The sequence below is a fragment of the Leuresthes tenuis genome, unplaced genomic scaffold (genome assembly GCF_036924035.1).
Source record: "Leuresthes tenuis unplaced genomic scaffold, fLeuTen1.0.hap1 SCAF_22, whole genome shotgun sequence".
Taxonomy (NCBI): domain Eukaryota; kingdom Metazoa; phylum Chordata; class Actinopteri; order Atheriniformes; family Atherinopsidae; genus Leuresthes; species Leuresthes tenuis.
In genome coordinates, this window is record NW_027325376.1 from 16,856,517 (window position 1) to 16,970,526 (window position 114,010).

Consider the following 114,010-nt stretch of genomic DNA (forward strand, 5'->3'; position numbering starts at 1 on the left):
AGTTCAACATAAAATTAGCATAAATTGGTGGGGGGAAATAATTCACAAAACAATAAAAAGTGACTTTAATCGGGTCATATTGAACTCAGCTGAACTGGTACAGATTGTTGCATTTGAATAGTGGGAAAAGTTGATGTTTTAAAGGTTCTTATACATGATAATACTGAATGTTATTTTTTTCTTCCAATTTTCCTCATTGTGGCAACTTTTGAGAAAAAAAAAGGAAAAATTGATTGTTAGACATGTTAATTATGTACACAACTAAATAGGTTTTTCATCTTTTTTCCCCTGATGCAGATTAGCGGCCCAACTAATCTCTTTAAGAAGACAAACTCTTGGATAACTTAATTCATTATAGGGACATTTGTTGTATATAGCCCCAGAGGACAACACTATAGGTTAGTTGGATGTAGAACTGGAAAGTTATCTCCTCAAAAAAAGAGAAGAAACAGCACAGCCTGTAACAATATTATCCAGTAGCAATCCATAATAAAGCACTTGATGCTATGATAACTCCTGTCAGGAGAGCAACCGAAAGCAACAATAACGGTGAGTATCTCAAGTGGTTCCACATATTTGACACTGCCCCCATGTGGCCTGGGGGAGGTTACATTCATCACCAAGTCTATTTGAAACAAAATGGACAGAAAAACCGCAAAAGCGAAGAAACACATTTGTCACAATGTTATCTAAAATCATTGTTCATTAATAGAAATGTACAAACAGACAGTGATACTTTGAATGTTGCGGCCTAAAGGAATTGTGGGACAAAAATACTGAGAGAATTTTACCAGTTTATTCATGACTGCCACTCAGGGGGTTCTTGCACTAAAATGGTTCCAGTGCTGGTTCAGAGTCAGAGCCTTGCCTCATTTAGAACAAGTTCTGCTTCAACCACCAAAGCCATGGCTCCGGCTCCGGCCCAGAACAAAAAAACAAACCAGTTCTTAGCTAGAACCAACTTAAAAGTGGTTCTGAACCAGCACTGGAACCAGTTTGGGTAAAATGGTGTATTAGGCACTTCTACTCTACTCTAACCCATGGTGCTAATGAGCAAACTTGTGTCATCTTTGTGCCAGTTTTCAATTTATCTCATAATTAGGAATTTCTTTGTGGTGGGTTTGTCCATTTGTGGTCATATTGTGTCTCTTAAGTTATGTTTCTAATAGTCATTTGGCTGTTTATTCATTTTTGCATCCCTGTCTAGTCTAGTAAAAATTCTGAGTTTTCCTTTCTGATAGCTGAGGTTGGTAAAAGAGGAAAAAAACTCAGTCAGCGAGCTGGCATTGTAACAGTGATAATGCTAATATTATAATCTTTGGTTGCTTCAGTTTAGGTTTTGGCTCTGAATTCTGCTTCGCCAGTGCAACTCATTTGGTAAATTAAGTGAAGGGTGTTTTGTTTTTTTGTTCTTTTACATATTGATTTTCTCAAAAGTTGGTCTGATGATCATCATCATATTAAATTCCAAATTCTCCTGAATCAGCAAAGAGTCAAACCTATTGTCACGTGAAGTTTTCAGCCTACACCCACATTCTGGTTCTGATTTCTGCTTGCATGAGTGCTTGCTGACTTTATGCAGTATGTCTTGTTGTTTAATACATGTAAGTATTTAAAATATTTACCATAGGTGTCAGTTTTCAGTGCATTGTGTATTAACCACAAATATTTTTTCTGTTTATCCCTCAGAAATGTCTGTAAGTCCCTTCAGATGTATGCTACAGTACAGTGGTGTTTTATCTAAACACATTATCAAACAAAACTTAATAAAATAAGAATTATAAATAAATGCTTAAATCTCACTTGTTCTTCAAAGATACGAGGGTCTGAAAGTTAGACCTTTTGACTGGTGAAAGGGTCTAACTTTCAGACACCCACCCCACCTCCACTACTTAGAAATATTGATGTCTAATGATTTATTTTTTTTCTTATCTTGCAACTATGGCCACTGCATTCATATTCAGCCAAAAAACAGCCAACCTTTCAGGCAAAAACAGCCAAATTCTAGAAGCTCTGTTGTTTTGGTTTGTCTTCCGGCGCTTAATCTCTCTTTTCTCAGACAGGGGGAGGTTGGCCTTTCCTTTCCATCCAGTTGGGGAATGCTAATGGAAACGGGGCAGAGCCAAGACAATTAGCACACAGCACAAGCAGACAAGTGCAAACAGCCTTAAAACACACCATGCTCCAGTGATTAACAGGAAACACACACTGAAAAACCTACACAATGAGACAGTTGTTTGGTGTAGCTTTTGTTTTGCAGACCTGCAGCGCCATCCAAGTAAGCTAAATTAATGGAGATAGAATGACAGACAAAAGGAGGTGGAGGAGTTTACCGACGCCAAGTCAGACTGAGGCGCTCTAACAGCCAACTGCAGCGAAAATAGGATTACAAGAAATGATTATATTTCTCAGTCACCAGGATGATACAGAAATATCCATTAAAAGTTCCACAAGGAGTCTGGACTCTTATCAACAAATCTTAGGTTTCCCCCCACATGATGCTTTGCCGGGGCTTTGATGCACACTCCCTTTACACCCATTCAGTGTCTGTTTTGCTATGGGTCTTTCTGCCTTCAGTATGTAAAGAACTTTAGGTAAAGGTTAAGGTGCCTGGTCCAGCCATTTCAGAACATTTTTGTAGAATTAGCTTTTGCAACACAACTTTGAGCCGTATTTTCTGTATCTTTCCCATCTGTGCTATGAAGCACTGTCCAACTGATTTAGCTGCATCTGAAAAAATCTGACCACGAAGTAACAAAGTATAGCTTCCTACACTTCAGAATTCATCAGTCAGTTCAACAGGCAGCCGTGCACTGCCTCCACATGTTTGACAGATGTTGTGTTTTTCTTGACCTGGTCCTTTTCTTTTTTCACCCTGGTTTAGGTTCATCTTCAACTCTCCAAAAGATTGCTAGAATTCTTTATTTACTTTATTTCCAGCTGAATCTAATCTTTAATATTATATGAAACCTTAAATGCATTGAAATTACATTTTTGTGCAGATCACATATCATTCACAAAAAAAAAAAAAAACTTCATGTCATGCCAAACTGAGGAGAAAATCTATGAAATAATAAAGACCAAACAGAGACTTCCAGCCAGAGACAACCATGGCTGAATGTAGATTATGAGACACAATGTTGAAATCATAGTCCCCACTGGGACAAAAACAGATGCATTGCTGCAAAAGTCTGATGATTAATGTAAGTCCAAGAGACCCTGTAAAATTAAGCAGGATCAGTGACTTAGTGTAATAACATTAGTATCAACCCTGGGTTTTCAGTGTCACATAGCTGGCTCACCTTCTTACTGCCGTGTTTTACCATGGCAACTTGTGCTGGAAGGCTAATGTGCACAGTTGCAATTTAGGTTTTGAGACAATATCAATACATGTTAATAAACCACCTCCATACAAATCAATTCCGTGTGAAGATGAGAAAATTCTGCATGGACAGTAAGTCTCTTCTTTCTCCCATCCCTCAGTGTGTCTAAACTGTTTGGCTTTCCCTGAGAAGCATCTTTATTAGAGATTTCTTCGTAAAAGGACATTTAAAATAGAGTCTGATGATGCTAAAGCTTGTTACTGTTTATGTAAAGAGATTTTAAGCTAACATTTTTTGTTTGTAACGGAGAAGGAAGTGACTGATAAGTGTAGTTAGTGGTTAGTTTGTTATGAGAGGAGGTATTCTCGGTACAAGAGTTTTCAAGAGCTTCTTAATGGTGCAGAGGGGCGCCCCTGCTCTGGTATCACTTAGCAGGTCGTTCCACCAATGGAATGAGAATAGTCTAGAGGGCTGCGTTTGTAGGGGTTGCCGCGCCAGACGATGTTCCTTGGAGGAACGAAGAGGGCGAGGGGTAACATGGGTCCATATAAGAGTGTTGAGGAAGGTGGGAGCAAACCCAGAAATCACTTTGTAGGGCTAGCATTAGGGATTTGAATTTGATGCAAGCAGTTACAGGTATACAGTGTAGCTAAATGACCAGAGGGGTGACGTGCTCTTTTTGGGAGATCAAAAACCAGACACTTTCTGGACCATCTGTAGCAGTTTTATCACACAAACAAATTAGGAGGGCTGTTTTAGAGATTGAGTTGGAGGTGATGCTCTCTTAGCCATGCAGATATGTCAGCAAGACAGTCAGAGATTCGCACCAAGACCGTGGAGTCGCCCAGTGGAAATGACAGATAGAGTTGGGTATCATCTATGAGGTGGTGTTCATGGCAAAGCGAAGAGGTCTTGGGGGACCCCTGTGTTAAGATGTCGATGTTTGTCCTGACCAGAACACTTTGAATGATCGCTCAGTGAGCTGGGATTCAAACCAAAAGACTGTTTTGCCTGTGATGCCCGTGTTCAAGAGTATAGATAAAAAGTTGACTATGTCAAATGCTGCTGATGGGTCAAGGAAGATGAGCACAGAGGATTGACCTGCAGCTCTGGCTTCTTTTAAGGCTTATGTCACAAAACAACAGAGCTGTTTTAGTGGAGTGACTACTTTTAAAAGCGGACTGGTATGGATCAAAGAGGTCATTCCGTGAGAGGAATTCTGTTTCTTCTTTGCAGACCGCCCTTTCGTCTTAGAGAGGACGAGAGAAGCGAGACCGGATGATAGTTTTTCACGTGAATGGGTGCAAGAGAAGGTTTGTAGCAGGGGTGTTACTCATGTCTGTTTGAAGGCTGTAGAAAATATTCCTGAGGCCAGTTAGGCATTAAAGGTCAGAGCCGTGGCTCGGAGGAGGTTCACTGGACCTAAAGCAATCTAGAGCGCATGTAGTAGGTTGGCTACATGTTAGGAGTTTGTAGGAGTGAAATGATGAGGTAGGACATCTGCATTTGGAGGTCGTTGCACCCTTAACCGGGGAGGATAGAGCACAGGGTAGTTCAATAAAGTTGGGGTACACCAAGAGGGACATGTCAGACTACTACATGTTGGAGGTTCGATAAGACCCTTGACCAGAGGAGACAGGTGATGCCCAAGCGGTTCGATGAACTGACTGCTCTACTTGCTAAAGTCTTACTATAATAGTTCTACAGGGCTATGATCTCACATTTTTTGTGAACATCATAACTTTTCTTAAAGGTTTGTAAGGGCAGGGTGAAGTGGGGATTTATTAAGCTGCTCCCTGCAATCTTGTTAACGAGGCCGCTCCATCCGTCACATTGGATCATAAATTTGTCATGAATTAACAGGCAAACAGAACACACCAAGACATAAGCCTGCTTATCATCGAAAAATGTACACTAGCATCACTGTTCATGCTAAAGAGCTAATGTAATAGTTTTGTTGAAATCCCTTCAAGTAAAGCTGAAGGTCTAAAATTCTTGGACTTGGCTGTAGCTCCCCATCCCTGATCAAGCAAAGAGCTTCTTCCATTTTAACTTTCCCTGCATTAAATCTAACTGCACATATTCTTTAGCTGATTGCAGATAATTCTGCTTGATGGCAGCAGCTGAAATGCAGTTAAAGCCTAATTGAGCAGCTCAATCACAATGAGCTTGCAGCCAGAATCCCTCTAAATGTGACTGTAATTGGCAGAACTTGACCATTTTAACATTTATAACAAGCTCCCATGGCTCCTTACATATGAAGAGCAGCTTTAGATCCAACTAATCAATCACAAGAGAGAAAGAGCAAGGCATTCATTGAGCAGGCAAACTGAGAAAGGGATTGCTCGAGTGAAATACAAAAAATAATGGAATCATCTGAAGATATGGACCTTTTGGTCCTTTGATCAACCTGCTCTGAAAAAACCTAACTTAAAAAAAAATGGATAACAACAAATTTAGAGAATCACATCAAAAACAAATTGTTCTTGTTGCTTCAGTTCATTCAGAAGAGAGTCAATGCTGCCTGCCCAGTTTTTTCTGATTGTATACTGCTGACAGAGTAAAACCCATTTCCCAGCCCTATGCTGATCAATAGCTCATATGCAGTTTGGCAGCGCTGCTTCAGATGCTTATCTGCCCGGGGGAATGGGCACTATCTGCACCAGCACACTTTAATCAGGCTGAGTTATTGGGATCCGTGGCACAGAGTGAACTGCAGGAATGAATGCACCCTCAGATACACGCACATGCGCGCGCACACAACGTGGCCAATAAATCACATTAATTGATCAAATGAAAAACAGAGAAAGAAATGGGCTCAGAAGTCTCTGGAACTGATGCAGCAGTGGAGCATCTGTGTTTGTGTCAAATGATAGCGACCAAAATTAACTGGCTGGAGTCCATCATGATCCATGTGCGTTTGATGTGCAACGTGACCCGGGCTGAACCAAAGATTAGACAAGGTGGCTGTTGACCAGATGGTTGTTGGTGTGATCAAAGTCTGTGGAGACAAATCAACCATGCTTTCTCCATTACTGCCATCAAAGAGTCTTTCAACAATATCGCTCAGATAAATATAAGAATATCCAGATATCTACAAACTTGATGGAAAATCAAGACAAGGCCGTTTTAATGTTTTGAATTTCAATTTTGCTCTCAATAGCCTGCATTTCCAGAGAAGTTACACCTTTGAAAACAAAATGATTTAACTCCTGAATTTAAGACAAAGAAGGGCAGGTTTCTTTGATTCAAGATTTTGCATTTGGAGGCAGATTTGTCCATTTGACCCACAGAAATTCTAACAGATGGCAATGATAAGAAACCTCTGAGGTGTCCAGTACAAAAATTTAACCTTTCATTTAAAAGAAAATACGAGCGAGAGCCTGCATATTCAACATTTAGTCACTTCTGAATATGAGATTGATAATACAAGATGACTTCAGGAAGGACTGAGCGCAAAAGGGAATTAATCATTTTGTCTTGCAACAGTATGGGTTCTCAGTATGCATAAGCAGAGTAGTTATATATACACACACACATACCCAGACAGTGATTTATTTCTAACGTAAGAGATGAAGTGGCTCAATTCAATTTTATGTCAAAAACCAAATAAGTCACTTGAAGAAACACTTGTGATTATCTAAAACCAGAGTTTTCATTGCAAAGAATGAATAAGTTTCCTTCCCCAAAGCAGCAGGCAGCTCCTGCAGGAAAGTATTCGCTAACGAAAACATTCTAACAAATCAGGCCAAATGGGGAACCACTGACCTCTTGTGGCGAAGTTGCACAATTGCAGTCTGCACACATTTGAAAGAAGCTGAGCTTCACATGCCGTTCACCAGAATAAACATGCATTTCAAATGAGGACTGAAATCAAGAGCCCATTTTATCAAACATTAAAAAAACATTTCTTTATTTTAAGAGTACGCATGACAGCCATTTAAAAGCAGCACAGCTTCATCTGCTCATCTTTTATACAAATAATTACTTAGTGATATAAACATGATAAACTCTGTACAACTTATGAAAATACACACACACATAGCCGCTAACTTTAACATTGTTTGAAAACTTATAAAACGTGTGGACGACTGTATAATTCACCAGTAAAAGTAACCAACTTCTCTTTAAAACACTTTCAGTTCTGTACTACACACACAGAGAGGGGGCTTACAGGTTACTCATGAATTAAGATTTTTTTTTTTTTTTAAAAAGAAAATGCCAAAGTTTACACAAATGCCATACTAAAATAAGTCATTAACGTGTTAATAACAAATGCCCACATTAAAGAACTCTTTTTGAACTGGGATTAAGTTTTTATTTCCAATATTTCATGGAAGACAGACTCAACTACACATAAATAATAAAACATATTTACAAGTGAATTATGTACACTGTGTCAGAGGGAAGTTTTCACCCTACTTTTGTCTTTACTGAGAGGCTAAAGCTTTCTCTAAGATGTCCATGTCAACCAGCGGCAGAGACGCCACTTCAAAAAACACCCTGAAAAACATGGAAGAATGTATTAACATCCAACAGCTCACAGTTAAAAAAATAAAAAATGACATGTTGTGGATTTAATCTGCAGACTTCAAAACAGGCTTTTACACAGGACTCACTTATGAGCGTATTTGTTCCTGATGGCTCTCAGTTTTTCGTCGGCAGGCGCTAAAAGCATCAGATAGAGCCGTCTGACCACGGGCGCCAAGTCCGACGTCTGATAACCAGAGTGGAAGTGCAGGATGGGGGACTGCAGGAGAGAAACCAGATGGGCATTTGTTGCTCACACACAGACACAGACTTTCAGTTTAACTAATAGAACTTATGGTTCACAAGACAGAGCTGTAGCCTGGACTCAAGATTAGGGCTGCAGTGATACACTAATCTCACGATACGATACGATACTCAGCCAACGATTCCATTTTACACGATTCAAATTCTATATGATTTATATGATTTTATATGATTTTTATGATTCTATATGACACATCATTTTCTGAAAGATTTTAAAGGGACAGTGTGATTTGACATGAGTCGTCACCGATTGGACTGGTGGTCGGTCCTTTGAACCGGAAGGACAACACCGCCAGACAAACAGAAACAAACAAACATGTCACATCGTTTTGCATTATGTTAATGTTCTGTGTTTTCACTAATTGTAAGGTTTGACTTTTCAATAAAGTTTGCTAAAAAAAAAAAATTTAATTTAAAATAATGAATAAATAAATACAAACAAAATTCCGTGTGAAACAAAATATGGATATTTATTGTGGTATTGATAAAATCGCTCAGCCCAACTCAAGATTCAGTTCAAACAGTTAAGATCTGGGTATGGTCACAGTCCACATCAGTTTAAACGGCCCCCTTAAACGGTGGAGAAAAGAAGAGGCCTTCTCAAGTGGAGCAAATTAACATTAACTTTTCTGCCACAAACACAGAAGGGATGGGGGAGGTTTCTTCATGTAGAGCCCAAAATTCAACCAATTCTGTGTAGACCACCAAAGCACCAACCAGAACAAAGAGCTGAGTGGAGAAATTAGACTTAAGTTCCAAAACATTTAGACATTTTTTCCCCTCCTAAATGTCACATTTTCCTAACAGGTTGTCTCTAAAAGTGTGCTGGCGCTTCCCGAAGCATCCACCAGCTTTACCTCTGGACAAGTGGCAGCGAAACGACCCCACAGAGGAGAAACTTTTCTATACTTCCTACTGCTGTTAGAAACATAAGCTCCATCTTCCGATCATGTACCCACCCATCCTCCCAGGTCTTTGGTGATCAGCGCCATCAGCAGGCAGGCCGAGGCCAGCAGTGAGCCTCGCTCCGACATCAGGTCCACCTCCATGAGACTCATCTCGCAGAAGTAGCGAGCCAGAGTCAGCGTGTCCATGCTGGCACTCGCACACTGCAGAGAGGGGAGGGAGCAAACACTTTGGTGAGAAACGGCAGAGCTGAAGAGCCCCCATGATGGCCCTGCAGCTGGCAACAAGGTGCAATGTTTGTTCACACACACCTTGGCATAGCGTCTGAGAAACCGGTATGGGATGGGGATGTTGATGTCAAACGACAGCGTCTGCAGGATGCTGGCCTCCATGGAGATGAGCTCCTCCCTTTTGTATGCATCGTCGCAAATGTAAAGGAAGTCGTCGACACAAGGCGGGCTGCGCTCCTGCAAACAAACAAGCAAGCAAATGTTAGAGGATGAGTAAGTGTTTGGATGAAAGCGGAGTCGGCTCCTCTGTGAGATTCTCATCCTCATCCTAAATCCTCAGCTTTTTTCATCAAGTGCTACAAAATTAAACCCCGACAAAACCGAAAAAATGTGAGCTCTGAAGGTGGTGCGTCCTCACCTCAAACTTGGAGGCTATGAGCATGGTGGTGGAGCCGACGAGCTGCAGCATCTCCTTGTGGACGGGGGTTTTGGACAGGTAGTGGTCTGTCATCTTAACAGCCAGGTAGAGGGTCTCGTGGTACAGCTCGAAGTTTTCCTACACAAACACGCATCACATGGGGGCCCGTTCAGCCTCAGATAAGGAAAAAAAGACCACCGAAATGCTATGAAAGATCAGCTCCCACCAGCGGAACTCACCTGCACTTCAACCAGCCAGTCCACTAGGATCGCCCTCATCTCTGGGTTTAGACTCGGCTGCTTGGGCATGTAGTTACAGAGGACAAACTTCTCCTGCAGACAACCAATCAGAGCAAAGATGAAAATACAGATGACCTTTACATTTGCTGCAAGTCTGTGAAGTGGCCTTTTTAGAAGCAATAAAGGGTAAAAAGCTATTTGAAGTCCTCAAAACAAAATAAAAGGAGGTTCAGCATCATGAAAAAAACACCTCAGTGTGGCTCACCTCTCTCTGCTTGAGATAGTCAAAGATGTCCTTCGCATACTCTGGACACATGTAAGTGTCCTCGGAGTTCTCAGAGTCGATGTCGAACTCTTTTGGGATCTACATGGATGGAGGAAACAGAAATTAGACTTACGTTCTGAAACATTTACGCCGCCCTCCCTTTTCTTTTAAATGTCACATTTTCCTTACAGGTCGTCTCTGAAGGTGTGCCGGCACTTCCCGGGCAGCAGGGGGCGAAGCATCTACCAGCTTTTCCACTGGAGCCACGACATCCCTCTGCGGCTCTTCCTCCTTCTCCTCCGTATCAGTCGTCTCCTTCTCAGCCGTCGTTCCCTCAGAGCTCACCGACGATGACCTGCAGGGGGCGAGAGGCTGAGAATTAAAGCCACCTGCCACCAGCTGGAGAGCCACAACACAAGGAAATCAAATCTGAGAATGTTACAAATGATTCACTTTTCCAGGTTGACTTGATTCTTTGCCGGCACAGAGTTTGTGGAGTTTGTTTTCTTTGCTGCCTTCTTCCCGGCCTCCTTCTTCCTCCCAGGGAGGCTGATCTGAACCTTATGAGCCTGGGAACGTAGGTGGGATAAAGATTTTAAAATAACAGAGTGTGTCTGAAATGATACAGTCATTTCTAAATTCCTCTCTTGACCACCCAAGGGTCAAAATGGGCTCCGTTACATCAGAGAGATGCACGTTTTGAAAAAAAATTCAATCAAAATCAAGCTGGTGAAGATGTTTGAAACTGAAAAGGTCTCAGGCACCAGTCTGATGAAGGAGATTCTGCAACCAGCTTTAAATAATGAACACATTAGAGTCCAAGTAATTCATTCAGAAATTTACAAGGAAACAACACATTTCACACGTGCTGCTTAAAACACTTTTAAAGACTGACTGGGAAGTGGAGTGGGACTGTTAGACAAATGGGTCTTAAAATCAAAGTTCAAAGATGCAGTGGAGTTTAAGTTAAGAAGGAATCTAAAGTCTGAGGAATGCTAATTCAAGAACATCTTAAATGCTGTTGGAAAAAAAAAAAGTAGCTTAAAACACGTTAAAATGCTGGGGAATAAATGGTGTTTTCGGACTGCACTTTTTCCATTGATATTCTCCTCAGGATTTTATGGGCAAGTCCATAAATCACAAAAGTCCATGATACAGACGCACTGTGCTCTGGAATGTTATAAGCAGACATGCTACGATACATTAGCCTCAGACTACCACAGCAGTGGACTGGGGAAAAGAAATTGCTCAGGAACTTAGTCCTGGTCAGCTTACTGACTGGGGAGGAGTGCTGTGTGCCATGTTGCTATGATATACGACTGAGGACCATAACAAGAGTACGACAATGTCTGTAAATATCCAAATGTTAGCATTTAGGAAGATTAGAGGCCTTTAAAAGGTTACACCTATTTAGTCTTTAAAGTACTGCTCAGGGCCATACTTTACTATTAAACAAAGTAGGCATACATGTTGGGGGGCAAGCAAAGAACAGCTGGAACTCAGACAGATGTTACACAAGGATGAGTTTTAGGCCCATCTTTTTCTAAGCTAATTAAACTAATGTCTGTGCAACTGTTAGCCATGCTACCTCTGTGGATATCACTAAAATGCAAACAAGCCAAATTAGCCCTTCCCTAACCAACGATGTCACAACACTGGTGCTCTACATCGACTGCCATTTCACTTTGACTGGTACCCTCTTTCCTTCCATCTGTCTCACCCTTCATGCCACGGCCAACTTGCACTGAAGTTGTGACAGGTCTTAATGAGCATTTACCGAGTTACGCATCACGGAGTAGTTTTGCAAAGAGCCAGCAACACACCGTGGTGGTTTCAGAGCTTCACACCCACTCAGAGAAACACAGTTTCAGAGGTAACCGCGGTGGGTGGAGGACTCTGGATTTCTGTTTTTGTTTTGTTTGCAGAGCCACAATGATGGAAAGCCGAGGGCCACCGCCAACATCTGCCCCCTTTTTTCACCTGGTACCTTTACAAACTTTTACCAAAGACATGAAATAATTGAACCACACATCAATAGTTTCAGTGGAACCATTTACACAGCTGCAGCCCATTAGGCACAACTATTCATTCTGCCTCAGTTTCCTGTGGTGCAACTTCAGTACTCCTGCAGCCTCTCAGCTGCCATTTATCAACAGTGACACTGGCTTAGAGGACAGAACCTCTTTAAACATTTAAACATTTAATTTTGTAGTGGACACTGAAGCATTACAAATACAGCATGAACGGAGGCCAAATGAAGAGTCAGAAACAAGTGTCAATTTATGGGTACAACATTTCAGGTTTTACATTTTCAGATGCTGTAACAGTATCATCTTGATCAAAATCAAGGATATTTCACTGAGGTATTAAACACACACTATGATATGGTGCTGCATCTCTGAAGCATGTTTAGACCAGCAGCTTTCACACAGTCTGAAATCACTGCACAGACTGTGTCTGTTGGTCGTCTGAAAGGTGAGGTTTGTCAGATTGAACTGCAGTTACAAAAATCAGGATTTTATTAGAGCAGAGCTCGCCTGGAAATGCCCTATCCAACCACAAGTTGACACATTTTCTTAATGTGTCAACTTCCCAGAGGAATTAGGCAATAAAGTATATGCAGAGTGAGACAGTGGCTGCAAAAATCTCATCTCCAGCTCCAAATTCAGACAGCTAGAACCTGCAGAATCCAGCTCACCCTCCCAAACTGCATCCTACAATTAAGCACTTACATTGGTGATGTCGATAAAAGCGGTCCTCTTCTTTGGCGCTCCATGGGGAGGGGAGGACGACCTCTTCACCTGTAGGCCTTCCTCCTAAAACACACACACAAACACCAAAAACAAAATGCACACGTATTTAATTAAAAAAAAAAAAAACATGCGCTCATATTGTGCATGCCGCGGATAGAAGAAAAGATGTACTGCGTCGGTGCAAAATAACATGCAGTTGAACCTTTATGAGGAACGACCGGCTGCTGCACTGTGTTTGGTGACCAGTTACATGCTGGGATTTAACCGGCCTACACAATAATTTGAAAAACTCGTCACCTCGCTCCTTTTTACCTGGTTTTCAGTCCCTGCTGCATTCAGCTTGGCTCGCCTGCTCCCAGCGGCGGCTGTGGATTTCTTTCCCCTCGTTAAAGGCATGCCTGGCTTCTTCACGTAAACAACTCTCGTAGCGCCGTGGTCTATAACACACACGAAAAAAAAAAATGCCGCGCTGCTTTTAGAAACTAAGTTGAGCGGCTCAACGTGCAATAGTTTGTGCAAATTAATGAAAAAGGACAATGCAGTACGCACAGTTTAACGTTGCTCGGGTGGGGTTAACTTACGTGAACGGGATCTGTGATCGAAATGTAACTGTCATGCTAATGTTTTGTTTTACCTGACTGTGTATTCCCTTCTTGCGTAATCCAGTTTATGTTTCAAAAAGGTTTTTTTTTTTAAAAGGCGCCTGTATCGGTAATAAAAATCCCAAAGTGGCTAAGTTGTTTCGTAGAGGAGAGCGCAAACAAAAGTCTTTCAGCTGAGAATCTAAATCTCCAGCGTCTCATTCCTATTGGCTGGAATTTGAGCCGGAGCGACCAATCAAAAAGTCGCTAAGGATGCAGTTTGTGAGGGAGTGTTGGTTTCATATAACGGCTCCGTCCGGTAAGCCAACGTGAGAAATAATGACACATTAAGCAGAGGCTGTCTAAACAATTAATCACATTTTAGAAACATTGCATTTATAAATGTAGTACTTTATGTAAACGCCAGTAGAACCCATGCCAAAGATGACTTAATTTAAAAACATATCTCCACCCATCTCATAATATTGATTTCCAATAACATCCAACTAACCATGAAAGGGAGGGAGCATTTCAGATTTCAAACCTCCTGGCAACCAATAGAAATTTAGGCACTGACTGAGGCACGTTTTGATGTTTTCTCCAAGAGCAATGCAGCCAAGCCTGCTTGTTATGAGCTACGTTATGGGGAAAATGAACACTTGTATCCATCTGTCAACATAAACACGATCTGTTAAATGCATGGATACTTGCATACTGCAAATATGTATAGAACTGACCACAGCAGGTTATATTTCTTTAGGAGCGAATCATTTTTGATATGATCATTATTTCAGTACACAGGTCGTGTGGAATATTACTAAGAATTAGCTTTTTTTTAAGGAGATTTTGTTATTACAGGAGAATAGTAGCTGATGTTTGAATTGGCACACAATTTTTGTTCCTCTTAGCTTGAATTGGACACCCTAACAAGGTACACAATAAATACGTCCTGGATGCTCATATTTAATCATCACTGGTTTAGGGTTAAGCACTTTTGCATTAGTGTGGGAAAAAAACAATTGGGTTAGTCTGAGCTAAACCAGACTCTGTACAAAATTATTTTGATTATAAAAATATGAAAATGAAATGGAAAAAACACTTAATCTATTTAGAGAATTTATTTATTATCATATTGTTGGAGGATTGTTTCATGAATTTCACTTTCATTTTAAATAAAACAATCACCAGTTTTCACTCTGTATTGTTTTGACTGCTGGCAGGAAGAACCTCCTGCACCTCTCTGTGTTGCAGTCACTGAAGAAGCCTTCCACTGATCGCACTCCGTTGTTTAAATACAGTGTTAACATCGAGGTTGGGCAGTGTTGTTCTTTGTGTTCTTTAACTTGTGCAGCCCTACCTTTTACAATCAGATCCACAGGCTCTAGAGCAGTCCCCAGCACAGAGCCAGTCCTCTTTATCAGTTTGTTCAGCTTCTTTGAGTCTCTGGCTCTGATGCTGCTGCCCCAACAGATGGCATCAATGAAGATTATACTCTTCACCACAAATTTATAGAAAATATGCAACATCTTGGTGCAAACACTGACGGACCATTTCCTTAAGAAGTACAGTGTTGTATGTCCTTTATTGACAGCCTTGGTGTTGCATTTCTGGTCCAGTCTGCTGTCCAGGTATCTGTATTCCTCAACCACCTCAATCTCTTCTCATAGGATGGAGACAGTGTGTGGCCTTTTCCTGGTCCTCCAATAATCTCTGGTTTTGTTTGTGTTCAAGATTGCACAATTGATTCCCACACAATTCCCACAACAATTGCTGAGTCATCAGAGTATTTCTGGAGATGACAGCACTCTCAGTTGTACTGAAAGTCTGGGGTGTACAGAGTGAAGAGATATGATGAGAGTATAGGCCCCTGTGGTGCTGCTGGCCACCTTCTTAACCCACACAACCCTTCAGCCTCACAAACGGGGGTCTGTTCTACAGTAGTCAATAAGTCAAGTAGTTGTGAAAACATCCACTTTCATTTTCTGCAGCCTCTTACATAACATTACAGGCTGAATTCTGTTGAAAGCGTTGTAAAACTCAAAGAACATAATCCTCACCATGCTGCGTGCTCTTGTCCAGATGAGAGTGGGGTCACTGAAGCAGGTAAATTATGACATCTGCAACACCAAACCCAGACAGCAGTCTCTCCAGAATTTCCATGATATGGAATTTTAAGTCAACTGGTCTGTAGTCATTGAGGGCAGATGCATGAGATTTTCAAGGTACAGGAACAGGACAGAATTGTCTTCCACAACACTTGAACTTTCACCTGACAGGCTTGAGGGGGCAGCACAGGAGGTCTCATTGTGTCCTATTGTGAAGGAGATGTTGGTGAGGCTGTGTTAAGATATATGATTCAGATGCATGAGGACATTATGGAGGTGTGACAGGGAGGATGTGGGTATAGGTAGGGTTTAAGGTCTGTGCTGGCAGGGGGCAGCTATGCATTAAGCATTTGTTATGCAGTTGGGTTTCAAATCACTCCTATTTGTACTTGCAGAACTAGACTATAAGGGGCCTAAGTACAATGCACATGCTCATAAGATCCAGCATCTTTTTGTAAAGAGTAAGTGTATCTTAATTCATTTGAATTCCTCTTAAAGCTGCTCCTTTTCACAACTTTATTCACTTATTTATCACTTTCTTTGTCAGACAACTAATTGCCTCAGAAATTTTTACTAAAAACAGTCCATCTGGACTATGTGTCAACACATGGTCACTTACAGCATTTCCAGACTGTTGCTCTGCTTTTATAAAATCCTGACTTTGTAACTTGAATGGCAAAAATCACCATTCAAGCGAATGAAAGACTATGGCTACGCAGTGAAGTCCGCTGTACCTACATGTACAATGTTCTCCTACAGAAAAAGTTAGAAGTGGCTCAATGTCTTGGGCTCTCAGTTTGAAGAGTCAGGTAGGATTCCTGACAAAGACACAAAGTTGCCCAGAAGAGGGTCAACAGGAAGGTGCATTTTTACCATCTTAAAATTTCTCAAACTTAAAGCCAAGCAAATGTCTGATGGACTGTGTTGCAACATGGACATACTTTGATAGAGAAGGTCGAAAGCAAGCAAACAAGTCAGACCCAACTCCAAACGGACTGATCTGCAGCAGAATACATTGAGCATGGAGCATCATGGACTTCCTTCAATTGAGAAAACATAAACAAAATAAATGTCATGTAGTAGTTGCATAGTGTAAAAATCCTTGACATGGAGTCCACTCAAGCCACTGTGAAAATATCTGAGGTTTGAGCTGTTTGACCCGTTGAAAATGGGCTCTACTGATGGCTCTCTTCTGAGCAGCTGTTAGCTTAGCTCGCCCGATCAGGAATCTTTGAGTACTTTAACTGTAGTCTACTGCTGGTAAGATAGTGACCGTGATAGTGCATAATCCTACTTTAACTCAATAAAGTAGAATGAAACAGAAAAAAACTAAATGTCCCCACTATATAGGAAATTATGGGGAAAGCAGTCAAATCAGTCAATGCTACATTTCAACAATATGTTCCTTGTGTCAGGCAGCTTATGCATGTATTTATGAAATTCCATTAGGCAATCACACAACACTGAAATGACTCTTAAAATCTATTAAAATGATCACGTTGAGCAATAAGCTCACTGATACAAAGATAGTTATTTCCTGAACTGGAGGGGAAAGAGCACAGCAGGCCTACTGGGGCTCACAACATGGAGTTACTGCAGCAACAGTTTGGATAATAAACAGTCGTAAAATTCTTGATGACGTTCATGCACCCAGAGGGCAGGATTTAGGATGGACAGTGGGGGATGCTGGCAGCTAAAGTTCACCCATTGCCAGGAGCTTGGGATCTAATTCTTGTCTTAGTCACAGGAACTGAGGCCATAAAGTGTTTCAGTCTTATTGAGAGAATGAGGAAATATTAGCTTAATTCAATCTAATTCTCCTTCAACCTGGGGAACAGAGTCTTTATGTAATTTCTGGGTTAACCTTCCAAATGCATAATTTCCTCTGTAGGCACAGCATTATGAGCAAACATTCCATGGTTTTTGTTTCATCCCAGACAAAAACATTTGCCCCCTCATTCAATGTATTTCAACAGGATATTCCAAAGCACCTTTGAGGCCGGCAGTTCACGCAGTGCAGTCTGGCATCTCATGAAGACTACCGAGAGATATCATCTCACATCAATCCTTTTTCTTCCCTCCCAAGGGTGGCTCATTCGGGCCAAAAAGCTTTCACTTGAAAGAAGCTTCTTCCAGATTCTTTGTGTCTCCATCAGAGCTGCTCGGAATAGTTTAATCATTTTTCAGATTGGTTGAAGCTGCTAAGAAATCCAAATGGGTGGGGTTTGGATGCTACACCCGGGGTCAATGAGGTAATATTTCACGGCGAGTTACCCAAAACCAATCAGATTGCACGACTGCCAGAATAGCCAGTTTTGGAATGTACAAATTGAGGATCTAAATCTCCCAGCAGATTTTTCTCTATCATGCTTCTTTTTTTTCTCTTCACTACAGCCTGAAGGGAACCATTGTGCTGTTTACTCACCTACAGTTACTGGATATAAGACTTTCTGTTACTTGTGACCTTTAGAAATTGCTGACCAGTAATGAATAATTCCATTACCTATGTATGGAAATATTCAGGTAATTTCTCGTGCAGAAATCCTAATGTTTATGTCACTCAAACTTCTCAAATGTGACAATTTGCTCCTCGATCTCTGAGGTATTCCTCCACCAGTCCAGAGGGAACATTTATCAGGTTCTCTGACTGTCAGTAAACTTTGTGGAGAGTTTGGAGCATTGTCACAAGAAGAACATTCAAAATTCTGGTGCAGATTTAGATCATTTTATCCAAAACTGCCAGCTAAGCCTTTGACTTTGGTGGAGTAGTCTCTGAGTGATATATTCTTTTTTTTTCTTTAAACACAGAGATGGTTTATTTTACAAAAAGACACACAGAAAATACACTGGTTTTATCACACTCTCAATGTTCTTCCTTGTATTCAGTGAGTCACACCTTTTTGTCTGTTTTGCATATAAAGGCTCTACAAAGTTACAAATCCCAAAGTCCTCACCAGAGGGCGAGAGTTGTTGTTGCAGCTAGCTAAAAGCCTTGTTTGTTCTCTTGGCTCTTCTTCCTTTTCCAGATTACATCACCACAAAACACATTTGCTTAAATTTGATTAGAAGCTAGTTTGGCCTGTCTTTCCAGAATTCGTTCTGCTCTAATGAATTCCTGTTTTTAGAACCACAGTGTCATCTGACAAAATCATTGTTCAGGTAACTGTAAGGGTGACATATAATGGAAAAATATTTTCTGATCTTAGGAGCATATATTCGGTTGTCTGAAGCTGACAGCAAGTGGTAAAACTCTCCAAAACACAACCATGGCATTTTTTTTTTTTAGTTCCCCTTTGTTTGAAAGTTCCTCATCAAGGGAGCCAATCCGATTTTCATTTCAAAAGTACATCACTCGTTAAGTCCTCCTCTGCTAAGCCTCAACCTCTGAGCCCTGCCCACTCGCATCCAACCTGCTAGACCGGTGACGCCAGCTCCTCGAGGAAATGTTCTGTTGTTAGCTGTACCGAGGAGCATGCATCTCACAGCTACTCTCACATAAGGCAAATGTAAGTATCTGAGAAATCATTCTCCTAGGTTAATTTATTTATTGTTCAGTAGTAGCTAACACTAAAGTCTTAAGTAACAAATATGATGTACATCAACTTCTAAGAATTTTTTGCTACTTACTTTGTTACTTTTTGAAAGATTAACATTATCATTACCATTCATGATTAAACTCAATGTATCGCTCTTGGTGTGTTAACTTTACCTTGTCAGCATGTTTCTGAAATAGATGTAGCACTTGCTAAGACTCCACCCTGAAAACAGACAGAGAGCTCAGAGACAAGTTGCACTTAAACCAAAAGGTATTCAATTTGGTTTTAAAGTAAACTTTATTTCTATTTTTCATAAAAGCATATACAACAAGAATCTTTGATTATCCAACCATGATCTATATTCAAGTTCCACTGACATACAATCCCCCCACTAAATCAGCCATTTCACCGGATGAGAGTCTAATATCTTCTGAAACCTATGATGTATAATCTCCAAAAAATAGTTCATATAAATTGAAGAGAAGGCTCAATTGACCACAGCGGTCTGTCTATAATATTGTGTCTCAACTACTCTCCCCTTACTCTCTCACTACTCTCCCATTGCCATGGAGATTTAAAACACAGCAGAGAGACAGTCAGCAAAAAAACAATAAAATAAAAATCCAGTGAACAGCGACATCGACTCTTGACATTAGAGTGTCCAGATACATCAACTGTATGTCAACTGTACAGACGCGTGTGTGCCGTGGGTGCAGCAGCTGTCATATCACTCACACACTAGCTGAAGGTAGTGGGAGTATCTGTTCTGAGTTTAGGGGGATCGCCAACCAGAGCTGTAGTGGGTGTGTATGTGAGTGAATGAGTGAGACTGCTGTCTACTGAACAGAGACTCGCAGAAAGTAGGATCTAAAGTGCCCGTGTTTCGGCTACAAAAAACCCGCTGGGCAACAACTTATCTTGCTGCTGGGCAGCAACTTAACTCTTTGCAATTGAATAGCTAGCGCTATCTCCTAGTGCCCTAGCTTATCATGCCACGCATCATTACAAGACTTTTCTGCAAACTTAAACGTAAGAAGAGGCATTGATCAAATCGTCTTGTGGTCAACTTCCGTTTAATATCTGATAGATTATGTCAAGGTCCTAAAAGGAAGCATTACCTGGTCATTAGTGTTACCACACACTGCTGTATTTGTGTGGTTCTAACAGCTGCACCGCAGGTTATCAGCTCTGCCTCTAGGAACAATGTTAAGGGCTAAATTTTTTATTTATAAAACAGGAGGTGTCCACCCACCAATCAGAGACAAGAGATGCATGCAAGGAGGTTGTGCTTGATTTTACTGGCCCATTTGAGCAAGTTACCATTTTCCCCATCTCAAAACAAAACAGGTTTGCGAAAAAAGATTATATAGGATGGGCTAAGGCAAGTTTTGGATGGGCTTGAGCCCGCTCAAAAAAGTGCTAGCCTCGCCACTGCACTGACTTTTGTTATGCTTACTCTTGGGCCTGAAACTACCTTGGTACCTTGGGTTTCCAGACCTGCACTATATTTTGCTTTACAAGCACTTGACATTTTTGTGGGCTTTTGATGGCGTCTTTGTGGCCTTTTCAGTGTAGAATAAATTGCACTGGAGGACACACTAAGACTTGCCTTGTGAATGTTCTATCCCAGTACTGTGGGGGCAGCCAAAGAGCAAAATTTGGTCAAATTCTCTAGTGTCACTAGAGTCAGTCAAGAAAATACCTACATATTATAATAATACACATATAATTATCTCCCACAGGGATAATTGGAAGCAGTAGAGTGTATCGAACATCCTTTGGTCTGTAACTCAATGTATGTATACTGGGATAAGGACAGTGGTTCAGTTCAGGACAAGTCGAACTCTGACTACAACTTGAATCAACTGTGCATGCGATCATGCTGAGTGCCTATACTTATTTTAGTCAAAATCTATGGAAGTAAACTTGCCTAACTCATCTCTACCACTCAGTTAAGGTATGTAATACTAAATGTCTTTAGATGTTATGCTGTTATTTTTTTCAAATTTTGATGCTTTTACCAGAAAATGACATCTTAGATTCAAAAAAGTATTCTTGTTGATTCTTATTATTATTGCCCCAACGAAATGAAAAAATGCAAAGCAACACTGCTTTTTTTCTTCTTCTCAGTGATGACATTAAAGGGTTAAGTAACATAAAGGATGTGAGTATTTCCTGCACTGGAGATCATCGTTGCGCTGGTGCTTTGCACTAAACTACAAGTGATATAATTTGATGGTGCTCTGCATTTCTAAGGCTGCTTTATTTAACCACATAAAGAAAGGGAAATTATCAAACTTGCAGAGTAATTTTGAATAAGCCTGTCATTTCCTCATTTTGTCAGTGACGTAGATGTCTACTAGAAGTCCCCTCCACAACACACACACAAACACACACAAACATTTAGATACAGGAAGTGAGTACTACTAGTGAATGTGAACTTGTATGTTGAATCTTTTCCATGTTCTTCATCTGCACTGAAGAAACTACAGCCCCAACTGTCACCCTGGTAAGTAGGTCTACATGTGGACAGTTTAGGCCACACTATGTTACCTTGCTTTCATATTTTGTGGTGCCTTTATCTGTTGATTTTGATCACATCCAGTTGGACCTCTTGATTCCATCTGTGTCTCGCCAGCTACCGTTATAAATAACGGTGCCTTTTGATCTGTTTTGAGCTCGTAAATCTTGCACCTCAGATCTATTTGCCTCTTTACGGCCAAGAGAGTTTTATATATTTTTTTATCTGAGCTCTCTTTGTAAACCTATCAACTCTTTATTTTTGTTGAGCGAACAAAAGTTTTATTTTTCCTCAGAACCCTTACTAAAAAAGGAACTTATATCTTTTGGACCTCGTCCCATTACATCGGCCACTGGAAATGGGAGAAATAAAACCACAATAAAAGGTCAAGTTAAACATTTGTGTGTTAAGCAAACATTTGCAAAAACACTTAGAAGAAAGACACAACAAGTTTGCAATCTTTGTGGGGGTTTTGGAAGATGTGTTGGTGGGACCAAATTAGCAACAGCCTTCCGAATCAGAGCACTGTGTTAGGGGGTCGTGTTACGTGGTGGGGAACCATCCTCAGCTCACTCAACGCTCCTCTGACGGTTGCATGTCCAAGTTATACTACCAAGAGAAAACATTCTTTGTCTTAACTGTAATTTGTTCCACATCTGTGCTTCATTCTTTATCTTGTCCTCTCTTGGCTCCGTCCATTTTAAGCACAGACTATGAGATCAACTGAATAAGTAAGAGGCTATTAGTGCGATGCACTACTTAAATGTATGAAACATAGACATACACGGTGAAAGTAAAACCTGTATTGATGCTCAAACTGTCATCCAGTTTGGTTTCATGACGATAGGAAGGGAAGTTGTGTTTAGGGTCGATAATAATAGTATATGGAGTAAGCTGCTTCCCATTTATAAAGCTCGTTCATCCAATTAGTATCCACCGTTGATGTAATAGAATTAGACTTTAATAAAAGGCTTTTATTCAAATTCCCTGCGAGATTCAGAAACTGCAGTTGGACGGTAGCTGCTGTAGATGAAGAAAGATAAGGAGGCTGTTATCTCTTCTAAGTTCAGTTTCCTATTACTGTGTCAAAGTCCATCTAATCATGTCTGACATGTTTCTCAGTCAGAAAATGTCCAATTGTTTAACCTTGCAAATGGCAAGGAATTAAAAGGATGTGCAGCTTCCTTCCCAAAATTGAATGAAAAAAGACAGAATCCAATGTTTTGCTGATTGTCTAAATTCATTATTTGATTGAAAACAATACAAAAACAACATGTCAAATGCAGAAAATGACCAATTTCATGCCAGTAACATGTTTCAGGAATGTTTGGACAGGGCCACATATGCTGCTTCACACCCTCCTTTAACAACACTGAAGCATGTGGAAGCTAAGGAGAATAATTGCAGATTTTACAGCAACTTTAGCTAATTAACGATGAACGGCCTTTGTGGTATTTTTGGTCTCATGGTGCATCGAATGTTTTCAGTAGGTGGCAGTTTTGGACAGCAAATATTCCAGTTAAGCTACTGGATTCTTTATGGCAAATTATGCTTATAACGATTGTTTAGTTCTTCTGGTAATGCGATGTTAAATAACCAGTAACTATAAACTAAACTTTCTATATTTTTGCCTAATTTGGTACTCTGGTACCTACTCAGGTGCTTCGGTTTTATGCATGAAACACTTAACAGTTGAATCTGTGACTTGCAGAAAATCGTTGATTCACTGCAGTTTCAAGCACAAAAAATACTCGACTGAAGTTTCAGCTGCTTGTTTTACCGATGGCATGTGCTGCAGCATTTAAAAAACACAACATGGGCATGTTGAAAATGTTAACAGCTAGATTTTTTCCTGAAGCCACCTTTGGAGTATTGAACACTTTTCCCCTGCAGAGTTTCACAGAATAGGGAACCTCTTCCCATCTTTCAAAACAGTCTCACAGTACTTTGTGAAACTGTTACAAAATTCTAGCTATTGATCAATGTTCTAGCAAACACCCTAAATCAAATGGTTAGGTTTAGGCATAAAATTGTTGAGGGTATTCAAAACCTTGGCCTTCCTTAAAATGTTTTGAGATGTAACACATGTTGGAAATCCCTGATTTCTGCCTTACTGGGTGACATGTCCTCCAAAGGATGAACACTTTTGTTCAGTCACCTTCCAAGTGTCACTGTCCAGCTCCACCCTCTTAATATGGTCACTCCTGGCACTACAAATACCAAAATTGCACCTGAGGCTTCAAAATGGAAGTTCACAAATCTATGGTTGAGATCATAGCAACTCAATCCATTATTTATTTTCAGTCAGTATTAGCGAGACAAAGATCTATTGCTTGTGTGAGCGAACCTCTCTAAAGTTAGCCAATTTCTGTCATGTCATACATTATGTTTATGTGTAGTGTTAGGGCCTTGTGTGGATATCCTTATTTCATCAAAGCACAAAGTAATTTATACATTTTGCAGAGGACGTTCATCATTTTGTGAAACATGCTTTTTTTTCCCCTTGTGCACCACAAGTTAGATGAGAAAATCAATACCTCATGTTTGTACAGCCGACAAATAGATTCTCAAGAATGGTTCAGACAGCACGGTCTGTAATCACTGGCCTTCAAAGCAATGAAACCTGTATGAGTTTCCATGCATTTAATTTTAATGACTGAGGCTCAGTGTTCCAGAGAATGTGAGAAACAGCACTTCTGTTGGTACTCATTTGTATTCATTAAGTCAAAGTGCTGATAAACTCTGTTAATATACACTTTGACACACAAAAAAGGGCCTATAAAGTATCACCTGAAAGAGCAGAAAAATGAATCACCCCACTCATATTACTTATGTAGCTTTCCAGCATTTTTCTTTGTACTGAAATGTATCTGGATTTCGATGCAAAAAAACACTTCATGTAACATGAGCTTTGCTCCGTTTCTGTTTTGCCAGCTCGACATGAAGATGTTTGAATACAATTCTATTTGCAAAAGCAGATGTTGAAGCTTAGATAACTGACAGGTTGCTGCAGATGAAGCCAGCGAGGCTGTTTGGGCTGAGCTTATACTGCTCTTGACTTCCTGCATGTCACATCCTGACTGTCTGAGAGCTCATATAGTGACAGGCTGCGGTTGAGGCCTTAATCTTACTGTTAATCTCAGGCTACAGGGGGGAAGTTTGTGATGTTTCTGTCCCTCTTATTCTCTGTTCCATTTTTGCAAGAGTCCTGAGTATACACTCTCTTTTTTAAAGCATTCTTTCAATTTGTAGCTTATCAGTTTCTGCCATAATGTGAAACAGGCATGGAATTTGAGAATATTTATAGAACAGAGACAGGGAAAATGCTGTACCATTTAAGGGAAATATTTATATCCTGCCTGGCTTTAGCAGATCTTGTTGGCAAGGAGTATTCTAATAAAATGCAAAAGTGAACTAATTATCTGAGCTAGGCAGTTGTCCAATCCATTTGGGCAATTTTCTATGCTTTCTTTTGCCATATCCTTGTAGTAATAGAAATGCAGCAGGAAAAATATTTTTCCTTTAACTTGGATTATTGCTTTTTATCCTCACAGGATCCAATGCAGGCTGTAAATTCAGATTCAAGGGTACCAGAGCCCGTTACTGGCGAGGGAAGCCTTGTACTCTCAGAGGCTCTTGAGGAGTTTGCTCAAAATATGGCTGAGAACATAATTCAGTCATTTCAAAGCAAACTGGACAAGATGGACCCTGAGGTGCCCAGGTCTAATCAAGACCAGGAGATGTTAGCTGAGGAGTTAGCATCAGCAGTAATAGAGACTGCACTGAGGGAAGTGAGTTTGGCTCACATTTGTGGTTCAGAGAGCTCAACTTTAAAGACTTATCACAAAAAGGCAGAAAAACTGTCCTTTGTGGATACATCTGGAGAAGAAGAAGAGGAAGAAGACTTGTTGGATGCAGACATGGATCCAGTTCAGAGAATCCAGACTCCCAGAGATGTTCAGCCCTACCATCCACCTCTATCTCAGTCAGGCCTTCCCATTGCTGGATCCCTCGACTACCCTGACGCCCCTCCAACTACTCCTCTGATCCCTGAACTAGAAAGGAGCAGAAGCAGCTTCACCCGTAAACTGAAGGGGGGGTTGGCAAAGGTTTTCCTGCCCTCCCCTCCACCGCCAACGCCGAAAGACAAAGAAGAAAACTCAGACGGGCCCATGACTGACCCTCAGATGGAACTCATGGAGCATCTGATGCATTCGCTTACCACAAATGATTTGGCAAGAGACGGTTCTCCGCATGGAACCACTATGGAGGCTTTTGCAGAGGCTCTGTCAGGTGAAATCATGGACTGGGTCCTGAGTGTCAGAAACAGAGATCAGATAACAGACGAAAGCAGTATTCATCGACTGGCACATCAACTTGCTGAAACCATCATCACCTCCTCCCTTGATAAAGCTAAAATGCTTGACTAACATTTTAATTTGGAATCATATGTGCTTATAATCTTCAGGTCTTTTCATATCTTCTGTATAAACTTAAATCTAAATAAACCTCAGTAAAGCTAGTAAACCCAGATGAAGAGATGACTGGTGGAATTTTAGAAATTACTTGACGTCTGATCCATTTAGGAAAATAAGATGTGGTGCTTTTTTTTGTGTGACATGTGTGTCTTGAACAGTTTTAAACTAGATGATAAATTCCATTTGCCATACTGAAACCATTCAAATAATGGTTGCCAATGGAGATTCCTGCACTTGGTTTGCTGTTATACTGAGGTCAAACATCAGTAAAGGTATATGTCCTTTAGATGGCAGCACAGGAGAAATATTCCTGTTGTTTGGAGCATGAGGCCAACAAGGATTTTTTTTCATTTTCAATTTTAAAAACACATGTTTTAGAATTATTAGCATCGATACCATGTGAGCTTTATTTGCCATTTGTATATAAAAATATTTGTTTCTTCTTTTCTTTGTGTCATGTTTGCTTCACTAATGGCTTGAGATGAATATAATACCCTAAAGGCTTACTAAATCCATTAGCTGGATCCAACTGAAACAAAGGATGAAACTGCACCGTAGTTACTTTGTAAATGATTATGTATCACAGCACACAAATTTAATTAGAATCAAGCTATACTTTTGGGAAGTTCCTTGGTTGCCATCTTTGTAATTAGCCCCTAAATCTTTATAAATACAGCATGGTTCGTTCATCCCCTTGACCAAGTCGAATATTGGTATGTTGGATGAACTTGTGATCTGGCTCAAAGGAAAGTCATTTAAATACTCACTTCAGATCTGGAGGGAGAGGGAGCCACAAGTCTGAACCAAGCATGATCCTGTAAATAATAACTAATAACTACACAAAGAATGCCAAACTCACTAAAAGGAAAATCTTTGCTGAGGCCTTAAAAAGCCATTTTGAATAGAGTTTTCTTGTTTTCCTGTGACATCACTTTGTTAAGAGGGCCTGTTCAAGTATGCACACGTCTTAAGATTGGCTTTCAAGACACAGACTTTTGTTCTCTCTGTTATGCTTGCAATTGTGTTTGAGCACACAAAAATACATACAGATGTGCTAATAATACAAAACACTTTTTCTCTCCAATACAGAAGGATTGAGTGGGAGACAAAACAAAGTGTGTGTGTTTAAACAGGCGTATAGACCACAGACAGCTTAACATGGGTGGAATAAAAGCAAATTAACCAGGAGTTTAAACACAAACTGATAACATATACAGTATAATGGCTGCATGGCATTTAGAAATAGAATTTGCATTTAACATGAATTTTTAATCCCACCTGTGACTCAGAACGTCAGAAGTCAGCCCACCAACTTTAACTCAAAGAAATGTATACAAATTTTTAAGAAAGTCAATACAAAACAAGACACAAATATTAATTCTAATCATCTCTTTTGAAATAAACAAGAATGACCTCCTGAACCAGTTCTTATTGCGACACAGCTGAAGAAGCATCTGACTGAAGACTCGCCACTGTTTAATCACTATATTGTGCAAAGAGTGCACAGAGTTGTACATTCTCTTTGGCAGTTTGTGCAATAGACTTTCTGCAATCAGCTTCTGGGACTCCAGAGCAGCCTCCAGCACAGAGCAAGCCCTCTTTTTCAATTTGTTTAAGTCACCGGTTCCGATGCTGCCACCCTGATAGAAGACTGTAAAGCAGATTGCACTCCTTATCACAGACTGATATGCAACATCTTGCAAGATGTTTCCTCAAGAAATAGAGTCTGCTCCGTTCCTTCTTGTAAACAGCCTTGGTATTGCATTTCAACTCCAGTAAGTTATTAAATATATATTGCCATGACATTTTACAACAACATTTACTGTCCTGAGACAATAAACACTACTAAAGCTGCTGATCTCTATCTCATTCTCTGGCACCATGTCTGGCATTGAGATATTAGTCTCATCAACTGTTGGGGTTGCTATAAACTTTGGGATCCGTCTTAGTAGTGGCATATTACAATGATATATGATACCAATGGATAACATCCAAAAATCAAAGACCTTTTGGATGCCTCATCATTGCATCGCAATTTCTAATAAGCCTGTTAGGCTAAGTTAATTGGACCACTCTTGTTGTCCCGGTGCACATGCACAGGATTGGAATTGGGTTATTGACTCGATTGTAGGTTCAATGCCATGACAGTGCAGACATTCAAGACATTTCGCCAGTTCTAACGTTCTCTCTGAGAGATCTTCATACAAGTAAGTATGACTGAATCAACCACACAGACTTGTATTTCAGTTATGTCACTGGTTATTTTGTCAGAGAATGCTACGCTTTTGAAATCAGGATTTTATTAGAGCAGAGCAACACTCTGGAAATGCTTTAAGTGACCATGAGTTGACACAAAGTCCTAATAGGCTGATTTTCAATCCCAATTTCTCAAACTTTTAACCATAGTACAAAAGAAAAAGACAGTTGCGATAATGACATCAGTGTCACGCTTGCGCTGAGCAGTTTTTACAAAAAGATGACACAGCATTTTTGGAGCATCTTGTGCAGTGATTTGACTCCAAATTGCATTTTCTGGGTGTGTCAGTCTGGCTTTGACAAGCACAACTGTCGTTGAACTGACATGTTTGCATGAAATTTAAAAGTCTGGTTCTGGTAGAATGAACACTACAATCTTTTTTTTTTTTTCTTGTGTTGTCTTGTAAACGCATTTATTGACTAATTGACCAGAACGTTTTGAGTGGTGAGGACAAGTTCAACTTTCTTGCTTATATTGGCACTCCCACTGCTCTGTAAACACAGTCCCATTGACAGAAATAATAAGGCCATGTTTTTTTCACACAGGCCTAAAGTCGGTATCAGTGTGGATTATGATGATGAATGTGAAAAACAAACCTGTTTAGCACCAACATGTTAACATGCCAATGTTAGCTTTAGTGACTCAAAGTGCTTACAGCTTTACAGACCAAGTAAAGGCGAGGTGCAAAGTGTTTTTGTCTACTTTGTGCTTTCCACTACAGATTGTTTGCCCACAATCAAAATCTGGATTAGCTGCATGCAGCACAACTGAAATGTACAGACAAAATGCAGAACATCCCAGGCTTTGTAGAGGTCAGTTAATTGGTCAGGTTGTTTTCATTTGTTTTCTGACTTGCAATTTTCAATTTTTGCCTCTTATTCCGTGCAAGTTTTGTTTCCATTTAGCATCTATGAAGATGCATTCTGTTACATTCAAGTGCAAATTAGCTTAAAACACCACCGACTGACAACATTACCCAGCCAAGTTTATTTAGTCTAACACTATTAACAGAAACAAGTCTTATTAATTTTCTTCGGACATTCACTATTATTGATAAAAATATCCAATTGATTGAGGATTCTCTGACTGAGTCAGACCACAATTCAACCAGTTACATGCTGCCATTCCGACATCTCGCCATTCCGACATGGGTCTCCAATTGTCGGAATGGCGACACTTATTTTTTTATCAAACGTCCCGTCATTCCGACACTTTTTTCCTCCTATGGTCGGAATGGCGGTATGTTTTTTTTTGCCATTCCGACAGTTCCTTTTAATAGCCTATTTTTTACCCAAAACATTTTGCACTAATGATAAATACGCCCTAAAGTTTGGCGCACAAACTCTGCACATACAGAGGCCACAGCCCCGCAAACAAACTTTAATAATCTATTATCAAAATCCCCTGAAATTTCAAATATAAAAATACAGATATTAATGTAACTCTGGCGAGACTGAAACTGATTAAGCAGAAATACAGTGTCAGTGAGCTGTCACAGCAGCCAGCTGGAGCCGAGCTCTCCACAGAGCCCATGCGTCTTTTTCACGCTGTCATCATATGCAAAAGTAATAATTGCTGTTACAGATATCACGGCTACTGCACAGGAGACAGTTGCGAGCACTCTGCCTTGCCTTGCCAATAGGAGAGGAGAGAAATTACAGCATAGAATGTATAAAACACAACAAAATGCAGTAAAAACGTTTATTCATGTTATTCACGTGATTTATTGCGCAAGGCTTTATACAGCCTGTTGATATCTTAAGGACCTAACTGGTCACACCTGGGAGTAGATGTCATGTAGAGATTGTTTTTACATGGCATTACAGCTGAACATATAGCTTCCATCCACAAAACAACGTGGGAGAGCCCGAAGACGCACATAGGCATGCGTAAAACCGATTTTGACCACTTCATGCTGTTTATTTGCTTTCTTTTAGTTAGCTTTCGTTTCTTTTGGATTCTTGTGCGTGTTATGGAGCCGTTTCGGTCCATATTTGCAAGCCTTTTTTTCTTGGATTAAATTTTCGGAAGTTGAAACAAGTGGCATTGGAGTGTGTGATTGAAAACCACCGCGGTCTGCTTCTCCTCCTCCAGTTGCTGAGACTTTGTTTTTAATAACTGTAAACTGTAAAAATATCTGTAAACATGTGTTAAACATATAAATTGCATGAACAGAAAGAAGGGACTCACCTGTTGAGTAACGCACATTTCCTTATACGGAAAGCCTTGTCAGAATGGTGGGACATTTGAATGTCGGAATAGCGGGATGTCGGAATAGTGGGATGTTGGAATAGCGGGATGTCAGAATGCCGGGATTTCGGAATGGGGGTTGCCACCCAATTCAACCCATCCTTTCTCAGAAAGACCAAGCCTTTGGTGGATGCTCCTTTTATACCCAATCTTGACACCCTCACCTGTCACCAGAAATCTGGTGATTGTTGAATCTTCCGCAGTGGTGTTATTTCAGTAAACATGTGGAATGTTTCTGTTTTTCTTTGACCCCCCCTCCCAGCCTTTTTGTTTTAGTTTGTTTTTGTATGTGTGAGTGTGCATGTGTGCACATATGTTGCTATCCCAAGTCACTGACAATCGTTTTATTTGGACTTGTGTCTGTTAAAGGTTCAAATTAATTAACAAATTTCAGATTTATGTTTTTAATGAATTTCTGAGAACATTCATGGAATTGGGTTTCTACATGTCCAACCAAATTCAAATTTGGCTCTTTTCTCTCCTCCATACACCTGGCAAAACAATGCAGGATCTCAGATAGTTGGTTTCAGACAGTTACAGGAATGAATAGTCACAAGAACCCCTTCATCTGACAGTGGATAGGTGTAGTGGAGGAGGTTTCTATCCAAAAAGCCCTTTTGGTGGAATACAATTGCAACCTTTTACTTAGATTGAAATTTGAAATGATTGATTTGTAGGTTTTTATTATTTATTTTACCTTTATAATTGTAATGTAATTTTCACTCAAAACTTCTTTTTGACAATAGTTGGTGGAGAAATTGGAGTTAAATGTTGCAAAGCTCAGTTGTTCATTTGAGCCACGCAAGCACGCAAACAGAGCACAGTATATACATAGACTTGGCTTCAGAATGTGATAGTCCCAAAGCTCTGATACATAATACGTCATGGAATGCTTATTTCGAACTTTTAGCTCCCATTGCTGATCACTGTTGTGTATTCTTACCACGAGACGCTGACTGACAGACATAGTGAGAATCTTACACACTTACACAACTTACACATGCACATTGATAAGCTGCAGGGTCGGGCGGACAGCTGTGGTGTCAGAGGAGCACACATCTGGAGAAGTGCTTGTGTTGTCAGGGGGTTGGCTGCCAGTAAGTGAGTGGAACTGAGAGAAGTGACGGAAAAAAGAATCATGATTACACACAGAGGATGAATAGTTGGATGGCTACATACTACAGTGGGAGGTAAATGACAGAAATACTAAATCTTGTGAAGGGCAAACCCACCTGGAAGGAACCATGGAGCACATCTAGAATAACACCAAGTATCACCATGAGAAGTATTATTCAAGGATTTGAAACTCATTTCTATTTTGTTGAATGAGAGTCAACAGGTTGAAGTAGAGCATATGTTTCTAAACTTTAAAACAATTCAGCTCAAGCAACTCAACAGAAAAGAGTGTAACTTTGACATAAACATTACAGGTAAAGTATAAAGATGTTTTTTCTTTGGATACTTGCGGACAGCAAAATGTACTGGAAACACAACATTCACACGTTTTAGCTGTCACAAAAAAATTTAACACATGGAAACTATAGCATTCATTTGACAGCCTGGTCTTTGAGGGAAAGTGTACATGGAAACTCAGACACCAGCAATCTTCTCCAACAATGTCTTGGTATTCTGGAAACCCAAGAGAGACAGACTGTATATGAAAACATTTGTCTTCGTGGAAATAGATAAAGATTATGGGATTTTATCATAACAGCCAACATGATTGTGTACGTGAAGTGTATCAAAGTATTATAACGTGCCAACTGGTCAGCTAGAACAAGTAGATATCTTACTTGAGAAGACTTTGAGTCTCTTGATGTTTTCCTCAACTTAACCACGTAGATTGTATTGCCTAAACCTCACAGAGAAATGTAATAAAAGGAAAAAGGAAGTAATAAAAGGAAGATACTAAAAACTAAAAACTAAAGCATCTTACAAACATGGTATCAAGCTTCTGGCAACAGTAACTTGTCAGTATCTTGTCCCTTTTCTGAAGATTCTCTGTTTTTATATAAATGGACATGTTTGGAGAGGATGTGGAGGTTGTTTCCTTTTAACTATACGAGTCCAAACCCATGTCATGGTGGAATGATAGCTTTGGTGAGACGGTCAGCATTGAACACCCAAACCACGATCCTTTCTGAAACCAAGCAATTTTGGTTTTGTTTGCACGGCAGATGGAATTTAAGTGACAACACTATGCAATTTGTTGGTCTTCTTAGCAAGACAACTTGTAATGAATTAGCATAACATGGATAAAATTGTAATGAACTTAACTGAAGTGACCTATGATGAATTGGACTCAGTTTGATAATAACTAGGTTCCAATCAACTGAATTTTACTGTGTAATTGGACTGTGTTTAGTTTCTCTTTAAAGTGCCTTGAAGCGTCATATGAATAAGCTGAACTGAATTGGTGGCCAAACCAAACCAGGCAATGACTGAAAAGCACAATAATAAACCATGAAAAAAACTGAATAATAAGATATCTGTGTCTAAAAAAAAAAACTATTCCACACATGATTCCAAACCCAAAGTCTTTACTGCTCCATGACCACCTCATCAATTCTGTTTGACGGCCTTTAAACCATCTCAACTAAAAAAGGGGGATTTGTGTGTCAACCACCTCAAAGCTACAAGTTTGCTTTCTGTTGGTTTTGCTTCCGTGATGCCAGAATACAATGTTGACAGATGATATGCCACAATACTTGTGCTCTGCCAAGTAATTTTAGATACTAAAATCACCCCCCCCCCACAAAAATCCCCTTTTTGACGATGACTTTTTACTACAAAGTTTTCTTGCTATAAAGACACACCTTAATGGGAAAATATTTACTTTCCCAATATTCCATCAAAGGATTCAAATTTTTCTTACATGAAAGAAGTTTTGGCAGTTTACTTTATTTCCTCACTTCTGATGGCACTGACATTTTTCACCAACCTCCTACTCGATCTAGTTTGACTAAATCTTAATATGGTGCCAGGATCATGTGGACTGTGAATGTGGGACTCCTTTTTTGAGTGGAGAAACAAGCCTCTCAACCAGCCTCCTTGGGTGAAAACATTGGACGTAACTCGTACCATTCTTTCCAGTTTTTTTTTTTGTTCAGGATAAAACTGGTCGACAGATAAAAAAATTTAATTTAAACTTGCTCACATGGTACAATCTGATCTCACAGATGTGTCTGCAACCACAAGACAGCTACTGTCTTAACTATTCCAGAACTGTTTAAGGCACTAGGGACTTTCATTTAATCCAAAAATAACTTAAGATAAAGAATCCTTCTGAATCTGAAGTGCGCCATTGCAAGAAAAGAATTTTGGATGTACCCACATGATAAAATAACCTGGGAAATAGAAAACAAAAATCTGGATATATCATCAAACCTGGTGTTATATCCATCTTTATTCAATGTATGTGTAGAAGGCTAGAAGAGCAGTATCACAAACCCACTGAGTGCAACAATCAGTCCATTTTATGAGTGTATCATTGGCTACTGTCTCCAAGTTAGTAAATCAGGGTGCAGCAGGATCAGCACACCCACAGAGAGGAGAATGCAGGCTCAATCTTAAGAGTGTTTAAACTATGAGCCACATGAGATTCTGTTTTATTTTCCTACATTGGTCAGTCATATTAACAACTACAAATGTTGTTTTGTTTTGAAGAAGAAAAAAAACCAACAACTTAGCCCTAGAGAAGAAACTTAGAATGGGTCCGTTAGCAGGATATTTAAAGCGCATTCATATTCAGAGTTAGTGCAGTTGTATGGCACTATCTGCTCTGTGCTGCAGTCCCTGAACGTGTCACGTTAGTGAAGAAAATAGAGAAGAAATTTGCTGTCTAACATGTGATGTGGTCACCAAAACTGGGTTTCCCTAAACTTTCTTTGCCTACACCTAATCAAATATATTTGGTGCGTAAACCTAAAAGAGGTTGAAGTTGCAAAGCAGAATACATTAACTGAACAATAGCTTTGTGTATTGAATAGTTTTGCTGGGGTTTGACCTCTACAAATTCAAACTTAACCAAGGTTATCACAGGCACTTGAATGTAGCCTTTATAACTATTTTTTTGCAAGTCATCCAATAGCTATCAACAAAATACTTTATCAAAAATATCAACTTCATACACTCAGTGAAGTCAGAGGGTATCATGAAAGACAATCTACTTCACAGGCTGGGGATCGCCCCGTCTGCTCATCTATCCCATAGTCATTTGAATAATGAACTAACAAACCAAATAAATGAATACTAGTATTCAATGTAATTTAGATGTTTTTTTTCTTTGTGTCTATAAGGACAAAATCATGTTCGGCAGTTCCAACAACAGAAACTGGTCTTCTGTGTCATATCGTGTCACAAATTTCATCCAAATGTTTAAGGTTCAAAGTACCTTCAAAATATCTTCAGAATAAGGTTAAATGCTGTTATATTAACCTACAATGTCACCTTTTCAAAGACCAATTATTCATAATCATCTATGTTTTAAAAATCTGAGCAGTTTCTATTACTTTAAACTTATAGGTCAAGCCTGGCTCCAAGCCGCTCTTTGTGTCATGCTTACAGTTTCGCCACTAATCATCCATAAATTCGGGGTAACCTTTTTCAGCTGTGTAACTTTATACTATTGGAATCCCAACTACACCGCAGGCTTTGCTTGAAATTTAGAAGATATATTTTAGACAGAGAATCAAAAACCCACAGGACTTCTCATCTGGCTCTGGCATTGTTTTGGAAGGTGTTCCTGGTCGATGCTGTACGTGGATAACTTCTCTCTGGCAGGACACTTGTTCTGGCAGCATTCAACTTGAAAAATACTTAAAGTGATTGAACAATAATCTGAAAAAAAAACAAAAGCACAATCGTTTACCGAGTCGTTTATCATTTACAGCATGTCAGCAACACTATCACCAAAAATGGATCATTTGATTTTCGCATGTCACAGTAGAATATTTGTACATGGAAAAAGGGATTTCAGTGCAGGTGTTACACGCTGGCTTCTTGTGAAGTATGTTGGCCATCTGGCTGTTTGCAGCACTGAAATACAATCCGGCCAAAGACTAGCCTCACAGTGGTGGCAGAACAGGCTCTCAAACAGTTACATTAAAAACCATATCAAAGTCATCATAATGAAAAATATGTGACCTCTCTTTTAGAATTTCAGTGATTTGGGATTAATTATCTGTGCTGTGATATTTCCTTCTGTCCCTCTTGGCCACCGAGATTTGCACTGAGAGTGCGGTTATGTCAAATAGGTCCCAGTAGGAATGCATTGCTTTCACATCTGTTTGCAAATCATTCTCCATTTCTCTGGATCACGCCCACAAAAGCTTTCACAAAGCAAAAAAAGCTTTCAAGTTTTGTTGGACTGTTGGCTTTTAAGTACAGCAAAGGTCTCAGACAGTGATGCTGATGTGTTTCACACAAAAAAGTGCCATCTACTCCTCAACAGAGCAAAAAGGACAGAGAACAGTGGATAACTTGTAATCAGGATAATCAGGTAATCAGATGTCCTGTTGTTAAAACAGACAAAGGGGACATTAAAGACAAAGAAATAACTTACAATAGAAGACATTTAAAAGAATGCTCTGTATTATGTTTATTGAACAAAGGGTGGAGGCTTTGGTTGACATGCAAGTTTCCTCTTTTTAGCTGCGCATGCCAATGAAATCAAGAGTTGCGCTCGTTACTGGGTGACATCATAAATCTCCAGTGACCCAAGTGCTGCTCTGTTATGCTTTTGTAAGCTTAAGCTCAAATATTTCATTGTGGCGGAGGTAAACTGGAAGGTGTTGGGTAAATGTTTGCTCTCAAACATTGTAAAGCCTTATAACTGACCAAAGACATACACACAAACACGGGTTACAGCTCAGAGAACACAGAGATTCAAAGAGAGAACGGAGAAATAAAGTTAAGAATTTCTTTTCCACCAACAACACATCATCGAGTGGTTGGTGCATCAAAATGTATTTCAAGTTTGGTATAAAATGGCAGAAAATGGATTTTAAAAAACAACAATTGTCCAAAAGATGAAGACATTGTATTTTCTGTTATTGGAGACAGAGCTTTTGGCTCTTTTTTTTGGTTTTGTTGTCATACAATGAAGGTAACTTTTACAATAAGTTTAGGGTTATGTGAAATTTTGAGTAGCTACAAGAGAACAGATGAAGTGCAGATGATTTTAGTTCTCCATAAGTCAGTAAGTAGCTTAACTTTCAGTGAGACTCATGAAGAAGTATGAGAAAATGAAGATTGATTAAAGATAATCATAAACTAATCATTAATTTATGGTTCACTACGGAAAACAATTAATCATGTTGCTGATTCCGTCCGCAGTTATCTCTTACTTAAATAACCATCAACAAATAATTCTGTTTACATAATCTGCATACTGATTAACTAATGGTTAAGTAGCAGTTTGTTACTCCTTTATCATTTGTTTAATGCTAACCAGGCTACTCAAATTTGTGGGTCTCTAATTGCAGCCATTTTACCAGGAAATTAAGTTTCCCTTTTGAGAGCCTAAATAAGTACAAGATTTATGTTGTGTATTTGCTAACTGATGCCAAGAGTGTCTACAAGGCTTATGTATTCATTTTTTAAAATGTTTTTTACTTTCTGGGCCCACGCATCAACACAATTTGCGGTCAAGTGCAAAAGTCTTCCAACAAACGGGTGCTAATTTGGGGGAATGTGAGGCAGCAGGTAGATCTAACATATGCACTCTCAGCTCACATAGCAGTATTGGATTCATCTTCATTTAAAGGCATATTCTTTTTTTAAAGTTTACTAATATGTACAGCATGTGTTGTAAAATCCTTTTGGAGATGGGGAGGGTGAACAAGCTAGCTAAGCTAAGCTAACTGCTCCTCAGACCGCGCCACCAAAAGATCAAAGTCGATGGTTTATGTGGATTATTTTGTGGAGTTTTACACCGTGTCACATTTGCATCAGACTTAGTCACTACACTTCCCTAACCGAAGAATAAATGTTATCCAGATGTTCCATGAATGTTCCACGTGTCTATGTTCTTCTGTTGAGAAAATGCAGTGATGATAAACAACCATCTGATGCAAATATAGCACAGTGGGAAACTGCACAGTGCAACTTTTGTTCGACCTACCATAACACATTTTTTTTCATATTTGAGTTGTTTTAGATGGTGAAAATTTGCTGAACCGTTAGCTTAGTTCTGCCATTAGAATTTCTCCCTGGCTCTCTAAACTGAGAGCTCTCTGACTGCTGTCTGCTGAAGGTAAGACACTGACTCCTCATGTGTACTTAAACCAACCCTAGTTAAATAAGTCCAGTTAATCCATTTACTTCTTTTGTTTGTTTCACAAACACACCGAAGTCAAATGGATATAAAATATCTGATAAAGGTTAAGAAAATCATTTCACTGGGCTGCACATTGTATGAGTTGCCCAAAGTTGCTCTTTTGAACGAATATTTATCGTTTAAAGATGATTATCTATCAATCAAACTGATCATTCTTTATCTAAGATGAGTTTCTGTTACTCATCTCAGATAGAGTTTAGGGTTAGAAAAAAGAAAAGAGCGCCCTCTGTCAGGTAAGTCTAGAGCTGAGTCAAGCACCTATACTGCTCTGAAAAAACCACGGACCAGACGCACGTACAAAGAAAAGAAGCACATCATGATACAGCTGGTCAAGAAAAGAAAAAGAAAACGATTCAAGTTTAACCGAGAAAGTAGAATTGAAAAGTGTTTGTGGTGCAGAAACGGTTTGGACTGAGCCATGTTACAGAAAAACAACCATATTCCCCACAAATCTAATTTCTTTCACTTAAATAACCAATACATGAGAATGAAATACAATAGGATTTAAGTGTGAATATTCCGACTTCTCGTGGTGAAGCTGGTGAGCTCTAAAATAAAGCATTGCCCCTCGAACTTTCTGACTGGAAATTGTGGGAGCAGCGCTCCAAGTCCAATGATAGCATTTAGTAACTATCTCTTTTTCAGAGATTCCATGTTGTTTATGTGCTCTGGCAGTGTGTGGCATAAGTGTTCCGTGCCTTGTGAGCAACGTTGAAACAAAAAGCGAAGTGTGTGGTGTGCGCGCGCGCGTATGTGTGAGGGCGCATTCCTCCGCAGCTCCAGGGTGATGAAGAGGTTAAGCCTGCCCCTCTCTGCTGCGCTCCCTAGGTTTCCAGCCCACCAGTCCAGCTGCCTCCTCCAATCCCGCTTCATACAGCAGCTGAGCAGACATGGACACAGCCGAACTTTAACTCTCAGCTCTCGCTCCTCTCCTCCTCCCCTCGCCTCTCCCGCTGAGCTCCGAATGTGAACGCTTCTCCTCTGGCCGGCGGACGCATGGAAATCTAATTTCACTCCAATTTACGCTTAGTCGGTGAAGTCTGTGGGGGCTGTTGTTGTTTTGCGCGTTTCCCTTGGTTTTATGCTCTACTCATGCGTCGGGAATGCCATGGCCACTCCGAGCGCACAGCAGCAGCAGCAGCAGCACCAGGATTATTTCAGATCGGTGAGCAGCGAGTCCACCACCTACATGATGGTTCCGACCGGCGGTCCGAGCGGGACGGGGCGCAAAGACAAACCGTCCAAGATGTGGTTGGCTATGGTGGTGATTGTGGTGGTGGTGTTGCAGATTGCCTCCACCACTGGGCTCTTTGTCTACCTGAACATGTCCATATCACAGGTAAGAGCTGCTTTCCTGTTGCGTTTACAGTAGAGTTTGTATATTAAACCGTTTTTTTTTATTTTATTGTTGGACTTCTGTCGCCCAGAGAGAGAGAAAGCCAAACGGAAAATTCTTGAAAAAAGTCCCAGCGTGCGTTAAATGTCACACATAGACTGATATTGTTGCTACGCCAGAGAAACTCTCTGAAATTGTGTTAAATATGAGGGTTTTTTCTGCGTTGAGCAATACAAAAAATATAAAACTAAATTGAACCACAGAAATGTTTAAGTGTATTTGCTGGCTATGTGGCGCACTTTGTAAGAAACTGCGTAAAAGTTTATTTCTGGGTGTAATTCATAACTGGAAGGAGATTGGGTGAAGTTGGTCTCGCTGTTTGACTTGTCAGGCGCTTGTAAAACACCTTTGCCTGACTGGTCTTGTTTTTTTTTTAAAAAACGTGGAGTGGTTGGGGGTATCAACCACGGAAGGAAGACGACGCTGCTTGTCACTCTGTCTGCCAGCGTGCGTCCAACAAAATGAGTTTAACTGCGTGTATGGAGAAACATATTGGATCCATTTGGGCAAGGGGAGGCTGCAGCGCAGATCTGCTTTTAAGTAGGTTACAGATGTTATGTGCAGAGGTGAAATATGCAGGTCAGTAATTGAGGTGGGCCAGCCCCCTGGGATTTGATTTATACCATTTTTATCTTCTGAAATAATAATGTATTGGCAATATATCTGCAGTATGTCTATATCGCTGTAACTCTCAAATAAAAAAATATGGTGTCCACAGTAGACGGAAGGACGACTTTCTCTGTTTTGCTCTTGGGTAGCGATATTTTCATGTTAGGTTTGATTGCTTGCACTAAAAACTTAGAGGCTTTGCCTCTGTCAATGCTAGAGTCACAGATAGTGAAAACATACATGTTTATGTGTCCTGTTTTAGGGTCAGATGTGCTACTTACAAACATGCAATTTAGTGAATCCCTGCAGGGAAAGACAAACTCTTCACTTTTTAAGCTCCCATCTGGGCTGTGACTGCACAGAGGCAGAAAACATGAGAGATAAGCTACCAGTTAGAGTTTGACAGAGGTTCACAATTAAATACAGTCATGGAAAGAAAAAGAAAGTACACCCACCTTCAGTTCTAAGGTTTTACTTATCAAGAAAATATAGAATATCAACTGGTCCTCACCAGGTCTTAGAAGGAGATAAAAACAAAGAGATAAGCAACAACAAGTGACATAATGAAGTGTGTCTTCATTTTATGAACAAAAGCTGAGCAAAAATGCAGATGCAGACTAGACAAATCTAAGTACACCCCATGAATCAATAGCTTTAAGAAACATCTTTAGCAGCAATAACTTGAAGTAATAATGTAGTGTATGATATGATAGGTATGGTAGCGATAGCACACCCTTTTCTCCAGTGTTTCTTAAGAAATACTCTTTCGCATTTCAGTCAGAACCAGTTCCAGCCAAGCTTTAACTGTCAGACAGATGGCGTCAAACTAGGCTCCAGAATATTTAGGTAAACAGAGGAGTTCATGGTGGATTCGGCTGCACAACAAGCCCAAATCATCAGCCCTCCTCCACCGTGCTTGACAGTTGGTATGAGGTGTTTGTGCTGATGCGCTGTGTTTGCAGCAAGAGGTGCTGCATGGTTTCTGATCCTCTTTAACGGTAGGTCTATATAAATCAACAAGGATAAAAGGACTAAAGCACATTCCTGACTATGCATGAATTCCAGCAAGAGGCCCGTTTATAATGCAACTCCACTTTGTGCATCTCTTCAAGAAAAAAACGGCTGTCAAAGAGAAAAATGATCTCATCCCTGAAGTTTTCTACAGATTATCAGGAGGGGCTGTGTGCGAGATTGCAAATATACACATCAGACACACTGGATGTCTGTGCACAAAGTCTAAAGACGTGAGTGAGCGCACATGTTGATGCTTTTTGCTGCTGTGTGCTCTTTTTACTGTTAATTTGTATGTTGTTTTGGTTGCTACTGGAGATGCTTCCAATTACACGTGGGACTGGTCAGTGCAAGAATTACCCATTAATACTGTCAAGTCCGCCATCCTCAACAGGCTGTAAGCAAAACGGTATAATTTCTGCATCTGACTTAACATAATGTCTCCAGACCTAGCTCAGGCATCGCTACGGAGTATTTCTTGCCTTGAGAACAAGTCTCATGCACACAACCTCCATCTGTCTACAAAAGCCTTGTGTCACCCCTTATAAAACAAGAAATATGTGCAGCGATTTCTTCAGATCTGCAAACATAAATGGGAATGAGGTATAAAAGGCCAAAGCAGTTTGTTTAAATTCTAATAAGCTTAAAAATCAGTATTTGGTATGAGCATATTTGTTCTTCAACACAGCCTGAACCCTCTTTCTTGTCATTTCTTTAAGTAGTCTCCAGGAATAGTTCTCCAGGCTTCTTGAAGGACATTCCAAAGCTCTTCTTTGGATGTTGGCTGCCTTTTGTTCCATTTTCTGCCAAGATGATCCCACACTGCTTTAATAATGTTGAGGTCCGGGCTCTGGGGAGGATTCATCCCTCCATAAGACCTGTTGCCACTGATTTTCAGTCCACTTCTTGTGCCATTTGGCATAGCTCAGCCTTTTCTCCCTGCTTCCCTTCCTTAAGAATGGCTTCTTGACAGCCACCCTTCCATGGAGACCATTTCTTAAGAGGCTACTTTGTGTCTTTTCTTTTTTTCTATTCACATTTTCAACCAAAGACTCAATCTTTTTTATGGTAATAAGAGAAAAAGACACTCTGCCTATGTCTACTTCCAGTTAACATAGTATGAAAATCCCACAGCAGGGTATTTAACTGTTGAAATAACTTACTTAGATGAGACGAGTCTTAAATTACATTCGTGCTGAGATGACAAGTGATTGTGTAAGCGTGTCACTGAAAAAAAAGGTTAACTAATGACTTGATTTAAATCTCCATGTCTGAGGTAGCAGGAATTTGCTAAGGAGCAGTTTAGAGACATACTGGACTAAGACTTGATGAAAAATATGGTTATATATATATATATATGTGTGTGTGTGTTTGTGTAGGGGAGGGGGGGAATCCCCATGTTCTCATGTGAAGGCTGGCTATTTTTAATCTGGAAACAGGCCCTTCTTTTGCTTGCGGTGCAGCAACACACCATGCCAGCCTGGTTAAGACAAAAGATATTTGGAACAATCAACATTGCACAGAGAGGAATTCTCTGGTTCTCTCGTGTGGCCTCAGAGCCGCCGTGTTCAAATAAAAGCAAACTGTGGCGAGTAAACACAGTGTGTGCCCTCTGTAGCTGGATGAAGCTCATCATGCAAACCAACTCTTTCCTCTTAACATGAACACTGGGGTTTTAGTTGCATCTACAGCTATTTCACAGAAAAGCCACATCCCGGTTTATTCTCTTCTTTTTTTTTAGCTCAAAAGCACTAGAATGAGGTGGGAGATGGACAGTGACACCATGCAGCCGTTCTGACAATAAACAAGGAAGTTGGAGTGAGCTTTTTTTTGGTCACTTTTCCCCCCTCCGACATTTTAAATCTTAAATCTGAATTAGCCAAGGAATCCCACATACTACATCATCGGGTCCAGAAAATAAGCGTTTGTGATGTCACACACGTGGTCATTCGTGGTCTGTGTGAACCTCATCAAAAGTGTAAATTACAATCAGAAATCATGAAGCATTTCCTGTAATTTGAAGGGATTCAGGGCCTTGGTTTTTGTGTCAAATAAATTATTTTTCCTCTCTTAAAGCTCCTCTGAGGGAATGAAATATATTGAAATGAAATATATTAATATTGTACTGTGTGTTTATAGTTCACAGGTTATTGAAGGTACACTAGGGATTTGAATCGTTAGTCACAGTTGTGTGAGATCATACCAAATCATATCCAAAAGTAGCGGCTATATATCAGCCGCTGAAACCTTTTATTTATGGGTTTCCCCCACAATGTTTAAGGGTTACATATGTCCTTGGTGATTCTGTAGGTCGCTGGCAAACAGGGACGCAATAAAAAATGTCGTGATGGAAATGTTTATGTAAAATGTTTATGTTCGGCTGTGTCCATGTCTGCTCAGCTGCTGTGTGTTCAACACTTTGGAAATGTTGCCACATATTTCACTTTAATTTGAATAGATATAGATTTTAGAGAGTTTTTCAAAACAGCTGCACTCACACGAAATTTTCACACTTTCACTCGATACCTATGATGAACCGTCAAAAGTAAAGGAAAATATAGAAGAAAAGCAAACTGTACGTGATGCCTTTTTTTTTTTTAAAGTGTTGTAAAGCAGTTAGACTCTTTAATTGCAATAAATCACGTGATTCCGTGTGTTTAATCGCTACAAATCGCAAATTGATCAATTATGTATTGCAATTATTTATCGATATCAGTTCATCTTCTGCTCGACCATTCAGAAGAACACGTTTTTCAGAGATTATACTGTAATTTGTGGTGGTAAACCTGCCTGAGCCGTCTCTACTGCTCAATATAAGAATGTTGTGCAACAAGACAGCACATGCTGTAGCTCAGGAAGAGCAGTTGGCTGATAATCGGTAGTTCGATCCCTGGGGAACTACTACTCAAAAACGTTGATTTGTCTTAATATTTGCTTAAAGAAGCATTTTTCCAATTGTCTTTTTCTAAGTTAATAGCGTGACACTGGGGTTAATGAGTTGGGAGCCCTGTAAGGAATTTTGTTGTTGCTGAGAAATGTGTCCAGACTGAGGTGGCTGAATTACTCATGATCAGCTGTTCACTGTCCACATGAGCCCAGCTTTCAGTAAAACTTCTTGAAAGGTTGATGCAAAGTTATAGCTTGTAATATTTTCAGCTGGAAGCACTTTGGAGAGCTCATATTACATTACATTACATGTTGACGTATGTTACAGTCGTCAGCTCGACTTTTTTCTTTTTTAATTAAAAAAAAAAAGGAAAAATTAAGCAGGGCCGCAAACTGAATTAGGAGAAGTGGCATCTCTTACTGTTTATGATTATGAGGTAGTGGATGAATAACTAATCACAGAGGGAAGAGAATGAAACTTCATGAGCCAGGTCTCAGTTCCAGTGTCAGTGAATTGCTTCTTGAGGCTGCAGTGAGACTTGATTAATGCCCGTATTTAATGACTTCCTGGATCTATGACCTTGTAGATTTGTAGTTGGTGTTTACTGTTCTACCAGCAAACAAGAACATATGTTCAGAAACACAGATCTGCTCTGTTCTGAGTTTGCAGACATAGGTTGGGGGTGTATTTATGTAGAGTTGCGTGTGTGACCGACAGCAGTTGTTTTTTTTATACAGTTTGTGTTTATTAGTTTTTAAGTTAAGGCTTTTATGGGTAATCGTGTGTGTGTGTGTGTGTGATTGGCATTCCATTCCTTCCACATCACTGGTTCACTTTGTTATTGTTTGGGTTCACTGATAGACTCTGAGTCACCCTTACATGCAACAATACACAGTTTGTGTGCACGTGGGAGTATGTATGTGCGTGTGTGGTCTGATTAACACTGTTTTCACTTAATGTGGATGTGCGTGTGGTCTGTTTAACCCATAAGACCCGCAAATTTGTCATTTCTCCCTGTGTTTGCATGAGAGAGGTGTGCGTTTGTGTATAGATCCTATCAGGATTTTGTCTTTGTTATGAGCAGCTGAATTCCAAACATTAGAAGATCATGAAAATATCAAAATATTTCTGGCCTACAGTAGCTTAGGGTTCAGGTTTAGAATTACATCAGGTTTGTGGGAGGGATTAGGTGTCAGCGCTGAGGCTCAACAGTTTAAGTGTTGCAAGAGCTCGAACTAGAGCAGGAAATCTGATGTGATAGCAGTTCACCTTCCAGCAGCCGTGTCAAACGCTTCAGGCTCTTCAATTAACAAGACTGCAGCCATGATTCCACAGCTTTGTTCAGTTTCTCACCTGAACAATGGTGCTTTTAAAAGCAATAAATGCAGTTTTGCCTTTTCTGTTCACATCGCACTTCCTAATCGAGACAAAAATCGCTTAGTTTCCCTGTTATCATTAACGAAGTAACTGGAATTTCCATTTTCTTTCTCTTCTAGGCAGCGTCAGTTGAAGAAAAAAGAAAAAGAGTAACAGACATTCAGTAAAACTGTCGAGGATTAAACCAGGAATGTTGTCTGGCGTTAGCTTTAGAATTGACGTCTTCTGTAGGAGTGGCAGAGACGTGAACGGGAATCGTTTTGTTCTGAGCTCGTTTGATTGGAAAAGATAACCGATAGAAATTATTTGCATCTAGGTTTCACTTCACACACAAAGCCAGAGCAGCTTGCCAGCTTGTGACGCAACCCGCGTAGAACAGAACACGAGAGGGTGCGTGAACACATACGTTCTCTGCTGTATTTGTTTTATTGGTGAAAGCAACGATAAAATTACCATCAAAGAAAACAGTGGCTGGCCTAACAAGAATACCCAAGTGTGTGTGAGAGTGATATATGTGATGTGTTTTTTTGTCAGTGTGTGCGCAAGAGGGTGTGTGTTTGCGTGGGAGGAATAGGCGTTTCTCAACATGTACAAACACACACACTCGCATACACAAATTAGCGAACAATTTGGAGTAAAATCAAATCTGTCGCTGCAAATACTCACTACTAGATTTAGTTCAAAGGCAGTTATAACTAACCCGCAGCCTATAGCAGACTCGACTGCCAAAATACACAGTTCCCCCTCTCGCTCTGTGTCTTTTCACCTCCCGCCCCCCTGTAGTCTCTGTGTGTTATGCTTGAGGGTCCACATCGCAGAATCGAGTTACAGTCAGTTTTAAGGGTGGGACGAATTTTTCAGGAGTGACACAATCCGTTATTGTCTTTTTACGAGGCAAGAGTTTAGAAGCTGAGAAGCTTGCATCGATTTAAAAACTCAAAAAGAAAAACAGAATGACGCAAGATGCTTAAATGTGCGATTATTGGCTGAATTTTGGCCAATTTTGCCTAATTTCCTAGCGACTTGACTTAAAAAGACAAGACCAAAATGATGTCAGTTAAAGGACAAAAACAGTTCAGGTCTTTCTCAACCTGAAAAAAAACGTGTGTGTGGGGGGGTGGTAGGTTTACTTTAACACGACATTCTTTTGATACAAGTCACTTTAACACCGAAAAAAGAAGCTTTCCATGAAGGATACAGCACCGTGACCTTTTTTACCAGTGCAGTGATTGCTAGCTTAAGTACATGAGGTTTGTGCATGAGAAACAGTGTGGTGTCCACGGACGTGCACGGACGTGCACGGACCTGCAGGCACGCTCACTGTTTTCATGGCCAGGTCATTTGGATGAGGATGAAAAGGAATGCAGGGATCAGAAGAAAAAGAGAGGAGAGGGAGGTAAGAAGAGAAACGGGATCTGAGAGTTGAAAGAGACAGTTGTGACAGAGGAGGAAGAAGGCTGGATTTGAATGCTTAAAAAGTTTAAACCCACTGCGCTATGGCATACACACAGAAGGATAAGGAGACCCACATGTTTAATAACAGTTTTCAGTTTGAAAAGCTAGCACGTACTTCAGGATTAGCGTAACTTTTATGCAATCTAGAGTATTTTCGCGCCTATTGTTTCTTCGGGTCTTCATTTTTTAAATGAATTAATAGTTTAATCAGATACAGATTGCATTTTACAGTTACATTTGAATTATTTTTCTTTTTGAACAAAGCTTCATGTGTACTGCTCAGACATTGACAAAGTCTAAATTTTGATGAAAATTCTGAGTCACAACAAAGTCTAAAGATACCTTTGGAAAAAGCCATATTATAGTCCTTTAAAAGTTTAGGGTCCTGGGTTCACTAATCCAGGACAGATATGACAGTTTCATACAGAACAATTAGGTTGCCAGCTTGTTTGTGCAAGGTGTAGTCGCACCTTGTTCAGATCAGTTCTGCAGATGATCTGCAGACTTGGTCCATTGTTCTCGCAGGCTGTCATTGGGCATGCTCTATTCTTATTCACCCTGCAAACACCAACCATAGCTGTAGTCTGATTTTGATATGGAAATCTCCATTTGACTCTCTGAGGGATCTGCAGTAAATCCTTAGTCAAACCGATTGCAATGGGAGAATCGCCTCATCGAGCGGCTGTATTGCACATTTTCTCCCACTTTAGTGGCCAAAGTATTGTTGTAATTACACTTCTCATGTACACTTTTTTATTCGACCGAAAGCAGACCAACAGTCATACTATAACAAAACATAACTCAGGAATCAGATTATTTTTCTTTTTCTTAACATCCCCACGAGCAATTTCAAATGTTTCAGTATTAGATTTTACGCCAGGAATGTCTTTCATGTTCATCATTATAGTTAATTTATGTATCTAATGGTCTTTGAGTCCACAATACAATGTGTCTGTTATCATCATCTTTAAAAAGCTGTTTCCTTTCTGTCCATGATGACGCAAAAAAAACGCACAAATAAACCGTTAAATGCTTTTTTTCACAGCTCATAAGCCCCCCCCCCGATAGCCGGCTTTTTCTCACCGCGACCGCCCGTGAATTTAAAAGCCTCTGGAGAGCAGAAATTTAAAGCGAGGACAACAGAGGAAATAAAAGCAGTAAATTTGGTGTGTTTTTATCAAACATGTAACATTTCCTCACCCAAAAAAGTCCCATAAATCGTGGAAGAGTGGAGCAGCGATGAAGGAAGGAGCAAAGCATGAAACGATGGAGTGAGTACAACAGCAACAGAGCAGGAGATGAGTGAGCTGCTATGCATTATATCCTGAGTACCGATGTACACACACACACACACACACGTGAGAGACCTTGGTTTAACAGCTTGACAAAACAGGATATTTGTGTTCTCACGTCGGAATGCTCATTAGGATGTAGCCACAGCTGTGTGTGTGTGTTTCAGCAGCTGGAACTGTGTGTTATCACTTTGTTTGCTCAGTCAACATCACTATAAAGTGCTGATAAATGCACTTCATAACATCTTAAGAAGCTCAGGCTCCTAACAGACGTACTCTACATCTTTTTATTCACCTGGCTGCAGCGCGATGGCTTCAGTGTCTTCCAGCAGGTTGTAACCAGAATGTGGGTTGACTTTAAGGATTAATCGACCGCTTCTCATCACTGTTGAATGACATCAACACACAATAGGCACCGAAATGAAATGATATGAAAGCATCATGTATTTTGTGCTTAAATCACGATGGCAGCACATTAAGCACGTTGTTTTGGGGGGTTTTTTTCTATGAAGAAAACTGAACATGATTAATGTTCTGTGACAAAAAGATCAAACACATGTTCAGCAGGACTGCATTAGCATAACACCATCATATGGAGTCAGGAATCCTTTAAAGCCGCAGAAGGAAAATATGTCAGATGGAAGCATGAGGGAATTTCTTGGGGAAAAACTGTTTATCCGGTTGCGCTGAAGGATGTGGTGTATAACCCTGGATTTTCTCCAGCGTTAAATTGATAACCTTGAATAAACAGTTTGATTGTTTTGTTTCAACAGAACAGCCGATCGGTTCAGATTTAAACGTTTTATGGCCGCGGCTTTGGTCTATAGACGTGCCAACGTTGATGTTGTATCTGAACATAGATGTTGTCACTTTATCTGATTTTCTTTCTTTTCTTTTGTGCATCTCATATATGCAACAGTCAAAAACTGATGTAAGCTTGTGTATTAGACAGAAAGAAAGGGAACTAAGGGAGTTTGTACTTTTACTCTTGTAGGTAAATAGAGGTGTTTGTGCATAAATGTGTTTGCTACCTGAATAACCAGTGTATGACTGGATGGAATGTCTTTAACTAGTTTAACGTGATTTTAAATTGAGGATGGTCAGCCTTCTGTGTCCTGGCACAAAGAGGAGGTCTTGTAAGTGTCAGACCATGCGTGTATCCTCTATTATTTTTCTACCTCGCATACTTGTTCTAATTCAGATGTCAGCATTTTGACTCTCAGTAATGAGAATTGCCTCCTGTCAGATCTCGTTTCTGTACCAATTAAACAACCAATGAATTCTTCTCCACCTTCCTCTTATCTCTCCCAAATCTTTTTTTAACCTACTCATGTTTAATGTCCACAATAGCTGCTTCCTTAAACCTTAATGTTGGCCGACCCTTTGTCTTTTTCTCATGGCTTATTGAACGTGAGGAACCGCAAACCTATTATCAAAGGATTTGGACTTTTAGAAAAAGAAAAAAAAATCATGATCTTGATGTTCCACTTCCTCAGGAACTCAAAGCTGAAGCTAATTTTTTTGGCCCCTTTCCTCGCAACTTTGTAAGGTTCTTGGACGTGAAAGAATATAAGTCATCAATGAATCAATGAATCAACCTCTGAGTAAACATTTGGCTTTGTTCGCGGATGCTGAATGGAAAACTATAACAAAAGCTCTGGGAAAAAAAACGCCGTCAGTCAAAGCTTCCCTTCAGGCCTCCACTTTTGAGTAATGCCATTTTTTGTTAGATATTTTCTCTGCTAAATGTTGGAAGTGTGCGAGGCACACAGAGAAAATATATTGGCTCAAACGCGAGATTACAGCATCACAGCACTGACGTGCTGGCTCTCGAGTAAATTGGACTTTAAACTTCACTCGTCGCAGGGTGCATAAGGTTAAGAAGGGGAGAAGTGGAGAATAGAGTAATTAAAACGTCATTAACCTCTTTCTCTTGTTTACATGATTAATGATTGCAATCCAGTCTGAATTTCAGGCCAATTTGACTTTATTTTGCAGAGCTAAATCAAACCTCTTAATCCTTTCCAGACTTTCCAAAGGGAGAATATAAACACACTGTACTCGTTTGAAGAAAGAGACAGAAGTCCAATTTCCAGAAATCGATACATGGATTGTTGGCCTCTTGTAAAAGAGATAGAAATCTTGCATCAATATTATGAAAAACATACTTCCAATCGTGGTTTTGGTTTAAAAAATATTATGAAAAGAGGGTACAGCCAAGGTACTTCTAGACTTTTAACATTTTAACAAAAGGTAAAGGTTTACTTTAAACAGGATAGAAATGAACTCGGAAATTTCTTTAATGAAATCCTGAAACAGAAGTGTGTTTTATGACACCAAATCTTTGGAAAGAGAATTCTTGGCCAAGAAACCGGACCCCACGTTACCCCTGATGCATGAAATGTGAAAATGCTACATGTGTGCGAGTGTGTGTGTATGTGTGTGTGAATAAGTAGCTTTAGCTCGTATTTCAAAGCCCTGTGAGCAGTGTGAGCGGTCCACACCGGCAGAAAAGTGTCCATTTCGTGTCTCAAAATGGGGAAATTTTTCTTGAGCATGTTGTTGAGGTGGAACTTGTCAATGTAACAACATGGGAAAACTATTTTATAAAAGCTTTATCACATGTTGCGGTCCATATAAAATGTTATTTTTTCGATTCAAGCAATGATATGACCACAAAGCCTTCGTATTGGCAAAAAAAGCTTTTCAATTGGCTGAAAAATATGAAAATCTGAAAGATAGCCTTTAAGAGTTGGCAAATGGGCATGTTGGGCAGCTCCAGCAGCATTCAGCACCTCACATGAAACGTTTGAGATGTCCCAAAACGTTGCACAAGTGCATGGTTGCATGGCGAAATTACAGCACATCTACAAAAACAGCTGTGGAAAAGGCTTTCAGTGGTGTCACACGGGTGTGGCCTTGTATTGTATTTCATGCAATAAATCTGTTTTACTAAATCAATCTGGAATGATCCAAGTCACGACTGTAACCAGCAACACATTTGGAGATTTTTTTTTTTTTAATTCCTGGGAGAGTGTTTGGAAGACATCCTCTTCATAATTTCCTGTCATCCAGAAACGTTATATCAAACAGCACACATGCTCAAGCCAGTCCTTTATTTACGGGGTGTTATGTGTTGTTTTGATTCACCTTATTGAAAGCAAACACCAGTCAAGTTCTGTCTGATTTATTCTATCTGCAAACCGCTGTCACAGCTTTGAAGCTTGTTTCTTTTTTAAGTAAGCCGAGCCTTTAATGTGGTCCCATTTAGGGATTTGCACCCTCATGATCAATCATAGGGGCAATGACAGCTCATGATAACCTTTGGCCTTGCAAGTCAGCTAATAAAGCAGACACGTTCACTTAAGCCATTGGCTCTAAGAGAGACTTTCACTTGTGAGATGAAGGCACCGTTGAAATAAAGGAGTCAGAATAAATTCTCAAAGCCAGTTTGACAATGAAAACCAGAAAGATGAAGAAGTAAGAAAAGCTCGCATCATTGTGCTGTAAACCTCTAGTCACGAGTAAAAGATGTCATAAAAGAAAAGGAAGAGAAACCACAGGGAAAATGCGTGCGAGATCAAACTTTAAGTGGATGAAATGGCTGTGGACAGAAAACGTGTCATTTTAAGAGAGTATGACTGAACGTGTAAAATGGAAGACTGATGTGTTTTTATTAATTTTTTTATTAGGTTATTAGGTCAAAACTTCACATGTAAGAGCACTTTAGTCACACTTTGTCAAAAATATTCAAGAAAAGAGAATACATGTCAACTGATTACAGTGTAAGAGTATAACATCTTTCAGAATTACAGCGGCAACAACAACACTGGATGCAAAAAAAGAACTAAACTAACACCAACTCACAAACCACTTATAAAGATTTCAGAAAACAATGCTATAAATCAGAAAATGCAGCATTTTACAGAATAGAACAACTAAGCCAAAAATAGAGAACATGATAATGGGATGACGTCATCGCTGCCACAGCTCCAGCACAGCTCATAAGCCCCCCCGATAGCTGGCAATAACAACACAGCAGCTATGAGCTAACAGAGCAATAGTACGCATTCATTCATTCATTTGTCTTAAAGTATTGGTGAAATAAAGACAGATAATGCCTTATTTAGAGGCTGCGTCGTCTAAGCCCCGTTCTCTCCATTATATGGATCTTGAGGAAGCGCTTTGAGTGGTCAGTTAGACTAGAAAAGCGCTAGAAAAGCGCTATACAAGTACAAGTCCATTTACCATTTACCATTTAAATATCTTCCGAAGGACGCCGACTTTCACCAAACTGTTCTCGGTGAGTAGATAAAAGTATTTCATGCCAGAAATAAAGTCTAGGTTTAAAAATACCGGAGTTCCCCTTTAAGGAGTAGCTAAATATCTCAAAAGTCATTCTAACCTTTGTCTTAAAAATAACTTGAACGGCTGAAACGCTCAAGTTTCCTTTCTTGCTCCCTTCTTTTTTCCATTCTTATGGGAAAGTCTGGACCCCACCAGAGAAAACACATCAGCTACAATTTGTGTCATTATAAAAACACAACCACAAGGCCCCTCCTGAGTCATAATTGCTCACCACCTTCACACAAAAGCACATTTACATAACAATCTTGCCCACCCATGCTGGACTTGCCCACCCATGGACATCTGAAGGACCCCACGGTGCACACGCTGGCTCTCTTTGTGTCATTTTGATCAAACTCACCATGTATTCTTTAGTCATCATCTTCTCTTTATTGGCCCTAATGTTTTATCATCCGGTTGTGTGCCATAAAGAAGAAAGGTTACATATTTTTTTTTTGTTGGATGAACTGTAAACCAGTTTATCCAATCAGAGCTAAAGCTAAATAATCAAAGGCTACTTAAATACACACCTGGAAAAGAAATGATCTCCAGCCATTTCCTTGCCTGAGATTGGATGACACATTAAAACCATTACGCTCATTTTCAATTGCAGGTTGGTCTAATTTGGGGGTATTGTAGAGGTCCAAATGTCTATGCTCATTATGTCAATGAGAAGGTGCCAAATGGAAAAATACAGACTTCTGAAGTTGCTTTATAGAGCACATCCATGCAACCTCTGTGATGTTTGGTTCCATGATCAAGAAAGAAAAAAAGGTTTATAGAATGTGGAAACATCATGTTAACCCTTCTAATATACTTACAGATGTTTGTTTTTTAATATATATATACTATATATATATGTGTATATATATATTTGTGTGTATATATATACAATATATAATTTATTGTTATATTGTAGTATTATATTATTATAATAACCTGGAACAGTTTAGATAAGTAGAAGTCAAATCATTCTGTCTCCTACAGAATAACAGTCATCTTGCAGCAGTACAAACAGTCGTGTGGGTGTTAAAACCACCATCCACAGAACTTTGACATTTTGACATTCAATATTTTTATAAGGTCTTGCTTGCATGCAGCGAGGAAGCTAAATCGTATGCTGGTTGGGTAGAACCTGATGCCCCGTATGCATGAATTCTTTGGAAAACCTTTTGGAAAACACCTTCCGATGTGAAGATTTTTACTGACTCCAACTGTAACGTTTCTATGCGGACGGAAAAATCGGGGTTTTCATATTTCACCGTTAGATTGTGTGCCATCAGAAAAAGTGCAGAATTCACCTTTGTTTACTTGGTAACGAGAGATCGGCAGCAAAATGATGCCTGTGCTTACCTTGCTAACTGCACTATTTTAACACTTATTCTCTGACTTTAAAGAGATACAGATGTGTCAGAATGCGCTACTGCTACACAACCCAACACAAAACCAGCCACCATCATCCCTTGTTTTTACAAGTCAAGATCAGACCTCTGGTTGACAGAAACTTTTAGAATAAAGTGATTGTTTGGCTGCAAATTGAGAGGAACACATGGTTAGATCACCTGCTTGTGCTCTGCTGATAACTCACTGGTTCAAAGGGTTTGACAGTTGGAATAAATCAGGAATCTAATCATGTTTTCACTTGTCTTCATGACACAAAGTTTTTATTGACAGCCCTAAAGCCAGATTGCCCGTTTTGATTAAATGTTAATATGGTGTTAACTCATGGCAAAATACTTCCATGGCAGATTCTGAGAGTTTATCTGCCTTGATTTGTCCAGTTTGTTTAGTTTCTATTCATATTTAGAGACCCAATTTTTGAAAAAATGGGTCAATGTGTTTGTAACAATTAGATACAATTCAATAAACGCTGAATGGCAATCCATCCAAGTAAAGCCATTAGCCATTCTATGTTGTGGTTGTTTCATCTCAACTTTCATCTTACTTTCTATTTCCCCGTCTCAATCCCATCAAACCACAATCACCTCAAGCGCTTCTGTTATTGTGAGCACAGGTGACAGAGACAAACTGGAAAGTCCTGACCTCTTCTCAGTCTTTTCTTCACCTCTGCCATCCTTCTCTCTTTTCTTTTCTTTTTCTCTTTCTACTATTCTTGGAATGATGACGGGAACCAGAAACCTAACTCTTGCAAGCAAAACTAATATCACGACCGGGTTTAGATAACGCAGCTCACAGACTCATAAACTTACAGTCGCAACAAAACTCTGAGACACCCGTGCAGTCTGTATCTTTATCACCACCAATCTTTACATGTCCCTCGGACTAAACATTAACTTTCTCAATTGTTTCAAGGAAGAAGGAAGTTAAAAAGAAAGAGAGAAAGAAAAAGCGGACAGGTCCGCCCTGCTTTTGTATGCTTTTAAACTTTATTTAAACTGGAAGGAATCCAAAGCAGCAAATCTCACAAAGAAAGGTCATAGTTCCACATGCATAGGCTGGGAGTGGTTTTGTGCTGTCACTGTGTGGGGTTGTGTACACTGCTACAGATACTGGCTCACGCAGTCATCCAACCCAGATAACACAAAGGTGCATGCATTCATTTGCTTTTGGCTGGCAGGTAAAACAAGTTTCCTATTAGCACATCATAGGCTTCAAAAGCTCACAGCTGGTAACATACTACATTTCTTATGACACAGGAAAGCAAAGTACTTCACATAATTTACAGTGAAGACAAAAGACCCAATACACACATGGACATAAAGGTAGGAACTAACTAAGCTAATGTCATTAATGCCTCTTAGCATTTGATGGGCGTCTTTGCTTGGATGGATTTTAAGACAACCGTATGAAGAGCTTCAATGTCCGTTTTCTTAAATAAATCAATACCTGAGGCTATAGTCACATCGCCATAGATTACAGAATACCCACTGCAATTTAAAACTTCAAAAGGAAACCCTGAAGCAGCAACTCATCACAGTGACTGCAAAGTTTTGAAAAGACTCGCCCAATAAGAACAAACGCCTGCTAAACCTGCAACATCTGCTTAAAACAATGTTTGCTGAAAACTTCTGCACTAAAACAACGTTTGAATGCATGGAGGCAGGAAAGATGGAAACTTTTACAGGCTTCACTGTCTGCTCTGCACATGAGGCTGTAAAACTCACGTGATGTGCATCTCTCTGTGTGAATCCCACAAAAACAGAATGCCGTCTTCTGATTGGATATGGTGATTAACCCCAAGATGTTTCAAGAACAACACCCCCCACTCAAGATTATGAAATTACCCTTAAAGCTGCAAGCAGAGCAGCTCTTTTATGTCACAGTAATTGACGTGAAGTCATTCACACTCATTTAATCAGAAAAAGAACACTGACTACTCATTACGTCATGCAACATCATTTGAAAGGTGTTTTCTATCCCAGTATATCTCAGTTTGCACAGCATTCCAACTTTCATGGAAACAAAGTTGTATTCTTTAGTCTCTGTGGCTCACAATGAAGGATCTTTCAGTCTTCTACTGTTGACAAAAACGTGGTGTGAAATGGCAATATTCTGTTCTTGTAATCAGAAAAGAGTTAGGTCTTTCCCTTAAAAATCCCCACATATTTTAGCACTTTAGCATTTTTTCTTTACAAAGAACACACACAGATGACTTGCATCTCTTGGAAAACAAGCCAGTCATTGAGAAGGGGGAAGAGGAGGTGGCATTTGGAAGTTGAGAATCAGCTTTGGAGCTTTTTAATCACCTTTAGGCAGGAGTCGGGGCTTCCTCATGTTTCCTGATGAAAACCGATTTAAGGATATATTTCCCAAGCCCTTTTATTCAGTCTAACGTTTATAAATTGATACTCGAACTGCAGAGCAGCAGACTTAGCTCATATTGAGATTTTGAGTAACCTCTAGTCAGGACTATGAGGCAGGTTTTCATTTGATGCCCTTCTTTAAAAGGTCTCTCATCGTCCCTGACTCTCCAGTTTTGCTTCTCAAGCAAACTGATGTTGGCATCTGATGCACAGCCAGAGCTCATGTGGTTGCATGAACCCATGTTTAAAAAAATAGTGGTATTTGTTCTCCAGTTGTCTAATGATTGTGTTTTTGGCTGAGATTTTCAAAATACTCCCCTGGAAGCTGTTATGTATGTGTTCTGGGCTTTGGCAGGCCTCCTGTGGGGGAGGAGTGTCTGTCTTTTTGCTCCAGACCAAAACTTGGCATGCTCTCTGGAGTGAGGTAAAATCTCGCAATTTATCCACTGTTCATAATCAAAATGGCCTTTATTTCTCCCCGGTTTTGTTTGGAAATCAAAGGTTCCTTAGCAGAAAATGTCTGGTCTGATTGCTCTTTAACATGATGGATTGCTGAGAAAGCTGTTGATCATTAAAGACAAAACACGGATGAATCGGACGGCTTTGACAAATAAATCAATGTCAGCATCACCCTGGCTAACTGCCAAGTTGAGCCGAATACCCTGAGGGGACGATGAAGCGGGAAAAGCATGAACACACACATGTACACGTACACACATATACATTTGCCTGCGTTAACGATTCATAGATATAAACCTAGAATAGAAAGTGACATGCATCTGTCTGCAGTTAGAGACACAAAATGAAGTATTAGAACCCATCCACAGATAGCACACCAGAGGCTTGCATGTACATGCAAACTGATTGATGTGAAAATGACGTTTCAGGTTTTAACAGTTGCTTTGGGCTAGTTTTGACAAAGAAGTCTTGACTGTAGTTGAAGAGCCACATTATTTCAGTCAGCTAACCGTTGCTTACTGTCTATGCTGTGCTACTTCATAGTCAGTACAATGAACTGCTGCCTGTCTATGACTATGTAGTCTTCCTGTAAATTGGTTTAGCTTTTTTTTTTCAACAGGTCTCATTACTGCAGAAAGCATGCACGTTAACAACAGCCCTAAAACTTTACAACTGGTTCCATCCATCTTTGGCTGCTTGTAAAGTAGTCACACCAAATATAGATGTCTGATCTCTACCAAGTACTTTCATTCTGCATGCTGTTTTCTTTATTTTTTTTATTTACTTCACTTGTTCAGTGTAGTATTGTGTTCCTTTAGCAGTATCTGCATGGGAAGGGGGCTCAATTTGGTTTCTTTTGTCCCAACATCCTCCTCAGCTGATTAGAAGTTAAGGCTTGCCATGAGGAAGAATGAAGAAATATTCAAGAGTACAACAATCTTAATGGCTACAATGATGTTTGTGGACATTTCCCTCTTGTAGTTTTCCAGCTTTGTTAGGTGGCGAAACCCCAATCCTTATTCCGTTCTGCAATGCTGTAACGTCGCTTCTATGAACACATTTGTGCATGTGGCTGTTTCGCTTAGCTGAAACCAGGCTACGTCAGGACGTCACATCAAAATCTGAAAGAATTCAAACATAATTCGAACTTCTGGGTTCTTTTCCACAAAGTTTTCCATTCCAGAGCAGCTCGTGAGGGTTTGTTAAATAACCTCTGAGTAAGTTCACTCGGGATTAAGTACAGATTTGTGCAGTGACTCACAATTTGTGCTATTCTTCACCATGGCGACAGGTAAATAAAGAGGATCAGTTCCATTTTTATATCGTAGAGTCAGCAACATGATTATGTGACAGGGAGGACCGTGACCTTTATCTAAAAAAGTAAAAACAGGAGTGGTGAAAACCTGCATTAAGTTAATGCCATGCTTTATTTACACAACTTGGATTTTCCTTAAAATTGCTGACGAAGCTTGAATCTACCATACATTAGCCTACATTTGATTTTAACGTGTTTAATTAGCTGTAATTAGAACCGTGACATAATACGAGTGGCAGCAGCTGAAGATGAAAACATGGATCAAATAATTAAGACTTCATTTTCATCTGGACCTGTGAGTGTAAAGTCATAGTCTGGCCCAGTCATGAAGACACTTGTAATTTGTGTTTGAATGTTAGCCTGACAGCAGAATACAGCCCGCACCTATAATGCTGCTGAAATCCTAAAGTCTGACGGCGCCTTAAAAGGTTTGTTTTACTAAAACTCTAATGAACTGCAAATGTTTCAGAGCAGGGGAATTGGAAAGTGACAGCTGCGGTAATGTTCTCAGAGTCAGTGTTATTATAAAGACTAACAATGTATCGTTGGGCTCTGAACTGAGGATGAACTCATGATATCCTGAGTGCAGGATCCGTTCTCGCTTTGGTGACAGATAGGAGAGCAGTCACATTAAAGATATTCCTTGGGTTATTACTATTTAAAGGGGATTTCAAGCTTTGTAAAAACCCTGCAAATGGATATGTCTTGATATTTGTTCATATGGTTTGTATGATTGTAGGGATAAATCAGTGTCAGTCAGCCGCTTCAGGCTCAGCAGGAGGAGAGGAGTTATAGAGGAACTCCTGATTTTGTTTAAGAAAACCTGACAGCGAGCAGATAGATTATATTAGCTTGGTAACTGATTGTGAGTTACTGGTGAATTGACTCTGAGTTTAATGCAACACTTTGGGCTTCTGACCCGTTTTGAAGTATCCTGACATTTATTATACATATTTCCAGGCACGAAGCTACCCTAGAGGGTTAGGGTTCGAGAGACCACTGTTCACAGCTTTGATTTCTAGTGTGGCAACTATCCCACAAGAACTGCATTTTGCTGTATGGTACAACGCCACCCGATAATTAGAACCTTTCACCATAATCTAAATTAACAACACATTCAGTATAATGGACACACACCGCGGCAGATTGGGCAACGACAACCAAGACAAAGCCGTCGGTGGAAGCTGTGAGAAGAAAATGGACAGGCAGATTGAAACATGAGTTTCGACCTCATTGTTATTGATCTGTGAGGCAGGATGAAGGATGAAGCCGGCCATCAAAACAACTAACCCATTTTTCTCATTAAAAATGCTTAAACAGTTGTTTTTTTAAAGTTATAGAAGTTTTCAGCGTTTCAAAAGGCCCTCTGCTGACTTGCAGTATATGGTACTGTAATATTTACAATGCATGGCATTGATTTCAAACATACGCCACATTCAAACGTAAAAAAAAAACATACATTGAAAAATACAAACTGTATTGAGAAAACTAGAATAATACAGTATATTTACATAAAGCACTTGTATTCTAGTTGGGTCCTGCTGTATTATCTACTTTGTCACTTGATATTTTTGGTGGCTTCCGGTGGTGTCTTCTCTGGCGACTATCAGTTTGATAATAAATTTGCATCCATGGCTGTGCGAGTGCAGGGCTCATACTGAGGGAGCGAGCCAAAAGTGTAAAAGAAAAAAGGCCCAACGCTGTTGCGTCCGTGACTTTCAACTTAAAGTTTCCTCTTTTTTTGGAACGGAAAAGCCAGAGTTTGAGTCATCTCAGGGCTAACAGAACTTTCACTAGACATGCTCTCTGCAACAGACCCTGGAATCAAATACCCACAATTATTATCATTATTATGATTGTGGCTTGATACGTACATTTCTTCATTCTTCATTGACCCCCCAAAATAGCTCAAAATGTTTTTTATTGCTGTACCACTACCTCTACTCCTCTGTGCTTTTTTATTACCATTGTTGCCACAGCCGACAGGCACATCACACACATCAGGTTAAAAATTATTTATGATGCGACCCTGTAAATCCTGTGTCTCTCAGCCAAATCCACCTAAAACCCACTCGAATACTTTACATCTTCAGACACTTTAGCTATGGGCTGTGAGTTACCCAGCTTGACAAAGCTGGTTCCACTGTGCTGCACCCCAAGTGGGTTTTATTTCACTTCTACACTTGTGTATATCTCCCCATCTGTGTTTGCATGAAGTGATTCATGAGAGGAACCACTGCTAGCAAGGTCTCAGCTGTTGTTTCACCTCGCGATCTGTCTTGTCTGTTTCGTCACAGTGCAGATGAAGCATTGTCATATACAGCTCTCTAACTCTCTCTTTCTCTGTGTTTGCTGTTCATTTTCCAAAAGACTCACACACACGGGCACACATGCTTGGTCCAGAAATCTGCCCTGATGGATTTGAGTTACGTGGCTGCCTTCTCCTTTTCCTAATCCCCTCGAATGAGTTCTGGACTGCCAAGGAACTCCCAGACCCCCCCCCCCCCCCCCCCCCCCCCCCCCCAACACACACACACACACACACACACACAAACACACACTGAAACACAAAATTGTGGCTGTGTTTCCAAGTGGCCCTCTGAGATATTCTTTTCAGGGTTTGGTGTCCAGCAAGAACCAAACACACACGCGCACAATTACACTATTGCACGTACACACCAAGGGCAGGCCACACACACAGATACACACACTTAGTACATATGTACATGCACACACACAAACGCTCACTCTAGGGAGGGAACAGTGCAGCATTGTTTTCTGCTTCCTGAGAGAGCCGGCATCAGGATCACAGGAGCTCTCTCTGGAGCCCAGTCATCCAGGCCAGCATGGACAGCCATGAGAGAGCACATGTCGTCTGGCAAAGAGCGGATTAAAAAGTTCATAGATCACCTAAAAGTCTGTGTGTGTTTCCTCTTCTTGCAGCGACTATGATTTACAAAAGCAGGCCAACTGGGTTTATCCCATTTAAGCTCTGTATCTCAGGAGCAGGAGTTCGATATGAATTATTCAAGTTCAGGTTTGGTCACATGAAGTAACACTGACAGCATGAGGAATATTTTCTCTTTTTGCTCTTCTGGTTTTAATCTTACCAGTTCTAAGTGTTGCAGTTTTGTGTCCTGAATCCCACAAAACTGATACAGGAAACAGATCTGTTGGATTTAATTAAGTGAAGGAATATTCTGATTATTTATTTCAAGGCAGTTATAGGGTAACTGAGACCTCTGAGAGCTTCTGTGCATTTCAGTATATGAGCGTCAGAGCTACTGGCAAAACATATCTTTTGATATGCCGCTGACATGTTACCACTATCTTCTACTAGCCAAAAACATCGGAAGACAATCAAAGTTAATAAGACAAAGTACCTGAAAACACATGCAATGAGGAAGTTTTGTTGACTGAAACTCGGTTCTATAAATTCAGGACAAATTGTTGTCAATTGTTGTCATTTGAAGGTTCATTTCCCAGTTCTACAAAAATCTCTTTTGCTTTTACGAAGCATCCCTATTTTCAGGAATCTAAAAACAGTGTTATCTAATAGAGTGTTATCTAATAAAGATAAAGTGTTATCTATGCTGCTGTGTTGCATCGTTAAATATGGCAGTCAAGAACATATCTAACACTTATCTGTGTTTCCACAATTTAAAGCAGACTTTGAAGTATTGCTTGTTATAAAATGCACACCAAAATAAACTAGGCTCACCAGGAGGGAATGATAAAGGATATGTAAAGCATAGCTTTAATATTTCGTCGCTAACTAAGAGCTGGTGCAAGAAGTTCTGAAATTGGTTGCTTTGGTCTTGTATGGGAGAAACATTTTTAAAAAGAGGTCTTCGGGGAATTTCTGCCAACTGGACATATTGGGATTATTATTTCATTTCACTGAGTTTTGGATGTCTTTGTGTTCTAGAAGCAGAAACAGCTTATTGTTATTGGGACAAGTTGGCTGTATCAGAACTCCACCTCCCCTTGTGAGCATCAAGTCATGTTCAAAAAGACAAAAAACACCCAAAGCGAGGATAAAAGCCTTTTTTCTTCTTCTTGTTGTAGCCGCAATAAAATTGCCCTATTGAAGTTACACTTGCTAACAGTTTAGCCTCATATCTTGTGCAATATTTTATTCACAATGAGGGTGCGATGGAGGGTGGTTTCTTTATGAAAGCACAACGCCTGAAGGAGTAGAAGAAGAGGGGTTTTGTCATTGTTTGTGCGTAACAATATTGTTTGCTTGGGATCTTTGCGAAAGGTGTTAATAATGATGAAATTCAGTGATCTGGTATGGCCTTGAGTGTGTGTGGTGGCATGTGTGTTTAATCCCGGCAGGCTGGCTGGAACCTGCAGAAGAAGGTTGTTGAGTACTATTTGGTTTGGCTGTAATTTAGAGCTTTGGATTGCTTCTTGGTTGCATAAATAAATCCAGACTTGTAATTTAGCTCTTGTTTCTACGGTTATAATGTTGACACTGGATGTGCACTTTTTGCGACGCAGCATCCTGTCTAAGAACATAATAGAAGTAATTACTCTTTCAGTCTCCGTTTAGTTACTGTAACGCTCAAAGGTGTTGAGCCTCCATCAAAATCGCCAAAGTCCACTTGACTAAAGGTTCCTGTCATTGTGAGAATGAGGTGGTTTCATTACATAGCATGTTGCCATAGGTCATTTCAGGTGTTGAAAACATATGTGTAATATATGCTTTTAATACATATTGCTCGTCACTTAAACTTAACATGAAGGAAAAACATTATTTTTAAATTTCAGAGTAAATGAGTTACCTTTTGACAGTAGATTTTTAAAAAAGAACCAACAGCTGTGATGGAGCTATGGAAGTTTCTTTTTTATAGTAAAGGAGAGGCTTAGGGGCTTCCTCTTGTTTGGCGTAGGAGCTTGAGATGGAGCCAGTGTCTCACATCAGAAGCGTGAGAGCTTGCAATCCTGCTATCTGTGCTATTTTCCATTGAAAACAGCATCTACTGACACAATAACTTAATTCTGTTTTTGATGTTTGACCAAAGATGTATTTTATCCTGATAAACAACACAACAGAGAGTTACGTCATATCTCGTGTCGAGCAAGTGCATTTTGCATTTGTTAGCCTCTCTTTAGCTGGACCCGACACCTTTGTTTGGGAACTCTTTGTCAGAACTCATTACCATAAATCACAAACTAGACATAAGATATTCCAGCTCTAAATGCCAAGGCTGGACTTTTGTCATCCTATTGATTTGTTAATGTTGACTTACTGGGGTGTAACTCACCCTCAACGTGACACCTAAAGGAGCCAGTTGCAATTTGCAGGTTTGGCAGAGAGGATTCAGGAGAGGGGGAGGTTTCAAATATAGAGCACTTCCAGCTGCATGTTCCCAGGGCATGGCAATGATGTAGAGGCTTAGTGTTCCATCTCTGCAGGCTCACATGTCTACACTGGCCTGCAGAATACCTCAGATTTTCTTCTCAGTTTCCCATCAATTCTCCTAATCCAGATGCAGAGTGATTGCAAAATAGTGATACAATCGCTCAGATGAAGGTCTAACTTTTATTTCTTGGCTTCAAAAGGAGTAAGGGACATTAATATGTATCACATTGGTTGACATACACCTAAGAAACAAACTTCTCATTTGCAGCACAGGTTTTGTTCTTGCCTGAGGAACTTTTGAAATTTATTACACTGAGTTAATGTGTACGAGGGTAAAGGGACATTTTTTTGCTAATCATTTTTGACGTAGCAAAATATGAAGGTCCTGTGTGTCGGATCTGGAAACCTCTTGTGTTGTAGTTACAAACCGCAATTAAATAAACACATTTTCTCTGTCTCCATTTATAAGTGCTTTGGGCAAATTATTCTGACCATTAAATTGTCGGTTTGATTTGTCCATTTTAGGCTGTTATAGAAACATGGCAACCTGGTAACTCATTGGAGGACTCCTTGGAAGTTAATAAAGATGGGGTTGTCATTTAATTAAATGCTACACAGTGGGAGTTTAAATCATATGGCACATTCATCACATGAATCATCACATGAGATATTTCTTCTTGTGAACAAGGTCAAAACTGTAGCTGTAGTCTTCTTTGAAGTTCTTATAGGTTTCTGGCTTGCAGCTCATTCTACTAGCCAAAAACGTGGCTGTATCACAGCCATGTGTAACCTAGCTTACACTTTCTGACAACACAAGACGGCCTTGCATGTAAATCACTTTTTTTAGCACCGTTTTCAAAGTTTTCCTTTTTAACAATATAATCACAGCTTGTGACACGATAATTTAACAGAGCTGCACGGCTACAACACAGAATGAAAACCCAGAGGCTAAAAACTGTAGCTGTAGTCTTCTTTGAGTTTCTTGTAGGTTTCTGCCTAGCAGCTCGTTCTACTAGCCAAAAATGTGGCTGTATCATAGCCATGTGTAACCTAGTTTACACTTTCTGACAACACAAGACGGCCTTGCATGCCACTAACTTTTTTTTAGCACCGTTTTCAAAGTTTTTCTTTTTAACGACATAATCACAGCTTGTTAGCACGATAATTTAACATAGCTGCACGGCTACAACATAGAATGAAACCCCAAAATGAGATCCCCATTCATGGTCTAAAACTAACAAAGCTCTGGAGGAAGATGGGTGTGTGTTTCTCTGTATCTGGGACTTGTAACTTCCAGACATGTTTTGTTTCAGACAGCAGAGTGACAGTGAGTGGAAGTTTTCAGTCGCACATACAGCAAAAAATCCGCCTGGTCTGGAGCATGGTTTGTTTCCGATAGCGAATGTGGATTTCATAGGTCTGGATACTGATGTTTCCACCTAGAGCAGCAACCCATAGAGCAGCAGAATGTGGCTTAATGGGTTTAGTGAGGTCATAGAGATAGAGAAGATATTAAGGAAAAGATCCGGCAGGGAGGTCAAAGAAGCATTGACTTAGTGGTAGTGCGCTATTCCAAGTTAAAGCCAAACACTGGACTGTGGAGTGTGGAGGAGAGCCAGTGGATTTCATCTGAATACAGAAACAACCACTGCAAGAGCAAAGTTCACACATTTTAAATTGGTGTCAGTCAACTCTCACGTCGACTTCCTTTCACTCCATCTCACATGGCCCCGAAGGTGAGATTATGTAGATTTGCGTAGCTTGGATGGCTCTCTCCAATACTGGCAAGAAATCCTGCTCAGCAGTGAAATGTTGAATTTTAGATTGTAGTGAAACAAAAACAGCAAATGCTTCACCCAAAGAAAACTGGACTGATGACAGTGGAACAAGGTAGTGGGAATATTCCTGACTGACATTAGTTTGCACAGTTATTGACAGTGAAGTCTCAGAGTTTCAGTGGTTAAAAATCCCCTCTTTGGTTGTACTCGGGGATTCCTCAAACTGACAAAATTCGAGGAAAAGAAAGATAATGTTTCTCTGCATAACTGGGTTTAGCCTCTGGCCTTGTTTCCACGGTGTATTGGAACACACAGTTTACTTCTAATCTTGTTTCTAGCCGCGGGCAGTGATGTGTATGGGCTTTTATCTCCTCACCAACATGGACAAGACTGTTTCCCATAATAGATCAAACACTCCCTATCGCCACTGTCAAAACTTAATGAACACCCAGACCTGTGTGTACACAAATAAGTGCACGGTCTGCAAAAAAGACCCTTTGTTCTCATATAGAAAGACACTCCTCAATAATAATTAATTGTTCAACTATATCCACCAAACAGGGAGGGTGTTTAGGCAGGGGCGGCAAATAGAAACAAAGCCTACTTTCACTCTGTTGTTATTGCAGAGAAAGCTCAGATCCGCTCATGCATGTATGAATCATCCCATAACTTCTGTCATCACACTCCTCACAAGAGCCCAGACTCCACTGTCAGCAGTTTTTGTTGAGATGTGTCTTGATTGTACACATATTTTTAAGGATGACCTGCTCAACTTCCCTTTCTTTCACTGGAGCACTGAAAGACAGCGACGAGTACATGGATGAGAGAGATGGAGCCGAAAAGATTAAAGTTACAAATGATTTGCTTAACATGCATGGAGTTTTTTTTGTGGTTTGTGTTGCCCTACTTATTGTATCAAAACATCCCAAAAGGTGTTTTTCTGGACTCTAGTAAGGCAACATTTGTGATAAGATTAGAAGTTTTCGCTTTTTTTCTCCTTCAGAAACTTTTGCAGGGATGTAGTGCTTTAGTACAGGGCTCCTGTACACTGGAAGTCATCTTGTCTGCCAGCATTTTTTCAAATCCACACGCATTCATCAGACATCTATGACTGTCTTGTCCCCAACGTCTGCCCTCATGTTACCTCGTATCATCACGCTGCCACCTCTGAGCTTCATTGTTGAGTACTGCAGCATTACAGGCCAAGGTCATGCCAAACAAGGTCGATCCAATCTGAGCTAAACTAATTTATTTCGGTCTCATCTGACCAAAGAATGTGCTCAAATACTCATCAGGGTGTTTTAAATGTTCTCCAGCAAACTGTGTGTCCCTGATGTGCCAAAGTCCAAGCAACGGATTCTTCTTGCTCTTCATGCATAGAGATTGATGTTATGCGGTGAACTTTACACAATAAAGTTCTGTCTGATATCCTATGACAACCCCTGTGACACGTATGACGCCCTTGCCAATATGTTTTCCAATGTGAAACTGCGCCCTGTCTGTGGTGTCATCTTAGGAGCTGCCGAAGCTTCGATTAGCAGCACTATGGCTCATTCTGCACCTCGTGATAACTGCTCCAACCCCGTTTTCACAGAGTTTTACTTCACCTGTAATATTGTCCATCTGAAAAAATGAGGATTTACAGCCCATCTAGTTTATATGTGATCATTCTGTTGGCATTTTTATTCTAACGATTTAAAAACTTCTTATTTAACTGGCTTTTTGAGAACAAAGGCCATACTATATGCTGCTCAGTATATTGAAGCAATGCAAAACTGAATGAAATGTTGTAAAAAGGCTATGATTAGCTACATATGGGGCAATAAAAAAAAAAGAGTTTGCTGTATTCTCCTCATAGATTTTTTTTTGGTTGACCACAGGGGTAAGCTTTTCACTCACCACAGCAAAAAAAATGACTTTCAGCTGAAATTATCCCTAAAACAGCTTTAAGTACGTAGAAGATTGCATTTTGTCTTGTACCGTGTTCGAAAGCACACTATCTACATTTTTTTAGATGAACCATGTCTGGTTTAACAGGTTAACTAGAATTTGCACCCACTGGAAAACTAACATGTGGACCTAATTAAATTCATTATGATTTGTCCCTGAACAGACTTGTGAAGCCATTAAGGATATGAGTCATCTTTTCAATGGGCTGCATGTTGAATTGTGGCTCCATTCTTTTAAAAAGAACCCATCTTTTCCCATAAGTGCCCTTTACTTTCCGCTTGGTTTGAACTATTTTATATACAGACACACAAACACACACCACTTTCTTCTCTACAAGTAAAACAAAGAGATCTACTCGTGTCAAAATGACCAATATCAGGGGGGAAGAAAGGAGAAAGAAAGAGCGTGGATGGAGAATCAGAACCAAGAATGAAAGAAAACAAAAGTGAAGGATTTCATGATTATGATGCATAACAGGGGTCAAACGGGAAGAAATGAATAGTAATAAAGCTAGGGGTCGAAGGAGTGCAGCGCTGTAATCTCCTTCTCTTCATCAGCGCTTGTTACAGAGTCATTAGCAGGGCTTTCAGACCGTGAAAACCTCCCTGAAGGATAAACACTCACACACTCATGCACCTACCTCCAGAGCCAGAGAGCGCTCCACATTTTGACCCGTCAAATATGTCCCGGTGCCTAAAAGTACAACCAGAATACCAAAACAGTTTGGGCACTAAAGTCTAATTAAAAACTAAAATTGGATTCACAATAGAAGAAGAAAATATACCAGATGTTTCAACTGAGACATTTTCTCCTGCATCTTTTTATATTCATTCCTTCTATTATTGTTTTATTATCTATCAAAGACGGAACAACAGAAATACGCTTCAAGAAAAAAATGCATAAAAATGAGAAGCACACATGCTTGTAAATCTCACACACCTGAGGATGACTACAAAACTGCATGCGGGAGTGTCCCAAGCAAAATTATGATGGTTATATGACCCCATATGTGCCTTTAGAAGTTATTGAATAATAAACTGGTAATATTTATTATAACATTTCCAGATTTTGCATATGGAAATTGAAGGATTTTCATATTTTCTTCCAATCTAAAGTTCTGATGGTTTTTTTCCCCCCTCTGCTTCTCATGTGGAACCATTTGCACGATACAAGCACATATGAATAAATTATACATAAGTGCAGTAGACGTGAGAATACCAGACACAGTGTTTTGGAGCTTTGTCTCTGTGTATGTGTCATCAGTGGTAGCAGATTACAGGGGACTCCTCAGTTATACTTGTTGCCATAGAGCAGTGAATGAGGGACATTTTTTTCCACACAGTGTTTTGACCGACTACACTTTCCTGATTTGAACAATCATAACTGGTCTGGAGTCTCTGGTCCAAACAGAGCTTATAAAGTTTGAACGGCAGGTAGCCCGACATCTGCTGAAGGAGGAAATCATTTGGTGAATTATTAGATAGTTTTTGCTGCATTAAAATTCTGTTTCAGACTCTTTTCAGCAGCCTAATTTATATTTCTCTTCCCCATGTTTACCCTACAGGTGCGTAGCCAAGGCGTGAAAGAGGAATTAAAGTGCCTGAGTATACTGACTGCTCTGGATCAGGAGAAGGACATCCCAGAACAGCTGGCCCAGCTCTTTGGAGAGCCTTGCATCAAACTGGCTGAAGGCATCAAGTCCTACATCTCAAAGGTCAGAAAAACTAATTAAATATATTACTGACCTTCTGTACAACACGTGCAAGGTGTCATTTCAGATTTCCTTAATGTTTTGCAAATTTTGAATGAGCTGTTTCAGAGGGACTTAGACAATATTTTTTACACAATTTTATCAAAATCTACAGCATTGTAGGGGTTTTGTAAATGGAACGGTTAGAAAAGTTCCACCGAATAACAGAGCCAGTTGTAAAAGCTCTTTGCAAAACTGTTGACAATTATTTATTTGTATATTAACTAGGGATTAACCCTGATTGGGTAAATTGTTACAAGGCTAAAGCCTCTTGTTCATTCTGAATATGGAACTTTATAAATCCCACTATCTAAGAAAGGTTTATAAAATGGAAAAAATAGAAGAGTGCAATGATTTGAAAACTGGTAAAAACATACTTTAACTCATAATTAAGGGTAAAAAGAATGTTGAAACTGACAAAAAGATGACAAATGATAAGGTATTTGATGCTATACAAATCTAATTTAAGTTAACTGGAAACTGGCCAGCAACATGAAAAAAGAGCATTCCAGAGTCTTCTCAGAGGGAAAATGCAGAGAAGTTTATCATGTGAAAGACTATGTGGGAAGTTAAATAGTTCCAATATAATGTTTCTCAGTGTAACATTTGGGGATTTTGTCATTTACAATTCCTAATGTTTTTGAAAGATAAAGAGAATTCTGACAAATGTCTACATGCAGAACCAAACGTTGAAAAGCAGAACTGCCACCAGGCAGCGCTAATAAAATCCTGGTTTTAGAACTGCAGCATCAGCTTACAAAATCATCATTCAGGTCTCTTAAAGATGATATCTGTGCAGTACATTTGCATGTGTGATGGTCTCCCACATGGAAATTTCTAACATAGTCTGCAGGCGTCGTGGCATCGGATACATGTGTTATGGCATCGAACATACTTTGGGTAATTAAGTCCATATGCACGTACGCTGGGACACTGGGGAGGAGTCCAGATAACCGGTCAAGTCAAGCTTTAACTTTGGAGTGGCTTAAATATACTGAGTAATCTACTGAGTAATTATCAGTGCACGTGGCATTGATAACTGGTGTGTCTGAGTGGTGTTTAAAGAGGAGTTCGAACACAGTTGTCATGTTGTCTAATCTAAAAATCATTTCAAATTCATTGTTTCTATTTACAATTTACACACAGCATCTTGGAAAGCAGAGTTGCACATTTTTAGATTCTAAATTTCAACCCGAAATCAGACATTTCTGACGTAACCTCTGATGAGGCTGAAGACCAGACAGGCGGTGGTTTGGTTTCAGCATGAAGGAATCTGCTGGTTCCAGCGAGCGCAGAGACATCTGCGGGGACTAACGCAGAGCTGGACCTCTGGGTGGAAGTTATTGGACAAATTTGTCATCGTAATGGAGAAACCATGAGCTACGAGGGAGTATCACCCATAGAATAAATATATGTATTGGCAGCGTGTGTTGAATTAAATAAATGCAGATGGACAGTTTGAGAAGATATCTTCCGAGGCTTTTGTCATCAAGTGACACCACCTCTGGCAAACTGCTTGACGGCAATACCCAAGTGTACACTCCCTGCAGTAAATGGCTAGAATTACAGAGTGACAAGCTTCTCTGATAACAGTTTCCAGAAGAGATTATTGAGATTAACTCAACTTGATAGTTTTTGGGGACGGTTTAATCAGAATTTTTTTGGCATCTAATACTCTTCTCTGTTATTGAAAACAGCAAGCGCACTGCTTTGAATTGTAGGATTAGTGCAGTCTTTCAGTCTTTATGGCCTTCTTTATCAGTCCAATCAAACAGTTTTTAGTGTATCCAAAAAGCAGTGAAATGCAGATATCAAGATAATGAGTACAAATCATGCTAATGGTTAGTAATCCAGGAAAGATTTCGAGCTGTTATGCAGGAGGAGTGGAAGAGCTCCATTTTTAATGTTGGAACACAGAGAGCTTTAACATCATTTGTGTCAGTCAGTCCCGGCTTCTCGACGTGTTTTCTAAAGACGAGCTTTTGAAATGTGTTTAGTTTCATTTCATCCAGCGGGGTCTGTGGTGTCAGTGTCGCCTTCATACGGCAGAATTAGCGGCCTGTGTTAGTTGGCGTGTTGATATGTAGCATAAACGTCTGATGCTGGAAGCTTAGAACATGCCACAAAACCTTTTGATAGTTGGTAGAATTTCTTTTATTCTGGTAAAGAGTGTGAACACCTCTGAATCTGACCGGTCACAGCTTACATATTTACACTTTAGCTGATATTTAACAAAGAGTGAAGGAGAGTTTAGCAAGGATCAGGAGTTTTGTTTCAGGCACATGTCAAGACAAAGACAAAGAACCTGCTTGATCTTTATCGTTTCCTTAAAAACTCCCACAGACCTCTTACTATAAGTGCAGCTCGAATATAGATGGGTGCACTCTGAACACTAAGTCAAAGAAGACTTGGTGTGAACTCTTGTCAAGTTTTACCGTTAGTGTTTCATGCAGGTCCCATAGTTCCCATAGCAAACACCATGTCGATACCCTCCGAGCACCACCATGCGCGCTGCCATCTGAACTCGGAGAGGAATCTAAGCGACTCCTGATAAAGTTTCACTCTCTGTTTTTCCTGCACTTCTCCCTTTCAGGCCTTGTGTAACACGCACACTCTCAAATAGTTTTGTTTCATGCTCGTCTCCATCTGAGGCTGCATTAAAATTAAGGTTTTAATGAGCGCTGGCAGTTCTGGCAAAGAACTTCCAGGTTTTCTTTCTTCGCTTTAAAAAGACGATATCTTTAAAGGGCGCCTTAGTTCTTTGTGGGTTTAAAAGCTAACTGTCTAAAGATAACGACGTTGTTTGCAAAAGTCTTTCTTTAGTAACTGTAGTTAAAATGGTAACAGATGGAACTTTCCTTCATTTAAGTGTTTTGACATGATCCTGGAGTGCAAACAAGGTTTTCTCTTTAAAAACTGACTTTCGTGTCATTTAGTGTGTTTACATCCACAGTTGAGTTGAATCATGGTTATAGCTTGACCAAAGTATGTCCGACTCTGCTGAGGGATGCACCTCCTTTGATCTTGTTCAGTGCGTTTTTTTATGGTCGACCTGTCAGGTCACGGAAGTAACTGCAAACTGGTTTGAGTGATGAATTGAACTGAATTGCATCACAACATTTTGGCATGCATTTTAAGAGTTCGGTTTAGGTTGGACGAATGTAAAGATTTCATTTTTTTCTTAAATTTGGGGGGCTGGGGGGTGTCTTCCCATATGTTTTATTATTCTGCTCTCTTTCAGTTTGAGCACACAACCTGCTCTGTGACCTATGAGTTATTAGAAAAGATAAAAGGTATAATAAGTCATTGCTCAGTGCAAAAGTATCGTTATCACCATGCCAGCATGCCAGATTAGTGCAATAGTCAGAATAAATGAAGCACTTTATTTTTGATTGATGATTAACGGGGGGGGGCACAACTTAGATGCTGGACAAAAAGGCTGCCACAAAAACTGAAAAGCCTTTGCTTTTTTTTAATTTGACACTTTTATGATCTGATTCTCAGTCTCTGGTTGTGTTAAACGGTCTTTGTCAGGTTTTTACTGTCCCTCATTTAGATTTACCTGATGGACTTACCTTGCCATTTTTTGTGTTGCATTACCTCATGTTTGCTGTGATATGGTTTTGTTTATTTTTCTGCTTTTAAAGCATCTTTTCTGGCATCAGAAAACCACATCATGACAAGAAAACTCTTTTCATACTGTGGACTAACTTTAGCGCGGTTCCTCCGATCACAAAGTTTCTGTTCATGTACTCCAGTCTTCACCCGTATGCCCTACTCTGTAACTGTGGGAGCATCCAATCATCCTTTGTGACGGAATCCAGCTATACTCATGAAGAAGCAGATGACCGGGAGCTTCAGCCAGTTGATCCTTGTTCATTACAGCAGGGTGCAGAGACAGGAACCCCTGATGAGATACTTAACTCCAAAGGGCTCTTTATTTGTTCCTTCGGGGGAGAAAAATCTCATGTCGCTTAGGTCAAATGTGTCCGCTGAATGTAATGTGTGCTCAAACACTGAAGCCTCAGGCAAACTCCTCATCTGTTGCAGCTGAGTTTGGCTTTATAAACACCTGGTTTTACTTGGCAACGACTGCTGAGATGTGCTCAGACATGGGGCGGTTTTACAGTCTTTTTTTGTATGCAGACAGGAATTCATATCTTATTTTCTACACAAAAACTCACTGTTAACAGTTGCTCATGCATATGTGATATGTGGCCACAAAGGTCTAAAACTGGCTGCCACATAGTTGGTGAACTGCTCATACGCAGATATAAACAAATACAAATAAACTCAAATGAGTCAAGGTGCTGTTGCAGATGTAGTTATTCAAAGTTTAAATAGACTGCAATTGATCCACATTAAGGTCTGACTCACTTCAGTGCAAATGATGAATCAGCATGAAAATGCCAACGACTAAAGGCTGGTTCAAGAGTCCCCAGCTGCTCTCACATGCGCACACACACCCACGCACTCATTTTTAAGCCCTCCGAGTGGATCCAATGATATAAGTCATCCTGTTGTAGACACAGCCAGAAGGACTTTTCCCACTTAGTCTCAGCGTCTGGACTCTTAGCTGTATATCATCAGCCCCCTCATTTCCTATCGCCTCTACACACACACAAGCAACTCTTTTCTTCTTTTCTTACAGTTAACAGTGGCATGAAAACGTTTGCGCATCGGTCCTCGATAATTCTGCTAGAGTGAGTAGCTGAGTAAAAGGTGACAGAATTTCATGAAAAAAAAGTTTCTATGCTTTACTTGAGTAGGTTTTTGCCTATTTCACAGAATACTTGCTGCACATGGAAGGCAGAATGGAAACAACTTTACAAATTGCATCTAACCTGGCAAAGACTGAAACTGATGTGACTCACCAGGTGTTTACTGTCTTGGCGGGCTCACAGCAAACTCACGTGATATTATATCCCACGTAGAGATGAAAGTCATTCCTGTCCATTTTTTTCTTATTTACCAGAATTGCTGCTGCTTCTTTTGCCGCTCGAGATTCATTTCCGGTTAGGCCAACTACTTCCTCTGCTGAATTACTGCCTATGACTTCAAACCAGTCTGTGGGAACATGTCTGATTCACATCTCTGTTTTGTGGCTTTTCAAAATATCGCTTCAGGTTCGCTTCGCTGAGGACATCTGACAACCTTACACAAACAAGCTAATTAAAATCTCACACCATGGTAATATTTAGGCATTAGTAAAAAGGTGCCTGACTTTTGCATTGTGCCCCCCCCCCCCAAAAAAAAAAAAAATTGTACAAAACAAAATATTAGAATGTTGAAAGCGTGTCATTTTTTTCTTATCTTCCCTTTTGCAGATAAGTTACATTTTTTTTCACTCACCTATGTCAGTCAAATACATTTTAACCAAGGATGCCAAAACCTTTTCACGTCACTGTCTCTCTCCCAACCTGATCCCCCAGTCCGTTACATTTTTTAAAATAAACTTTTACTTTTTTTTTTAACTTTTCACAACCTCTTCCCCTCTTCAACGTCCCGCTTCTGTCCTCTATTTGTATGATACAATCGGAGTGTGCTGCTCCATGCCCCTGTGGTCCTCAGTGGACGGGAACAGGAATGTCTAGTTTTCCTCTCATGCAAAAGGAGAGCACATAAAATGCAGGCACTCGCCGTTGAGAAACCCCCAAACACATTTACATCCAATTACTTTCTTGTAAACATTCACATATTCAGATGTAGACACATCTATTAGCTACTCCAAATCCCCCAAACTTTCCTGTTCAGCATTTTGTGTTTTAACTTGTGTCATGTGAGAAAAGGAAGTGGAAAAAAAGCTTTTGGTCCCATTGTTAGTGTTTTAAGATAAAACAACACTGTTCTCTTTGACACCAGATCAAGGCTTTAAAACTGAAATTGTTGAGTCAAAAAGCCAAGATGGTGGTTAGGTGGAACTGGCAGACCGAATAGGCGCCGTCTCCCTTTCTTATAAAATCCTTCAGTGAAAGGACTACAGATCCAGTATATCCAGTAGGTTTTCTGACGTTTAACAGAGGCTGGGCAGCAAATCCACAGTTTCACAATGTTGATTATCATATGTGGTAATCGAGCTTTGTTAAACTACCTTTTAGGAAACAGAGTTCATGGCCAGAATTCTTTTTTCTTCCATGTCCATTCCTATGTATCCCACACTAAGTGGAGCAATGCCGTCTGAAACTTTCTGTCGAGTACAAGTCTTGTGCTCAGCCACTAGCGCTGCTAAATGTTTTGAAACCAGTGCAAAGGTTTCTTGCCAGGTTAAATGTGGTCGATGTGCCTCATACTGTGCGTTTCCATTAAGTGTGAGTGAATTCTCTCTAGCCTTGCGGAGTACTGGAGGCAGAAAAAACAAGCTAACTTGTCATTTACAAAAGGCAAAAACAGTAACAATACCTACCATAACATCTGTCAAACACAATTATCACAGTTTTATAGTTGGAATTGTGCAAATGTCAAAACATATTAACATAACGGCCAAGTAAGCTATCACCCTGTGCTTGTAGTGTCTATGCTAATCTATGACAGCATTCAGTTGGATTCAGTTTGAACTACATTGGCGATTTTTTTGACACTGGTATTCATTTTCTCAAACTCAAGCAAGAATCAAGCAAGTAAGCCAATTTCTTAAAACGTGGACCTGTTTCGGAAAATGTCTGTCGTGATGCTTACAGATCAAAGTTGAGCTGACATTGTGTTAAATCAGTGTTGAATGGAAGAAATCTAAGATCCTCAGGCAGCGTTGTATTAAAACCAGACATGCTTCTTTTGTGGGAATCACTGCATGAGCTGAGGAATGCTTCTGAAAACCACTGTTAGCCACTTCAGCGTTTCATCTACTAATGTGAGTTACCAGCATCTGTAGTTTTTCATCTATAGCACTGTTTCCCTTTTACATAGTGTTTCTCCACTTAATCCCTCTAAAAGAGCTATTTCTGTATTTCCTCATTCGTTCAAGCTTTTTATTTACAGACGTGTATTTCTCTATCAATTCCCCTTTGTGTTTTCTCCCCTTCTTTATTAATACATTTGCATGTATCCCATTGCATTAAACATGGTCTCATTTTTGTGTTGTGGCAATCTCCTCATGTGCTCAGCAAAACGTCTGACAAGCATTGTCTGGGAACACTGTTCATCTCTGCATCCACAAATTTAAAGTAGATGTTCATTGTTAAAATAAATAAGTTTTATAATAATAAAACAAATACGATCCAGAAGGGCTTGCTTCTCTGGAGTTCATTTAAGATGAACAGAGGCATAATTATAAAAAAAAATACACAGTGATAGTCAGTGTATGTTAAACATAGCAATTACCTGCTTTCTCTGTCATACGCTTGTTTAGTTTAATAGTGGGCAAAGCTTAAAGTGGATGCATTTCAGCCATAAGTCATCATCAGCCTACCCATGCAGCATTACATGCTCTCTTTGCAGTATTTCTTACTTAAATGTAGAGTTTTAGTTACCTGTTAAACATTGCATTTTGATTTTGATTTTCCAGTGTTGCAACATTTATGAAGAGCAGCTTATATGTGACAGGCCTGGGTGTGACTGTAAAAAGGTCACTGTTGAACAACAAACACCATTCCTGATAACACATATAGGTCAGCTCTAACCACAGCCACTTGTACAGGCCTGTTGGTGTCTATAGGTCATCCCAGCTGTCAGCTGCTGACAGGTGCTGAGAAAGTAGAGCAAACGGCTCCCTAATGCAGGCCGGCTACTGAAAACCATGTGATCCTTTCGGAAACAAGATTAAATCATTTTAAGATATGCTTTCAGTTAAAAGGGTATGGTCTACATGCTCGGATCATGAAACCGGGAACAATGTCTGATCAAGTTTAGAAAGACTGCACACGAATGGTGGTTTGAAAGCTATTTCCGGATGAAGATGTGAAATGTTGGACAAATCTAAGGTCAGAAACAAAGTCTAAAGATCCTCATGAAAGCAGCGAACCTATATAGCTCTTCTGTGATAAAATTAAAGGAATTCTTTTGCACAACTTCACGCACACTGTCTCTTTGTTTCCTGTTTTTGGCACGCCCCCCCCTCAAAAAAAAACCCCCAGATGTACGGATTTGGTCCGCTGATAAAAAAATGTGTGGCTCACCCAGCTTTCTCTGCTCATGCAGAATGAGCGTTGAAACACTTTTGGACCACAGTTTAAATGTGACACCAAAAACATGCGCACAAGCTCTACTTGCTGAAATAGAGCGATGATGTGCCAAATGTGTATGTGGGTGCCGATGATGGCGGAAGATGATGATGGTGACAGGGATGTTAGCATGGAGTGATGAATACGGTGCTGAATGTGGAGACCACAGCAGCATATGAAAGTGTAAAGAAATATGTCCAAACTAGAGGAACAGAAGGGAGAACGAGAGCCCAAGCACAGCTGGACAGGAACAAATAAAAGAAGGGGATGAGGGAAGTGGGAGAAAAAAGGATTAAGGTGGGAAAAAGTGGTGGAGAGAAAGGAAGGAAGGACAACAAAAGGAACCTCTACGTAAGAAGAAACATCATCGTGTAATCATTTTTGTTGTCCAGAAAACGAAGGGCCCCAGAGAAGGTGTGGCATTTCTGGATCTTGTTTATATGTTTTCATTTTTGAAAGGTGAGGTTTAAACCTGCATTTGTGATTGCAGCAACAATCGATGCTCACCCAATGATCCTCAGCCCATGCAGTGACTTCCACTCCAGAAATGTCTGTTTTTATTGCATCGCTGCCTATGGCTCTAAAGCTCACAGCGTCAAATATTTATCCCTGACTGAAGGTTTCCAGTCTTCTGTTGCCCCTGTTCCAGTGTTTTTTTGGACACTGCTCAAAGCGGCCTCTTTGTGTTACAATTCTTCCTCCCCAGCTGAGCAGGGACACTACAGAAGGAGATAGAATGAGGACATTTGCACCAAAAAGGCTTTTGGAGAGTTTGATCCTCGCGTGTGCCTCAGCTATGAGGCATGAAAAATAAAAAGAGAAGTAAAAATAAAGGGGAAGAGAGATGCTGCACTTCACAAGAAACAAGAGCCATTGATATGATTGGCTTCACATATTTCACTGGCATCTATAGAAAAAAGTTTGAATTAACTTTGTTGAACAGTATGATAAACAGGGTTTGTCCTTTCTGTCAGCACTCTTATGTAAGTTATACCTTTTGATTTAGCATTTGATTTAGGAAGCACTGTTTCCAGTTGGCTTCATAAAAGTATAGCTTGCTAACATTAGCTTTTAATTTTGTTTCAGTCTGTACAGAAAAACTTCTTGTTTATACCTACATGGCACTGCAGTTGAAGTTTTGAAAAAGGTGATGTAGCCGCTTATATGAAAGCAACATGAATATGTGGATGTTTGCGATTCGTCACTGGCATGAATCAAAACTCATGACTCCCTTGCGAGTGAAAAATGTTTTTAGAAGCACTATACATCCTTTGTAAAATGGTCAACAATATTATGTTCTGTGAGTGTTTTGTGGCTCTTTTAAGAAGACATCCTTTTTTTCCACAAGTTGACACAATTCTCTGTGGTCTATGACACGCTTTGATCAAAATGCTACAGAGAGACAGTACAATACTTCACTTTTAAACCATGAATGTACAGCTCTTTTCATAGCAGCTGGTTTTCGGGCCTGGAGACAGTAACTAAACTCCAGCTCTCTCCCGCTACGTGTTACCATACAAACCTTAATTCGGATGCAAATGATGCTCAGTAACCCTTGAAGAATCTTATTAGCGTATAGAAAACATACAATTGCTCGTCTGAGAGCTAATACTGGCACACCCAGGAAATTGAATTTACACTACCACTTTAGATGCATATTTCAAGTAAAAGTACTAGTCAAATTAAAGAGAATTTGGTATAATAATTGCTCCCTCATAACAGTGCATAGCTGTGGTAGCCTTATGGTGTGCTAGCTTCAGCGCACAGTTTGTACTAGACTTTTCGTATATATTTTTTGCAGTAGTTCTTCACGGAGTTGTTGTTTTTTTTATGGCTGACATCTTTGGCTTCGCATATTTCTCTTTTTTGTAGCATCTAAACTCACAGCGCTGCACACGTAGCAAAGTTAAGCAATAGGGGTGGATTCTTCTGTTGTTGTTTGAGGGCGGTTAGCAAACAGTTTGGAGTATTACCGCCACCTCATGGTGGTAGTATTGCATAACTACCAGGTGCCAGTTGCTGGTGATAAGAGTTTGCTGTTTAACAGCAAAGCAAAAGCAAAAGAGTTTTGACTTCTCATGTCAAATATACAACAAATCAGCATGTTTTGAAATTGAAGTTGGGTGCTGGGAGTGTGACGTAGAAAGCCACTGAAAATATGAACGGTTTCCTAAAAGAGCTATAGTCAGACGTAGAAAGTATCAGGGTTGTTTTTTTTTTCTTAAGAGTTATCAGTGACTTCAGACTACCAAATGTATGCTCTCAAATAAAAAGATTAATCTTTTCTTTTTCCATATATCCCAATTTAAAGCTTATGGATTCAAGTTTTAAACTGACTGCTCCAGCCGAGGCCAGAGTAACTTCCCTCTACCATCCTACATCCTGTCTTCAGTTACATGGACAGCACCACAAAATCTGCACCTGCTGAAAGAAGCAGGCAGTCAATCAACTCTCAGATTCCAGCTGCAGTGATAGATCGCACTCAGGGACAGGGTTGAAATGAACTCAAATGCATCAGGAATGCGTACCAGGACTCGCTCAACTGTCCTCTCCTGGGTATCAGCTGTGTTGCATCTGAAACTTCATTCCTCATTAATCTGAATCACATACTTCTACCTTTTTCTTTGTTTTTGTTACAGTGTTGGTGGTCGGATTCCTTTTTCTGCATAACCATCACTGATAAGCGTCAGTAGGAAAATACTGAGTTGCTACAGAGGCTGAGCAGCAGTTATTTTATTCGGAGAATAATGTTGTTGCCTCCTCTGTTTTCTATCAAGTGTCATGGCATGCACCCTTGCGCTTGATCACCTTGAGCAGAGCAAAGGAAAGGAATTCACCTTTTACATGAGGGTCAGGGTTAGATCAGGGTTAGATCTCTGAAAATCAAGCCAAGCATGCTCTTGAGTGTGTGGATTTATTAAGTGACTCTTGTGTGGCCTATAGCAAAACATTAAGTACATTTTTCAGTTTGGTTTTATCTATGTGGTTCTAGATCCTAAAATAAGTAATCTCACATTATTTTTTCTCTGCAGGGTTGAAGTCTTTATTTGATAAGGATGAGCAGGAACCTCAGTGGGATCTCAGAATATAGAAATTCAAGTTTTCAAACTACATTTTTGGCCATTGAAATAAAGCAAACTCTTGTCCTGGATGAGACTTCCTGCTCGCCCCATCATTTCTTTATATTTAGCTTCCAAAGAGACAGTAATCTTTTAAAGGCATCTTTATGTCTTAAAGGTCTGGGTCCTTCTTTGGGACATTAGCAGCTTTTCCACTTGTTTCCAGTTCAGTCCTGAAGATTTCAGAGGAATGTGTTTTTTGTTGGTGAAGCCACCTAAACCCTTAAGTTAAGAATAAAAAAAGGTATCATACTCAAGGAATTAACCACTTTTGTGTCTACACATAACAGACAACTTAGCAAGGAACTCGTTTTAAATCAGACTGAGGCAAAGACACATTGTTTTCCCCCCATTTGCTTAGTTGCACCTACAAGAGAAAAAGTGGCAGGCCTGAGACAATGTATACGGTATTGTTAACAGTATCTGAAAGTGTTATTCTAAAGAAATAGGGGAAAGAAAATCCAGCAAAGACCTGACACAGAACCTGAGAGATACATCTGGACCTTGAGTTGATCTATCTACTGTTCACTGAAGCCTCATCTGAAATGGTCTCAATGGAAGGGCGGCTGTCAGGAAGCCATTCTTAAGGAAAGGAAACAGGGAGGTATGCCAAATGACACAAGAAGTGGACTGAAAATCAGCGGCAACAGGTCTGATGGAGGAATGAGTCCTCCCCAGAGGGAGAATATCACTCGTTATCAGCTGCTCCCTCATGGACTATAACGAGCTGCTGAAAATCCTCCCAACAGGTGACAAATTAGCTTTTCAGAATCAAAGGCTGCAGCTCAAACTTCTTTAACCACATTTCAGAGTGAATCCACCTACAGTATATTGCCATTAGGCTGCTAAGGAACAAACAAGAATCCATATGCATGGAGAAGTACTAGCTCCACCTGCCTTTCTTTGTGTGTGTACTGTTATCACTGTATCATTAAATCAGCCCCTTCCCACTGTGGTAATACCACAGCAAATATTTGGCTTTTGACCGATAATGCATAACAGCTGCTTTGACATCACCAGCCCGAGTGTGGACAGATGAGCTGCAGGACTCGGAGTTTTTATCTTTAAAAAAGCAGCGCACCGTGCTGTGTGTCAGTTCACTACTTTCTGGTACTGAATCATGCACTGAAGGAAGCATTTTGAGGTGCAAAGTTTCACTCGTGAGCTTGTTTGTCACGCTATATTTTGTTTAATTTCATTCATGGTTCAAACAGAAAACGTGGCTCATCCTCTTTGCGTCGAGCCGACTATTATCTTATTTCAGTATCTCTCTGCAAGAATCTGACTGAACTCCCTGTTCCTTTCATTTCTCCCTGTGCTTGTCATGTCAACCACATGAAAGACCTTGGGGTTTCACAAGGCAAGCGTTGTAAATTGGGTGAACCACTGAAATGGTTCTTTTACTAACCCCCGTTTTATTAGCTCCTTGAACTATGTCAGGATGTATTTGATCCAAAAGCTAAAAAAATTCTAAGCTTAGCACATTCTCTGAAGAGCCTGGCTGGCATTAAAGTGTTAAAATGGACTGTTGAAGCACACTTCAATAGGTTAGATCAGAACTCAGAAGGAACCTCTCAACTCCACGATTTTATGTATTTTATGTATTAAAACAAAATAGTCAAGCCCTTTGACAGAAAAGATCAAAGTGGAGATGTTTGGTCATAATGCACAGCAACACCTTTGGAGAAAACCAAACCAGCATTTCAGCACAAACACCTCACACCAACTGTAAAGCACGGTGCTGGAGGGCTGATGTTCTGGGCTTGTTCTGCAGCCACAGGACCTGGGCAGCTTGCAGTTATTGTGTTCACCATTAACTCCTCTGTATACCAGGTTTTGTTATGAAGATAAGTCAGCTTATTGTTGTTCACATTCTCCCAAATGTCTCAAACGAAGAAGAATGTCCGTGTTACTTTGTGCCACTGCATGCGCAGTGGCTGTCCGACGTATCCTTCCACTGATCGGGAGTTGTTTCACACTTGTTGTATATCTTACAACTGGGAAGCCATTTCCCATAGATGTGCATTTGCAAGCTTTTTTAAATAACTTTTACTGTCTCATAGTTGATAGTTTTGGATTAGACGAGCGGAACTTTGAGTCTCAACTGTTAAGTGGCAGGATATGTTGGCTGGCCACCGTGTGTGCGATGATGTGAGGCAACACATGCGTGTAGATTAGAGTTTCCTCGAACTCCTATGACATTTTTGTAAGGTTTGACTTGTTTTCTATGGTGAAAATGAGCTTTTCTGTGGCTCTCATTTCTGTCCCGACCTCCTTCCCGATTCTACAGACTGAGAGCGCTCTGACCGCTTTACCCTGCAGGTAAACTCTGGCTCAAAAGTACCCCTACCTCGGTTATTCTTTCATTTCTATGTTTAATGTGAAATGCTGTGACGCGTTTACTTTTGATATATCAGATGAGGTCATTTGGTGAAATCAAACTTAAATTTAGTCTCCAGCATGAGCGCTCTGCGCACCTCAAAACAAAAGTCATAAAAAGGTCATCTCGTGTTTGGATAATAACTAAAAGACGTTGGCCAGCATGATGTAATCGTAGCAACGTGTTTTGCTTTTCTTTCTCTCTCTTTTTTTAATAGAGCAGAGCCCATTTGGTTTGTTTCATGCCAAAGAAACAAGCTGGCCTCCAAGCAGCACTTTCTTATCTTGTTCTGCGCCACAGCCAGCTATTGAAAAGCAAATGTCAGTCACTGACATGCTGTTTATACACACATATTCAGACTGGGGCTGCGGTGTTGTTAGTGATTTCCAGCTGATAGTCAAACACAAAAGACCTCTGTCTGGCGACGGCCACCCTCCTTTCCTCCATTCACCCCTCAGGCAGAGTTCCTGTCCAGCAACCCCCTGAAATTCCTCCATCTTTACCTCCCAACTTCTTCACTCTGATACTCAAGTTTGCTGCGTTTCTTTAGCATTGAAAAAAAAAAAAGAGACAAGAGGCTTCTGTACTGTCACGACAGACGTATTAAATGCTCAATTCCAGACTCCTCTTTGGGGAATTTCCCCAAAGCACATTTGTTCCCACAGATGAGCAACTGTTTAATGTTATATATGTGCAGCACATTCTCAAGATATTTCAAAGCGTACAGTCTGCGTTCCTCCTGCACATGTTCAGCTCTAATTTGTGCTGGATTAAGCCTCGCTTAAAGCCACATGTCTGTCCAATGCGTCATATCAAGACTTTTTTGGCTAAAATTTTAAAAGTGCACTATTTGATTTCCCATCTACCATTAGCAAAGTCATTTTCAAAGCAAAGTCAGAAGTGAAGCACTGGCATTCACCTGATTTTGAGATTTATTTCTCTCCGTCAAGTTTTCACATTGGTCAGACCCTTCATCTCATTGATTAGCAGTTGATATCATATCAGTATCTATATGTCTAACTTTCGTCCTTTGTTGTATTTGACGATACCAACCAGCCTCTGAAAATTAAAGATGGAGTTTCTCAAAATGCCAAGGTGACATAAAGCAAGTTTGACTTTCTTGATTGACCTCATAGTCTGTAATAAAACCGTATAAGGATGTAAATCCTCTTGGAAACACTGCGCTAGCCCCCAGCATGTGCATATTTGTTCATGGAACATTTACAGTCCAAACACTGTTACAGCGTCACAGCTGGTCCACTTTCTCTCGCTATCTCTCTCTCTCTCTGGCTTCTAGCTCAGTGTGTGTCTGCTGGTACAAGCAAGGCCAGCAGTACCTATTTTAAAATATACTGCAGGCTTTGTGGCAGCCTTAAAAATGCGGCATTCTGGCGACTGCTGACTGCGTCACAGTTTCATTGCCACAATCAAGAACGTTTTTGTTGATTAGGTTTTATTAAGTTTCCTTCTGGGGGAGAAAAAAGTCCCTACAGCCCACACCCATGTCCACAGGATGAGTTTCTGTTAGTCCTTTAATTCCCGTGTACATGTCTAACATTATCACTTGACCACACTGATTCACTGTCTGAGTCACAGTTTTTCTTTTTTCTTTTTAAATTGATAGCTGTTCCTTCGACGCGCTCAGATTTTCTGGACCACAGTCTGGATTTTTACTGCAGTCAGCATGAAAAACAAACTGAAAAACGCTGGCAAAAGCACAGACGCCAGATAAAAGACAGATGAAGTCATCACGCTGCAAGCAGGAATCATTCTGTACGTTTGATAAATGCACCAATTTTGACAAGCTAAACAGGGCAACTTTGAGACTCACCACCTTGCAACCTTGGAGAGGCTCAACAGATCCCCCCCCCCCCAGTATTTTTAAAGGAAACCGTGTTTTTTGGAACTGATTCACCACAAGCTCTTGTTTTGACCTGCCAAATGCAGGAGATGGGTTTGAGCCATTGGGAAACACTCAGTGTTTTTATTGTGTTTCTTTTATTGAGTATCATCGTGCACATTCGCCAGAATACGGCGGCGCTTGTCTATGTGAAAACCAATTAAAAAGTATTGATCAAGAGATCAGATGAACAATGACAGAATGTTTTCAAAAAATGCTAAATGAATTACACCCCGTTTGCTCAGATTGTTCTACAGCCAGTCCTTCAATAAAAGTACTTGTGATTTGGCACAGCAGACTGTTGACTGGATCTCTGTGTCTAGTGTGTTCAGCAGAACTTATTTTTAGAAGAGGCTGTCCTTGTTGCTTTACTCACACAGTATCACTTGTTGCCTGTAGTGTGCATTGTACGTGGGGATAAAGTTGCCAACATGTCTCAACCTGCAGAGTGACTTTGACTGAAAATGTTCTGCAGATGTCACACATGTCGATGCTCAAGCGAAAACTTCCCGTGCATTCAAAAACTTGAAGTGCAGACATACATGGTAAGAATGCCTTAATAATTGGAACTGAGGTCCACAGACGTTTATAAGCCATTTAGTTTTGACTCTCGTTTGATTCCAAAGTTCCAGTGTGGAACATTAAGGGCATGTTGGCAGAGATGTACTATAATGCTATATATAGACATTTATATCTTCAGACAACAATACACCAATTTTGCCAATCACCTGACCAACAGCAGTCTTAAACACAGCCTTGAGCTTCAGCAGAAGGTTCTTAAAGAGGAAGGAGATAGAATGAAGCATTTGACACAAGGTGGAAAAGGGGACTGCAGCAATGTAATGTTAGATATATTTTTCCTTTCTTATATTGAAGCATTTCAACCTTATTTAGTTGATCCCAAACCTGTAAATGTACATTAAAGTTTATGAGGTGGACTGGAGTGTGCCCTCCCTTTACAATAAGCTGTTATCAGAGTGTCACAAAATAGTGCAGACTGTAAACTTATTTTACGCTCTATCTACGTTTCAGCTTTTACAGCTGAACAGAAAGTGTACATGCATGTGTATGTATGCCTGTAATCTGACACGACTGGTAACAGGAACCTGCCTTCAGCTTCATCTAACTTTGAAATGTAAAACACAGTTAAGCAGACCGAGATCATGACATGTACATTTACCCGTTAGCATGTTTACCAGACAATCTGTTATGAACACGCTTCTGTTTTCTGCACCAGAGGCCCGTTACAGTTTTGTTTAGTCTCAAACATCACTCCCATAATGACCAGCTGACAAGGACAAAGTCCTGGTTGAAACAATAAAAGACTGGAGACATTAGGAGTTCATTGTGGGCAGTAATTGTGTTTATGTGCTCAGAGTACTGCTGAGGTAAGCATCTGAGATGCGGTTTGCTTTGTTTTTCTGTTTTATCACTTCACACTCATAAATGTTTTCACTTATGACACTTTAAAAAGGACCAGAACTTGAAGGACAGATAAATTAGCAGAGATGACTCGAGTTGTTTGGATGTTTCGAATGATTACTCTCCCTTAAATTAGGGAGAATAACAAAGTCGAATCATCTGAAACCGAGGCTCTCTTTTGGACTGCACCTGTTGACACAAATAGCACACAAACATTGCACACATACAGGTAATCTGTACATGTAGATCACTATTTGCACATGTGAAGTGAAACTAAAAGCAGATGACAGAGGCCTACAGCCTCACCCCTGGCCTAGTTTAATGCCATTAAAAAACATGTTGTGAAAGAGGTTGAGTCTGAAAAGCAGAAAGAAAGAGAAGCTTGAAGAGAGAAAAAAAGAGAGAGAATGACTCCAGTGTACAGACTGCTTCCTCAAGCTGTGCGGCTGGTTTGGTTTCTGCAGAGACCCATAGAGAACAATGCAGACCAAATCCCTAAACAAATGCATATAGAAAGGTAAATGCACATACTGTACAAACATTCACTTACTGTTTTATTGTGTATAAAGAGTCAGATCCTGTTTGTGTTCTTTGTTGTGAAGCCTTGCTGTGAAAGTGAAGAACACTTCCGTTAAGAACCAGGCGGAACGGATTTTGAAAAGCAATAAAGGCCGATACTAGTCTTTGTTTTTATCTGCATAAATTCAACTGCCTCCTGAAACGCACTCAGAATTAGTCCAGCAGGAAACTCCCACGGTAAACAGGCCAGTCATCAGTGTATATAACCAGCCATAAAACCCTTTCCTCAATGTTTTTCCAGTGATAAACCTCTATCGAACACGTCCCATATAGTTCCAACGGGGGTTAATGAGTTATGAAATACATCTTTGATTTTACATTTCAGTTACTTTAAATCAGTAGAGAAGAGAAACATGTACTTTACAGATTTTAAATTCCCCCTCCAGCCACCAGATGGTTTCCGTCGACATTATGTTTGGAATTCAACATAATTACAGACAATATGAATCCAAGATATTTGACCTTTTATCTCATCAACTCAATTTGATTTGTCAATATACATCTATTCTTGAATTTCAGGCCTGAGGTTAAGGAAATGAATAACGTGTTTTCATACAGAAACAGGTGAGCGTAATCAGGATTTGTTACAAAAGCGGCATCCATGAAAGGCTAATTCTCAAAAGGGCAAAGTGGGGCAAAATATATTCAGTTTGGCAACAAATGTGTGAGGAAACTGTTTAAATGAGGAAAGTGTTGAGGAAAAGGAAGACAGGAAGGAATATGCTCATTTCTTCCTTTGCGGAATATCACTAAATGGTGAAAGATGTTGGAGGAATTTCAGTGCTTAGCTGGACGGCCGTGATCCTTCGTCGTGAACCCTCAGACGGCACTGCATCAAGAACAGTCCTTCATCAAGAACTGCTACAACCACATGGGCAATAAAGCCAATTAAGTCCTGATTTACTTAACTGGCCATATCACTCAAACCACCATCATGTGGTGCCTTCAACTCAGATCCCACCTGACACTGCTCCAAACCAGAAGTAGTCCATAAATGTAGCTCAGGCAGACTGGAATGACAATTAGCCTGAGCGTTTTTTTGACTCATTTTCAATTTTATTTTATGAGAAGATTTACTTTCCTAAATCATATGGTAGATGATACAATAACATCTCTACTGTCTCGTAGAGAGTAGAGAGTCTGGACATGTTGCCAATCTATTACAGGGCCAACACAGACCGAAACAACAATACAAGCTCACACAGTCAGTTCACAATCACCAATTACCCTGACCTGCATGTTTTTAGGACTGCGGGAGGACCCCAGGGATTAAAACCTGGAACCAAACGATTAACTGAGTATTAGAAAAATAATCAAGAGCATTAGTTGGTATGTTCGCTTTGAACATGCTTAAGAACAAGGTTATTAAGGGGAAACTGCCTTCATGCCAAGGTAGACAGTGTCCTTAATTTAGTACAACAGACTTTATTGGTGCAGATGTGTGCGTGGTCAGATTTTCCATGGGTATTACCCTGTCGAAGATAAATTTCTGCTCTGGCTCGAGGGAGATCTAAGAAAGGAAAAATACTATGAAGAAGAAAAACAAGACATTGCAGAAGCAGACAGATGTGTTTGGTTTAAATTAAGGCAAATATGCAAGGAAGCCTTCAAAACGCCCATGTGTAAAATCTTTGATTTATAGTGTTATCACTCTGGAGCTTGGTTCTGAGAATGATGGATGTCTGTAGTAGAACTGCTTTGTTTGTATTTGACTTCTTTTATCAGCACATCTACATAACCGTCTGGTTACCCATCTGAGTTGTATTAAACTTGGACCTAACTTGTTCACACATGCAAACACGCCAGTACTGGACTGTTTTGCTCTCTGTATTCTGCACCAAAACTGGACAAAACTCGGACGATGAGAAATGATTGCCCTCTTAGACCAGATTAGGGTTGGTACGAGTTTATCAATGTTGCTCAGAGAACTACACACACACACACACTTCCAGTCCAGGCATGTCGGGGTCGGGAAGCATATTAAAGTATTGGGTTGCAGCTACTGAAGAAAAAAAAAAAACGCACCTTCATGTGCATACTTGTCCGTCTTTCACTCCACTCCTTTTCCTTTCTCAATCCCCTCTTTCACTCCTTCGCCTTCTTCTTGCCATACTTGTCCACTCTGGCTCTTCTGTGTTCTCCTTTAACCTCCTTCCTCATCTCTTATTTCCCACAGTGGCTCATTTGCTTCCTTTCTTCCCTTTTCTCGCTTTTCCAACCAACCTCTGATTTTTGGCTCTGCATCTTCACCCTTCTGTCCCAAGGCCCTGTTCTTTTCCCCATTTGAACAGCCCTGTTGTGGCTTCAAAAATTCAAATGTACATCTAAAGAGCTGACATGGGTAAAGTTTGAAACTGTAGCCAAACAGTCATTTCTTTCAGTCATTTGAAACAGTTGACAATTACGGGTAAATAACACAAATGCAGCAATGACTTCTGCCTTTGGGTATCGCTGGATACCATCATTGCAAAACCTTTTAACATGATTTCTGCATGATCCTCCGGGAACCTATTTGTGTCTCCTCAGAGAGCATATGTGAACCTTTCCAATGGGAGAGATTGTGGAACATTATAAAGCCAATTTGAAACAGATGGTTTCACATCGTCAAGCCTGACAACCATGCCCAGCACCACTGAAAGCAAGGAGTTTTCTTATATCTGTTCAATTCAAGTGGGCCAGTGTGCAGGTCTTGGAATGTATTCGAAAAGATTAAGCTCAACTGGACAGTGGATTATGGATGGAACTTGGTTAACAATTTCAACTCAAAATGTGTGAATATGAAGACTAGAGTATGTAAAGATTCCCTTTGGTGGAAATGACGTTTGCAAGGCTCTGAAATTTGTTAAGACTGTAGGTTGAATGAAGCAAAATTTGGGAGAGCCGACGGTCTTGATCGGTGCAGCGTGAGGTGGTAAACTGGGGCGATGATGGACCAGTCGCCCATACTTCTTGCTTGTAAAAGAGGTATATGAACCTGTTCTCGCACCCGACTTGTCACACTTTGATGTTTGATCAGGATCCTTCAGTTTCTGACCCCACAGACTGTTTCTTGTCACCATTAATCATTAAGCTGGCTAGTCCCGTAAACCTCAACAGGTTCGTAAATATTTGAAACAGATGGCGGTCAGACCGCAGCCAAATGTTCCCCGTTGGCAAGGTCATGACGGCGAGCTAGAAAAAGTGTGAAATGTTCGGAAGTGTTGCTTCTGCTCATTCTGTTTGTCTTACTTTCCCATTGAAACATTTCCTATGTCCATTGAAATTCATGACGCCCAGAGGCCGTGTTGTTATATCTATACTGTTTTGGCTTGGCTTCTGCAGCTTTGGATTTTTATGATTCTTTGATTCATTTTTGTTTTTCAAAGGACAACAGTAATTTGGGATGTGATCATACAGTAATAGCAGCAGGTCTTGTGTAAAAGCCAAAAACATATATATATTTTATGGGACCCCAGTCCAAATAATGTTCTGACTATTTTTCATCTTTGTCTGTTGTTCAGCAGGGTGAAAGAGAAGAGTTCAGGGCTTACATCAGAGGCAACATGCTGATTTACTGAACATGAAAGTGGTGCCCTTAACAACAGCAGGAGCGTAGTCTTTCGCAGTAGAACACCGTGACAACCAATAATATCCTCATTAAGAGACCAAACTCAGAAAACCAACCCTTGAGCATTAGCTCCACATTGGAGAAGAGGTTGTAATTTACCCTCTGGTGAGTTCGATTTATGATTCTTTAAAAGCTCAAAGCATTTCAGTGAGTGTCAGAGCTCTGGCTGTAATTTTCTTTCATCGGGGTTTCATTTAGTCAACGAGGCCAACGAGGCCTGAGATCTGTTGGGTTCTACCTTTATCAAACCATATTCACACCTGATATTATCCTTTTTTAACCTCTGAAAGAAGTAGAGGCTTCCAGAGAGTTTAGTATGAAAAAGGGAATGCTGGTTTCATAGCAATGTCTTTCAGTAAAACAAACTGTGCTGGAGGCACATGTGGAGGCTGTTTTAGCCCCCCGGACTGTTCCAGAGGCCACTGGATAGACACTTTCAAGAAGCTAACTTCAACGAAATACTGCATACTGATTTGGCTCCTTTTTTTCTCTGTTAGATGAAAACTGAGCTCCTTTTTGTGGCTGTTCTTCTGAACTGTTTTATACTTACAGTGTATTGTTACAAAGACAAGACAGAATGTGTGTGCGAATGTCTGCATATGTGAGAAGAAGGAACAAAGATGGGTCATGTGTGAGAGAGAGAGGCAGCACAAATGGTTTGTTTTCCAGAGTTTGGAGAAACTGCGAACTTCAGAGGACATATAACGAGAAATTCAAGAGTATTTGTAGCTCCCAGGACACACCAATACAACGTTAATGAACTCCATCTTAAAGTAGATAATTCACATCTTCATACCTGTGTTTGGAGCATTCAGTTTTATGTCGAGTGAGGCACTCAACTCAACTCCACTCCTCTGCTCTTCTGCAGAATGTGCCTGATTTGAAATCTGTCTGTTTGCTTTGGAAAAGCAAGCAAAAGTAAATCTGATAACAAATTTAAACGCAATAATGCTTGTAGCATGGTATACAGTGGCTAACCAGGGAGCTAACATGAGCACAAACAGCACACTGATCTCAGACTACCACACTCCAAACAGGTTCTACAGGTTTCTACAACAGAAAAAGAGTGTATTTTCTTTTTCACAATATGCCGCCTTTAAACACTAAACTTTAACATTAAATGTGTTATCTGTGAAGCCATCAGTCATTTCAGGTCAATCCTGCAGAACTATTTAAGTGGTACATGATTCAAATACCCATCTCAACCTCTGATACGTATTAACAGTATCTAGATTACAGATGGGTGGAAGTTGAAATATATCTGAGAGTACTTCCAGATGTGTTTTATATTTAATTTCTGCCTTTACAACCTCCTTTGTGTCATTCTTTGATAAGAGCATTAACCTTTCACCTTCTGATTCTCCATTTTCCATATTTGGGGTCAGATATAAAGAATCAAGTTAAAGCGCACCCAGGGGGCTCAATTTTAAGTTATTGGTTCAGATTTGCATCAGAATGTGTTCTTCTCAATCCATGTTTTACCTTTCTGCCAAGTTTTAGAGAATTTAGGTGGTAGTTTTGTGGGGGTGGTACATATACATAAAGACAGGACTATTCAGTTCAATTAAATTTATTTATATCGTGCCAAATCACAACAAATGTCATCTCAAGGCACTTCTATTCTATTTAGATTCAGTGCGAATCTATTCACCTCCACAGATATTACGCAGTGTTTCCCGCTTGTTGAGATCTTTGGTTTTCAGTGAGGTTTCTGTACAAATGTTAATTGTCCTTTGATGGAAAGGATTACTTAGGATATCGTCTGATTCCCCTTTTAACTTTAGTTGTCCACGCTTCTTCCATTCTCATCAACCTCATCTCCATGCTTTGGTATAACGTCCTCAGCTAAGAGGCTCAGCACAGTAAACACTATAGTTGCTTAACATCAGCATCACAGCCTCAGGAAACAAAAAGTTTTGCACGCAGCAGCTGTGCCTTCTCGGGTTTTCTTATCCCACTGATCTGGGAGCACGATGACATTCAGTGTAAACTTTCCAATGTTTCTCGGTTTGCTTAAACTGCAATTCGGAGTAATCCAAATAGTGCCTTTTTTTACTTGCTTTTTATGGAGCTAAGTGCTACTGATAAGTGGAATTAGATCATTCGAAGGCTATAATCTTGCCAATGTTTTTTTTCAGTACCACAACCATCTCTGATTACCTGAATTATCCATTTAATAGGCAGAATAATTACTTCCAGATTTGAATGTGCAAAAGTAAAAAAAGAAAAGTTTAATTTCCCTTTCTTGTAAATTTATCAAAAGGAAACAGTTCAACGTTTTAGAATATCAGAGCTTAGTTTCCTCCCTTCAGAGGCCATTATTTAGCTATTTGTTTAGTTTAACTTGATAAGGAGCTAAAATGAGAAAACTCATCACTTAAAAAAAAAGGAAAACAATGTTTCTCTTGAATCTGCTTTTCATCGCTGCAGCGTTAATGTTCTTTTTCTTTAGACTGGAAAGCCCCGGCAGGAAACCATTTCTCCAAAGCCGACTTCATCTCTTCACCAACCGCTCACATTTATGTCTTTCTAAATTTGTGCCTGTAATTAATCTAAAGGATGTTTAACACTAAATCTAATATCTTACTGCGCACTGTACATCCGAAATATGAACCAGATGCAAATAGCGAGAAAGAAAACACTGGACGAACTATAACTCTACGTGACACTGGTGCTCACCTCTAAAGATGCAGAAGTCAGGATGCCACAGAAAGCTTCCACTACTGCTAATATGTAAATTACACAAGCAGATACTACAGCTGATTTCGCTCCTTAGCCATCCAATAGCTTCCTCTGTGAGCTTTTAAGCTTAAACACAGCAGCCATGTTGAACTTATATGTTGAAAACATGCTGCTCTGGGGTCACCTGCACCGAGGCCTCAAAGCTCACAGTGGGTCCCTGCTTCTGAAAGATTCCTTTTTACTTTTGCTCAACTGCAGCCACATGCAGGACAGAAAATCTGTGGGCAATTTTCTTTCTGTAAGTGTGTGTGGGAGTAATTTTCTGCTCCCAGGACACAAGGAACGTGAAGCTGAGACAGGCACGCTAAGCGTAGCAAGACGAGCTAAGTAGACACAGTGTACTCGGCACTGTGTGTTGTGTTCTCCTTGGAGTATATAGGATATACACAAGAGGAGGGGGGTTTCTGTCTTAGATACTGACATACGCATACACACTGAACCCCGGAGTGATCATGTTCAATTTGCAGGTTGAGTTGAGTATGTGGTGCAGGAGAAACTGAGCCGCTGCCAGGAAAAACACAAAAGTGAAAATGAAGTGAAACATATTCAGGATTTTGTGGTTTCTGAGCAAATTAATGGCGGGGGAATTATACCAACAGGGGCTCACCAGCTCAATTTAGGGCACTGTAGTTGGTCCACGTGACTAAAAGCACAGCTTTTGTCAGAAAGGAGAACAAGAATAAGATGAATAATGCTGAAGAAGTTTGTAAAATTAAAAAAAGGGAGGAAAATGAATGAGTGAGGCGGAGTGGAAAAGGGGTGAAAGGTGAGGAAAACACAGGTTAAGAAGCAAAAGGATGAAGAAGTGAGCAAGAGACAAAGATTAAGCTGCTCTGAACCTTTGAAATTGAAAGCAGTGGCAAAGAGAAAATTGGGTGCTGGGAAAATGTTGCAGGAGTCCGTGGCGAAAGCACTGTTACCGTGTTAGTCTGTGAGAGGACAAAAATGATGAAGTGTGTGTGTGTGAGAGCAAATGGACGTTTGGTTCTTTGGTGTAGCTGTGTTCACGTCGAGGGATGTAGGAGTGGGAGAAATAAAGCAGTGACAGGAAGAGATGTGTGCTGTCTGGGGGAAAACAGACGGTATTTTACTGTGATGACGGATAGAAGAGAGAGATGCTGCAGTTTAGAGGAGGGAAAAAAAACAGCCTTCATTCCAACTATGCTGAAATCATAATGTGGCATTACCACAGTGAAAACAGTGTGAACACACACTGCTGCTCACACACAGCAGAGAGGGAGAAGCTGTGAAAGCGGCAACATAATGGCTTTCTTTCCATTTGTGAATTTTCTGGTGACCTGTGTGCTCACTTCTTCTTTCAGGTGACGGAAAACATCATCTCCAAGCAAACCTTCATCGGTAAGCATCTTTCCGTGTCTGCCTCTCACGCACAAATTGATCTGCAGCACCGTTTCTGACATTTCTCCGATTCCCTTTCTGCTTTAGAAGCGAGAACCATGCCTCGCTCTTTCAACAACTCAAAGTTCAGCTCTGCGGCCCAGAGGCCGTCTGCCCACCTGACTCTCAGAGACTCCAGCTCTCAAGGTAAGGCATCGCTGTGCCAAAGATTGTTTCTCTGGATAAAGGCTCACAGGGAGATTGAAAAGAGAATGAAACAGTGCCATCAGGTTGTTCACTACATATCTTGGACTGCATTTACTGCATTGTGCGTCTCTTTAAACGGTGCCTACATCTGATGTGAAGGAACCAGCAACATTGTGATTTATTTTGCAAGAAGAAAAGCTCTGACAAATCACAGCAGGGCAAACAATGTCAGAAGCATTAGCGATCCTATTTCTAACAGTGAGTAAGGCCCCAAAGCAGGAGCAGCTGTTGTTCATGCCAACACACATGGACCCCATTAGATATTTTTTAAATGACATCTCATTCTTATCTCTACATACCACCTCAGGATCTCTTAGAAGACTGAGTGCATTCTGCAGTCTTTGCATACAGCGCAAATATACGGAAAAATATGTTTTAAGACTCCTCAGATTACATCTGCATGAAGCCTCGTCCACATTAGTGCTTTCAGGCCATTGTAACAGGGCAGCCGGTCCCCAGTGAAACAGAGCGTGGCTGCTTCGCCTTGTTTTTCAGTTGGAAAACAGTTGCCCAACATCTGGCATTATTTGGATGAGGGATCTGATGGCTCAGGAGAACTGTCATTTCAAGCCAGTACAATACAATGTCTCTGACAACGGCTCCAAAACCAATAACAGAGAACGACAGAGCAAGCTAGAGGCTGGACGCACATTTTTGGGAGCGCTTTGATCGTTTTTTTTCCCCAGCAAGCCGTCGTTACATACTTAGCTGGTCGTTTAGGAAATATGTTCTTCCTTGAGGCTACCCAGCTGTTCCTTTAGGTAACACTTCCTGTGGGATGAAAGGGCTTCTTCCTTTAGGAAAAGCTTTCATGCACTTAAGGCTGAATCAGTGATTGTAAATATCAGTAAATCAGGCATGTATTAGGACAGCGTCCTAGATGCAAATAATGGAGCGTATGTGTGCCGTAAAATGAGGTGTTCAGAATTGGAATGTGTTTCGTGATCCACTGTTGTATTGTTTCATCTGAGACTGGCGTGCAAGTCGAAGGGTGTTGACAATCTGGCAAAGGCTGCCTGATGTTATTTCCACTGAGCTGACAAAAGGGCATGCAACTTATAAGTGTGTATGTATGTGTGTGTGTGTCTGTGTGTGTGTGTGTGTGTGTGTGTGTGTGTGTGTGTGTGCGAGCTTGTATATTTGTAAGGAAGAAGGAAGAGAGAGGGTGAGGTTCACACATTCAGCCGGGGTTTCTTATAAGGAAGTGCAGCAGCAATAGACATTTGATGGCTGCTCTCTGATGATTTTGATTAAGCGGTTATCTCTCAGATGTGAAGGAAACAATAGCTTTTAGCCTAGCTGCTGTTCTATAGCCCCAACCACCCCCCACACACATGCAGGAAACAGGCCTGACACAAGCACGTTACAGCACAAAAGACATTTAAAAGTTGCTGAAAACTGTATGATAACAACAATAAAACCATTGGGCAGTATTTGCTCTCTTTATGTACTGCAGTTTCTATTGTTGAGAGTTGGGTCCAACGCGTAGACATGCACGTACAGTCGTGTAATGTACTAAAAGAAATGCTCCCTCTTAATTCACAGGTCATTCAGGTGTGTGTTTACACCATGCGAAGGAGGAAAAATATCAGCAGTAATCTTTGAGACACTTATCAATCTGGGAAAGGGCTATAAGACAGTTTCCAAACAATTTGGAGTCCATCATTCAAACAGTGAGAAAGATCATATTCTCGAATGGAAAACATTCATGTCAGTTGTCAGTCTTCCAAGGAGCGGACGTCCCAACACGTTCACCCCGAGGTCAACGCTCGGAGAAGCACATACAGACTGCAGTCTTCCAAGTGGATACCACCATGAGAACAACGAGAGCTTTAAGTCCCTTATGAGGAGTCAGTATCATGTAAAATATGACAAAATTCTGGCCAGTCTGCGTACTCAGAACTTTCACATCATTTACAAAACCTCAGGGAATAATGTATCTTGTTGCTCAAGTCTGACAGCTTTCAAACTAGAATAATGAGGTTCTGCTCTTGGGTCACTGAATTTTTCATCCTTGCGTCCTTAGTACGTTCCATCATTTTGTCAGTGGCTTTTGCTGATGAGCTTTTGGCAAAGAGTCACTGGTTTGATGCACCTTTCCTTTTCCTCAGCCTGTAGATTTGCAAAGTTTCATCATATATCCCTTTTTGTCATCTTCACTTGCAGGGTTCCCTCCCTACCAGGTCTCCTCTGACGGTCTCCACCAGTCCTGTCGTCATGTGGTCCACTCATGGGCCAATCAGAGCTTTGGAGCTCACCTTCACAACATGACCCTGACCAATGGGAGGCTGCGAGTGCCTCAGGATGGGCGGTACTACCTGTACTCACAGGTGATGAATCTTAGACAAACAATGGCTGAAGGAGACGCACGTCTCTGATACAGTCACACTAATCTGGCCCGAATGCTTGAATATCTGGAACTTGGATCCCTGTTTCGTTCTGTTTTCCCACATTTATGCATATGCTAAACAAACAATACAAATGTATGGGTATTACAGCCAAACCTGTACCTTATTTGCCTCTCGTTGAAGTTGAAAAATAACACGTTGTTGTACAGTAGTGACAAATATCCACCATAATCATTTTGTCTATCCTTCCTTCCCACCTATCTCCAGGTGTATTTTCGTTATCCGTCCCCAGCAGCTGGTGATGGCGACCAGCGCAGCGTTAGCCACCAGCTGGTGCAGTGTGTCTACAAGAAAACCTTCTACCGAAGCCCCATACAGGTAGAACATCACTTACCTATCCCAGCTGATACCGTGCACTTTAGGTACTATTCCTCACCTTTATTTTAACTTTTCCTCCGCTCTTCCAGCTCCTGAAGGGGGTGGGAACCAAGTGCTGGGCTCCAGATGCCGAGTATGCTCTCCACTCAGTCTACCAGGGAGGACTGTTTGAACTGAGGGCCGGTGATGAACTCTTTGTCTCCGTCTCTTCCCCCACTATGGTGAACGCTGACGACTCCTCCAGCTACTTTGGCGCCTTCCGTTTGGACCTCTGAGAGAAAGGGATGGGAGAGGATACAACAGAGGGGGCAATGGTTGGATAAACAGACGGGATGGAGACAATGAGATGGGGGGCCTTTTGAATATCCATTGATTGGAAGAGCTGAGGGCCTGGATGTTGGATCTTTAATGTTTGCTTGGACAGATACATTGAAGGATGGAAGTGGTTGTGCGTTTTAAAGATTAGAATGATGAATGTTGCAAGAAGATAGGTGAAAGGGAAAAGAAGGAGTGGATTTGTCTTTTCTACTCTCCATTAAGAGGAAAAAAAACTAACCATCAATAGCAAGATTTTACAGATAGATGCACAATCATAAATGTGAGGACTGATTTACCATTGATTCTCGAGGAGAGAATTTTCCTTTTGGAATAAAAGGAAAAAAAGAGAGAGCGAGAGAAGCAACCCACGGAAAAATGTAAAAGTCCTTCCCTTCGATGAGAATCCCAGAATCCCAGCTAGCTACATCCCAAATTAGGACTTGAGTCTCAGTGTATCTCCTGTGTTAATCTGTTTTTGTGAGAAACAATCGGACGCTTGGAATTCCGAACCAAAGAATGTACACAACAATCCTCTACATTGCAGGACTGTTGGACGTAGCAGAAGAAAATCTAATGATCAAACCAAAGCAAAAAAAAAAAAACGTGGAGTCTTAACTTTTCTAAGCTTACCATGAAAGTACTGTACATATGTATGGCTGAGAATGAGACTTAGACAATAACGACCTGTGGTGATTTTTTTTAACTAATTCATATGTATTTTAGGTTGTCTGGACTTAAAACCACTCGGGCTTACTGTGGAGTGTCTTCCTCTAACATTAGAACTGTGGATTTTATGCATATACTTGTAGTGGAGGATAAGGATCGCCTCTTCTTACTGGATACTGTAACAAGCTGTCGGAGGAAGCAAGAGCTTTGTGAAGAAGAGTCTGCGAGGCGAGGAGGAGTAAAAACAGAGAGGAGGGAGAGGAAGAAGTCCTGTAAAGGCCAATAAGAATGAACCCTGCAGAGGAAGATAAAAGGACAGAGGCTGTGGGCGGCATGCAGCCTGACCACTCTTTCTTTCACCTTCCTTTAATTCTTTCTCCTCCTTTCACATAAGCAGTTTATCTAGCCTGTCTTTCTTGTCTAACCTGTGAAGTTGCATTGTTTTATTTTAAGGATCAGTTAAGCAACTGACCTGAAAATAGCAGACATGTGAGAACCTGATGATAGACACAGTACATTTGCAAAGAGTCTAGTTGCACAATCAAACATTCACAGTGAGGATGGATGGAAAGTTGTGTGATGACTTGTTAACTGTTAACCGTGTCCGCCGTACTTTAAGGACTATGTTGCAGCTTGTAGGCAGGACTTTCCCAATGAAACATGTTTAGGGAAATGTTGAAACACCAACTTCGACTTTGTTTTAGACATGATTTGAGTTGAAAGTAAACAAAAATGCTATTTCAAAAAGGTCCACTGGGAAATAAAAGGTGCTAAGGATAGCAAAACAATATCCAAAATGGTTGACCTAAAACCAACATCAATTGGCCCTACGTCTATCTTTGGTGTGTTGCCACATTTAGTAATTCACCAATGCCAAATGAAGCATTTTCTAATTCAGATTCCTCTCAACTCTTTATCCTATTAGCTCCCCTCTGAGTAGCCACCAACCACAGCAAAGCCAAGTACAGGCCAGAAATGCATTCATGCGCTCTGAGACTGTTATTCACATACTTGCCTGTTTGCTGCAACTGAAAGATTTCACAAGGGCAAATACTTTAGTCCAACAGACTGTGGAGACAATAAAGAAGGTTTGTGTTTGATTTATGTTAAAATGACGGCAGAAAAAAAAAATGAGAGCCTTGGCATTGCAGATAGTATTTGAGGCCACTAAATCAAGGAAGTTGGACATAGGCTCACATTTGCCTCGACCAGTCATCTCCACCTAGCAGCTTGCATAGGTGTAGCATCAATATCTGAGATCATGCACAGCAGATGCTTAAAGCAAATGCAGGATATGCAAGGGGGCCGTAATAAACATGCGGACAAGCTCTGGTGTCTTTGGGTCAAGGAAGTTGGGTTGAAGTCCTTCGGAAAAGTATGTATATTTTCCACAAAAGAATTTATTTGACATTTGGGGAAATAAAATAAATTTACCAAAATTTGAGGAAATCTATGATTCGACTGGATGAGCTTACAACAAAGACGTGGAAGCATGCTAGCATATTGGAGGTCATTATTAACTATGGACAAGGATTGATTGGTTAATTAAACTATTAAATGTTGCTTAGCTTGCTAGTTGGCAAGTGGAAAGTGAGACAGATGGGATCTTGTATAACCAATACAGTTTGGAAGTATATTGTCTTGAAAATTAATATTAGGTTCTATATAGGACTGGCATGTAAACACCTGACTAAAGCCATGGACCAACTTCAGAACAGGCTAGCACATTAGCAGTGCTAGCTGTTTCTAGCACTGCTAATGCAGGGCACACTGAGCAAACCTAAGGGACTTTGTTTATGCATATTTACAACAAACGTTTTCACAGTATTAACCATTTTTCCATTCTAAATTTACATCAAACAATAAATTATTTGTTCAGAACACCGTGCCTTGCATAGACCCAGGCTAGCTTTTTCCTCCCCGTGTCCACTTTTGGCGTGGAGCTAATCTGACTATCTTATAGCTGCCACGTCATATTTCATAAACAGTTATGCAAGTAGTGTAATTCATCTAATCAAGTCATCGAATCAAAGTGTATTCCCACAGAATATTCAATGGTTTTGTTTAAGTGCTAAAATCAGGTCCAAATAAAAGTAGGAGACTTTGAAAGTCATGTTCCACAATATAGAGATATTCTTTTAATGTACAACCTCCAGCCTCTTATTAGGTGCCAGCAATAAAGTTATACTTAGTAAGACGTAAGTTTGCAGTTAACTTTTTTTACATAAAAAGCTGTCTGAATATGGCTGCTAGCCACGAGAAATACTTTTATATACCAGAAAATGTGCAAACATTACGGCCAAAAATGAAACGCCCATATGCTGAAAATCTGGAACAGAGTCCCTCATAAGATGCCAAGCAAACATAGAAAAGTTGAAGTTTAGGAAAACATAGACCAGTTAAAGAAATAAAAGTGGCACACAAAGAAAGATTTGGAAAGCACAAGATATTTCCAGACACAACCCATGCACTGCCTTGCACGGACTCAACCCCTACACACTTTTCTCTCTGGTATGTGCACATGTATGCACATTAAAGATACATCGCATCACCTCACACTGCATCCAGGCGAGCCTGTGCTGTACAGACACACACATTATCTCGTCTAGTCACATCCAGTTTAGAGACACAAACAAACTCGGACATACACACTCATTAATCTACGCTGTCTAGCCTCCCTGCACCGTCTGGTTGTTTTCAGTGGTCAGGCACCGTGTGTGTGAGTGTGCGCTTGCAATTACAGTATATTTTTCTCTAAGGGCTCGTTTCTGGTAGATAATTAAGAAAAGGAGGTCAGACAAAATAAAACGCATATCTCTTTACTGATACACTCGACCGCCAATGTGTTTTCTCAGCACAAATTTTTAGCGCTATAAGTCAGTTAAGGATGTTTAAGCAGCATAAACTATTATGGTATACTAAAAATGTCTGTAGTTCTCCTCAAATCACTAAGTTGAAGTGAAATTCCATTTTGTGTTTGATCGCCATTGTAGCTGCTTGTCTTTTCTTTCAGCCCGATGACACTCTTTTGCCCTTCTGTGAACTTAAGACTCAACACGTGTGTATTTTTTACCCAGGGTGGACATCGGCAATCGTGACGAAAATGCAACATACCCGGTCATATTGTATCAGTGCGAGTCCCTGACCCAGCTGCAGAAACCTTTGCATTGAATGTGTAAGAGCTTTGTTTGTACAGGACAATTTCATACATAGTTGTGAACATGTGTAGCACAGTGTTGCTAAGAAAATAAACAAATATCTGAACTTTCCCAGTGTATGTGAAAATTTTGCAATATGTTGTGGCACTATGGTGAGTCTGTGATTAAGTCTGCTCCTTATCTATGGTGAGGGCAGATATGCCACTGAGTATGTCCTGGTGATCCAAATACCGAAAGTTGTATCCACTGCCCTTTGTTAAAAATGAATAGAAAAATTGGGTAAAAAGTTTGTTTTAAGACATAATAAATAAATACATGATCTACAACATTTCCTGCATGATTAGATTCTATTTAAGGGGTGGGTAAAAAAAACGTGTAATTCACCAGGGTATCTCGCCTATCAGACTGAGACTGCAAACTGGGATTCTACTCTGTTCCCTCTATGAGCCTAGTGGCACATGAACCAATTCTCTACCTGCTGTAGGTTCTTGTTTGAGTCAAAGCCAATATCCCAGAGGGAATTATTATCTAGAGCTGCAGTCAAAAGCTGGTGTAATTTCCAAAGTATAGGAGCCAGAGGCGGGAGATGCGGTTGAATAATGTCAAGGATCACCACAAAAGCTGCATATAGGCCAACCAGCAGGTTTAGACAAACAAGGTGGGATGTCATATGAATAGCCGATTAGCAGAAGCTGAACTTTTAATAGAAAATACCCACAACTAATGTGGTTATGATTTGATATTTTAGTGGCCTCGATGAATAAATTATTCAAAGGAAACTGAAACATACTTTGGCAGTTATGCTACAAAGGCCTTCAAAAACTGGTCTCAATCCCGATTTTGGTTTGTTTTTACACTGGAATGGAGGAACAAAAAATAAATAAATAAATGAAGAAAAACGCAAGACTTTGGGCATCCCAAGAGACACACGAGGTCTGACACCAAACTGGCCATCAGGAGCTTGGGCTGGTGGGGAAAAAAAAAAAGGCTCCTTTAACCATCATAAAGCTATTTAGGTTCAGTTTTTTCTTTCAACACTTCCAACAAACATTTGGAAAAGGAGAAAATTGCTTGCTTAAACTATCAAAGAAAGTTTTATTCCAGAACTTTGAGTCTTTATGAAATTAATCAATCGTTACCAAGATGGCTATTCACAATGACATAAGTCTTTGTGAGGGGGGTGCCAACACTTGCCACTATACAGGGCTACAAATACCAGTGCAGGTCGTGTGCAGTTAATAGGGATGTAATCATTTAAATGATTTAGAACACCAGCATTATATATAAAATATATCAGCAGCAAATGTGTCACAAGACCACAGAGGTTGCAAGATTATAACATGGAAAAGGAGAGTTTAAAAACCTCAGCAGCACACATTTGGATTCAATTTGTGGTAGTTTTCTCCATTATGTACTTTTTGTGTGAAATCTTGTATAATTCAGAGGTCTAATTTAGTCGTTGCAACAAACATCTGAAAGTCAAAAAGGATGTATTAAATTCCTTGTTGTTTTAACATAGACTTGTAAACTTCTTTTGACAACGTGATCTACAAATCATTGCTCCCTTTGAGGCAGTGAGAGCACTCCACAGTTTCTGGTAGCAGTAGGCGCACAAGGGACGAGCAAATCTCCAAAGATCCATAACACATGTTGCAAGATTGGCAGAAGTGTGGTTACATTTTTTGTCGAAAGATCATTTTATCACATTTCATCGACTCGTGACTCCTGCTGGTTAGTTATAAAACTTTGAGAGTTTTTCATGTTTTCCATGTGCTGCACCCTGCAGAGTGTGATTGCTCATCTCACTGTCAGTGCTGTCATAACACTTCCCTTTCTGTTAGACAACTGATAAATAAGCTGCAGGCTCTGATGTTTTAGTGTAAGACTTGTTTTTGGGTTTTTTTCCAAAAGCCTGACTGTCCTTTCATTTCTAAAGGTTTAAGGTGCAAGTACAAAAAATTAGAGATCAAAATGGCTAGAAGAAAGCCTCTTCTTTCAAAAAAGAAAAGGTTTGTAAAGTTGCTTCTAAACAAACCACAAGACTTCTGGATCAATGTCCTTTGGACAGATGACACCAAAGTGGAGATGTTTTGTCATAAAACACAGCAGCACGATTGGAGAAAACCAAACTCAGCATATCAGCACAAACACCTCGTACCAGCTGTCAAGCACGGTAGTGGAGGGCTGATGATTTGGGCTAGTTTAGCAGCCACGGGACCTGGGCACCCGTCATGGAGTCCACCATGAACTCCTCTGTATACCAAAGTATCCGAGAGTCAAATGTGAGGCCATCTGTCCAACAGCTAAAGCTTGGAAACGACCTGAAGTACAACCCTGAAGTACGCTCAATGCTGTGTCAGGACCTCAAGAAAACAGAGCACAAAACAATGTCCACAACTTTGAATAAACTTATTGTTAGGGCCAAAATTAATCTACAAGGATGTAAGATTAATTTTTTGATTTTTTTGTAAGACAATTAGTTGAAGTTATTGTTGCTAAAGATGGAGTGCACTTAGTTCTTGACATTTTGGCTTCATTTTTGGTCAATACATTATGAAAAAATGTAATGTGTCGTCAGTCAACTGAGGGTGTAGTCACCTAATTTTAGAACCATGTAAGGAGGACCTGATTAATTTCATATCATGCCCCAATTTGTAAAACTAACACCAGATTAAATTAGAATTCACAATTCAAGAGTTCATCCACCCCAGCCACTCAGGACTCAAACTGTCATAATAAGAAGAAATATAATTATGTAATGTAATAGAAACATTTTATTCAAGCTATTGCTCATTTATGCATAAATTATAGAATAAATATCGTAATATAATCATACAGTGATATTGGACAACTTAAGTCTTGATATAGGGCTGTCAGCCAAATTATAGACTTACATCCAATCTCACTTTTACATCTGAAGTTCTTGAATAAATTGTTGCAGCTCAACTTTGTGATCATTTACACAGAAACAATCTGCTGGAAGAGTTTCAGTCAGGATTCAGAGCACATCATGGCACAGAAACAGCTGAAAGTTACTAAGGATCAATCAGAACACTCCATTACAGAGGCTTGAACAACTTATTGGGATCAAAGAAACCGCATTTAGCCTGGTTTAGGTCATATTTATCAGTTGGATTCCAGTTTGTTCATGTGAATGAATAATCTTCCTCTCACACTAGTTCCGCAGGGTTCGACACTTGGACTGATTTTCACTATGTTCATGCTTCCATTAGATAATATTAGACAGCATGGCATGAAGTTCCATTGCTATGCTGATGATACTCAACTATACGCATCTATGAAACCAGGTGAAACCAACTGTTTGGTTAGACTACAAGCATGTCTTGAAGACATGAAGACCGGGAGCAAATGTCTGCTTCTAAATTCAGACAAAACTGAAGTTGTTCTCTTTGGACCTTAGTGCTTCAGGACAACAATGTCTAGCTATATAGATATTCTCGTTGGCATTACCTTTGTTATGATTTGGTGCTACATAAATTAAACTGAACTGAAATCGATTTTAATTTAATCTGACGTTTTGTCTCTGAAGTCATCTCTCTTTGTGGTTTAAACTTAAAATTAAAAGTAAAGTTGCTGCACCATTTATCCATAGATCATCGAGGTTGTTGTGATGAAGCGCAGTGTGACCAGAATATAAAACTGTTTTGTTGACCTTTCCAACTGCACTCTAATCTGAATTTCACCTAAAAAGTTGCAAAAACAAGGCACAGAGGTGGTCTCGAGCAACAGTTTTACGACATTAATGTTCAAAACTACCAAACTACGAGTCTGAAACTTTGCCCATCACATTGGACCTGAAGAAAAGATTCTAAGTAGTCACCGCAGAGAGCTGCGGACTGCATGTAAATCAGCACTGAGGCTGCTTTCCAGTTGTGCTCAGTTTCGTGTTCCCATTCAAGAGTCATGCTGTGCTCATGTTTTTGAAATACTGCTTCTTGCTGAAAGTAATATTCATACGTGTGTGTACTGTTGCTTTACACAGATGGCGATCCCAACATCATCCGGCCTCTGCAAAGATGCTGTGGAGCATGCAGCTGGAGCTGAGAGATGCGCCTGACTTTAGACGTTCAAGTTATCCTGGGGAGTTTCTTCCTGAGCTATGAACGTTCAAAGTCATTCTTACCAAAACGCACTAATGAACATGTTGACTGCGCAACTTCTGAGAGCATATCAGCATTGGTAACTTTATGAGATCAAATCTTCTGTTTCTAAGAGGCTTGTTTATTCACTTCTTCCAGTTCTTGCACTTCATTAAATGTTAACACAATCAGTATTTTGGCCCAGAGCTATTGGCAAGTCTGGTACTCATTCTTTGCTCGTTCACTGATATTCTTTCTACAAAAGAGCTTCTCCAGGTGCAAATAAACTCTCCCCCCCCTCGTATTCAACACACTAACATCTGCCTTTTAATAAAATAATTGGGTGTTTGCTGGAATCTTAAAAAGAGTGAATTCAACAGAAAAAGTGACGTGTGAGTTTTGAAATCTGTCCTCAACAGGCCTGAATCATAGCAATTACGCAGTGACATCATGTTGCAGGCATTAAGACGCGGCAACATATGGACCCATGAAGGCCAGATTGCTGACATTGCTCCATTACAATATGTCCCTGTTGGCAGTTTCCCCCTGAGCACAACACGATGAAAAACAGTGTTTGTTGCAGATGGCAAACTTATCGAATGCCGCAGCCGATCAGGGCAAATATGATCCAGATCTCCAGAACTTTGTTATCTCCGGGTGTGTTTAAGAAAAACGATCATTTTGGTGTTCTTCGTTTTAAGTCTTTTGTTTTCTTTGTCCTCGAGTGAAGTCATTTCTTTCCCTCTCCTCCTCATAACAAAATGTAAAAATCTGCCTTTAAATTTAAGAAAAGCTTCATGCTTCCTCTCTGGCAGACCTCGCTCCTTTACGCAGTCTGTAAATTAATCTTTCTCTGAAACTGGAGAATATTTATAAACTTCTGCTTAATAACTTTTTATATAATGCTTCCTTTTGTTATTTTTGTCCTCAGGTTCTGACCGTCAGAGTCTCGTTTACTTGTTCTGGATGCTTTAGTGGTTTCAGTGATCGGAAACAATAACAGGGAAAAGAAAGAAAAAAAGCATGCGCGTTTACAACAAGACGTAAGCGGTGTTTGTGTTTTGCAGGTTTGGAGAGAGTTCAGCAAGATTAGCTTTTCATGCCAGGGTTTTCCCTTCTTTTCAGACCGAATTCACTCAAAATGAAGATAAAAACTGTAATGTCTCCTTTGACAAACAGCTGCCCTAAAACAACTCCAAAATGAATGCTCTTCATTAGGGAGCCTGCTTCTCCAGTCTCTCCCCTAGGTACAGCTGCTCTCTCAAAATTCCAGAAGAACAAATGTGCTTTTAATCAGTTTGTGTGGTTAAAAGGTTAATCCTGAACTGAGGAGCACCTGCTCCGTGTTTCCATGCAGGAACTGTATTGCCTAGGGAGAGCCAATAATTTGTGGTTACTGCAGACTGTCAGCATTTCTGACTCCATTTGAATTTACAAGGTCTGTAAGCTGTTTTTTGGGGGGGGGGGATTCCAGCACAAATTGCCAGTAAGGACTTTGAAATAATGAAATCTCTCGATAATAGCCAAATGAAGACTCTGTACGTGGCATAATTTGGCTTTTAGCAGGAAATGTTTCATCGTCATCCAGTGGAGACTTCGAAAGACGAAGTCGATGAATGAAATGGAACTTGTAGTTGCGAGATCTCCCATCGGTTGTACAATGTGTGTACAGTCATTTCTTACTTACTTTCGGGTTTAGTAACAGCAATGACCGATGAACGTCCTGCAGTTTTCAATATAAAGACTTTAACAGTGTATTGATTAGGGCAGCATAGTGGTGTGGTGGTTAGCGCTGTGGCCCAACGGTATGGAGATTCTAGATCCATATCTCAGCTGGGTCCTATTTTGTTGGGGAATTCAATTATCTCCAGTCAGCCAAAGTCTATTTGGATTCCTGGCAACCAGGAAATTAAAAACTAGCATTAACGACACCAGGAAAAATTTTGATATACCCAACACTTCTAATAAACTGATGCAATCAATGATCAGGCATCATAAGAGTTCTTTAAAAAGAAGATGTTTGAGTACACATTAGAAGTTGAGCTTTTGTTTCAGGAAATTCAAATTAATTAAATATTGGTTGTAGCATCAAAAAATAAGTGAAAATTTGTTTTTGGCGTGCACATTTTATTGCTTGCAGAATTTTGATTAAATTTCATTTTGCCATCTTCACTTTATCAATCTGGATCTGACACTCAAAGGTTTCTGGCTCTGTCATTTCCCACCACCTTCGGAGGCATCGCCCACTTTGACTTTGGAACCGCCAACCCGAGCTTGGTACAGATGTTACTTTACACTATTCCATCCACTTCGTTTTGTTATTCCCTCAATGCCGTACCTGCCTGTTTTATACCCTGCTACTATGTGCTGGACTGTCTCAGAGGCGTCTTTGCATAGCCTGAATCTGGGGTCCTGTAGGTGTGCTCAACCCCAGCTTGTATTGCTTTTGTGTTCATGTCCTGTTCTTGAGCTGCTGGGATTAGTGACTCTTTCAGACCAGCCTTTTGTAGACATTGATAAGACTTCTCAATATCAGAGACATTTCTTCAATCTTTCAGTTGTGCATGCCATGCAGAAGCTCATCCTTCCATGATGGTTTCTGTTCTTACTGCTCTCTCTCTCACTGGGTTTCAGTTTGCAGTTCATCTATTGGAGGCAATCTTTCAAATATATTCTTGCAACTTTGTTTCATTCTGTACAGTGCCTCTGAAGCTCACTAACCCCTGGTTTAGCTCCTTCTGCTTAGTGTAGAGTCTTGGGGTGCTGGACTTGGGATGAAACACTCCATGCATTGTGAGGAGTTTTCTGGCTTCTGTCTCCTCCTTTGGCCAGATTATCATACCAGCTGGATATCGGATAACTGGCAGGACGTATGTGTTGATGGCTCTGAATATGTTCAACTCATTCAGCTAACTCTTCAGGACCTGCTTTACTCTTTGAAGATACTTGGTTGTGGCTGACTTCTTTGTTGCCTCTTTATGGTTGTCATTTGCCTATGGGACCGCAAGGTATTTGTAACTATCCTACACATCCACTGTGTTGCCTTCTGGTTATTCAACCCCTTTATTCTTTATCAACTTGCCTCCCTTTAGTACCATTTGGCTGCATAAATCTGGAATGATATTCCGATGTCCTTGCTGTATATTCTGGTGAGTCAATGTCTCGCTCAGTTCTTGCATACAACTTGAGGTCATCCATGTAGCGGAGGTAGGTGATGATTCCCCCCACTTTGGAACAGGTATCCAGAGCCATTCTCCGTGATGATCTGGCTAAGAACATCTCTTGAAGTTGCTCAAAGCTTGGCCTCCAACCATCTTCTCTTTGAGGGGCGGGGGGGATACTGCCCCTTACCGTTCTTTGTGTTGCTCATCTTGTACCTGAGCATCTCCACTATCAATGCTGCTGTATTTTACAGCAACTTATTGGGACCGTTGGTCTCTGTTGTGCTCCAGGATGTTTAGTATTTACTACTGAATTCACACCTCAAGTAAGACGGTCTCTTAGCTTTGGTAAAAGGACACCCAGGCTATTAATATCAACTGCGTTCATGCTCTTCTAGCTCAGGTCAATTTTGCTTGTCTTAAGGTTGTATGGGCTTTGAATTGGACTGGATAGTGTAGTGGTAAGATTGCCACCTTTCATGTGGGTGACCTGGATTCAAATCCCCTGCATGAAAGGTACTACCTCCAGTGGGGGTCCTTAGGAAAAAACTCCTTACCCTATCTGCCTACCTGTAAGTCGCTTTGGATAAAAGCATCTGCCAAATCCATAAACATTAAACAAACATTATGAATCCATTCTCAGATGGTGGCGATGGTGGTGTATCCCCCCTGATCTGTTGTCCTGGCTCCGCCTTGCTGTAGCATCTTTGTCGCACAGCATTACCTCTGCTTGTAATAACAGACTGTCACCAAACATCAAAACACTGGATTAAAAGTTGTTTATTTTTCTGCGTTTTAGACCTTGGTTTTCAAAGTATGTATTGGTCTCACATCATCTGCATATATTCCCTTTTACTAGGATTGCTGGTATATTAGCATGAATGGATTTGGTGACTTTTTAGCCACTAGCCTTTTTTTTTTTTTTTTTTGCACCTAGCAAAAAGCCTAGCAATCTTTAGCACAAACCTTAGCAAATCTGTTGGAAAGCAATGCCTTTTTGCTGTAGGCACAGAGCTTCGTGCATTAACTTTACAAGCTACTAGCTGGTATCTGACACCCCCATAGTCAGAGAACAAGTAGCAGCACAATAGCGAATATAAACTCGAATAAGAATGGAGGAAGAAAAATGCTGCTTCTAATGTTATTAGACTGAAAATTTTTCTAACTGAATCCAGAATCAAGTGTGAATTAAATTATGATATCTGAAGATTCACAGCCCTAATATTTACATGTTCTATAAATTTGGCAGTTAGGTTCTGATACCGAAATAGGTGATAAGATACAAAGGAGATACTCATAGAATATTATAATCTAAGATCGAACTATGATATTTCTCTTTTAAATCATCACTGAGGTTAAAATTTCAGTCTGGATTTATAGTTTAAACTCAAATGGTCTCCAAAGAAGAATAATAGGAAGCAGCAGAAATGGAGAGTAGGCTCGGAGGCCAAAACTTTTTGAACATCTTCCTGTCAAACTTAACACTCAACACAAATCTGGTCCAATTCTGTGTTGTGTCAGAGACAGATAAACCCAGCAGCTGGGTTTCTCTGGACCTGTTCCACGAACACACGTCCAGTGGTTGTAATAACATCAGCGTGTTCTTAGGTGTGTCACTCTGGGTGTGTGGGCGTGAAGTATTTTGGCAATACATCTCAAATGAGAGCATCCGTGTCTTCACTGCCAAACATCTCTTCACAAACCAAGACTTTAGACGAGCTGCAATCACTTTGACTTTGGTTCCAGATCAGAGCAAATGGTGTTGTGGATTACATTATCATGAACACCACATAACATTTATTTCTCAATACTGTTCAGATAACTCATAGCATAAACCGCACTCCGTGCAAATTTCCTACCTTTTTTTTATTTTTTATAAACCGTCTTTCATTTTTATCTCAGATGCAGGAAATAGAGGTGCGGTGATGCTGTTCAGGAAACTGAGTTTTACACAAAGGGCCAGGGAAAACAGTCTAAAATTATCTTTACAAATTAGATGACTACAAGGCCCACCCTGATCCATTTCACACAGCGATTTCAGCGATAAGGAGGCGCCACTGTAAGGTTCCAAATATTCCAAAAACATAAACATAACTGCGACATTATAATTTCCCTTTGGAAGGAATAAAGTATGGAACCACCTTCAAAATGTCATCAGCTTACAAAGATCTTTACATATTTGTAAAGGACTGTTATGAACAGGGTTGAGGGGCACCTGCTGCCGTTTTAGTTAGCTTTCCAACTGGAAGCATCTTTTTTTCCTCTCCGTCTATTGAAAGGAGATTTTAAATTTCCTTTTATTCATTTAATGCATCAATTTACATAATTTCAGTGAATTTAGATGCTTGGAAAGAAAAAAAAAACATTTACAGAAAAAGAAATAAGCAAAGCCTTAAGTACTGAACTGCCCCCCCCCCCCCCCCCCCCCCCCCCCCCCACTCACACACACACACACACACATAAACAATGTATCATCAGAATTTTTATACACAAGCATATTTCATGTGGAATGTGAACAGATATATTAGGCACAACTCTATCAATAACTGTTCTAAATGCATATATTCCAGGCTTACAGTTATCATGGGAAATCGTCAGCTAACAGAGAGCATGCTTGAGGCATATTTTTGCTCGTTAGGTTACTTTTGGCATATAATGAGTCTTAGTTTGGACTGTAATCTATCAATGTGGCTAATTTTACAAAGTAAATTTGCAGTATTGCACTGAAGCTTTGACAACTAATGCAGAGACACTTGCGTTTGTTACATTTCTAAATGAAACATTACTTTTACAGCAGTCTGTCTGGATCTTTAGTGTATGCCTATCAGCTTCTTTCCAGCAATATTTCAACTATACTTTTTTTTTTTTAAATTGCTCAAATAAGGAAAGAAAGTGGTAATGTACTTTGGCCAGATTTCATTTCAGACTGTGAAATGTACTACTCCAGGCTATGAGCTTAAAATTTGCTGTCGAGGAATGTGTTTGGATTAGATTAAAAAGAAAAAAGAAGAAGAGCAGGGATATTTTCCCTGTTTGTAAAGTGAATATGCACATGGTGGACATCAAACCTATAAATCAAATAAACACTCTGGCACCCAGTAAACACATGCTGCCTATACATCATCAGTTTATATGACCCACCCAGGAACTTACATTTCATGGGTGTAAAAAGTCAAATGCGGCTGTTAAAATAAATTATGGGCAACTGAGAAATACTATATGAAACTGTTTACTCCCTCCTTTTCATTTCCTGTCAGTTTCGCAGATTCCCTACTCTGAGACTGTTCACTGTGGAAGCGTGACGAGTGTCAGGGCTGAGAACAAGTGAGAACAGTTATGTTGACACTTCTAAGACTTCTTAGAACAACCCGAGACTCGCATTCAGTTTACATGAACTCCATCTTTACCGAATATGAAACTTTGCAACCATAAGCCATGCTGTCACGTTCTTTTCCGAGAGAAGAGACTTTTTCCCTGGCTAGCCTTCCATTCGAGTCATGCATGCTCAGTCCTTTTCTACCTGTACAATCATGAGCTTGAACATTTAACATGCTAACATAATAAGGCCCGTAATGTCTGACATGTAGCTCTTGGGTTTCTTGCAGTTTCTCTTAACATTGCACAGTCTGAGCTTGAGGTGAACTTGCTGAGACATCCACCCCAACTTGTTTGGAAATTGCCTTTTAACCCTTCACAGGCTGCTTGGCAGCAACAATTGCCACTTTAAAATTAGTCCTGATTTCTGTCCTCCTTGACATTCTATCATCACACAACTTCTGCTTTTCTAGATGTTCACGCCTGCTGATAATAGAGAAGCACAATGGATGAGTTTATTTGTTTGTTTTTAACACAAACTATGTGTTGGCATGGAGATCTATTTTGTACTTCTGTACTTTTTGTACTCCCACTTTTTTGGAAATTAGAAAAATAGATTTTGAGGTAACTAAACAGAGCTGCTTCCCCTGATGTCACATCAAACTGACATAGTAATGCAGTTTGTCTGTTCATTCAGGCGCTACTTAGCAACAGAAATGATTTACCAAACTAAAATACCAAAAGAAATGTGAGAATCGACTGTACTAGAATATTTTCTACACTGCATTGTTCTGGTCGAGCTGCACCCCCCCCCCCAGACATTATAAAACAACTTTATCACTCATTTTACTGCACATCAAGCGAACACAGTAGCAAAAGAAACCCTTTGCTAGTGCTGCATCTCCTGGGACCAGACTAACTCCTGATTAATAGTAAACATCAATCATATTTAACACTGCTCTACCTTTCTCTGACCCGCTATGTTTTTATAGGAGTGTTAACAAAAGACCTGTTGGTTTGTTTAACCTGCCCTCCATATAGTACCACCCTTCCCGACACGCTCATACACATTCACAACAACGAGTCAAACGTACAATTACGATTGGTATCCATCAACTTTCTCTTCATACACTTTACCTCAATCTCAGTCCTTACACACACACAACATCCATCACAGCGCAGCCGCACACCCTTCACATTAACAGCACTTCTGTTCTCTCCACATCTTTCTTATTACCCATCGTACTCTGTTTTCCTAAGAGCCAGCCAGGAAATGAGTTCTATAAAGCTGGAAAGCGAGCACACACACATATTTATGCATGCGAACAGACACACACAGCAAACCCAAAACTTCCTGAAGAGACTAAGTGGGGCCAGACAAGCGCTCAACCTGACACACACTTTTTTAGAAGAACAATACTACTGTTTCAACCCCGCTGCCTTAACTACCGGCTATTGGAAACGGGAATTTCAGAATCAGTGGGAGTGGTGCGATCAGAATACCTTGCAGGGCACCTAAACAATGCGGTTATTCCTGCGATAAAGCAACAAACATCAGTAAGCCTTTGATAAGGTCTTTAAAGCAGCCCTCCTTGGCATATATGGAGTTCGTTAAAACTGAAGGAAGCTGCCTGCAGAGCATGAGAAAATAAAAAGGCTGTGTGGCTCCAACTCACTCGCACAGGGTTTGAAATTAGAATTGAAGGGCTCGTAACTATGAGAACAAGCTGCTGAGAAAGGCCCAGTCATTGGAAGGAAAGACAATGAGCCAGTTATCTGTGGCACTTATTTTATTTGGATGAAGTTGAGGAAGGAAGAGGGACAACACACAAACACAGCACACATTAATCATCAGGACAATGAAGATGAAGCAGAGGAGGAAAGACTGAGGTGACTTAACAACTAGAGTTACACTAATAAATGACTTCATATTAGCTTCTTACAGATAGGTCTGTATTAGCGTGTAGGTGGCACACATAAGCAATAAGTACTAATAGCACAGATAAAGGTAAAGAAAATAAAGAGGGTGGTAAGGAAACACTGTCAGTGCATATGCTTTAAAGGGGAAGTTCGGCATTTTTAAACCTGGACATTATTTCTTGCATAAAATGTGTTAATCTAATTATCGAGAACAGTTTGGTGAAAGTCGGTGTCCTTTGGAAGATATTTAGATTATTCGAAATCCGCTTATATCCATATAACGGGAGAGAACGGCCTCTAAAGTACAGCCTGCAGCACAGTTTATTTACTCCGTGCTCTGTGACAGTCGGTTAACTTCACTAGTTTGCTACTGCTAGTTT

The 114,010-nt window shown here is 40.2% G+C and overlaps 3 protein-coding genes across 3 annotated transcripts; 2 read left to right on the forward strand and 1 right to left on the reverse strand.

Annotated features, from left to right (window-relative positions):
• Positions 1-7,225: 7,225 nt before the first annotated feature.
• ccnb3 (cyclin B3) lies at positions 7,226-13,594 on the reverse strand. The gene is made up of 12 exons (XM_072376538.1): positions 13,563-13,594; positions 13,241-13,365; positions 12,908-12,991; positions 10,629-10,744; positions 10,365-10,530; positions 10,176-10,274; positions 9,911-10,003; positions 9,672-9,809; positions 9,335-9,490; positions 9,077-9,226; positions 7,943-8,073; positions 7,226-7,826 (listed from the first exon to the last, which is right to left on the reverse strand). The coding sequence occupies exons 2-12, from the start codon at positions 13,322-13,324 to the stop codon at positions 7,754-7,756; spliced, it is 1,290 nt and encodes a 429-aa protein (XP_072232639.1). The 5' UTR covers positions 13,325-13,365; positions 13,563-13,594; the 3' UTR covers positions 7,226-7,753.
• Positions 13,595-21,366: 7,772 nt separating this feature from the next.
• On the forward strand, positions 21,367-26,199 carry LOC140281616 (uncharacterized). The gene is made up of 2 exons (XM_072376113.1): positions 21,367-21,659; positions 25,226-26,199. The coding sequence occupies exons 1-2, from the start codon at positions 21,612-21,614 to the stop codon at positions 26,099-26,101; spliced, it is 924 nt and encodes a 307-aa protein (XP_072232214.1). The 5' UTR covers positions 21,367-21,611; the 3' UTR covers positions 26,102-26,199.
• A 12,559-nt stretch (positions 26,200-38,758) lies between these two features.
• On the forward strand, positions 38,759-97,721 carry tnfsf10l (TNF superfamily member 10, like). The gene is made up of 7 exons (XM_072376086.1): positions 38,759-39,334; positions 68,571-68,720; positions 93,984-94,020; positions 94,108-94,206; positions 96,433-96,596; positions 96,882-96,992; positions 97,082-97,721. The coding sequence occupies exons 1-7, from the start codon at positions 39,077-39,079 to the stop codon at positions 97,265-97,267; spliced, it is 1,005 nt and encodes a 334-aa protein (XP_072232187.1). The 5' UTR covers positions 38,759-39,076; the 3' UTR covers positions 97,268-97,721.
• Positions 97,722-114,010: the final 16,289 nt, after the last annotated feature.

Excerpts from the sequence above, each read along its gene's own strand:
- ccnb3 (XM_072376538.1), bottom strand. The coding sequence starts at position 13,324 with ATGCCTTTAACGAGGGGAAAGAAATCCACAGCCGCCGCTGGGAGCAGG. Across the intron at positions 10,531-10,628 it reads AATCAAGTCAACCTGGAAAA|GTCATCGTCGGTGAGCTCTG; the intron begins GTGAATCATTTG and ends CGCCCCCTGCAG. Across the intron at positions 10,004-10,175 it reads ACTATCTCAAGCAGAGAGAG|GAGAAGTTTGTCCTCTGTAA; the intron begins GTGAGCCACACT and ends GGTTGTCTGCAG.
- LOC140281616 (XM_072376113.1), top strand. The coding sequence starts at position 21,612 with ATGTTCTTCATCTGCACTGAAGAAACTACAGCCCCAACTGTCACCCTG. Across the intron at positions 21,660-25,225 it reads CAGCCCCAACTGTCACCCTG|GATCCAATGCAGGCTGTAAA; the intron begins GTAAGTAGGTCT and ends TTATCCTCACAG.
- tnfsf10l (XM_072376086.1), top strand. The coding sequence starts at position 39,077 with ATGCTCTACTCATGCGTCGGGAATGCCATGGCCACTCCGAGCGCACAG. Across the intron at positions 68,721-93,983 it reads TCAAGTCCTACATCTCAAAG|GTGACGGAAAACATCATCTC; the intron begins GTCAGAAAAACT and ends TTCTTCTTTCAG. Across the intron at positions 96,597-96,881 it reads GGTACTACCTGTACTCACAG|GTGTATTTTCGTTATCCGTC; the intron begins GTGATGAATCTT and ends ACCTATCTCCAG.